Source organism: Aegilops tauschii, chromosome 7 (assembly GCF_002575655.3).
Source record: "Aegilops tauschii subsp. strangulata cultivar AL8/78 chromosome 7, Aet v6.0, whole genome shotgun sequence".
Classification (NCBI taxonomy): Eukaryota; Viridiplantae; Streptophyta; class Magnoliopsida; order Poales; family Poaceae; genus Aegilops; species Aegilops tauschii.
Window position 1 is genome coordinate 565,676,081 of NC_053041.3, and position 144,179 is coordinate 565,820,259.

Sequence of the window (144,179 nt, forward strand, 5' to 3'; positions counted from 1 at the left end):
GCTTGAACATAAATCAATATCTACTTCATATCATGGCCAAAGATACAATATCGATTCAACGCTATAAAGATTGGACACTCACATATCACAGTTTTTTCTATCTAAATAAACCTTTTCAATTGTGCATGCCAAAGTTACAGTGATGTTTCTTCAAACAACCAATATAGCTATCATGTACATGCACCATTGTTAGTCTTGCATTCAAATTCATTAGTCTTGGATGATTTAAGGTTCTATTATGAAGTAACTTATATAATATTCATATATGAATTCAACGGGTACGCAATTTATGAAAAGGAGGCTATGTAATCATATGAGGTAACACTTTTAAGTAGCGGACTACAATATCCATTTCTTTTGTGTGACTACAATATCCATTTCTTTTTGTGCGCCTCTACACTAACACATTAATGCATTATGTTTAAAGTAAATAAACAATGGCACTAAATTATCTATTTACACGAGAAATACATAGACTGAGTGTTTGATCCCTTTTTTGTGAACGCGTCTCTACACCCGTACGATTGGCCGCGCCCGTGTGAATGTCCAAGTTATCGTCACATCATCCCGAGTTATTGTCTTTTTTTCTGGGGTGGACTTCACACCAGTTATTAACTGCTGACGCGTGCCCCGTGTACACAGTCTCGCACGACCTTCCCGCTAGCATGGTACAAAATTAGTTAAAACTAGATACGAAGGTGTCACAGCCCTAGCTTTAGCCTTGTTTGTGGACTAGTCTTGGTTGTTGCATCATGTTTAATTTTTGCCTAAACTTGAAATGGGGATTGATAAACCCTAGCACAAATGCAATTCAAATAGGTTCAAATAAAATCTTTTTCAATGAACCCAAAATGCCCTTCATAAATGTTCATCATTTTTGAATTGGTTTAGAAACTCTGCCAAAAATTGTGCACACTTCTTTAGGACACTCTGGATTTTTGAATTAAATCATAACTATTTGAATTTGGACATTTAAATTTTATAAAGTATTTTAAATGTCCAATTAATCTGGAAAGCATTTGAGGGCTGTTGGAAATAATTCTACAAGTGCCCATAAATATTTCCAGGATTTTATGAAATGGTTTAGTTTTTAAACTAAATCAAAACAAAGGGAAATACTTAGAAAACAGAAAATAAAAGAGAGGTGGAGAAAGAACTGGGCACTTACCTGGCGGCCCGGCAAAGGCCTAGCCCACCGGCCTTTGACAGTCGCCATCACTTACCTCCAGCCAGGAGGACATCACGTGTGGCCGCCGCGCGGGAGCACGCGCCTCGCCACCTCCTGTTTGCCGCCAAGCCCCTAGACGCATGGATGAACGCCCTGGTGTCGTCCCGATCCGCCGGACCTCTCTCACTCTCCCCCTGCTCTCTCCCTCGCCGTTCGCCACCTCACCGAAAGCGCCCGCCGCCGCCGAAGAGCACCACCGCGGCCATCGCCTCTCCCTCGTCCCCTTGAGCAGTCCCGAAGCTCCGCCTCGACCCCCGCGTCCTCTGCACCAAGCCAGGCACTGCCAGGAGCTCCGTGACTACATGCCGACCCCTTCTTCCTCCTCGGGTCGCTATAGATCCCCTTCGCCGCCCGCTCGCTCCGACGCCTCCCCGAGCCAAACGAGCCGCCCATCCAACTCCCTGTGAGCCCCGCCGTCATCTCCCCCTCTCCCCATCGTCGATTTCTTGCTGCAACACCGATGACCAAGACTCCCGTATGCCGCCGCCGAACGAGCTCGCCGCCGACGAGGCTCTGGTGACCAAATGGTCCCGTGCGTGACTCCGTTGGGTTCGTGAGCTCTCGTATGTCTTGTAGGTGCAAACCGTTGGTCCTCCCGCGTGCCGTGTCATCGATTCCGCCAACACCCGAGCTCCGGCCGCCGGCCAACTCGCCGCTGCTGCCGCTATAGACCGCCCCGCGACCTGCTACCACCTCCGTTGGATGCGCAGGAGCACGGGCTCCCTCCTGGTGCCCTTAGCGCACCCACCCGCTCCCCCTAGCGCCACCCGGGCGAGCCACTGCCGCTGTGGTTCGTCGCCATCGTCTAACCGCCGGCGTAGCTGACGTGGCACCACCATTAGCTGCTAATGACCTAACTAATCACCCCTGGGTCACTGACCAGTGGGCCCCAGGCCATTATTAGTTTTGGTTAAGATTAGTTTTAACCTTAATTAACCCCTTAGTCACTGACTGATGGGTCCCACATGTCAGGTTTGACCCTGGCCACCCAGTTGACTCGTTGACGTCACAGTGACGTAATGCTGACGCAGTAAGTGATTTCTGGAGTTTTAAATAAATCAAAAATGATTTATTTATTTCAGAAATGCCCAAAACTTCTAAAATTCATATAAATTCAACCGTAACTCCAAATGAAATAATTTATATGTGAAAAATTATCAGAAAAATCCAATCTATCCATCTGTACCATTTCCATGCATGTTAGAGCAACTTATGGTTTCTGTATAGGAAAAATCATATAAATGGCATTTGCATATCCACATATGGAGTTTGAATTTGAATCTTGGATTCAAACCAACTTCATTTAAATTGTTGCTAGTTGCATTAGCTCAAACCACAACATATTGCCATGTCATGATTATGCATCATATTGTTGCATTGCATTGATTGTGTTCCTACGCTGTTGCCGGTATTTGTCCCCTCTCAGTGGACGTAGTTTCGACGATGAGTTCGATGACATCGATGAAGAACTATACTATCATCAGAAGTGCCAGGCAAGCAAAACCCCCGTGTTCATTCCGATACAATCCCACTCTCTCGCTTCTGCTCTCTTTATTGCATTAGGACAATAACGCTTCAACTGTTACATGCTGCGGTAGTTGAACCCCTTTCCTCTGCATGACCTGTCATTGCCATAGTAAATAGATGAAACCCACTAGCATGAGTAGGAGTTGTTTGAGCTCTGATGTGCCTACTCATTCATGCTTGTTGTCATGCCTGCTACCTCTTAGAGTTGAGTCTGGTCTGATTCATCGGGGATGAATTGGAATGTGGTGAACATGTCCTACTGTTGAGAGCTAAGTGTGTGAACACGATTTGGTAAAGGTAGCGGTGAGAGGCCATGTAGGAGTACATGATGGGTTGTCTCATTGAAACCGTCCTCAGGGACTGAGTTCTGTGTTTGTGATCCATGAACAGCTACTACCACGCATTGGAATGCTTAAGTGCCCCTCTCGACTTATTAACCGCCCCTGTCCTCTGTCCGGGAGTTGCAAGTAGTTTCTGGTGTTCATAGTATGCTGGAGGCCGTGCGCAGCGCTGACCCGAGGGGTGGGCTGTGATGCGGTAGGCACGTGGTGTCGGGGAAACGACACATATGGGATCACTGGAATCCCTTCTATGGTTGGCGGGCGCGGGGTTGCGAGAAGAGCAGGTTTAGGAGCTAGCACAAAGATCGTTTACCTAGGTTCGGGCCGCGAGGATGCGTAATACCCTAGTCCTGCTTTGGTGTGTATTTCAGAGTGTTCTTGAGCTCTTGAACTAGCTACGGTGGCTGCGTAGTTCCAAAGAGCCGAATCCCTCTCCTGGTCGCCTCGGGCCTCCTTTCATAGTCGAAAGGGGCTGCCACAGTGGCACACAGGAGGTGGAAAGGTCTATAGTGCGCGAGCTTATCGCCCTTATTACAGGACAAGACGCATTTAATGCACCACTTAGGTGTCCCCTTGCTTTATCGGGGACGGGAACGGGGCATGTCCCATCCGTCGCCGCCCCGCCTTGCTTCGACACGCGCCTGGGCCAGCGATGCCTGCGGTGCCATGTAGGCAGGCAAGCAGCTAAGGTGGCGCGGTGGTAGAGTCTTGACGAAGACCTGCATGCCACAATGCAGGTGCTTGCTGGGTCGGTGTAAAGGCTGCTCGTTGCCACATAGGTGCCTGCCCAGCTGATTGAGCTGGCTGCTGCATGGGGACGGCGGCGGTGTCTTGGCAGGCGCGGGCCTGGTTCTGGCCTTGCTGATGCCCTCGGCAAGGGTCTTGCCGGGGCGTCGTGCTCGTCCCCGGCAAGGATCTTGCCGGGGTCCTTGTGGATTCCCTCGGCTGGGATCCCGCCGAGGGTCGTTGTCTTCTGGTCCTCAACTGATCTCGTGTGTTTATGGTCTTGACAAAGATCTGCAGGCCACCACGGAGGTGCCTCCCGAGCCTTGGTCCCAACGTAGTCGTTGGCGGCGTTGGAACCCGTGGGCTCAGGGATGGCTCACTCTGTTGGCGTTGGGCAAGTTGCCCCGGGAAGGCTCTTGCCGGGGCCGCGGAGGCCGCCCCGGGAAGGGTCTTGCTGGGAGGAGTCCACCTCGCCTCTCTACTCTTTAGTGCTTTTGGTCTTGGCGTTGCCTTGACCGTCTTGTGCTCTGGCTTCTCTCTGGCATCCCTCCTCTGCCCTGCTAAGTGTGGCCGCGGCGCGCGGCTCTGACTGCCCGTGCACAAGTAAAGGGGTCAAAATGAGAGCCCCTACTTTTGTACACCGACAGGAGCCCCCGGGTCTGGGCCACACATAAGCGCGGGGCGTTGTTGGGCCAGGCCCAGAACGGTGCGCGAGCAGGTGGGGCGGATTTTTACCGTGGTAACTTTTCGTCCGTTGCGCTTCCCCACGACCCACGTTGAACGTGCGACATGGAGGGTCGTGCGTGACGTGGGGGTCATGCGTGAGGTGATTCCCGCATGTATGCGTCACATCATGGTAAAGAGGTGGCTTGCGCCTTCCCCAAAAAAAGAGGGAGGCGCAGAGGCACGGCTCATTTACTCAGGCGGACTCGGGTCGTGGCCTTCAAGGCGTTCGTGCCCCACAATCACGGGGTGGGGAACGGTCGCCTCACCCGTCCTCTCAATTCTGCTTGCTCGCCACGTGTCCCCCATGCAGGTGGCAGGCGGTGGAGGCGGGAAACCGGGCCGTCGCTTTTGATTCCCTACTTCCCCGATGGCCGGATTGGCCGAGCGGGGCAGCCGAGTCCCGACCCCTCCCCTTTATAAGAAGGGGGAGGGAGACGGCATCCCACATCCTTTCATCACCCATCCCCATTCACTTCGGCTTCTTTCTTTCGTCTACCATGGCGAGAGGAGGCGTCGGCCCTTCAACGGTGGCGGCGAGGGTCGCAGCTCGACAGCACGCCCCCCTCCCCAAGAGCTTGCGGTGGCGGAGTCGGCCACGAGAGGAAGGGGCAGGGGCGAGGCCAAGGTCGCCGCCGTGCTCGGGGAAGAGGGGGACGGGGCGGCGCTCCGGCCTCGCCCCCGCCAGCAATGCCTCCCCCGATGGAGGGCCATGTCGGGGACCAGCCCCGCGAGTTCTTCATCAGGCTACGCCGGTCACCGGTTCACCGCCTCCGTCTCCCTACCCCATTTGCTCGGGAGATGGAGCTCAATCCACCCCAGACCCTCAGGTTGCACATGAGGGGCTGCGGGAAGGGCGGCACGCGGGTCGACGTCGACTTCCCTACTCCTCACGTCATGTACCTCTGTCGTGGATGGAAGACGTTTGCTCGCATCCACAGCCTGACGGCGGGGCTCGTTATCTACCTCAAGTTAATGGAGAATGGCCTGCTCTCCGTCAAGGTCTTTGGAGATCTTGGAACTCTCCTAAAGTGCTGTGTGGAGAGCTCCTCCGACGATGAAGATTCCTCCTCAAGCGGGAGTGACGAGGAGGACAGCGACAATGATGATGAGGGCGTCGAGCGGCGGGATGCCGACCTCAACTCCGACTGACTGCGTCGCCCTGCCTCGGCCACGCGCCCTGCCGAGGGCCTTCCTTGTCAAGCTCTCCATCAGCGCGTTCCCCGTTGGCTCCTTGGGCGGCTGGCATAGGAGGGCCGGGGAAGGCGAAGAAGGCGGGCGGCGGCCGTCAAGTCGGAGTACGCAGGCACCGACGCCTTCGTCGCATATTGCCGGCCCACTGTCTCATCTTCCAGCTTCCCTCCCGGCACCGGGATGTCCCCTTGGTGCCTTCTGCTCCTCGCACCTCGCCTAGGCGCTCTTTTCGCCCTCCTGCTATGTCCTGAGGAGAGGGACAAGAAAGGGATTACGGGCACCTTATCTTATTTTTAGTTTGTAAGCCTGCGGGCACTTGTTAGATTTAAACCTTGTAATCCCCTTGCTCATGTTTTTTATCCCGTATGAACTGTACCTGTACGGGACATTTTTAATGAAAAAGGGTGTTTCCCGAGGTCTTTGCGCGTGAGCGAGGCCCATGCCAAGGGATGAATCCTTGATATTCTTAAGATAAACATTGTCGCCCGGCAACAGGCCTTGTCGTCCCCCTACTTCAGTCGACCATTCTCACGCCCTTGGCGGAGGCAGGGATGAAGTAGAGTTAGGCTCCTTGTTCATTTTCTTGCCACCGCGACTACGACCAAGTTTCGACCCAGGGGATAGCTCTTGGGTACAGGAAAAGGGGAGCAGGGTGGTTTAAGAATATAAACGAGGTTTCACATGTCCCAGTTCCATACGGAAATGCATACTAGGGGATGAAAGACTTATCTGAATCCGCAGCCCCCGACAACCTTGGCTTGACGTGGTTGGATCCTTGTGTCTTCAGCCCCCGGTAGTCTTGGCTTTCCGGGGTTGGAGTGCCGGTTCGTTCTCTTTCTTCCAAGTGGCTCAGCAGAAGTGTCCACGTGCCCTGCGAACCAAAGAGGACAGAAAGACACACACTCGACCTCTAGGCTAGGGGTTAGTCGCCGCTAAGCACTATAAACCCTAACCGAGGGAGAGGCTTAACCTAGCATGCATGCTATAACTTAGGGCGCCAGCGCTTCATTTATTTATGCTTAGGGTCTGCGCCTGGCTTTGTACAAAGGGTTACATGCCTTTCCGGCAAGGCTTGTACAAAAGGGTGGCTTGCTGGGAGGCCCGGCAACCACGCCTTATGGGTAAAACTTGCAAAGATGTTCGATGTTCCAGGAGTTGCTCACTGGAATACCATCTTCGGTTTCCAGGCGGACTGCGCCAGGCCTGGTGACTCGTATTACCCGATAAGGGCCTTCCCACTTCGGCGTCAACTTGTTGGAATTCTTGGCCGACTGAACACGCCGAAGAATAAGGTCGCCTTCCTCAAAGCTTCGGGCATGAACCTTGCGGCTATGATAGCAGCGCAAGGCTTGCTGGTAGCACGCTGCTCGCACAGCCGCCCGAAGACGATCTTCCTCGAGGAGCGTTGCGTCATCTTGCCGCAATTGCTCTTGCTCAAGCTCATCATAAGCGAGCACACGTGGTGACCCGTATGTGAGTTCCGTGGGGAGAACTGCTTCTGCCCCGTAAACGAGGGTGAAGGGTGTCTGGCCGGTGGCTCGATTTGGTGTCGTCCTGATTGACCAAAGAACCGCCGGCAATTCATCAATCCAGCGCCTTCCGCACTTGTGCAGCCTGTCAAAAGTCTTTGTCCTCAGGCCCCGCAATAGTTCAGCATTTGCCTCTCCGCCTAGCCGTTGCTCCGCGGGTGTGCCACGGAAGCGAAACAGACCTTGCTGCCGAGGTCTTGGATGTATTGCATGAAGGTGTGGCTTGTGAACTGCGTGCCGTTGTCGGTGATGACTCTGTTTGGCACACCAAAACGGCAGACTAGCCCCTTCAAGAACTTGAAGGCTGAATGTGCGGTCACCTTCCTCACTGCTTCCACCTCCGGCCACTTTGTGAACTTGCCGATTGCAACGTACAAGTACTCAAAGCCCCCGACAGCGCAGGGGAAAGGGCCCAGTATGTCGAGCCCCCAGACCAAAAATGGCCAGGAGAGAGGAATTGTTTGAAGGGCTTGAGCTGGTTGATGAAGCTTCTTCGAATGGAACTGACATGCTTCACACTTGGTACTAGTGCCGTTGCATCCTGGAGGCGGTGGGCCAGAAGAAACCCTGCCGGAACGCCTTGCCGGCAAGGGCCCTCGACCCTATGTGGGAGCCACATATGCCTCCGTGTATCTCCGCCAACAGCTCCAGTCCTTCCTCCCAGGGAATGCACTTCAATTTCACACCGTTCGGTCTCTTCCTGTACAGGACGTCATCGACGAACTGATACATAGCAGACCGACGGGCTACTTTCTCCGCTTCTTTCTGCTCCTTAGGAAGGTCCCATGTTTGGAGGAATCGGACGGTATGCTATGCCCATGCCGGAGCCTGGGGCTCGACGGCAAGGACCAAAGGCGTTTCTTCTGCCATGGGAGCAGCCATCTCTATGGCCAGGGCTTGACGACCTACCAGAGTTAGTCGCTCCTCGGCAGGCTCAGAATCCACGGCAACACCCTTGCCGGCGGCCCCCAGGGGCTCCGCGGGAAAGTACTTGCCGGGGCCTGATTTCCTCCATTTGTTCTGCTCCGTTGATGGTTCGACGGATGGTTGAGTTAACCGAAGCAAAAAAGTACCTGGTTCCACAGGTAGCTTGAATGCAGCTCGCTTTGACAGGTGATCGGCGATGTCGTTCTCCGCTTGTATACCATCAAAGCGCTCCTCTAGCTTCCTCGCCTCATCTACGTAGGCCTCCATCAATGAGCTCTGATAATCTTTGTTGATTTGTCCGACGACAAGCTGCGAATCACCCCTGACGATGAGCTTACCCTGAGGTCTGTCGTGATCCTGAGACCGGCAAGCAACCCCTCATACTCGGCGGTGTTGTTGGTGGACATCTCCCTGGGAAAGTGCATCTGGATTACATACTTGAGGTGCTCTCCAGTGGGTGCGACGAGCAGCACACCATCACCGGCGCCTTGCAGCGAGAAAGCCCCGTCAAAGTACATGATCCAGTTGTGACTTTCTTCCTTGCCGGGGAGAGTGGTCTCCTGGATTTCCTTGTCAGGCGTTGAGGTCCATTCTGCAATGAACTCCGCCAAGACTCTGCTCTGGATTGTCGAAGTACTTTCAAACTTCAGGCCAAGGCTTGATAACTCCAAGGCCCACTCCACAATCCTTCCGGTTGCGTCTGGGTTGTGCAGTATCCGTTGCAACGGGAGGTGGGTGACGACAGTGATCTCGTGGGCGTGGAAGTAATGACGCAGCTTCCTCGAGGCCATAAGGAGGCGGAAGAGCAATTTCTGCACACCGGAGTACCTTGACCTAGCCCCCTGCAAGAGGGAGCTGACAAAGTAAACCGGGTGCTGCATCATCTTCTTCTTCTGCACCACTTCATTTTGCTGCGCGGGCCCTGTCCCGATGGCGTCAGACTCCGCCGGGGGCCTTGCCTTGCCGGCACCAGGCCCTGCCGGGGGAATCTCTGACTTGCCACCCATAGGTCCTGCCGTTGCCACTGCCTCTTCGTCGACCTCCCTCTGCGCCACCAGTGCGGCACTGACCACTCGATTCGTCGCCGCCAGATATAGCAGCAACGACTCTTGCGGTTTAGGCGCCACCAGTACTGGTGTAGAAGAGAGGTATTTCTTCAGATCCTGCAGTGCTGCCTCGGCCTCCGGGGTCCACTCCATTGGGCCCACTTTTTCCAAATCTTAGAAAAGGGAAGGGCGCGCTCAGCAGACTTGGAGATGAATCGGCTCATGGCGGCAACGCAGCCAGTGAGCCGAAGGACATACTTGATCCGCTTGGGCGCCTCAATCTGCTCGATAGCCTTGATCTTGTCTGGGTTTGCCTCGATCCCACGATGTGACACAAAGAATCCGAGAAGTTTGCCGGACGGAACGCCGAAGACACACTTCTCAGGGTTCAGCTTGAGGTTGATCTTGCGTAGGTTGGCAAACGTCTCTTCTAAGTCTTGTACGAGAGTTGCCTTGTCCTCGGTTTTGACCACTATGTCATCCATGTAAGCTTCCATATTTCTATGTAGCTGGGGCTAAAAACCAATTTGGACCGCCCTCACGAACGTCGAGCCAGCACTCTTCAACCCGAAAGGCATCTGTAAAAAGCAATACGTACCACATGGGGTGATGAATGTTGTCTTCTCTTCATCTTCTCTTGTCATGAAGATCTGGTGGTAGCCCGAGTAGGCATCGAGGAATGATAACAGATCACACCCGGCCATGGAGCCAACAATCTGGTTGATGCGCGGCAACGGGAAGGGGTCCTTAGGACAAGCCTTATTGATATGTGTGTAGTCAATACACAGCCTCCACTTCCCGTTTGCCTTGCGCACCACCACCGGATTTGCCAACCACATCGGATGGAGCACTCCCCTAACCAAGCCTGTTGCTTCCAACTTCCTGATCTCCTCTGTGATGAACTCCTACCGTTCCAAAGCTTGCTTCCTGACCTTCTGCTTGACGGGTCACACATGGGGGCAGACAACAAGATGGTGCTCAATCACTTCCCTGGGAACGTCGGGGATGTCAGATGCTTGCCATGCAAACACATCGACATTCGCCCGCCGGAAAGTGACGAGCGCGCTTTCCTATTTGCTGTCGAGTGTGGAGCTTATGGTGAAAGCCCCTCCCATGCCATCCTCCTTGACGGACACCTTCTTGGTCTCTGGTGGCACAGCTCTGGATTTCTTGCTCTTGCCGGTGGAGCTCTCTGGCACGTCCTCGATGGTAGCACAACACTCCGAAGAGGTGCGCTTGCCGGAGTGGGTGTGAGAGGACTTGTCGGTCTTCTTCTTCCCTCCCGGGGCTCCAGCGGCATGAGCAAGTGCCTTGGCGGCAGCTGCTGCAACTGCTTCGCGGTAGAGTAGGTCGGCGCAGATCAACGGATCCTTCTTGTCGCAGGCAACGGTGATGATGGTCATCGGCCCAGGCATCTTCAACGTGTTGTAGGCTTAATGCGACGCCGCCATAAACTTGGCTAGTGCCGGGCGGCCGAGGATCCCATTGTAGGGCAAGCGGATCTCGGCTACATCAAAGACAATCCTCTCCGTCCTGTAGTTCAACTCGCCTCCAAATGTCACAGGCAACTGACCTTCCCCTTCGGCTGGCTCCTTCCCGGGTTGAACCCTTGAAACGTGCCCGTCTCCTCGAGGTCTCCATCAGGAATTTGCAGCCTTTTGTTCACAACGGGTGAGATCAAGTTCAGACCGGCCCCGCCGTCAACCAGCATCTTGTTTGCCTTGAGGTTGCGTATTGTCGGTGAAACCAACAACGGCAAACACCCGACCGCAGTTGTGGGATCAGGGTGATCCTCGGCGTCGAAGATGATGGGCGTGCTGGACCACTTCAGCGGCTTCTGAGCGTCGAATGATGGCTCCCCTGCTGTGATCTCACGCGCCCACTGCTTGAGCTTGCGGTGAGAAGTGTGCAGTGAGGCGCCACCAGCGACGCACATGGCCTCCATAGCCTTCTGAAACTCTTGCTCGCCGGACTCGCCGTCCTCGTCATGATCGTCGTCTTCCTGCTTCTTGTCGCGGCCCGAGCGGGCCTCTCTTGTTGGTTATCCTTGCCGCGGCGGCCTCCTTGGCCACCACGCTTCTTGCCAGATCCCTCCGCACCATCCTGACCCTTCTCCTTGTCCCGCCTCTCATACTCGGCCTTTTGCTTATCAGCAAGCAACTCGACTTGTCGACAGTTCGGGAGGTCATGGCCCTTGGTGCGGTGGATCTTGCAGTATTGCTTGTCGGAGCCTCCTGGCTTGTCGGCAGCCGCCAAGGCCTGGCAAGCGGCGCACCCGGCAATCTCCTTGCCGGGGTCATCTGCCTTGGCCTTCTTGGCAGCGCCGGTGTCGTCGAATCCCTCGACGGCAAGCACGACCTTGCCCTTGCGTTTCCTCTTGCGACGCCGACCCTTCTTCTCGGGGCGGTGGTGTCTTCGTCGGTAGAGTCGGTTTCCACGCCGGCGTCCTCGCCGGGGTACTTCCTCCCCTCTTCAGCCCGAGCACATCTATCAGCCAAAACATAGAGTTCGGCCACATCCTTGACTTTGTTCATCGCCAGCTCTTCACGCATCTTGCGGTTGCACACATTCTGATGGAACGCGCTGATCACGGCGGCAGGATGAACATCTGGGATGTTGTATTGCACCCGGTTGAACCTCTGTATGTACTTGCACAGGTTTTCACCTTCCTTCTGGGGAATGATATGCAAATCACTCGCCTGGCCATGAGCTTGGTGGCCCCTGGTGAAGGCACCAATGAACTCATGACACAGGTCCGACCAAGAAGAAATGGAATCCGCCGGCAAGTGCATCAACCAAGACATGACATTGGGTTTCAGGGCCAACGGGAAGTAATTGGCAAGCACCTTGTCGTCAAGAGCTCCAGCGGCTTGCATCATGATGGTGTAGATGGTGAGGAACTCCGACGGGTGGGTCTTGCCGTTGTACATCTCGCCAATGTCGGGCTTGAACGTACGGTGGGACGGCCACTGGAACTGCTACAGCTCACGGGTAAAGGCCGGGCAACCCACCTCGTAAGGTAGGCCGCCGTAGCCTCCCGGTGCTGGGTGGTCCATAGTGGGCCCCGCCCGCCTACGTGACTGGTGGTGTGTATCACGTCGGCGCTCAATAGTGGTTTGGGCGTCTTCATGGGCTCGCTCCCGAAGGACTTGGCGCTAGTCGCGGTGGGTCCGTGGGTCGGATGACGCTATGGAAATGTTATCACAAGCGTCATCACGATGGATCGACACCCGCGGTGGCTGGTGTGGAGGAGGAGAGTGCATCGTGGCCACAGCACCTCCGGCCCCTCCACCGCTGGCACGCGGTGGTTCGATGGAGCGCCGGCCTGAGGGCCCCGCTGGCCGTGGCTCGTCTTGATTGGTGACGCCGACAAGGCTCCGGATGGTGCCCCTCCACTCATCGAGCTTTTCCGCAGCAGGAGGGAAGTTGAGGAGTAGCTGCGCGTGCGCCAAAGCTTCTGCTGGCGTGGGTGGCGGCGAGAGCTGCGTGGACCGATGCGCGCTTCGACTTCTAATCACGTTAGAAGGAGCTCTATCACGGCCCAGCGGCTGCGTGCCATTTTCGCCAGCACTTCGGCGGGCATGCTGGCCTCCTTCGTCCCGCAGATGATGCGCAGGACTCTTCCCACGGTGGCGTGCGGGGTCTCCAGCGTGGTGGCGCTGCTCGTCACGTGCACCTTGGGAAGAGCGCACTGTGGGCGCCGGTGTAGGCGTGTTGGAGGTTGCTGCGCCGCCCGTAGGGGGCACAGCGACACCCCTGGAGGGCCCCGCGCCGCCTGCGGGGGGCCCAGCCTCGTCTTTGGATTTGGTGGTGTGCGGCCCGTGGTCTGGCCGAGGGCTCGGGTTCTGTCCGCGACCGGCCTGCTGCTCGGCCGCACTGGCACGGGCCGTTCGGCTCCCGACAAGCCGATCGTCGTTGTCGTCTTCTTCTTGGGAGCCATGGCGATGGAGAACTGCTAGGCTAACCACTAGATCAGATTCTCACAACTTCGTCCCCCTACCTGGCGCGCCAAAGATGTCGGGGAAACGACACCTATGGGATCACTGGAATCCCTTCTATGGTTGGCGGGCGCGGGGTTGCGAGAAGAGCAGGTTTAGGAGCTAGCACAAAGATCGTTTACCCAGGTTCGGGCCGCGAGGATGCATAATACCCTAGTCCTGCTTTGGTGTGTATTTCAGAGTGTTCTTGAGCTGTCAAACCAGCTACGGTGGCTGCATAGTTCAAAAAGCCGAATCCCTCTCCTGGTCGCCTCGGGCCTCCTTTTATAGTCGAAAGGGGCTGCCACTGTGGCACACAGGAGGTGAAAAGGTCTACAGTGCGCGAGCTTATCGCTCGTATTACAGGACAAGACACATTTAATGCATCGCTTAGGTGTCCCCTTGCTTTATCGGGGACGGGAACGGGGCCCGTCCCGTCCTTCGCCGCCCCGCCTTGCTTCGACACGCGCCCGGGCCAGTGATACGTGCGGTGCCATGTAGGCAGGCAGGCAATTGAGGTGGTGCGGTGGTAGGGTCTTCAGGAAGACCTGCATGCCACCACGCAGGTGCTTGCTAGGTCGGTGTAGAGGCTGCTCATTTCCACGCCGGTGCCTGCCTAGCTGATTGAGCTGGCAGCTGCATGGGGACGGCAGTGGTGTCTTGGCAGGCGCAGGCCTGGATGTGGCCTTGCTGATGCCCTCGGCAAGGGTCTTGCGTGGCATCGTGGTCGTCCCCGGCAAGGATCTTGCCGGGGGTCTTGTGGATTCCCTCGGCTGGGATCCTGCCGAGGGTCGTCGTCTTCTGGTCCTCATCTGATCTCGTGTGTTTATGGTCTTGACAAAGATCTGCATGCCACCACGGAGGTGCCTCCCGAGGCTTGGTCCCAACGTAGTCCTTGGCGGTGTTGGAACCCGTGGGCTCAAGTGTGGCTCACTCTGCCGGCGTTGGGCAAGTTGCCCCGGCAAGGCTCTTGCCGGGGCCGCGGAGGCCGCCCCGGCAAGGGTCTTGCCAGGAGGAGTCCACCTAGCCTCTCTACTCTTTAGTGATTCTGGTTTTGGCGTTGCCTTGACCGTCTTGTGCTCCGGCTTCTCTCCGGCCTCCCTCCTCTACCCTGCTAAGTGTGGCCGTGGCGTGCGGCTCTGACTGCCCGTGCACAAGTAAAGGGGTCAAAAGGAGAGCCCCTACTTTTGTACACCGACACGTGGCATGGTGTACCGGGATGCCCGTTTGGTGCGTCCGGAACCCTGCACACATCGTTCGGGGCTGTATGTGGAAACCTCAGCCGGACTCCCTGCGGATGGAACCTGAATAGGCGATAAACCAGGACTAGGGACTTGTGTGGTTACTTAGGTCGTGGCTGACACTATAGGTGCGCCACTATTATCACGCCACTACTAATAAATAGTAATGGTGCACGCCTGGTGCGCCACTGTTTATCTACATAAAAGTGGCGCACCACCTGGTGCGCCATTACTATCCCAGACACTAATGGCGCAGCTAAAGTGCGCCATTACTAGGCCCAGAAGTGCGCCACTGCTGTTACTCCATGGGGCCATGTGTACCTTGTGCTCTGGGTTACTAATGGCGCACTTTTAGATAATGCGCCACTGGTGTGTTTATTTCTGTGCGCCACTAAAGTGCAATATGGTGCGCCACTACTATGAATATTAGGGATTTTTTTGCTTTTCTGATATTTGCACAGGTTACAAAATACATTACAGCACAGAATATAAACATCACAACATATAAACAACAGATTTATCGAATACAGTAGAGGATTTGTCTCCAAATACAATTCATCATATTAGTCTCCGAATTCAAAATACCGAACAAAGTTAGAACATTACAAGTCTCGAGACCGCGAGTAGCGAGTTTGTCTTCACATTACAAGTCGATATCTAAACTACCATCACATATAAGAGGGTTGTGGTCACGATGAGCATCATCGCGATGAAACTGATCTTCATCCGGTTCCTCCTCCGCTCCCTCCTCTCTCCCGCTAGATAGCACGGGTATCTAGCTTCCGCCTCCGCCCTAGTGGTGTACCCTTTGTAACTGTTACCGCTAAAATGATGAACCTGTCTCCGACACTCCTCCCAGTCATCGTAGACTCTGGGAACCTCACCCTTGTACACGACATACGACGACATCTCTATACACTAGACAAACAAAACGTTAGTAGCAATTCACAGATAATATATAAGCAATATATAAGTATGCAACAAAAGGATCGGAAGAGAAAAGCAACACATTAATAGCACGATTCATGGTCCTACTAATAAATAGCATCGATTACATATAAGTTGAACGACTGTCCAAACTAAAGAGACATAAAAGTTCATTAAAGTTTAATTACAACATGAGCTAATCGATATTCAGAACTACATAGCATCAATTCTTTCGACTCGACTTAGGGACCGGAGCATGGATGAAGCCGCCATCTTTCGTGATGGTCATGAATGTGCGGTCGTTGTCAGCCTGCATTCCTAGCGTTGTTTCCATTTCACTGTTGGATGGTTGATATTTGAGGTAGAACTGCCCCGAGGTACGAAGGACATCTTGATAGATGATTTCCGCAAACTCCGACTGGATGTGAAAGAATTCTTGTCTGATTTCCTCATCTTGGATTGCCGACAAGCATGCGGCCCATTATTTGAGATTATTTGGTAGCATAAGGTGATTATGGTCCCGTACGATCGCCCGCATGTGATGGAGGGCGTAGTAGGCATCCTTCTGCCTGCTAGGCGGCTGCTTGACGCAGGGGAACGTCGTTACGTGGGTGAACATGTGCTTGCCGTACCTACAAATTGGCCTCCTGAAGGTGCCTCAAGATTTGGCGTAGCCGGGGAGAGCATCATCAAGAACTTTCTTGATATTTGTGTAGTCTTTCTTCGACTGACGGGCCGAGTCGAAATACGTGGCCATGGAATATTTCGGGCTTAAGAGGATGAGTGTGCAATGTGTGTCACTGCACAAAACACGGAATGTTAGAAAAAAAAAGAACGATCAAAATCTAAGAAATCATATGTTACGGGGCGGTGAGGGGATGACTTACTCGGAAAAGTAAGGCACGAGGAAGTTATCCTTAGTTGGGTTCGCCAGAATGACGCCTTCGAGGTATGAACTCGCGACTTGCCGGTCCCCAGTGCTGCCCAAGATCTTGGCACACATGTAGAAGGGGTCGACTATCACGATGTCCGGGGTCTTGTCTCTAATGATCCGCATCTCTATACTGAGCGAAAATAGCCGAATGAAGGTGTAGTGCAGCGGATAAAGGTTAAACATAGCGAAGATGTCATCAAACTGCAGGACGATCATACGCCCGATGGTGCTATCGACAAAGCCCTTTCCCTCTCACACCTTGGCCACGAAAACCGGGTATGCCACAGTATTCTCGGAGAGACGCCGCTTCTCCATAGAAAGAACACAGTCATGCAGACTCCGCATAGCACCAGTTGCAGCATTGAGCAGATTAGTCGGTAGCATCGGCCTACCCGCCACATGCACCCTCCTCGAGATATCCTTAGGTATTGGTGGCCTGTCCTGAGCATGGATCGTACTTGGTGCCGGCTTGCTTGCACCCTTGTTATTTTTTCTTTTCCGTCCCTTCTGCTTCTTCTGCTGTAATGGGATCGAGTTCTGCTCAGAGACCACCTTCTTGAGTGTGTTGGGGCTGATAATATTTCACACCCCGGCTAATTGAGTCTCAGTGAAGGCGGCAGCTGGAGGCGTCTCCAGAGAACTGAATGCTAGACGACGCCTGTTGCAATTGGGTTTCTCCGTGGTACCAGCTATATCGCGATCGTCTTTTGTAGGGTTGGGTTCTTGAGAAGGAGGCCCTAAGAATTCGTCAGCGTACCCATGTTCATTGATGTACTTATCGACGTTGGAAAATGTACCGTCGTCGTCCGGATCCTGTTCCATATGCATGTCTGGATCAGCTGACGGCGGTAGCGTTGCGGCGGTCTTGCCATGGCTTTGCGCCTGCAGGACTGACGGTGTTGTCTGTGGGGTGGTGTCCCCTGCCCCCAAACTAATCTGGCTCTTCGGCCAAAGCATGGACCAGCTTAAGCAGGCGCTGAGGGTCATCACATCATCTTCGTCGGCCCCAGGGGATCGATACGGAGGTAACAAGTCATCGCAACCCCGCAGCACCCGAACCAGTTGAACCCTATACACGGTGGGTGGCATCGGATTACCGTGGAACACGCGGTTGCCCGGTTCAACGATTTTGGCCTTGGCGACATCGATCAACTCGCCATCCATGAAGTGCAGTAGAGTGCATGGAACGTTGGCGGCGCCCTGCGAAAACATGTAGGGCGTCAGGGATGCCCAGTCAAAGGCAAGGAGATGAAGTCATCGGCCGAGGCTTAGTTACCGTGATGGCGTCAAGCTCGGCCAATGTCGAGGCACCGCCAACGGCGGGCGCGCATGTGACGGAGGGGCTGCTTGTTGCTGAGGTGCCAGCCGACGTATTCTTCCCACACCCGGGTGCATTAAGCTCCAATGCCGGTGCCGACGCCGGAGACACCAATGCCGCCTCCGCCGGAGACACCAATGCCGGCGCGTTGTGCGAGTTGCTTCGTGAAGCTGGGAATCGGGGGCAGCCCCTGTTGGCCGCCCGCAATCCACCCCCGCAGCCCCTCAAGCAAGGAAGGCATAATGGCGGTGATCGTCGCTCCCACTTGGTCTCGCACTTGCTCTTGGACTATCTCCGGAATCCGCGCCACTTGTGCCTTGAGTTCTTTAACCTATTGCTCCTGGCTTTCCGAGATGGTCTTTCTCTCCTTTCGCCCAGCCTTATAGTATTCCGACCATTTCGTGGACAAGCCTTTGCCGGCCACACGACCATCTGACGACGGCTTACTGAACTTATCCTTGTGTTTCATTACATTCAACGCCCTATTTAAAGTGGTGTCCCAAGGGGCAGACGGGGAGCTCTGAGACCCCACGCTACTGCTTTCAGTTTCCTGCGGAAGGAACGTGAACCATTTAGAAATTTGGCTTCATTAATTAGAATGCAACCATATGGAGCTAATTACGCGGGTGTGTATTCCTTACCAGAACAAGCTCAAGCGCCTTCACCTTCGGATCAGTGGTAAGCTCCTTTGTTACCGGGTCCACCTTGTACCGGGCCCTGACATAGTTCCTGGTCTACTTTTCATGGTATTTATCGAAGAGGGGCGGTAGGCCTTGCTCGACACGCTCCGCGTCCTCCTTGTCCCATTTAGGTTCCGCCACTCTGTAACCACCCGGACCGAGTTTATGGACCCCTAAGTTCAAGTCCCGCATATCTTTCCCCCACTGACTTGATTCCGCGGATGCGTTGCTCTCACACTTGATCTTGAACTCTAGGTAGTCAGCTTCGCTGATTGAAGGATTTGTCTCCTTGATCTTCTCATAACTATCACCACTTAGAATCCTTCTCTTCACCCTGGCTCTCCAAGTAGCCAGGGCCGTGCTCATCTTCGTGAGGGCGGCACTGTTCAGTTTATTCCCTGAGAGGTGTGTGTTTGCGAAGTCACCGAGCAACTTGTATCGTTCGTGTAGCTTCGTGAAGAGGAGGTTGCGCAAATTCCCTCGGTCACGATGCCTTAGGTTCTCGGTGTTGATCGAGACGGTGCTCCGGAGAATGCACCCGAGTTGTCCCGCGTACCCACTGACTAATTCTTTGGGCGCCGTTGGATGCCCACTAGAGGACACTTCACTAAATTCCTCCTTGACGGTGCCGAGCACGTTCGGGCGCCGATCCTTCCGTTGCCTCTTCGGTTGGCTGCCATCTGTGCGTTCGCTGCCATCATCAGTGGTGGCATCCCCGGTGGCACCGTTAGTGGCCTCATCCCCGACGCCACAAGGGGTTGTGTAGTCGGGATCGGTGTCTTCCGCTACGTCCTCATAGCGGTGAGGTTCTTCCTCCATGGTCCTAGGACAGCTCCCAGAATGGCTTGCCCGAACCGCTGGCCTCATCGTTGGCAGCCATGTTCGCTCTAAATAGGAAAAAAGGCTACTAGAGTTATTGGATGAGATCAGGGTAGTATTTATTCTTCTATCCGATATATTTTCACATTACAGGTTATAAACACCCCATTACCCAAAAGATTGTTCCAAGTGCACTATTGCTATCCTACTAAGTGCACTATTGCAGGTTATATATTTTCTATCCTACTAAGTGCACTATTGCTCTTGCTGCAGGAAGAAAAAATAGTTTGCATTTCAACTTTAGGGAAAACTATAAAAGCCACTTAGAAACATTTGCTTTGTAGAAATAACATTGTCTATAAATGTTGATTAATTTTGTTTCGGTTGAGAATCAGGCACCTTCTAGGTCAAGAAAATTGGGCATGACCTTTGCTAATTTTCTTGACCTAGGAGTGCCCCATTCTCAACCGAAACGGAAATTAATCAACATTTTAGGAGAAAGGGGTAACTATTTGTCCCTGCACAAAATATTGAACTGAAGGAGCCTCAGTTTAGTTGTGGCGCCCCTGGAATTTTGGGGAACTTGCAGCAGATAGACATTTTGCTTTGCATCAATCATACAGATAGCATACCTAATACAACGAACATTATGCAAACCACAGCATTATGGCATCAATGCCCTATGGCATCTCCGAAGTCTGACATGCGTTGTAGATTTCAGGATTCATCACAGCATTATGCAAACCACAGAAGCAACATTGAGAAACCAGATACAGCCGAGATTCTCGCAAACACAGACACCATCATTCACTAATAATTCCCTTAAGTAAAGAATATTTATATGTTGACCATGAAGCAAAGCAAAGCAAATCATGGTCATATGTTGATCATGATGCAAAGAAAATCAAAATTAGGAGTACTTACATCCAGTTACTCCAGAGCTTGTTGTAGATGTACTTGTTGTAGCTTGTTATAGGAGTAGCCTGGTGTAGGACGAGGAGTTGCAAATTGACTTGTTGTACATTCAAATATCCAATAAAAAATTCAGTTAACAGCACAAGGACAAGGAGTAACTTACAGTACTCATGACTACTCCATTTTGTTACAAGATGTACTCCATTTAACAGAGTACGAGTAATATTCAGTTACTTTACAAGATGTACTCCATTTAACAAAAAACTCAGTAAAATTTACAAATCCTACAGCTGATAATGGTTTGTTAAATTGAATTTCTGTCAATGTTACTAATTTTTCTGTATTTCTGAATATCAAGCATGCAAGCACATAACAAGCAAAATTTACTGAAATTACACCTACTGAAACTCCAGTGAGAAGAGTACTCATAGCATTAACTGAAATTAACCTTCTCATTGTACTCCTGGAGTAATTTAACTAAAATACTCCAGTGAGAAGAGTACTACAACTCCACATACTCCTAGCAGTTCAGAACTGCAACTACTCCTACCGCAAACAAAATTCAGTAAATTTCAGTGCATCTACTGCAAACAAAATTCAGTGAATTAAGCATGCAGAGATACCTGTCACAGCTTGATTCACATTGATGGATTCAGTTGCTTGATTCACTCCCTGTTTCTTGGCCTACCGAAGAAAGAAAGCAAGCAACCATATTCAGAGTTTACCATGGCTCGCAAGCAAGCAAGCAGGCCAAGGAGAGCAAAGGAGGGGCATCATCACGAACGTTGTTCATGACGGTAACAGACCAGAGATCTAGAGGGGCGAGGGGGAGGGGGAGCTTACACTTGCGGCCGTAGCAGATAAGGCGGGGAGGAAGCGCGTGAGGCTGGCGTGGTGGTAGCGCGCGACGTGGGCGAGCGCGGCGGAGGCGGCCGCGGGCGTGAGGAGCGGGAGCGGTCGGAGCTGGAAGAACGCGGCGGGGCGGGAGCGGAGGGAGCAGCGCCAGAAGGTGTCGGAGGAGCTCCGCTTGGCGAGGAAGTTGTTGGTGGAGGCGGCGAGCTCCTGGCAGGAGTAGAGGACGTGCTGGTCCGGGAGGGAGGCGCGCGCCACGGCGAGACTGGAGCGGCTGGACCTCGAGCATGTGGAGGAGGCCGAGGCGGTGTTTGTCGTTGTTGTTGTTGAAGGGGTGGTGTGGCGGGCTACCGAGGAGGTGGAGCCCGTGGACGCGGAGGAGGAGGAGGCCGAGGTGGATGCCGTGCCGTTGCTGGTGGCGGTGGTGGTGGAAGGGGATCGGCGGCGGTGGTGAGAGGCGAGGGGCGAGATGCAGATTGGGGAGAAGGACGACCGGCTGGGTCATCTTGGATATTTTAGTGGGGGGGGGGGGGGTTAGCACTGGCGCACCTTTTAGGGGTGCGCCATAAAAATTGGTATATCATGTTGGAAATATGCCCTAGAGGCAATAATAAAATGGTTATTATTGTATTTCCTTGTTCATGATAATTGTCTATTGTTCATGCTATAATTGTATTAACTGGAAACCGTAATACATGTGTGAATACATAGACCACAACATGTCCCTAGTAAGCCTCTAGTTGACTAGCTCGTTGATCAATAGATGGTTATGGTTTCCTGACCATGGACATTGGATGTCATTGATAACGGGATCACATCATTAGGAGAATGATGTGATGGACCAGACCCAATCCTAAGCATAGCACAAGATCGTGTAGTTCGTTTGCTAAGAGCATTTCTAATGTCAAATATTGTTTCCTTGGACCATGAGATTGTGCAACTCCCGGATACCATAGGAATGCTTTGGGTGTACCAAACGTCACAACATAACTGGGTGGCTATAAAGGTGCACTACAGGTATCTCCAAAAGTGTCTGTTGGGTTGGCACGAATCGAGACTGGGATTTGTCACTCCGTATGACGGAGTGGTATCTCTGGGCCCACTCGGTAATGCATCATCATAATGAGCTCAATGTGACTAAGGAGTTAGCCACGGGATCATGCGTTACAGAACGAGTAAAGTGACTTGCCGGTAACGAGATTGAACGAGGTATTGGGATACCGACGATCGAATCTCGGGCAAGTAACATACCGATAGACAAAGGGAATTGTATACGGGATTGATTGAATCCCCGACATCGTGGTTCATCCGATGAGATCATCGTGGAACATGTGGGAGCCAATATGGGTATCCAGATCCCGCTATTGGTTATTGGCCGGAGAGGTGTCTCGGTCATGTCTGCATGGTTCCCGAACCCATAGGGTCTACACACTTAAGGTTCGGTGACGCTGGAGTTGTTATGGGAAATAGTATGTGGTTACCGAAGGTTGTTCGGAGTCCCGGATGAGATCCCGGACATCACGAGGAGTTCCGAAATGGTCCGGCGGTGAAGCTCGATATATTGGACGAAGGGTATTGGAGTCCGGAAGTGTTCCGAGGGTACCAGGCTATGGCCAGCATGACCGAAAGGTGTTTCGGGAGCCCCGGCAAGTGTTGGAGGGCCTCATGGGCCAAAGGGGAAGGGGCAAACCAGCCCACTAAGGGGTGGTGCGCGCCCCACACCCTTTCCCACGTTACTTGGGGAGGTGGGGCGCCTCCACCTGGCTTGGGAGGCAAGCCTCCACCTGCTTGGCTTGGGGGGCAAGTCTCCTAAGGATTTTCCCTAGGGAGATCCAATCTGCTTGGCCGCCGCCCCCTAGGGGAAACCCTAGGGCGCCTCCCCTCTCCCCTTGCCCCTATATATAGTGGAGGGGTGGGAGGGCAGTTGCACCTCTTCCCTGGCGCAGCCCTCCCTCCTCATACACCTCCTCCTTCTCCTCCGTAGTGCTTAGCGAAGCTCTGCCGGAGTACCACGAGCTCCATTGCCACCATGCCGTCGTGCTGCTGGAGTTCTCCCTCAACTTCTCCTCTCCCCTTGCTGGATCAAGAAGGAGGAGACGTCCCCGGGCTGTACGTGTGTTGAACGCGAAGGCGCCGTCCGTTCGGCGCTAGATCGGATCTTCCGTGATTTGAATCGCCGCGAGTACGACTCCATCAACCGCGTTCTTGTAACGCTTCCGCTTAGCGATCTTCAAGGGTATGAAGATGCACTCCCTCTCTCTCGTTGCTAGCATCTCCTAGATTGATCTTGGTGACACGTAGGAAAATTTTGAATTATTGCTACGTTCCCCAACAGTGGCATCATGAGCTAGGTCTATGCGTAGATTCTATGCACGAGTAGAACACAAAGTAGTTGTGGGCGATGATTTGTTCAATTTGCTTACCGTTACTAGTCTTATCTGGATTCGGCGGCATTGTGGGATGAAGCGGCCCGGACCGACCTTACACGTACTCTTACGTGAGAAAGGTTCCACCGACTGACATGCACTTGATGCATAAGGTGGCTAGCGGGTGTCTGTCTCTCCCACTTTAGTCGGATCGGATTCGATGAAGAGGGTCCTTATGAAGGGTAAATAGAAATTGGCATATCACCGTTGTGGCCCTTTGCGTAGGTAAGAAACGTTCTTGCTAGAAACCCATAGCAGCCACGTAAAACATGCAACAACAATTAGAGGACGTCTAACTTGTTTTTGCAGGGTATGCTATGTGATGTGATATGGCCAATAGGATGTGATGAATTATATATATGTGATGTATGAGATTGATCATGTTCTTGTAATAGGAATCACGACTTGCATGTCGATGAGTATGACAACTGGCAGGAGCCATAGGAGTTGTCTTAATTTATTGTATGACCTACGTGTCAATGAAAAACGCCATGTAATTACTTTACTTTATTGCTAACCGTTAGCCATAGTAGTAGAAGTAATAGTTGGCGAGACAACTTCATGAAGACACGATGATGGAGATCATGATGATGGAGATCATGGTGTCATGCCGGTGACGAAGGTGATCATGCCGCGCCTCGAAGATGGAGATCAAAAGGCGCAAGATGATATTGGCCATATCATGTCACTTTATGATTTGCATGTGATGTTTGTCATGTTTACATCTTATTTGCTTAGAACGACGGTAGCATAAATAAGATGATCCCTCACTAAAGTTTCAAGAGATGTGTTCCCCCTAACTATGCACCGTTGCAAAGGTTCGTTGTTTCGAAGCACCACGTGATGATCGGGTGTGATAGATGCTAACGTTCGCATACAACGGGTGTAAGCCAGATTTACACATGCGAAACACTTAGGTTGACTTGACGAGCCTATCATGTACAGACATGGCCTCGGAACACAAGAGACCGAAAGGTCGAACCTGAGTCGTATAGTAGATACGATCAACATGGAGATGTTCACCGATGATGACTAGTCCGTCTCACGTGATGATCGGACACGGCCTAGTTGACTCGGATCATGTATCACTTAGATGACTAGAGGGATGTCTATCTGAGTGGGAGTTCATTAAATAATTTGATTAGATGAACTTAATTATCATGAACATAGTCAAAAGGTCTTTGCAAATTATGTCGTAGCTTACGCTTTAGTTCTACTGTTTAAGATATGGTCCTAGAGAAAATTTAGTTGTAAGTTGATAGTAGCAATTATGCGGACTGGGTCCGTAAACTGAGGATTGTCCTCATTGCTGCACAGAAGGCTTATGTCCTTAATGCACCGCTCGGTGTGCTGAACCTCAAGCGTCGTTTGTGGATGTTGCGAACATCTGACATACATGTGTTGAGGACTACGTGATAGTTCTGTGTGTGATGCTAACGGTTTAAAATTGTGGCACCAAAGACGGTTTTGAAACGTCGCAGAACATATGAGATGTTCCAAAGACTGAAATTGGGATTTCAGTCTAGTGCCCACGTCAAGAGGTATGAGACCTCTGACAAGTTTCTTAAGCCTGCAAACTAAGGGAGAAAAGCTCAATCGTTGAGCATGTGCTCAGATTGTCTGAGTACTACAATCGCTTGAATCGAGTGGGAGTTAATCTTCCAGATGAGATAGTGATGGTTCTCCATAGTCAATGACACCAAGCTATTAGAGCTTCGTGATGAACTATAACATATCAGGGATAGACATGATGATCCTTGAGCAACTCGCGATGTTTGACACCGCGAAAGTAGAAATCAAGTAGGAGCATCAATTGTTGATGGTTAGTAAAACCACTAGTTTCAAGAAGGGCCAGGGCAAGAAGGGATACTTCATGAAATGGCAAATCAGTTGCTGCTCCAGCGAAGAAACCCGAGGTTGAACCCAAACCCGAGACTAAGTGCTTCTGTAATGAGGGGAATGGTCACTTAAGCAGAACTACCCTAGATACTTGGTAGATGAGAAGGCAGGCAAGGTCGACAGAAGTATATTGGATATACATTATATTAATGTGTACTTTACTAGTACTCCTAGTAGCACCAGGGAATTAGATACCGGTTTGGTTGCTAAGTGTTGGTAACTCGAAATAAAAACGGAATAAACGGAGACTAGCTAAAGGTGAGATGATGATATGTGTTGGAAGTGTTTCCAAGGTTGATGTGATCAAGCATCGCATGCTCCCTCTACCATCGAGATTGGTGTTAAACCTAAATAATTGTTATTTGGTTTTTGCGTTGCGCATAGACATGATTGGATTATGTTTATCGCAATACGGTTATTCATTTAAGGAGAATAATGGTTACTCTGTCTATTTGAATAATACCTTCAATGGTCTTGCACCTAAAATGAATGGTTTATTGAATCTCGATTGTAGTGATACACATGTTCATGCCAAAAGATATAAGATAGTAATGATAGTACCACATACTTGTGGCACTGCCACTTGAGTCATATTGGTATAAAACACATGAAGAAGCTCCATGTTGATGGATCTTTGGACTCGCTCGTTTTTGAAAAGATTGAGACATGCGAACCATGTCTATTAGTATATATGCATGAAGAAAGTCCATACAGATGGATCGTTTAGACTCACTTGATTTTGAATCACTTGAGACATGCAAATCATACCACATGGGCAAGATGACTGAAAGGCCTCGTTTTCAGTAAGATGGAACAAGAAAGCAACTTGTTGGAAGTAATACATTTTGATGTGTGCAAGTCCAATGAGTGCTGAGGCATGCAGTGGATATCGTTATGTTCTTGCTTCACAGATGATTTGAGTAGATGCTGAGTATATTTACTTGATGAAACACAAGTCTGAATTATTGAAAGGTTCAAGTAATTTCAGAGTGAAGTTGATGATCGTCATGACAAGAGGATAAAATGTCTGTGATATGATCATAGAGATGAATATCTGAGTTACGTGTTTGGCACACAATTAAGAAATTGTGGAAGTTGTTTGACGACTAATACTGCCTGGAACACCATAGTGTGATGGTGTGTCCGAACATCATAACTGCACCCTATTGGATATGGTGCATACCATGATGTCTCTTATCGAATTACACTATCGTTTATGGGTTAGGCATTAGAGACAACCGCATTCACTTTAAATAGGGCACCACGCAATTCCGTTGAGACGACACCGTATGAACTATGATTTAGAGAAACCTAAGCTGTCGTTTCTTAAAAGTTTGGGGCTACGACGCTTATGTGAAAAAGTTTCAGGCTGATAAGCTCGAACCCAAAGCGGATAAATGCATCTTCATAGAATACCCAAAACAGTTGGATATACCTCCTATTTCAGATCCGGAAGCAAAAGTGATTGTTTCTATAAACGGGTCCTTTCTCGAGAAAAAGTTTCTCTCGAAAGAATTGAGTGGGAGGATGGTGGAGACTTGATGAGGTTATTGGACCGTCACTTCAACTAGTGTGTAGCAGGGCACAGGAAGTTGTTCCTATGGCACCTACTCCAATTGAAGTAGAAGCAGATGATAGTGATCATGAAACTTCAGATCAAGTCACTACCAAACCTCGTAGGTCGACAAGGATGCGTACTACTTCATAGTGGTACGGTAATCCTGTCTTGGAAGTCATGTTGTTGGACAACGATGAACCTATGAGCTATGCAGAAGCAATGGTGGGCCCGGATTCCGACAAATGGCTCCAGGCCATAAAATCCGAGAGGATCCATGTATAAAAACAAAGTATAGACTTTGGAAGAACTACTTGATGGTCGTAAGGCTATTGGGTACAGATGGATTTTAAAAGGAAGACGGACAATGATGGTAAGTGTCACCATTAAGAAAGCTCGACTTGTCGTTAAGATGTTTTCCGACAAGTTCAAGGAGTTGACTACGATGAGATTTTCTCACTCGTAGCGATGCTAAGAGTCTGTTAGAATTATATTAGTAGTTACTGCATTATTTATGAAATCTTGCAGATAGGATGTCAAAAACCATTGTTTCCTCGACGATTTTCTTGAGGAAAGGTTGTATGTGATACAACCAGAAGGTTTTGTCAATCCTGAAAGATGCTAACAAGTATGCAAAGCTCCAGCAATCCTTCTAAGGACTGGAGTAAGCATCTCGGAGTTGGAATGTACACTTTGATGAGATGATCAAAGATTTTGGGTTTTTACAAAGTTTATGAGAAACTTGTATTTCCAAAGAAGTGAGTGGGAGCACTATAGAGTTTTTTGATGAGTATATGTTGTTAACATATTGTTGATCAGAAATGATGTAGAATTTCTGGAAAGCATACAGGGTTATTTGAAAAGTGTTTTTCAATGGAAAACCTAGATTAAGCTACTATAACATTGAGCATCAAGATCTATAAGGATAGATCAAAAACGCTTAATAGTACTTTCAAATGAATACATACTGTGACAAGATTTTGAAGGAGTTCAAAATAGATCAGCAAAGAAGGAGTTCTTGGCTGTGTTACAAGGTGTGAGTATTGAGTAAGACTCAAGACCTGACCACGGCAGAAGAGAGAGCAAGGACGAAGGTCGTCCCCTATGCTTTGACGTAGGCTCTACAGTATGCTATGCTGTGTACCGCACCTGAAGTGTGCCTTGCCATGAGTTAGTCAAGGGGTACAATAGTGATCCAGGAATGGATCACATGACAGCGATCGAACTTATCCTTAGTGACTAGTGGACTAAGGAATTTTCTCGATTATGGAGGTGGTAAAAGAGTTCGTCGTAAAGGGTTACGTCGATGCAAACTTTGACACTAATCCGGATGACTCTGAGTAGTAAACCGCATTCGTATAGTAGAGAAGTTATTTGGAATAGCTCCAAGTAGCGCGTGGTAGCAGCATCTACAAGATGACATAGAGATTTGTAAAGCACACACGGATCTGAAAGGTTCAGACCCGTTGACTAGTAACCTCTCTCACAAGCGAGATATGAACAAACCCCATGGGTGTTGGATTCATTACAATCACATAATGATGTGAACTAGATTATTGACTCTAGTGCAAGTGGGAGACTGTTGGAAATATGCCCTAGAGGCAATAATAAAATGGTTATTATTGTATTTCCTTGTTCATGATAATTGTCTATTGTTCATGCTATAATTGTATTAACTGGAAACCGTAATACATGTGTGAATACATAGACCACAACATGTCCCTAGTAAGCCTCTAGTTGACTAGCTCATTGATCAATAGATGGTTATGGTTTCCTGACCATGGACATTGGATGTCATTGATAATGGGATCACATCATTAGGAGAATGATGTGATGGACAAGACCCAATCCTAAGCATAGCACAAGATCGTGTAGTTCGTTTGCTAAGAGCTTTTCTAATGTCAAGTATCATTTCCTTAGACCATGAGATTGTGCAACTCCCGGATACCGTAGGAATGCTTTGGGTGTACCAAACATCACAGCGTAACTAGGTGGCTATAAAGGTGCACTACAAGTATCTCCGAAAGTGTCTGTTGGGTTGGCACGAATCGAGACTGGGATTTGTCACTCCGTATGACGGAGTGGTATCTCTGGGCCCACTCGGTAATGCATCATCATAATGAGCTCAATGTGACTAAGGAGTTATGTCAGGACCCCGATTCCAAGTCACATCGATCTAGCCGGTAACACCTCATATCACTTTGTGGCCTCACGCACGGTATTCCCACGGGTGTCGCCTTACCATGGCCCGGGACCGTTTGCGCCTTTTGGCTCACGTATATGATAGTGTCGCTAGCATCCATATGATAGAGAACCCGGGCCGACATGACTAGTCGTGAACCCAAAGTGGCACTAACTTACGGGGACAGGCATACATGAATCAACATCGAGCATGTCGGTCAGCAGCGTGCGAATCCGGGCTGTAGCACTAGGCTAACAGGACTCCGGTGAACCGGGCTGTAGCGGGCTAGGCAGGACTCCGGATGTCACCGCGTGACATTTCCCCGAAGGGATAGACACAGGAACAAAGTGAATCACATGCCGGCCAGTCAAGTGTTCTAGAGCAGTAGTGCTGGGCTAGCAGGACTCCGGTGAACCGGGCTATAGCGGACTACTATGGCTCATGGAAGCACAAGACTAAAATTCCCCATAAGAGAGGCTACCAAGGATAAACAACTAGGTTGTCGGATCCCACACATACCAAGCATTTCAATCATACACACAATATGCTCCATATGTGCAAATACAACATGGCATCACAACAAGACTCTACGACTCAGAGAATTTATTCATTAGGCTCCAAAGAGCGAGATATTACAAACATGGGTCTCATGACCCAACATTCAGAGCATACAAGTCAAAGCACATGCGAAAGCTTAACAAGTCTGAGTACAGACATCTATAAATGAAAAAGGATGAGAAGCCTGACTATCTACCAGATCCTGCCGAGGGCACAAGATCGTAGCTGAGGTATCAAGCTAAACGTTGAAGTCCACACGGAACTACTAGCGAGACTGACGTCTCTCTGCAAAACATAAAATAGGCAAACGTGAGTACAAATGTACCCAGCAAGACTTACATCAGAACTAGCTACATATGCATCGGTATCAACAAAGGGGGGTGGTGGAGTTTGACTACAGCAAGCCAGCTTTGACTCGGTGGCTATCCTGAACTACGACTGCAAGTAACTCTTTTGAGGTGGCGCACACGAGTCCACATATTCACCATATCAATACTCCACTATGGATCCGCTCCCGTCTCCCTACGAGAACGCTATCCATAGCACTCACGCTTATCTTGCGCATTTTAGAGTATCCACTTTCACTTGTCTATGAACTATACAGGCAACCCAAAAGTCCTTTACCGCGGACACGGCTATTTGAATAGATCATATTAACCCTGCAGGGGTGTACTTCGTCACACACGCTCTCGCCACTTACCACCATGTACACGTCGTGTACCTCGACAACCTTCAAGCGGAAGCCTGGCGAGGGAGTCGGCCACGACCTGACTAACCACACAAGTCTCTCGTCCAGGCTTATCACCTATTCGGGTTCCATCTGCAAGGAGATCCGGCCGGGGTGTCGCTCACGGCCCCAAAAGGTGTGTGCAGGGTTCCCAAGCCCACCGTCCGGGTGCCACTCGGTACACCAGGCCACGTGTGCCAAGTCTGTCCCAAGCCCACCTGTACCGGGTGCCACTTGGTAGACTACTAACACTACCTACAAACGCCAGAAACTAGTTGCAACTCCTGGACAGAGATCAAGTTGATTAATAAGTCGAGAGGGGTCGAGTTACCGAAACCCAATGTGTGGTAGTAACTGTTCATGGATCACAAACACAGAACTCAGTTCCTGAGGACGGTTTCAATGAGACAACCCACCATGTACTCCTACATGGCCTCTCACCGCTACCTTTACCAAATCGTGTTCACACCCTTAGCTCTCACATAGTAGGACATGTTCACCACTTTCCAATTCATTCCCGATGAATCAGACCTGACACAACTCTAAGCAATAGCAGGCATGACAAACAAGCATGAATGAGTACGCACATCAGGGCTCAGACAACTCCTACTCATGCTAGTGGGTTTCATCTATTTATTGTGGCAATGACAGGTCATGCAGAGGAAAGGGGTTCAACTACCGCAGCATGTAACAGATGAATCGTTGTTGTCCTAATGCAATAAAAGAGAGCAGGAGCGAGAGAGTGGGATTGTATCGGAATGAACAAGGGGGTTTTGCTTGCCAGGCACTTCTGAAGATAGCAAAACTCTTCATCAGTGTCATCGATCAAATCGTCGGAACGTCGTCTACTGAGAGGGGACAAACACTGGCAACAGAGAGGAAAACCAATCAATGCAATGCAACAATATGATGCATGAATGTGACATGGCAATATGCTGTGAATTGAGCTAATGCAGCTAGCAACAAGTGCAAGGGAGTCCATTTGAACCAAAGGTTCAAATGCAAACTCTAGTTTGAGCATTTAAAATGCCATTTGAATGTTTTCACTTATACAGCAGGTATAAGTTGGTTTTTCATGCATGAAAGTAGCATAAATGGATAGATTGGATTTTTCTGATAATTTTTCATATATAAATTATTTGATTTGGAGATACGGTTGAATTTCTATGAATTTTAGAAGTTTGCACTATTTTTTGGAATTTCCTGAATAAACTTAAATTCAGAAAGTGTTTTACTGCGTCAGCATGACATAGGTGTGACGTCAGCAGGTCAACTGGGTCGGCCAGGTCAAACCTGACCTGTGGGACCCATACGTCAGTGTCTCAGGTTGGTTTGGGTGGATGACAGGTGGGACCGGTCAACGTTGACTTGACCAAAGTCAAAGCTGACATGTGGGGTCCATAGTATTAGCTTAATTTAAACAGGAAATAACCCTGTGGTTAATTAAGGGTGGGGCCCGTCTGTCAGTGAGCTAGGGGGTGGGGGTTAGTTAGTGGCGTCATTAGCCGCTAATGATGTCGCCACGTCAGCCTCGCTGGAATATGGCCGGCGGCAAGCATTCCGCACGGCGGAGGCGTCGGGTTTTGCCATCCGGCGACCATTGGGCTCGGGGTTTGGCCCTACGGGCTGCTGGACGTGCACCGCATCCAACAGAGCAGGCGGCTGGGCGAGGGGAGGTCGGGAACTTCGGTGGCGACCACTTGGGCGGCGGCCAGAGCTCGGGCAACGGCGGAGATGGCGCTACAGGGCACGGCAGGGCGAACCCGTGGGTGCTTCAGGTTCACAGGAGTGCGGCGGGCATGCTGGTGATGCTCGGGCGAGCGGCCGAGCTCAGGAGCACGGAGCTCGCTGGCAATGGCAGCGGCGAGCTTCGGCGGAGATGGGGAACGAAGCTAGAGCAAGAACGCGAGTAGGAGAGGAAGGGGAGTAGGTCCGTGAGCTCACAGTGGTTGCAGCAGAGGCTACAGCGAGCTCGGAGGAGGTCCGAAGCGAGTGGGGCGGCGGAGGCGATCTCGGCGATCCGAGGAAGAAGAAGGCGTCGGCGGCGGCGCTTCGAGGTGTCCAGCGTTGTGTAGCTCAGCGAGGGGGTCGAGGACGAAGTGGCGGAGCTTCTGGGCGCGTCGGTGAGGCGAGGGGAGGCGGTGGCCACGGTGGTGGCGAGCGGCGGTGGCGAACGCGCTCGGTGGTGCTGCGGGAGAGAGCAGAGGAGGGGGAGGGGTCCAGGGAGAGAGCGAGGGGGTCGAGAGGGAGTGCGTGGCGTCTCCAGGGTGTCCCGGGGAAGAGGCAAGCAGGAGCTGGCGGAGAGCGGGCGTGCGCGGGGCGACCACGCGCCCAGTCCTTTTGGCAGAGGAGGAAGATGACAAGGGGGGCACTGGTGGGCTGGGCTGGCCACTTGGGCGGCAGGTAAGCGCCAGGTAATTCCTCTGTCTCTCTTTTCTTTAATTGTTTCTGTTTTCTATTTTCTGTAATTGTGTTTGGCTTTATTAAAAATGCCAGGGCATTTCCAAAAATCATGAAACTGCTCATGATCACTGTTGGGAATATATCCTACAGTAAACATTTTAGTTTATGATTATTTGAGCATTTAAAATATTTAATAGCATTTAAATGCCCAAATGCAAATAGAGTATGATTTAATCCAGAGCCCAAGTATGTCATGGAAAAATGTGCATCACCTCTGGTTACTGTTTCCAGCATTTTCCAAGAATGATGAACAATTTTGAAAGCCATTTGGATTTACTGCAAATATTTTGGTTGAACCTAGTGAATTCCTTTAATGCTAGGGTTTAGGCAATCCCCATTTCAAGTTTCTTTCAAAGTTCAAACATGATGCACACATGAAGTTATCCTAGTGCAATGTCAGAAGCTAGGGATGTGACAACTCGCCCCCACTAAACAAGAATCTCGTCCCGAGATTCAAGCGTAGGGTAAGAGGAAAAGGGGACACAAAAGCTAACACAATCTTCTGGATCCAATACCCTCATCGAAGATGTTGACTCATTGCTTCAAATTGATCTTGTCGTCTTTGCTTTCGGGATCTTCATCCAACATGATGACGACAGAAGAAACTCTATAGGAATCGATCTTCTTAAACATCGAGCAACTCACGATTAACTCACGGAATGAGATGTTGAACATCTCTTGAGCTGAGACACATAACACACATCAGGGGTGATGGAAAAGTAGATGACGAAGGTTCAAGTTGGTAGGCAACAACTCCACGCTTGGGTAGGATGGTGCATGGTTTCAAAGTAGCGAGGAGATAGTTGCCACGATTCCATAACGGGGCACCTTAGGGAAGGTGGCTCGTAGAAATATTCCCTTAAGTGGCAAAAAGAATTACTTTTGATTCAGAGATCATTGAAACTCTTCATACCAGCCTAAGGCAATTTACAAATGATCGTTTGAAAGAATTCAAAAGAATGGCACACTCAATTTGGAAAGGAAACTATGGTTATAGAACAACTCGGCAAATGGAAGGCACATTCCAGTTGATACCAAGGATATAACCTAGTGACTGAGTGTGCTTTCAAGAACTTGAGCATTTCCATATTCATCAGGGTTTTACCAACATCCGTGCCGAGGATCCTGGCAACACATCATACTACCATGATGAACGGTGATGGAGGATGCAGATGCAAAGGAAGACAGCGCTTTCTCAGATTTCACCCTAGCGAGGCCAAGGAAACAAAATCTGGATGATCGACCGAGAGACATTTAGCACTCCGCTTCTAATGTTCTCGTTGATGTGCTAGCGTAATCCATTCATAGATATGGTTTGATATCTAGAACATCAAGTAAAGGTCGGACTTCGGAAGCACAAAAATCCATAAGGAACTCTTGGGAAATGTTCCAACCATCATGTCTGCCTGAGATTCAGATCTGGTTGGTGTCAGAATGTTCCAGACTCATCCAGTCCAGAGAGAAAAATGAAAGTTTGCAACACAAATCGACGAGATGACGTTGCGAGATTCTCGGGAGATGAACTACGATAGTAAGCTCCAAAACATGAGTTGATTCTGCTACAAACATGTGAACACGTTGTCCCAGACAAGCATGCTCACATGGTAGTCTTACAATGAAACACTACCGAGTTCTGGTAGGGAGCCATCAACGAGGATATCGAAGTCCTTACATAAGGCATGCTTCTTAAGAAGGAACTTCTTCTCCTCGAACAAATCAATCAGTGGCTTGGTGTGCTACGGAATTCATATGGAACGAAGATGATCAGTCTAACAGACCACAGAATGCTTCGCACGTGCATGGCTGACTTGGGATGATTCCAAAGGAAGCAAACAATCTTTCTCGGATCCACGACGGCAACTTACACCAAGTGCACGTGAATTAGAGAGAGTCACTTCTTTCATCCGAACACATGCTTCATGGACGGGACATGAAGATAATGCTTATAAAAGTTTCCAACACTAGCTTAATGCTCAACAAAATCATGGACAAGATGAAAATGTTGTCAATGGGCTCAGCAACAATCCATCCAGGCTTCCATATAGATGGAATTCCAAAATTAAGTAAACACGGGAATACCAGTGGTCAGACCCAAAAGATATAATGGTGTATGCTCGAGGAATCAACCACGAGTAAGACAACATTATGAACATCGTTGGTTCTGATTTGATTTGACGATAGCCCATGTTCAAATCAAAGTTTTGACAAGATGATAGACCCAACAACTGATCACAAGGACCAATCGATGAAGATATCACCTTTCTTCAACACACTCACAAAAAGATATCCCTTAAAATTAACTAAGCCAGGCAAGCTTTTATCTTCCAACTCTCCAAGTTGTTGTTTGGCTTAACCAACTAGCTCAGGGGTATCCAACACAGATTCTTGGAGAAAGGGTGGTTTACAAGAATGCCAAGATGATCACGAACTCAACATAACAGTCGGGGGATAACCTAGTAACACTTCCGAGAAGATATTCGGAAAATCACGAACCACCGATATGTTACTAAGCTCGAGAACAAACTTGCTTTTCAGGGCAAGACGATGTGATCAAAAAGAGCAAGGAATTGATACAATCCTAACTCGTTGACCGAAGAGTGCACCAGGAAAAATGGACTAGGTAACATGATCAATCTCAGGATGATGATTGAATAACCAACACGCTAAGAATGAGAGTATTGCCATTAACTACCAAGCAACGAGTTGCTCAGAGTATTGATTTCACGCATCACGATTCACTTGTCGGTATTCCGGTTGTGACAACACGGGACCGAGGAATGAATAATGATGGCGAGAAGTATCACTGCGTCAAGAATTCATAAGAGGTGGTGCAATTCTCATGACACTCTTGACATAAAGATGGTAACGCTCCAAGGTAGAGCAGAGCAAAAGCTGGATTTGCATTTTGGTCTGCGGAATACAATTGGTTTGACCCAATCCTAGATATGGATGAGGTACCGGAGTTTGTTTCTCCTAGTCATTCCGGAATAGAATGGCTTGACGGACCACAAGAATAATAGGCATCGATAACACAAATGCACAATTACTCCTGACTATCAATTGATAGACGAGGGCCAGAAAATAACTAAAGAGGGACAACCCAAAGGAACATATGTTTTTCTCAGTTGTGGATGCATGAATTAGTATGTTGAACAAATTCAACATATTTCTTCCGGATAACCCATGCAGAGGAGTAAGGACTGGCAGAGTCACAACATAGAATCGAGAACTCATCGAGAGCACTCTTGTTGTGATCTTTTGGTTCAACGAGGAGCTTCTGCCAAGGATGGTTCATGGTATTTGGAAGAATGGTATACCACGGACCTCGAGGACTATCGCAAAGGTTACTAATATCCTAAAGGTACGAGCAACACTATCAACACGAGGTAAGTGGAGTGAATCTCGAGTTCAGAAACCCGCGAGTAGAATGCCTACTAACTAAGTGGCATCACGGGATGCTTTCGAGAATGGTGACCAGAATCATCACACTGGGAACACAAAACATGGCTAGATTACCTGGTGATCCTCTAATAAACCTATGGTCATAATACTAGCTCCAACATATATGTCGAGGCAATGGAGTACCTCAACACACTGATTAGTGTGGTTGAACTGGCCCAAAGGGACATCAGGAACATGGAAAGGATTTGCAAATGCATCAGACTGTTTAGAAACCTGGGATGACTCGGACAGCATAACGGATGTAAATGCTCAAAAATATTTGAGACATCCTGCAAAATGGTGGCATAACCACTCAACAACATCATAATATCAAGGTTCTGGTTCAACTGACAACATACTAAAAGTAGTAGAAACTGAACTGAGGCCCGGAACCAACAATCTTACGAGTCTACAGATTAGTAACACGTGATCCTGATAGAAAGATGAGAAGCCTAGTTCTTAATCCCCGTAGAAGAGAAGAGGATGACTCAGATCAGAAGGCTATAAGGTAAAGAAGTAAAAAGAGCCTTACGTTCCCTTCCACAATCAATTCCCTTATATAACTAAAGCATTTCTAGACTCAACTTCGACCAGTTTGGCTTGGTAATCCTACAGGCAGTCAGGCTCTGATACCAAAGCTGCCAGGACACCGATTCCAAGTCCCATCGATCTAGCCGGTAACACCTCATATCACTTTGTGGCCTCACGCACGGTATTCCCACGGGTGTCGCCTTACCATGGCCCGGGACCGTTTGCGCCTTTTGGCTCACGTATATGATAGTGTCGCTAGCATCCATATGACAGAGAACCCGGGCCGACATGACTAGTCGTGAACCCAAAGTGGCACTAACTTACGGGGACAGGCATACATGAATCAACATCGAGCATGTCGGTCAGCAGCGTGCGAATCCGGGCTGTAGCACTAGGCTAACAGGACTCCGGTGAACCGGGCTGTAGCGGGCTAGGCAGGACTCCGGATGTCACCGCGTGACATTTCCCCGAAGGGACAGACACAGGAACAAAGTGAATCACATGCCGGCCAGTCAAGTGTTCCGGAGCAGTAGTGCTGGGCTAGCAGGACTCCGGTGAACCGGGCTGTAGCGGACTACTATGGCTCATGGAAGCACAAGACTACATTTCCCCATAAGAGAGGCTACCAAGGATAAACAACTAGGTTGTCGGATCCCACACATACCAAGCATTTCAATCATACACACAATATGCTCCATATGTGCAAATACAACATGGCATCACAACAAGACTCTACGACTCAGAGAATTTATTCATTAGGCTCCGAAGAGCGAGATATTACAAACATGGGTCTCATGACCCAACATTCAGAGCATACAAGTCAAAGCACATGCGGAAGCTTAACATGTCTGAGTACAGACATCTATAAATGAAAAAGGCTGAGAAGCCTGACTATCTACCAGATCCTACCGAGGGCACAAGATCGTAGCTAAGGTATCAAGCTAAACGTCGAAGTCCACACGGAACTACTAGCGAGACTGACGTCTCTCTGCAAAACATAAAATAGGCAAACGTGAGTACAAATGTACCCAGCAAGACTTACATCAGAACTAGCTACATATGCATCGGTATCAACAAAGGGGGGTGGTGGAGTTTGACTGCAGCAAGCCAGCTTTGACTCGGTGGCTATCCTGAACTACGACTGCAAGTAACTCTTTTGAGGTGGCGCACACGAGTCCACATATTCACCATATCAATACTCCACTATGGATCCACTCCCGTCTCCCTACGAGAACGCTATCCACAGCACTCACGCTTATCTTGCGCATTTTAGAGTATCCACTTTCACTTGTCTATGAACTGTACAGGCAACCCAGAAGTCCTTTACCGCGGACAAGGCTATTCGAATAGATCATATTAACCCTGCAGGGGTGTACTTCGTCACACACGCTCTCGCCACTTACCACCATGTACACGTCGTGTACCTCGGCAACCTTCAAGCGGAAGCCTGGCGAGGGAGTCGGCCACGACCTGACTAACCACACAAGTCTCTCGCCAGGTTTATCGCCTATTCGGTTTCCATCCGCAAGGAGATCCGGCCGGGGTGTCGCTCACGGCCCCAAACGATGTGTGCAGGGTTCCCAAGACCACCATCCGGGTGCCACTCGGTACACCAGGCCACGTGTGCCTAGTCTGTCCCAAGCCCACCTGTACCGGGTGCCACTTGGTAGACTACTTAACACTACCTACTAACACCAGAAACTAGTTGCAACTCCTGGACAGAGATCAAGTTGATTAATAAGTCGAGAGGGGTCGAGTTACCGGAACCCAATGTGTGGTAGTAACTGTTCATGGATCACAAACACAGAACTCAGTTCCTGAGGACGGTTTCAATGAGACAACCCACCATGTACTCCTACATGGCCTCTCACCGCTACCTTTACCAAATCGCGTTCACACCCTGTGACACCCAAAATTTTATTTTTGGTTTTATCAAAATCTTTATTTGATTTGAAGGAGGGTATTTAAATTTTTCTTCTAAAGGACTCTCCTTCTCAAAAAAATTCTTTTATGACAAGTATTTTGTTTGGTTTCACCCAAGACTTGATCTTTGGTCTTGGAAGGTTTTCATCTTATGATTGGCTCAACACCAATGTTTTTCATTGGAAAAGTTTTTGAAAATCTTTTCTTTTTAAAATAGCCCTATGGCTTATGGAGTGATCCTTTCCCCTTCCAAAATCTCCTCTTGCCATGACCTAAGTGGAAATCCCCTCCCAAAAGCCATCTCCCCTCTTTGTGTCAAGATATACTTCAAAACCAGCAAGTTGAACTCCCCCATGATTATCTTTCCTTTTATTTCTTATCAAAAAAAATTTCTGTCCTCTATTTTGACCCTTGGAGATTTACAAAGGAACTACCTCCTTTGAGTTTTGCCTCCACACAAATTATCCTGGCTAGTCCTTAGAACCCTCAACCAAGATCCATGAAGATCCACTGGTCTCCAGTTCAAAAATTTCAAATTGTGCTTGCTGCAAGTTTGGACCATATTTGTCAAATTTGATGAAATTCATTTGTTTTCTCCTCCTAAAAATCTGAGAAAATTCAGGCAGCCTCTGGATGCATCGAGAGGTCACCTCACCAAGCCCCGGCTCCAGAAATTTTTTCCCTCATGCCAAATCATTTCGTCGAACACCTGAAGGGCACTGTTACTGTCGAAGTTCAGAAAGTTCAGAGATACAGTTTCAGTAGCTGATGTCGTTTTCTTCAGAAACCTACCTCGATCTCGCCAGTAGCCGCGGTGGCGCCTTGCTCCCTGTGCCTTCCTTCTTATTCCTGCGCCGCACGATCGTCTGGACACTTGCGGGCGTCGGCGACGAGCTGGCAGAGGTGCGCCTCCCCGTGAGTGGCAGCAGCAGCGCCCATTGCGGCTGCCAGAAAGGCGCAGCGTTGGACGGCGCCGTCCAGCGCCGCCCAAGCCACCAGAGGCCATCGCGTGGCCGTCCACTCACATGTGCGCGCCGCAGAACCGTCGTCGTGAACTGGTAGGCGTGGAGCGCGCTCCCTGCCGCCGCCGTGCCCGTACGGCCGTTCCGTCGAGGACCGGCGCATTACACCAAGCCCGACCGAGGTTTAGGGGAGGAACGGTGCCAGTGGACCACCACGAAGATGCCAAGTCGCCTAAACCTCCTGCCCGACCTCTGCCTCGCCGTAATTGCTCACCGGAGTTATCCCGTTCATAGCCACCTCCTCGGATCGCCTATAAAAGGAGGCCCCGAGCTCGAACTCGAACCCGCACCATCTCTACACACCACTAGTACCACGCCAAGCCACTGGGCAGCCCCCGAGGGAGTCTTCTTCCCCAACTCCGGCCACCTCGACCCGCTTCGGGATCCAGCACGATTCACTCCCGTGCGTGCACCCCTACCTCTCAGCTCATGCCAGTAGTCTCCTAGTGCATCCACCTCTCTGACCCGCGCATCAATTTGGAGTTTGCAGCACCCACCGGAGTATTCCACCATCGCCCGAACCACCGTCCGCCGGAGATAGGGTCGCCGTCGACGTGGTGCTCTCCGACGGTCAAGCCCACCACCCACCGACGCGGAAGAACACCCTGAACCCGTAGGTACCCTCCGATCACCCTACCTCGCCATGGATCGACGCCGGCGACCACCGCAGCCTTTGGGCGCCGGCGAGCTCTGTTGGAAGTTTTGAACCTGACGGGCGGAACCCCCCGTCAGCCTCTCTTCTTTTCCCCTTCGAACCATTTTCTGAAAGTGCCTTCGGGTTGAATGTGTTTTCTCTCTGGGCTAACGTATTTCTTACCGAAGCGTTTTCTGCTTTTTTCAAACAAGCCCCTGGATCTTTTCTGTTTCGTCACAGATCAGTCCTTGGACTAAAACACTTATATATTTTAAATAAAAGATGCTTTTAGATTGATTCTTTTTCTGTCAGTCTTAAATTTTTGTCTAGTTTTTTATAGTATTTATTTGGAAAAAATTTGGAAAAAACTTTATACGCGCAACGGCATTCACGTTAGTATACGGTCTCGTTATACCGTAGGTTCCGGAGGAGGTGACGGAGCCGCGAACTTCGCCGAGCTAGACTCCGACTTCTCCGAACCAGGCAAGCATGTTTGAACCTTTGATATGATGAGTGTTTTGCATGTTTGCTTGAATGGTTTGTGCATGGCATATGAGCATCGGTGAGTGTTACGTTGCATGCAAGGCAACCAACCGTGTGCTTCGAAGTTTTACTGTGATCTCTTGATGAGAGATGACCTGATCATGTGGTGACATGAGAGGTAGTAAGATGGTATTGTTGTAGCAAGCCAGTCTTATGTCATTCGATAAACTCCGACGTTAATGTGGACCGAGCCCCGTTACCGTTCGTCCCCCTCCCGTGCTGCCACATGTTTTCTGCAAAGAATACGGTTTAGTAAGTTGCAAACCTCTTTCCTTGTACACACCAAATAGAGGGGCCGAGATGAGGGTTCCATGGCCCTGGATTAAAGCCAGTCATCCGGTCAGGGGGCATGGGTGTTTCCGGTTGGGACCGAGAGGGGGGCACCCCTTAGAGCGCGCGGTATAAATTTGATCCCATGCTACGTGAGGTTGTAGCCTCCCCGTCTCAAAGTTTTTCTTGAACGTTGCCTAGGGTGATTCCTGGCATCGGAATGTGGAAATGGGTGTGTACTGGATAGATGAGTTTCTCCCGAAATACCGTAAACGGAACAAGTCCCTTGTGAGTAGTGAAATCCGTTGGCTGTGGTTAAGAGTACAAACTCTGCAGAGTCAAACCTTCCGAGTCATCGTGCCCATGGTCAAAGACCGTGGCCAGCATATCCATATCCATGTCAGTCCCTGTGTCAGTCTCCGTGGTAATCCCCGGTGAACAAGCTTGAGTGGTAAACCCGGTTGAACGTTATTCCTGTGGATGGACTAACCTTTTATTATTTCGTACCTGAGTATTTCCTTGAAATGATTTAACTTCATGAGCTACTGAAATATTGAGTTATGGAATATAAGCCCTTTATGTGATGTCGCTCAGACGTCCGACTGTGGCACCCTTGTTATTTACTTTCAATATAAGCCCTTTATGTGATGTCGCTCAGACGTCCGACTGTGGCACTCTTGTCATTTACTTTTGATATAAGCCCTTTATGTGATGTCGCTCAGACGTCCGACTGTGGCACTCTCGTTGTTTACCTTTGATATAAGCCCTTTACGTGATGTCGCTCAGACGTCCGACTGTGGCACGCACTGTCATTTATATTCCATTATAAGCCCTTTATGTGGTGTCGCCTTGACGCCCGACTTCGGCATTGTTAATTTATTTGTATCCTTTCGAGGAGTCATTCAGACACTCGATTGGCCTTCGGTACTACATTGGGATTTTGGGAGGACTACCGCCCGACTTCCTTTTTTTCCCATGCATAGCTATTTTATTATCTGAGTGCGCATTATTAATCTGTCATATGCATCATGTTTGCATTTGTTATATCTTATGTCCAAACTGTCTTGCGAGTACTTTCATAGTACTCACCTGGCTTGTTGATTTGGCCAGATGTTGACGAAGGCGATCTCATGGATGAAGAGTTTGATAGTGAATCCGACGCCTACAGGAGTCCCAGTCAGTCCCGTGCGATCCTAGATATTGGTCACTTGTATTATATACGCTTCCGCCACCCACAATAAGAGTCCTCGAGCCCTCACTTCGACGCTCGATGAGCTGTAAGATCTAGGAGTCATGTCACCCACTTCACTGTGACATGTCCATCACCGCTTTTATTACGAGTCAGTAGTTATGCCACCATACCCCATTGTGTCATATCCGCCCTTATGTATATTATCGGCGTGCTTGTAATAAATTGTTGAGCAGCCTCCGCTCAACCTTGTATTATATTTAGTACTCCTGGATATTTCTGTAATCAAGAAATTGTCTACCAGTGAGAAGGATTCTTCTCTACTGGTCCGTAAAAGGGATCGGTTTCTCAATAAATGTTTTATTGGAAAACCGGTCGTGACACACCCTTAGCTCTCACACAGTAGGACATGTTCACCACTTTCCAATTCATTCCCGATGAATCAGACCTGACACAACTCTAAGCAATAGCAGGCATGACAAACAAGGATGAATGAGTAGGCACATCAGGGCTCAGACAACTCCTACTCATGCTAGTGGGTTTCATCTATTTACTGTGGCAATGACAGGTCATGCAGAGGAAAGGGGTTCAACTACCGCAACATGTAACAGATGAATCGTTGTTGTCCTAATGCAATAAAAGAGAGCAGGAGCAAGAGAGTGGGATTGTATCAGAATGAACAAGGGGGTTTTGCCTGCCTGGCACTTCTGAAGATAGCAAAACTCTTCATCAGTGTCATCGATCAAATCGTCGGAACGTCGTCTACTGAGAGGGGACAAACACCGGCAACAGAGAGGAAAACCAATCAATGCAATGCAACAATATGATGCATGAATGTGACATGGCAATATGCTGTGAATTGAGCTAATGTAGCTAGCAACAAGTGCAAGGGAGTCCATTTGATCCAAAGGTTCAAATGCAAACTCTAGTTTGAGCATTTAAAATGCCATTTGAATGTTTTCACTAATACAGCACTTATCAGTTGGGTTTTCATGCATTAAAGTAGCATAAATGGATAGATTGGATTTTTCTGATAATTTTTCATATATAAATTATTTGATTGGAGCTACGGTTGAATTTCTATGAATTTTAGAAGTTTGCACTATTTTCTGGAATTTCCTGAATAAACTTAAATTCAGAAAGTGTTTTACTGCGCCAGCATGACATAGGTGTGACGCCAGCAGGTCAACTGGGTCAGCCAGGTCAAACCTGACCTGTGGGACCCATACGTCAGTGTCTCAGGCTGGTTTGGGTGGATGGCAGGTGGGACCGGTCAACGTTGACTTGACCAAAGTCAAAGCTGACATGTGGGGTCCACGGCGTTAGCTTAATTTAAACAGGAAATAACCCTGTGGTTAATTAAGGGCGGGGCCCGTCTGTCAGTGAGCTGGGGGGGGGGGGGGTTAGTTAGTGGCGTCATTAGCCGCTAATGATGTCGCCACGTCAGCCTCACCGGAATATGGCCGGCGGCAAGCATTCCGCACGGCGGAGGCATCGGGTTTTGCCATCCGGCGACCATTGGGCTCGGGGTTTGGCCCTACGGGCTGCTGGCCGTGCACCGCATCCAACGGAGCAGGCGGCTGCGCGAGTGGAGGTCGGGAACTACGGTGGCGACCACTTGGGCGGCGGCCGGAGCTCGGGCAACGGCGGAGATGGCGCTACAGGGCACGGCAGGGCGAACCCGTGGGTGCTTCAGGTTCACAGGAGCGCGGCGAGCACGCTGGTGATGCTCGGGCGAGCGGCCAAGCTCAGGAGCACGGAGCTCGTTGGCAATGGCGGCGGCGAGCTTCGGCGGAGATGGGGAACGAAGCTAGAGCATGAACGCGAGTAGGAGAGGAAGGGGAGTAGGTCCGTGAGCTCACAGTGGTTGCAGCAGAGCCCACGGCGAGCTCGGAGGAGGTCTGAAGCGAGCGGGGCGGCGGAGGCGATCTCGGCGACCCGAGGAATAAGAAGGCGTCGGCGGTGGCGCTTCGAGGCATCCAGCGTTGTGTAGGTCAGCGAGGGGGTCGAGGACGAAGTGGCGGAGCTTCTGGGCGCGTCGGTGAGGCGAGGGGGAAGCGGTGGCCGCGGTGGTGGCGAGCGGCGGTGGCGAACGCGCTCGGTGGTGCTGCGGGAGAGAGCAGAGGAGGGGGAGGGAGTCCAGGGAGAGAGCGAGGGGGTCCAGAGGGAGTGCGTGGCGTCTCCAGGGTGTCCTGGGGAAGCGGCAAGCAGGAGCTGGCGGAGAGCGGGCGCGCGCGGGGCGACCACGCGCCCAGTCCTTCTGGCAGAGGAGGAAGATGACAAGGGGGGGCACTGGTGGGCTGGGCTGGCCACTTGGCGGCAGGTAAGCGCCAGGTAATTCCTCTGTCTCTCTTTTCTTTAATTGTTTCTGTTTTCTATTTTCTGTAATTGTGTTTGGCTTTATTAAAAATGCCAGGGCATGTCCAAAAATCATGAAACTGCTCATGATCACTGTTGGGAATATATCCTATAGTAAACATTTTAGTTTATGATTATTTGAGCATTTAAAATATTTAATAGCATTTAAATGCCCAAATGCAAATAGAGTATGATTTAATCCAGAGCCCAAATATGTCATGGAAAAATGTGCATCACCTCTGGTTACTATTTCCAGCATTTTCCAAGAATGATGAACATTTTTGAAAGCCATTTGGATTTACTGCAAATATTTTGGTTGAACCTAGTGAATTCCTTTAATGCTAGGGTATAGGCAATCCCCATTTCAAGTTTCTTTCAAAGTTTGAACATGATGCACACATGAAGTAAGCCTAGTGCAATGTCAGAAGCTAGGGATGTGACAAGTTAGCCACGGGATCATGCGTTACAGAACGACTAAAGTGACTTGCCGGTAACGAGATTGAACGAGGTATTGGGATACCGACGATCGAATCTCGGGCAAGTAACATACCGATAGACAAAGGGAATTGTATACGGGATTGATTGAATCCCCGACATCGTGGTTCATCCGATGAGATCATCGTGGAACATGTGGGAGCCAATATGGGTATCCAGATCCCGCTATTGGTTATTGGCCGGAGAGGTGTCTCGGTCATGTCTGCATGGTTCCCGAACCCGTAGGGTCTACACACTTAAGGTTCGGTGACGCTAGAGTTGTTATGGGAAATAGTATTTGGTTACCGAAGGTTGTTCCGAGTCCCGGATGAGATCCCGAACATCACGAGGAGTTCCGGAATGGTCCGGCGGTCAAGATCGATATATTGGACAAAGGGTATTGGAGTCCGGAAGTGTTTCGGGGGTACCAGGCTATGGCCAGCATGACCGAAAGGTGTTTCGGGAGCCCCGGCAAGTGTTGGAGGGCCTCATGGGCCAAAGGGGAAGGGGCAAACCAGCCCACTAAGGGATGGTGCGCCCCCCACACCCTTTCCCACGTTACTTGGGGAGGTGGGGCGCCTCCACCTGGCTTGGGAGGCAAGCCTCCACCTGCTTGGCTTGGGGGGCAAGTCTCCCTAGGATTTTCCCTAGGGAGATTCAATCTGCTTGGCCGCCGCCCCCTAGGGGAAACCCTAGGGCGCCTCCCCTCTCCCCTTGCCCCTATATATAGTGGAGGGATGGGAGGGCAGTAGCACCTCTTCCCTGGCGCAGCCCTCCCTCCTCATACACCTCCTCCTTCTCCTCCGTAGTGCTTAGCGAAGCTCTGCCGGAGAACCACGAGCTCCATTGCCACCATGCCGTCGTGCTGCTGGAGTTCTCCCTCAACTTCTCCTCTCCCCTTGCTGGATCAAGAAGGAGGAGACGTCCCCGGGCTGTACGTGTGTTGAACACGGAGGCTCCGTCCGTTCGGCGCTAGATCGGATCTTCCGCTATTTGAATCGCCGCGAGTACGACTCCATCAACCGCGTTCTTGTAACGCTTCCGCTTAGCGATCTTAAAGGGTATGAAGATGCACTCCCTCTCTCTCGTTGCTAGCATCTCCTAGATTGATCTTGGTGACATGTAGGAAAATTTTGAATTATTGCTACGTTCCCCAACATATCAATGGCTCACCATTTAGGGGTGCGCCGTAAACACCGTGATAGCAATGGCGCACCTTCTCCTGGTGCGCCATTACTTATTTTTTTAATTTTTTTGGATTTTTAGTTGCATGTAATAATTTAAGATTTGAGATAAAAGAAAAGGAAAATGCAAATGGAGTGATAAAACCATCGTGCAAAGATTTAGAATTAGATGACATGGTTGAAATCAAGTGATACATGTAATAATTTAGTTGCATGTAATAAATTGAGCTTGCCACTGACACACACACACGGCCGACACGTCGTGATTCGATCTTAGCTATCTTTTCACAATCTTCTTGCCCTTCTTTCTCGCGGTTGAATAATTTAGCCCCGGAACCCCTTGAGTTCTTCTCTTTAACGGACGTCCTTTAGGTAGGGTGGTCCTGCTTCTTCTAGTGGTGTATGGTACTTCATCGTCGTCGTCATCTTCCATCTTCGGGTCGTCGTACTTGTTGAAGTCTTGCTCATTGGAGACTCCATCCATTCCGATGATGTTCCTTTTGCCCCTCCTCACGACAACACGACTGGGCTTTGACGGGTCGGTAATGAAGAAGCATTGGTCCACTTGGGAAGCCAGTACCCATGGCTCATTTTTCGCGGTGACGTTTGCGCCCGCGGTCTTGGATTTGGCTTCGGGTATAACCATGGTGGTGAAATACTGGTGTTCTCTTAGGACGCTCTTGTCCCAGCTGACACGGAACATCGGGACCTTCTCTCCAGCGTAGCTCAGCTCCCAGATCTCCTCGATCCTTCCGTAGTATCTGTCCTTGTCGTTACCGGTGTAGGATTCCATCCTTACCCCGGAGTTCTGATAATCGCTCTTTATGTCCTTTTCCTTGGTGTAGAATGTGTAGCCGTTGATATCATACGCCTCATAGGTCATCAGGTTGTGCTCGGCGCCCTGTGATAAGGCGAATATGAGTTTTTCTTTCGCGGAAGAATCCTCATGTAAAGGGAACGAGAGAACCTTCTCCTTTAACCAACGCGTGAAACATGAGTTGTGCTCTTTGATTATATCTCCGTCCGTCCTCTGTTCGCCTCGGTCATTGTACGTCTTCTCGATAAAGGTTTTGTGCTCTACCACCCGAGGATCGACCACGTCTATGTGTTGTAGCGCAACTAGGTTTGCTCTTTCAAAGTCGGCGTGTCGACCCTTGAAGTCGACATGCATTTCGCGGTGACCCTCACGGTGACCCCGTCCAGCGAGCCTGCCGAGGTGCCTGTTGAAGGCAGACCAACATGGTTCTCAATGCCTAGATAATTCGTGTAGAAGGAGATGGACTCTTCGGTCAGAAAGCCCTTGGCTATGCTTCCATCTGGACGTGCCCTGTTGCGAACGTATCCTTTGATGGCACCATTCATCCTTTCGAACGGCATCATGCTGTGCAGGAACGTCGGCCCGAGTTGGATGATATCCTCCACGATATGGACCAGCAGATGCACCATAACGTCGAAGAATGCGGGCGGGAAGTACATCTCAAGCTCGCATAGTATCACCACGATCTCTTTCTGTAGCCTTCTGAGTTGCCTCACGCCAACCAACTTCCGAGAGATGACGTCGAAAAAGTTCCATAGGCCAAATAGCGTTTCCCGGACGTGCGCGTCCATGATCCCACAGGTTGCAACTGGAAGTATCTGCGTCATCAGCATGTGACAGTCGTGAGACTTCATCCCACTGAACTTCTGCTTCGCTGAGTCTAGGTATCTGCTTATCTTCCCCGCGTAACCGTAAGGAAGTTTTACTCCTATGAGGCAGGTGAAAACTGCTTGATCTCCTTCTGACTTAGAGTGAAGCACGCGGGAGGGCAGTCATATTCGATCTTCTTGGCCTTTTTGCCTTTGCGACGAATTTCCGTGTACTTCGCCTCATCATCATCATCATTAGGGCGTTTTGCGTGAAGCTCCTCCCTGATGCCCATTGATTGCAAGTCTGCCCTTGCTTTCGGCCCATCTTTGGTCCTCTCTGGCATGTTGAGCAAGGTACCAAGCAGACTCTCGCACACGTTCTTCATGATATGCAGGACATCAAGGCTGTGAGGCACACGGAGGATCTTCCTGTACGGCACGTCCCAGAAAACAGACCTCGTTTGCCATACCTTCAGCAGCGGCTCTGGCGCCTTTCGCTTCTTTCCCGGCGGTGGGCACTCTTTCCAATTTTTCAATAGCTCGTCTATTTCCTAGCCGCTCCTCGTGCGTGGGGGTCTTCAGGGTTTGGTTTCACCATCGAACAGATCCTTGCGTTTTCTCCATGCATCATCGTCGTGAAGCCACCTTCGATGTCCCATGAACATGGTTTTCGAAGACCCAGGATTTCTATCTAGCTAGCGATACATTGTGTCATCCATGCACCTGACGCATGCATAAAATCTGTGGACCACCTGCCCCGCGACATATCCGTAACCGAGATAGTCGTGCACCGTCGTGAGCAGTGTGGCTCTCATAGGGAAATATTGTTTCGCTGCGGCGTCCCACGTATTGGCTGGCATTTACCATAGCGTGTCTAACTCCTCTTTCAGCAGCCCCAGATATAGATTGATGTTGTTCCCTGGTTGTTTCGGCCCTTCAATTAGCATACTCATGTGAATGTACTTACTCTTCATGCACATCTAGCGGGGAAGGTTGTACATCCACACAAACACAGGCCAGGTGCTATGTGTGCTTCTCTGGCTGCCAAACGGATTGACTCCATCAGTGCTCACGTCCAGCATGATGTTCCTTGGATCGTCCCCAAATTCTGGGTGTTCTAAGTTCAACGCTTGCCACTGGCTCGCATCCTTAGGGTGACTCGGCATCTTGTCTTTTTTATTTATCTCCAGATCATTTCCGTCATCTTCTCGCTTCTTCTCCTCCCTATCCGCGTGCTAACGCAGGAGATTTGCTAGCTTAGGGTCCGTGAAATACCGCTGCAGACGAGGAGTGATCGGAAATTACCATAGCACTTTTCGAGGAGCTTTCTTCCTCTTCTTGTATCGAGTGACGCCGCACACCGGACATATGGTAGACTCCGCGTGCTCGTCCCGATAAATGATGCAATCGTTCATGCACACATGGTATTTCACGTGTGGTAAATCCAGAGACACACGATTTTCTTCGCCTCCTTGAAACTGGTCGGGCACTTGTTCCCCTTGGGAAGACGTTCGTGCCAGAATGACATGTTCTTGTCGAAGCATGCGTCAGTCATTTTGTGTTTTACCTTCATCTCCAGAGCCATGAGCATTACTTACAGGCGGGTATCCTCGGGCCTCCATCCTTCATACAATGGAGTAACCGCATCTATCTCTAGTTGATCCAGCTTGGCTTTCTCTCGGGCGGCAGCTCCTGTGTTACCCGTCTGCTTGAGAAGCAGCTCTTGAATATGAGGGTCCTGCACCCAGCCCATCGATGGTCCATCGTCGTCTGCTACGGCATCTTCACCTTCATGATCATGCCCTTCGTCTTGATCTTCCTCATCATCATGTCCGGCATCTTCTACATGATGACTTTGTCCTGCATCTACTTCGTGATCATGTCCTGGAGATTCTTCGTCTTCTCGCCCACCCACGCCGCTATTGTCTTGCTGCCCTTCCTTATTTCTTGCCCGGCCCCCATGGACGACTTCATAATCATCTTCATCGCCTTGCCACCAATAGCCATCCATGAAACCACGCACGAGCAGGTGGTCCCGCACCTGCCTGGAATCCGGGTCCATAAGGCTCTTCAGCTTGCATCTTCGACATGGACATCTTATCTCTGTCCCGTTCTTTTGAAGCATCTCGGCCTTTGCGGAGCTCAAAAACCTATTCACGATGCCTTCGGTCATCGTGCGGACCATGGTCGCCTGCAGGGTAGAGCAAAACAATATTTTAGATCCAAAAAAATTTTGGCATGACTTTGCCTAAAAATAGGACCAAAAAGAATGCATAGTGCCAAATTCTCACCGAAACGGAAATGAATCAACATTCTGGCAAAATATTGGCAACTATCGCATTTCAAATACCGGTACCTGCAAACACAAACATATGCAACACCACAAACATACGTAGATCTAGGCCATAAAAAGTGTGTACGTTGGAGGGAGAGAAAAGTAGATCTAGAACATATAAAGAAAGCTTTCCCCTTACTTGTTGGGGAACGTAGTAATTTCAACAATTTTCCTACGCACACACAAGATCATGGTGATGCATAGCAACGAGAGGGGAGAGTGTTGTCCACGTACCCTCGTACACCGAAAGCGGAAGCGTTAGCACAACGCGGTTGATGTAGTTGTACGTCTTCACGGTCCCACTGATCAAGTACCGAATGCACGGCACCTCCGAGTTCAGCACACTTTCAGCCCGATGACGTCCCTCGAACTCTGATCCAGCCGAGTGTTGAGGGAGAGTTTCGTCAGCACGACGGCGTGGTGACGATGATGATGTTCTACCGACGCAGGGCTTCGCCTAAGCACCGCTACAGTATTATCGAGGTGGACTATGGTGGAGGGGGGCACCGCACACGGCTAAAAGATCAAATCAATTGTTGTCTCTTTGGGGTGCCCCCTGCCCCCGTATATAAAGGAGCATGGGGGGAGGTGCGGCCGGCCAGGAGGAGGCGCGCCAGGAGGAGTCCTACTCCCAGCGGGAGTAGGACTCCCTCCCTTCCTTGTTGGATTAGGAGAAGGGGGGAAAGAGGAGGGAGATAGGAAGGACAGGGGGGCGCCGCCCCCCTCTCCTTGTCCTATTCAGACTAGAGGGGGAGGGGCGCGCGGCCCTGCCCTAGCCGCCTCTCGTCTACTCCACTAAGGCCCACTATGGCCCATTAAGCCCCCGGGGGGTTCCGGTAACCCCTCGGTACTCCGGTAAAATCCCGATTTCACCCGGAACACTTCCGATATCCAAATATAGGCTTCCAATATATCAATCTTCATGTCTCAACCATTTCGAGACTCCTCATCATGTCCGTGATCACATCCGGGACTCCGAAAAACCTTCGGTACATCAAAACTCATAAACTCATAATATAACCGTCACGAAACATTAAGCGTTTGGACCCTACGGGTTTGAGAACTATGTAGACATGACCGAGACACGTCTCTGGTCAATAACCAATAGCGGAACCTGGATGCTCATATTGACTCCCACATATTCTATGAAGATCTTTATTGGTCAGACCGCATAACAACATACATTGTTCCCTTTGTCATCGGTATGTTACTTGCCCGAGATTCGATCGTCGGTATCTCAATACCTAGTTCAATCTCGTTACCGGCAAGTCTTTTTACTCGTTCCGTAATACATCATCCCGCAACTAACTCATTAGTTGCAATGCTTGCAAGGCTTAAGTGATGTGCATTACCGAGTGGGCCCAGAGATACCTCTCCGACAATCGGAGTGACAAATCCTAATCTCGAAATACGCCAACCCAACAAGTACCTTCGGAGACACCTGTAGAGCACCTTTATAATCACCCAGTTACGTTGTGATGTTTGGTAGTACACAAAGTGTTCCTCCGGTGAACGGGAGTTGCATAATCTCATAGTCATAGGAACATGTATAAGTCATGAAGAAAGAAATAACAACATATAAACGATTGAGTGCTATGCTAACGGAATGGGTCAAGTCAATCACATCATTCTCCTAATGATGTGATCTCGTTAATCAAATGACAACCCATGTCTATGGCTAGGAAACATAACCATCTTTGATCAACGAGCTAGTCAAGTAGAGGCATTCTAGTGACACTTTGTTTGTCAATGTATTCACACAAGTATTATGTTGCCGGTTAATACAATTCTAGCATGAAGAATAAACATTTATCATGATATAAGGAAATAAATAATAACTTTATTATTGCCTCTAGGGCATATTTCCTTCAGTCTCCCACTTGCACTAGAGTCAATAATCTAGATTACACAGTAATGATTCTAACATCCTTGGAGTCTTGGTGTCATGTTTTGCTCGTGGAAGAGGCTTAGTTAACTGGTCTGCAACATTCAGATCCGTATGTATCTTGCAAATTTCTATGTCTCCCACCTGGACTAGATCCCGGATGGAATTGAAGCGTCTCTTGATGTGCTTGTTTCTCTTGTGACATCTGGATTCCTTCGCCAAGGCAATTGCACCAGTATTGTCACAAAAGATTTTCATTGGACGCGATGCACTAGGTATGACACCTAGATCGGATATGAACTCCTTCATCCAGACTCCTTCATTTGCTGCTTCCGAAGCAGCTATGTACTGCTTCACACGTAGATCCCGCCACGACGCTTTGTTTAGAACTGCACCAACTGACAGCTCCACCGTTCAATGTAAACACATATCCGGTTTGCGATTTAGAATCGTCCGGATCAGTGTCAAAGCTTGCATCAACGTAACCATTTACAATGAGCTCTTTGTCACCTCCATAAACGAGAAACATATCCTTAGTCCTTTTCAGGTATTTCAGGATGTTCTTGACCGCTGTCCAGTGATCCACTCCTGGATTACTTTGGTACCTCCCTGCTAGACTTATAGCAAGGCACACATCTGGTCTGGTACACAGCATTGCATACATGATAGAGCCTATGGCTGAAGCATAGGGAACATCTTTCATCTTCTCTCTATCTTCTGCAGTGGTCGGGCATTGAGTCTTACTCAACTTCACACATTGTAACACAGGCAAGAACCCTTTCTTTGCTTGATCCATTTTGAACTTCTTCAAAACTTTTTCAAGGTATGTGCTTTGTGAAAGTCCAATTAAGCGTCTTGATCTATCTCTATAGATCTTGATGCCCAATATATAAGCAGCTTCACCGAGGTCTTTCATTGAAAATCTCTTATTCAAGTATCCCTTTGTGCTATCCAGAAATTCTATATCATTTCCAATCAGCAATATGGCATCCACATATAATATCAGAAATGCTACAGAGCTCCCACTCACTTTCTTGTAAATACAGGCTTGTCCAAAAGTCTGTACAAAACCAAATGCTTTGATCACACTATCAAAGCGTTTATTCCAACTCCGAGAGGCTTGCACCAGTCCATAACTGGATCGCTGGAGCTTGCACACTTTGTTAGCTCCCTTTGGATCGACAAAACCTTCCGGTTGCATCATATACAACTCTTCTTCCAGAAAACAATTCAGGAATGCAGTTTTTACATCCATTTGCCAAATTTCATAATCATAAAATGCGGTAATTGCTAACATGATTCGGACAAACTTAAGCATCGCTACGGGTGAGAAGGTCCCATCATAGTCAATCCCTTGAACTTGTCGAAAACCTTTCGCAACAAGTCGAGATTTATAGACAGTAACATTACCGTCAGCGTCCGCCTTCTTCTTGAAGATCCATTTATTCTCAATGGCTTGCCGATCATCGGGCAAGTCAACCAAAGTCCACACTTTGTTCTCATACATGGATCCCATCTCAGATTTCATGGCCTCAAGCCATTTGGCGGAATCTGGGCTCATCATCGCTTCTTCATAGTTCGTAGGTTCGTCATGGTCTAGTAACATAACCTCCAGAACAGGATTACCGTACCACTCTGGTGCGGCTCTTACTCTGGTTGACCTACGAGGTTCAGTAACAACTTGATCTGAAGTTCCATGATCATCATCATTAACTTCCTCGCTAATTGGTATAGACGTCACAGGAACCTGTTCCTCTGATGAACTATTTTCCAATTAGGGAGCAGGTATGGTTACCTCATGAAGTTCTACTTTCCTCCCACTCACTTCTTTCGAGAGAAACTCCTTCTCTAGATAGGATCCATTCTTAGCAACGAATGTCTTGCCTTTAGATCTGTGATAGAAGGTGTACCCAACAGTCTCCTTTGGGTATCCTATGAAGACACATTTCTCCGATTTGGGTTCGAGCTTATCAGGTTGAAGCTTTTTCACATAAGCATCGCAGCCCCAAACTATAAGAAACGACAACTTTGGTTTCTTGCTAAACATAGTTCATAAGGTGTCGTCTCAATGGATTTTGATGGTGTCCTATTTAACGTGAATGCGGCCGTCTCTAAAGCATAACCCCAAAACGATAGCGGTAAATCAGTAAGAGACATCATAGATCGTACCATATCTAGTAAAGTACGATTAAGACGTTCGGACACACCATTACGCTGTGGTGTTCCGGGTGGCGTGAGTTACGAAACTATTCCGCATTGTTTCAAATGTAGACCAAACTCGTAACTCAAATATTCTCCTCCACGATCAGATCGTAGAAACTTTATTTTCTTATTACGATGATTTTCAACTTCACTCTGAAATTCTTTGAACTTTTCGAATGTTTCATAATTATGTTTCATTAAGTAGATATACCCATATCTGCTTAAATCATCTGTGAAGGTGAGAAAATAATGATACCCGCCGCGAGCCTCAATATTCATTGGTCCACATACATCAGTATGTATGATCTCCAATAAGTCAGTTGCTCGCTCCATAGTTCCGGAGAACGGCGTGTTAGTCATCTTGCCCATGAGGCATGGTTCGCAAGTACCAAGTGATTCATAATCAAGGGATTCCAAAAGTCCATCAGTATGGAGTTTCTTCATGCGCTTTACACAAATATGACCCAAACGGCAGTGCCACAAATAAGTTGCACTATCATTATCAACTTTGCATCTTTTGGCTTCAACATTATGAATATGTGTATCACTACTATCGAGATTCATCAAAAATAGACCACTCTTCAAGGGTGCATGACCATAAAAGATATTACTCATATAAATAGAACAACCATTATTCTCTGATTTAAATGAATAACCGTCTCGCATCAAACATGGTCCAGATATAATGTTCATGCTCAACGCTGGCACCAAATAACAATTATTTAGGTCTAATACTAATCCCGAAGGTAGAGGTAGAGGTAGCGTGCCGACGGCGATCACATTGACTTTGGAACCATTTCCCACGCGCATCGTCACCTCGTCCTTGGCCAGTGTTCGCTTAATCCGTAGTCCCTGTTTTGAGTTGCAAATATTACCAACAGAACCAGTATCAAATACCCAGGTGCTACTGCGAGCTCTGGTAAGGTACACATCAATAACATGTATATCACATATACCTTTGTTCACCTTGCCATCCTTCTTATCCGCCAAATACTTGGGGCAGTTCCGCTTCCAGTGACCAGTCTGCTTGCAGTAGAAGCACTCAGTCTCAGGCTTAGGTCCAGACTTGGGTTTCTTCTCTTGAGCAGCAACTTGCTTGTTGTTGTTCTTGAAGTTCCCCTTCTTCTTCCCTTTGCCCTTTTTCTTGAAACTGGTGTCTTATTAACCATCAACACTTGATGCTCCTTCTTGATTTCTACCTCCGCAGCTTTTAGCATTGCGAAGAGCTCGGGAATCGTCTTATCCATCCCTTGCATTTTATAGTTCGTCATGAAGCTCTTGTAGCTTGGTGGAAGTGATTGAAGAATTCTGTCAATGACGCTATCATCCGGAAGATTAACTCCCAGTTGAATCAAGTGATTGTTATACCCAGACATTCTGAGTATATGCTCACTGACAGAACTATTCTCCTCCATCTTGCAGCTGTAGAACTTATTGGAGACTTCATATCTCTCAATCCGGGCATTTGCTTGAAATATTAACATCAACTCCTGGAACATCTCATATGCTCCATGACGTTCAAAACGTCGTTGATGTCCCGGTTCTAAGCCGTAAAGCATGGCACACTGAACTATCGAGTAGTCATCAGCTTTGCTCTGCCAGACGTTCATAACATCTGGTGTTGCTCCTGCAGCAGGTTTGGCACCTAGCGGTGCTTCCAGGACGTAATTCTTCTGTGCAGCAATGAGGATAATCCTCAAGTTACAGACCCAGTCCGTGTAATTGCTGCCATCATCTTTCAACTTTGCTTTCTCAAGGAACGCATTAAAATTCAACGGAACAATAGCACGGGCCATCTATCTACAATCAACATAGACAAGCAAGATACTATCAGGTACTAAGTTCATGATAAATTTAAGTTCAATTAATCATATTACTTAAGAACTCCCACTTAGATAGACATCCCTCTAAACCTCTAAGTGATCACGTGATCCATATCAACTAAACCATAACCGATCATCACGTGAAATGGAGTAGCTTTGAATGGTGAACATCATTATGTTGATCATATCTACTATATGATTCACGATCGACCTTTCGGTCTCAGTGTTCCGAGGCCATATCTCCACTAGGCTCGTCAAGTTTAACCTGAGTATTCTGCGTGTGCAAAACTGGCTTGCACCCGTTGTAGATGGACGTAGAGCTTATCACACCCGATCATCACGTGGTGTCTGGGCACGACGAACTTTGGCAACGGTGCATACTCAGGGAGAACACTTTTATCTTGAAATTTAGTGAGAGATCATCTTATAATGCTACCATCAATCAAAGCAAGATAAGATGCATAAAAGATAAACATCACAAGCAATCAATATAAGTGATATGATATGGCCATCATCATCTTGTGCTTGTGACCTCCATCTCCGAAGCACCGTCATGATCACCATCGTCACCGGTGCGACACCTTTATCTCCATCGTAGCATCGTTGTCGTCTCGCCAATCTTATGATTCTACGACTATCGCTACCGCTTAGTGATAAAGTAAAGCATCACAGGGCGATTGCATTGCATACAATAAAGCGACAACCATATGGCTCCTGCCAGTTGCCGATAACTCGGTTACAAAACATGATCATCTCATACAATAAAATTTAGCATCATGCTTTGACCATATCACATCACAACATGCCCTGCAAAAACAAGTTAGACGTCCTCTACTTTGTTGTTGCAAGTTTTACGTGGCTGCTACGGGCTGAGCAAGAACCGTTCTTACCTACGCATCAAAACCACAATGATAGTTTGTCAAGTTGGTGTTGTTTTAACCTTTGCAAGGACCGGGCGTAGCCACACTCGGTTCAACTAAAGTTGGAGAAACTGACACCTGCCAGCCACCTGTGTCCAAAGCACGTCGGTAGAACCAGTCTCGAGTAAGCGTACGCGTAATGTCGGTCCGGGCCGCTTCATCCAACAATACCGCCGAACCAAAGTATGACATGCTGGTAAGCAGTATGACTTATATCGCCCACAACTCACTTGTGTTCTACTCGTGCATATGACATCTACGCATAAAACCAGGCTCGGATGCCACTGTTGGGGAACGTAGTAATTTCAACAATTTTCCTACGCACACGCAAGATCATGGTGATGCATAGCAACAAGAGGGGAGAGTGTTGTCCACGTACCCTCGTAGACCGAAAGCGGAAGCGTTAGCACAACGCGGTTGATGTAGTCGTACGTCTTCACGATCCGACCGATCAAGTACCGAACGCACGGCACCTCCGAGTTTAGCACACGTTCAGCCCGATGACGTCCCTCGAACTCCGATCCAGCCGAGTGTTGAGGGAGAGTTTCGTCAGCACGACGGCGTGGTGACGATGATGATGTTATACCGACGCAGGGCTTCGCCTAAGCACCGCTACAGTATTATCAAGGTGGACTATGGTGGAGGGGGGCACCGCACACGGCTAAAAGATCAAATCAATTGTTGTCTCTTTGGGGTGCCCCCTGCCCCCGTATATAAAGGAGCAAGGGGGGAGGTGCGGCTGGCCAGGAGGAGGTGCGGCTGGCCAGGAGGAGGTGCGCCAGGAGGAGTCCTACTCCCACCGGGAGTAGGACTCCCTCCCTTCCTTGTTGGATTAGGAGAAGGGGGAAAGAGGAGGGAGAGAGGAAGCAAAGGGGGTGCCGCCCCCTCTCCTTGTCCTATTCGGACTAGAGGGGGAGGGGCGCGCGGCCCTGCCCTAGCCGCCTCTCCTCTTCTCCACTAAGTCCCACTATGGCCCATTAAGCCCCCGGGGGGGTTCCGGTAACCCCTCGGTACTCCGGTAAAATCCCGATTTCACCCGGAACACTTCCAATATCCAAATATAGGCTTCCAATAAATCAATCTTCATGTCTCGACCATTTCGAGACTCCTCGTCAAGTCCGTGATCACATCCGGGACTCCGAACAACCTTCGGTACATCAAAACTCATAAACTCATAATATAACCGTCATCGAAACTTTAAGCGTGCGGACCCTACGGGTTCGAGAACTATGTAGACATGACCGAGACACGTCTCTGGCAATAACCAATAGCGGAACCTGGATGCTCATATTGGCTCCCACATATTCTACGAAGATCTTTATCGGTCAGACCGCATAACAACATACGTAGTTCCCTTTGTCATCGGTATGTTACTTGCCCGAGATTCGATCGTCGGTATCTCAATACCTAGTTCAATCTCGTTACCGGGAAGTATCTTTACTCGTTCCGTAATACATCATCCCGCAACTAACCCATTAGTTGCAATGCTTGCAAGGCTTAAGTGATGTGCATTACTGAGTAGGCCCAGAGATACGTCTTCGACAATCAGAGTGACAAATCCTAATCTCAAAATACGCCAACCCAACAAGTACCTTCGGAGACACCTGTAGAGCACCTTTATAATCACCCAGTTATGTTGTGACATTTGGTAGCACACAAAGTGTTCCTCCGGTAAACGGGAGTTGCATAATCTCATAGTCATAGGAACATGTATAAGTCATGAAGAAAGCAATAGCAACATACTAAACGATTGAGTATTATGCTAACGGAATGGGTCAAGTCAAACACATGATTCTCCTAATGATGTGATCCCGTTAATCAAATGACAACCCATGTCTATGGCTAGGAAACATAACTAACTTTGATCAACGAGCTAGTCAAGTAGAGGCATACTAGTGACACTCTGTTTGCCTATGTATTCACACAAGTATTATGTTTCTGGTTAATACAATTCTAGCATGAATAATAAACATTTAGCATGATATAAGGAAATAAATAATAACTTTATTATTGCCTCTAGGGCATATTTCCTTCATTACTTACCTATCAAAAAAAGGAAATTTAACCACTTAATTTGGGTGAATCTATGGTGCAAATGAGGTGAGGAGGAGGAGGCAGCCGAGACCAAGCTTGGTAGAGGTGGAGAGAATGAAGTGGGGAAAGTGAGTGTGGTAGGTGGCTGTCAAAAATATCTAGTTGCCCTCAGGTTACCAATGGCGCACCTCCTAGGAATGCGCCATTGGTAACTAGGGTTACTAATGGCGCACCTGGTGTGTGGTGCGCCATTACTAGTATTGAAAAAAAATTGTTGGTAGTGGCGCACCGTGGGTGTGGTGCGCCATTACTAGTTAAAACTAGTAATGGCGCACTTTCCCCTGGTGCGCCACTGCTAAGTCTGGGAAGTGTGTGGGGCCAGGACAAAACTAGTAATGGCGCACCACACACTAGGTGCGCCATTAGTAATATGGCCGTTAATGGCGCACCTATATCTGGTGTGCCACTGCTATATAGCAGTGGCGCGCCACATACATGGTGCGCCATTAATGCCCATATTAGCAATAGCCATTTTTCTAGTAGTGCTTGAAGGTTGCCGAGATACATGACGTGTACATGGCGGTAAGTGGAGAGAGCATGTGTGAAGAAGTACACCCCTGCAGGGTTAACATGATCTATTCGAATAATCGCGTCCACAGCAAAGGACTTCTGGGTTGCCTATACAGTTCATAGACAAGTGAAAGTGGATACTCTGAAATGCGCAAGATAATCGTGAGTGCTATGGATGGCCTTCTCGTAGGGGGGACGGGAGCGAATCCATAGTGGCGTATTGATTGGTGAATATGTGGACTCATGTGCGCCACCTCAAAAGAGTTACTTGCAGACGTAGTTCAGGATAGCCACTGAGTCAAAGCTGGCTTGCTGCAGTTAAACCCCACCATCCCTTTGTTGATACTGATGCATATGTAGCTAGTTCTGATGTAAGTCTTGCTGGGTACATTTGTACTCACGTTTGCTTAATTTATGTTTTTGTAGAGAGACTTCAGTCTCACTAGTAGTTCCGCGTGGACTTGGAAGTTTAGCTTGTTACGTCAGCTACGATCTGGTGCCCTCGGCAGGGTCTTGTAGATAGTCAGGCTTCTTAGCCTTTTTCATTTGTAGTTGTCTGTACTCAGACAAGTTAAGCTTCCGCATCTGCTTATTGCTTGTATGACTTGAATGCTGGGTCATCAGACCCATGTTTGTAATATCTGGCTCCTCGGAGCCTAATGAATAAATACTTTGAGTCATAGAGTTTTGTTGTGATGCCATGTTGTATTTGCACATATCGAGCATATTGTGTGTGTGATTTTGAAATGCTTGGTATGTGTGGGATCCGACAACCTAGTTGTTTATTCTTGGTAGCCTCTCTTATGGGGAAATGTCTCCTAGTGCTTCCACTGAGCAGTAGCTTGCTACTGCTCCAAAACACTTAGGTTGGCCGGCATGTGTCCTTCTTCGTTCTTGTGTCTGTCCCTTCGGGGAAATGTCACACATTGTTCCTTTAAGTCCTTGTAGCTTGCTACGACTTGGGTTCATACGTTGATGACCGACACGTTCGTTGCTGGGTCATGTATGCCTGTCCCTGTAAGTTAGTGCCACTTTGGGTTTACAACTAGTCATGTCGGCCCGGGTTCTCTGTCATATGGATGCTAGCGACACTATCATATACGTGAGCCAAAAGGCGCAAACGGTCCCGGGCCAGGTAAGGTGGCACCCATGGGAATACCGTGCGTGAGGCCGCAAAGTGATATGATGTGTTACATGCTAGGTCGGTGTGACTTAGGATCGGGGTGCTGACAGCTTTGGTATAAGAGGCTGACTGCATGTAGGATTACCAAGCAAAACTGGTCGAAGTTGAGTCTAGAAATGCTTTAGTTATATAAGGGAATTGATTGTGGATGGGAACGTAAGGCTCCTTTTACTCCTTTACCTTATGCCTCGATCCGAGTCAACCTCTTCTTTTCTACGGGGGTTAAGGAACTAGGCTTTCTCTTCTTTCTATCAGGATCACGTGTTACTAATCCATAGACTTATAGGATTGATGGATTCAAGCCCCAGTCCAGTTCCTACTATTTACATGTGTTGACAGTTGATCTCAGAACCTTGATATTGTGATGTTGAGTGGTCATGCCACTATCTTGCAGGATGTCTCAAATCTTTTTGAGCATTTACAGCCGTTATGCTCTCCGAGTCATCCCAGGTTTCTAAATAGTCTGATGCACTTGCAAATCATTCCTCCATGTTCCCGATGTTCCTTTGGGCCAGTGTAAACCCACTAACTAGTGCGTTGAGGTACTCTATTGCCTCGAAATATATGTCGGAGCTATTGTTATGACCCTAGGTGTCTTGGAGGATAACCTAGTAATCTAGCCATGTTTTGTGTTTCTAGTGTGATGATTCCGGCCATCATTCTCAAAAGCATCCCGTGATGCCATCTAGTTAGTAGACATTATATTTCTGGGTTCTTGAACCCGAGATTCACTCTACTTACTTCATGTTGATAGTGTTGCTCGTACCTTTAGGGTATTAGTAACCTTTGCGATAGTCCTCGAGGTCTGTGGTATTTTCCTCTTCCAAATACCATGAACTACTTACGGCAGAAGTTCCTCGTTGAATCGAAAGGTCACAACCAGAGTGCTCTTGACGAGTTCTCGATTCTATCATGTGACTCTGCCAGTTCTACCATTCTGCATGGGTTATCCGGAAGAAATATGTTGAACTCGTTCGACATGCTAATCTATGCACCCATAACTCAGAAAATCATATGTTCCTTTGAGTTGTCCCTCTTTAGTTGTTTTCTGACCTTCGTCTATCAATTTATAGTCAAGAGTATGCGTGCATTCGTTCATCGATGCCTATTATTCTTGTGGTCCGTCAAGCCATTCTATTTCAGAATGACTAGGAGAAACAAACTCCAGTACCTAATCCATTTCTAGGATTGGGTCAAAGCAGTTGTAATCCGCAGATCAAAATACCAATCCAGTTTTTGGTCTGCTCTACCCTGGAGTATTACCCCCTTTATGTCAGGATTTTCATGAGAATTGCACCATCTATTATGGATTCTTGACGCAGTGATACTTCCTACCATCATTGTTCATTCCTCGGTCCGCGTGTTGTTGCAACCGGAATGCCGACAGGTGAACTATGATGTGTGAAATCAATACTCCTAGCAATTCCGTTGCTTGGTAGTTAATGGACAATAGTTTCATTCTTAGCGTGTTGGTTATTGAGTTATCATTCTAAGATTGATCGTGTTACCTAGTCCATTTTCCCTGGTGCACTCTTCGATCAAGAGTCAGGATGGTGTCAATCCTTGCTCATGTTGGTCACATCATTCTGCCCTGAGAAGCAAGATTGTTCTCGAGCTTAATAACATATTGGTGGTTCGTGATTTTCTGAATATCCTCTCCGAAGTATCACCAGGTTGTCCCCTGACTGTTATGTTGAGCTCGTGATCAAGTTGGTTTTCCTCTAAACCACCCCTTCTCCAAGGATCTGTGTTGGATGCCCCTGAGCTAGTTGGTTGAGCTAAACAACAACTTGGAGAGTTGGAAGATGAAAGCTTTATCTGACTTAGTTCATTCCAAAGGGATATCCTTGTGTGTGTGTGTGTGTGTTGAAGAAAGATGATATCTTCATTGATTGATCCCCGTGATCAGTTGTCGGCTATCCTCAAATCAAATCAGAACCAACGATGTTCGTAATGTTGTCTTACTCGTGGTTGATCCCTCAAGCATACACCATTACATCTTTTGGTCTGACCAATGCTAACACCGTGTTCACTTAGTTGTGGAATTCCATCTATATGGAAGCCTTGATGACTTGTTGTTGAGCCCATCAGCAGCATTTTATCTTCTCCATGATTCACGTTGAACATTAAGCTAGTGTTGGAAACTTTTGAAAGCATATCTTCATGCTAGCTCATGAAGTATATATTATGGTGAAAGAAGTGACTTCCTCCGATTCATGTGCTTTTGGTGCAAGTTGCCGTTGTGGACGCGAGAAAGTTTGTTTTGCTTCCTCTGGAATCATCCCAAGTCATTCACGCACGTGCGAAGTATAGTATGGTTTGGTAGATTTGCAACCTCCATTCCACATGTATTTCCAAGCACCTAAAGCCACCGATTGATTTGTTAAAGGAAAAGAAGTTCTTAAGTGCTAATCTTAAGGACCCAAAGGTACATGCGCAAGACTTCACTCACCGCAATGATGGTTCCCATTCAGAACTCAGTAGTGTTTCGTTGTAAGACTACTTGTGGTCATGCTTGTCGTGGACAACGTGTTCACATGTATGTAGCAGAACCAGCTCATGTTTTGGAGCTTGCTATCGTAGTTCATTTCCCGAGAATCTCGCAATGTCAACTCATCGGTTTGTGTTGCAAACTCTCTTTTCCAGACATACTGTCTGTAATATCCCGTTCCCAACCAGATCTAAATCTTAGGCAGATATGATGGTTGGAACATTCCCAGCATTTGCATTTTGTTCCCAGCTTGCACTGCCATTGTGCCAATTTCCCATGGGCTGCCCTCTCAGTAATTGCTGTTCAGGATCATCTTCAAAAGTGGTCCTTGCTACCTCTTGAGCACTGCATTGGTTTTCCCTTGAAGAAGAAAGGGTGATGCATTAAAGTAGCGTAAGTATTTCCCTCAGTTTTTGAGAACCAAGGTATCAATCCAGTAGGAGGCCACGCATGAGTCCCTCGCGCCTATACAAACAAATAAATCCTCGCAACCAACGCGATAAGGGGTTGTCAATCCCTACACGGTCAATTACGAGAGTGAGATCTGATAGATATGATAAGATAATATTTTTGGTATTTTTATTATAAAGATGCAAAGTAAAGAAAGCAACATAAAAACGGCTAAGTGTTGGAAGATTAATATGATGGAAAATAGACCCGGGGGCCATAGGTTTCACTAGTGGCTTCTCTCAAGAGCATAAGTATTTACGGTGGGTGAACAAATTACTGTTGAGCAATTGACAGAATTGAGCATAGTCATGAGAATATCGAGGTATGATCATGTATATAGGCATCACGTCCGAGACAAGTAGACCGACTCCTGCCTGCATCTAGTACTATTACTCCACACATCGACCGCTATCCAGCATGCATTTAGAGTATTAAGTTCATAAGAACAGAGTAACCCTTTAAGCAAGATGACATGATGTAGAGGTATAAACTCATGCAATATGATATAAACCCCATCTTGTTATCCTCGATGGAAACAATACAATACGTGCCTTGCTGCCCCTACTGTCACTGGGAAAGGACACCGCAAGATTGAACCCAAAGCTAAGCACTTCTCCCATTGCAAGAAAGATCAATCTAGTAGGCCAAACCAAACTGATAATTCGAAGAGACATGCAAAGATAACCAATCATACATAAAAGAACTCAGAGAAGATTCAAATATTGTTCATAGATAAACTTGATCATAAACCCACAATTCATCGGTCTCAACAAACACACCGCAAAAGAAGATTACATCGAATAGATCTCCACAAGAGAGGGGGAGAACATTGTATTGAGATCCAAAAAGAGAGAAGAAGCCATCTAGCTAATAACTATGGACCCGAAGGTCTGAGGTAAACTACTCACACATCATCGGAGAGGCTATGGTGTTGATGTAGAAGCCCTCCGTGATCGATGCCCCCTCCGGCGGAGCTCCGGAACAGGCCCCAAGATGGGATCTCATGGGTACGGAAGGTTGCGGCGGTGGAATTAGGTTTTTGGCTCCGTATCTGGTAGTTTGGGGGTACGTAGGTATATATAGGAGGAAGAAGTACGTCGGTGGAGCAACGTGGGACCCACGAGGGTGGAGGGCGCGCCCAGGAGGTAGGCACGCCCCCTACCTCGTGCTTTCCTGGTTGCTTTCTTGACGTAGGGTCCAAGTCCTTTGGATCATGTTCATTCCGAAAATCACGTTCCCGAAGGTTTCATTCCGTTTGGACTCCGTTTGATATTCTTTTTCTGCGAAACTCTGAAATAGGCAAAAAACAACAATTCTGGGCTGGGACTCCGGTTAATAGGTTAGTCCCAAAAATAATATAAAAGTGTATAATAAAACCCAATAATGTCCAAAACAGAATATAATATAGCATGGAACAATCAAAAATTATAGATACGTTGGAGACGTATCAAGCATCCCCAAGCTTAATTCCTGCTCGTCCTCGAGTAGGTAATGATAAAAACAGAATTTTTGATGTGGAATGCTACTTGGCATAATTTCAATGTAATTCTTCTTAATTGTGGTATGAATATTCAGATCCGAAAGATTCAAGATAAAAGTTCAATATTGACATAAAAATAATAATACTTCAAGCATACTAACTAAGCAATTATGTTTTCTCAAAATAACATGGCCAAAGAAAGTTCATCCCTACAAAATTATATAGTTTAGTCATGCTCCATTTTCGTCACACAAGAATGCTCTCATCATGCACAACCCCGATGACAAGCCAAGCAATTGTTTCATACTTTAGTAATCTCAAACTTTTTCAACTTTCACACAATATATGAGCGTGAGCCATGGATATAGCACTATGGGTGGAATAGAATATAATGATGGGGGTTATGTGGAGAAGACAAAAAGGGAGAAAGTCTCACATCAACGAGGCTAATCAATGAGCTATGGAGATGTCCATCGATTGATGTTAATGCAATGAGTAGGGATTGCCATGCAACGGATGCACTAGAGCTATAAATATATGAAAGCTCAACAAAAGAAACTAAGTGGGTGTGCATCCAACTTGCTTGCTCACGAAGACCTAGGGCATTTGAGGAAGCCCATTGTTGGAATATACAAGCCAAGTTCTATAATGAAAAATTCCCACTAGTATATGAAAGTGACAAAACAAAAGACTCTCTATCATGAAGATCATGGTGCTACTTTGAAGCACAAGTGTGGTAAAAGGATAGTAACATTGTCCCTTCTCTCTTTTTCTCTCATTTTTTTGGGCCTCCCATTTTTTATGGCCTTTCTCTCTTTTTTTATTCCTCACTTGGGACAATGCTCTAGAAAATGATGATCATCACACTTTTATTTATTTACAACTCAATGATTACAACTCGATACTAGAACAAAGTATGACTCTATATGAATGCCTCCGGCGGTGTACCGGGATGGGCAATGAACCAAGAGTGACATGTATGAAATAATTATGAATGGTGGCTTTGCCACAAATACTATGTCAACTACATGATCATGCAAGGCAATATGACAATGATGAACGTGTCATGATAAACGGAACGGTGGAAAGTTGCATGGCAATATATCTCGGAATGGCTATGGAAATGCCATAATAGGTAGGTATGGTGGCTGTTTTGAGGAAGATATAAGGAGGTTTATGTGTGAAAGAGCGTATCATATCACGGGGTTTGGATGCACCGGCGAAGTTTGCACCAACTCTCAATGTGAGAAAGGGCAATGCACGGTACCGAAGAGGCTAGCAATGATGGAGAGGTGAGAGTGCGCATAATCCATGGACTCAACATTAGTCATAAAGAACTCACATACTTATTGCAAAAATCTACAAGTCATCAAAAACCAAGCACTATGCGCATGCTCCTAGGGGGATAGATTGGTAGGAAAAGACCATCGCTCGTCCCCGACCGCCCCTCATAAGGAGGACACTCAAAGAACACCTCATGTTTCAAATTTGTTACATAACGTTTACCATACGTGCATGCTACGGGACTTGCAAACTTCAACACAATTATTTATCAAATTCAAAACTACTCAACTAGCAGAACTTTGATATCACTACCTCCATGTCTCAAACACAATCATCAATCATCAAACTTCTCTTAGTATTCAATTCACTCATAAGAAAGTTTTTTTACTAGTCTTGAATACATAGCATATTAGGATTATTTAAGCAAATTACCATGTTGTTTAAGACTCTCAAAATAATCTAAGTGAAGCATGAGATAATTATAGTTTCTATAAAACAAAACCACCACCGTGATCTAAAAGATATAAGTGAAGTACTAGAGCAAAAACTATATAACTCAAAAGATATAAGTGAAGCACATAGAGTATTCTAATAATTTCCGAATCATGTGTATCTCTCTCAAAAGGTGTGTACAGCAAAGATGATTGTGGTAAACTAAAAAATAAAGACTCAAATCATACAAGACGCTCCAAGCAAAACACATATCATGTGGTGAATAAAAATATAGCTCCAAGTAAAGTTACCGATGGAAGTAGACGAAAGAGGGGATGCCTTCCGGGGCATCCCCAAGCTTTGGCTTTTAGGTCTCCTTAGATTATCATGGGGGTGCCATGGGCATCCCCAAGATTACGCTCTTGCCACTCCTTGTTCCATAATCCATCAAGTCTTTTACCCAAAACTTGAAAACTTCACAACACAAAACTTAACAGAAAATCTCGTGAGCTCCGTTAGCGAAAGAAAAAAAAGACCACTTCAAGGTACTGTAATGAACTCATTATTTATTTATATTGGTGTTAAACCTACTGTATTCCAACTTCTCTACGGTTTATAAACTAATTTATTAGCCATAGATTCCTTAAAATAAGCAAACAACACACGAAAAACAGAATCTGTCAAAAACAGAACAGTCTGTAGTAATCTGTAACTAACGCAAACTTATGGAACTCCAAAACTTCAGCCAAAATAGTAAGACCTATACAATTTTTTTATTGATCAGCAGCAATTGGAATCAATATTTTATGACGTTCTGGTGATTTTTAACAATTGTTTTCATGAACAGAAAGTTTCTGGAATTTACAGCAAGATCAAATAACTATCATCCAAGAAGATCATATAGGTTTAACTTGGCACAAACACTAATTAAAACATAAAAACACATCTAACCAGAGGATAGATCAAAGATTTATTCCTAAACAGAAGCAAAAAGAAAAAAACTAAAAATAAAATTGGGTTGCCTCCCAACAAGCGCTATCGTTTAACGTCCCTAGCTAGGCATAATAGCAAGGATAGATCTAGGTATTGCCATCTTTGGTAGGCAATCCATAAGTGGCTCTCATAATAGATTCATAAGGTAATTTTATTTTATTTCTAGGGAAGTGCTCCATGCCTTTACTTAAAGGAAATTGGAATCTAATATTCCCTTCCTTCATATCAATAATTGCACCAATCGTTCTAAGGAAAGGTCTACCAAGAATAATAGGACATGAAGGATTGCAATCTATATCAAGAACAATAAAATCTACGGGAACATAGTTCCTATTTGCAACAATAAGAACATCATTAATTCTTCCCATAGGTTTCTTAATAGTGGAATCCGCAAGGTGCAAGTTTAGAGAGCAATCATCAAAATCACGGAAACCTAGCAAATCACATAAAGTTTTTGGAATCGTGGAAACACTAGCACCCAAATCACACAAAGCATAGCATTCATGATCTTTAATTTTAATTTTAATAGTAGGTTCCCACTCATCATAAAGTTTTCTAGGGATAGAAACTTCCAACTCAAGTTTTTCTTCATAAGATTGCATCAAAGCATCAACGATAAGTTTGGTAAACGCTTTATTTTGACTATAAGCATGAGGAGAATTTAGCTCGGATTGCAACAAGGAAATACAATCTATCAAAGAGCAATTATCATAATTAAATTCCTTGAAATCCGAAATAGTTGGTTCATTAATATCTAGAGTTTTGATCTCTTCAATCCCACTTTTACCAAATTTTGCATCAAGATCTAAAAACTCCGAATTTTTGGAACGCCTTCTATGTAAGGGTGGGATCATATTCAGTCCCATCATTATCAAGATTCATATTGCAAAACAAATATTTAATAGGGGACACATCAATAACTTTTAGATCTTCATCTTTATTTTCATAGGAACTAGAAGAACACGCTTTTACAAAGCAATCTTTCTTAGCACGCATCCTAGCGGTTCTTTCTTTGCACTCATCAATGGAAATTCTCATAGCTTTGAGAGACTGATTGATATCATGCTTAGGTGGAATAGATCTAAGTTTCAAAGAATCAACATCAAGAGAAATTCTATCAACGTTCCTAGCCAATTCGTCAACCTTGAGCAATTTTTCTTCAAGCAAAGCATTGAAATTCTTTTGTGAATTCATAAACTCCTTAACACTAGTCTCAAATTTAGAAGGCATCTTATTAAAATTTCCATAAGAATTGTTGTAGGAATTACATAATTATTAGAGGAATTACTAGGATCAGGCCTAGGATTAAAGTTTCCTCTATACGCGTTGTTACCAAAATTATTCCTACCAACAAAATTCACATCCATAGGTTCATTATTATTCTCAATATAGTAGACAAAGGCATATCATTAGGATCATAAGAAACTCTCTTATTACCAAATAATTTCATAAGTTCATCCATCTTTCCACTCAAAACATTAATTTCTTCTATCGCATGCACTTTTTTACTAGTAGATCTTTCAGTGTGCCATTGAGAATAATTAACCATAATATTATCTAGGAGTTTAGTAGCTTCTCCTAAAGTGATTTCCATAAAAGTGCCTCCCGCGGCCGAATCTAAAAGATTTCTAGAAGCAAAATTCAATCCGGCATAAAAATTTTGTATAATCATCCACAAATTCAAACCATGCGTAGGGCAATTACGTATCATTAATTTCATCCTCTCCCAAGCTTGTGCAACATGTTCATGATCAAGTTGCTTAAAATTCATAATATCGTTTCTAAGAGAGATGATCTTAGCGGGAGGAAAATACTTAGAGACAAAAGCATCTTTGCACTTATTCCATGAATCAATATTATTTTTAGGCAAAGACGAAAACCAAGCTTTAGCACGATCTCTAAGTGAAAAAGGAAATAGCTTCAATTTAACAATATCATTGTCCACATCTTTCTTCTTTTGCATATCACACAAATCAACGAAGCTATTTAGATGGGTAGTGGCATCGTCACTAGGAAGGCCGGCGAATTGATCTTTCATGACAAGATTCAACAAAGCAGCATTAATTTCACAAGAATCAGTATCGGTAAGAGGAGCAATCGGAGTGCTAAGAAAATCATTGTTGTTGGTATTGGTGAAGTCACACAATTTAGTATTATCTTGAGCCATCTTGACAAAAAAGCAATCCAACACACGAGCAAACAAGAGATGGACAAAAAGAGGCAAACGGAAAAGAGAGGGCGAATAAAACGGCAAGGGTGAAGTGGGGGAGAGGAAAACGAGAGGCAAATGGCAAATACTGTTATGCGGGAGATAAGGGTTTGTGATGGGTACTTGGTATGTTGGCTTTTGCGTAGACTCCCCGGCAACGGCGCCAGAAATCCTTCTTGCTACCTCTTGAGCATTGCGTTGGTTTTCCCTTGATGAGGGAAGGGTGATGCAGTAAAGTAGCGTAAGTATTTCCCTCAGTTTTTGAGAACCAAGGTATCAATCCAGTAGGAGGCCACGCACGAGTCCCTCGCACCTACACAAACAAATAAATCCTCGCAACCAACGCGATAAGGGGTTGTCAATCCCTACACGGTCACTTACGAGAGTGAGATCTGATAGATATGATAAGATAATATTTTTGGTATTTTTATTATAAAGATGCAAAGTAAAGAAAGCAAAATAAAAACGGCTAAGTGTTGGAAGATTAATATGATGGAAAATAGACCCGGGGGCCATAGGTTTCACTAGTGGCTTCTCTCAAGAGCATAAGTATTTACGGTGGGTGAACAAATTACTGTTGAGCAATTGACAGAATTGAGCATAGTTATGAGAATATCTAGGTATGATCATGTATATAGGCATCACGTCCGAGACAAATAGACCGACTCCTGCCTGCATCTACTACTATTACTCCCCACATCGACCGCTATCCAGCATGCATCTAGAGTGTTAAGTTCATAAGAACAGAGTAACGCTTTAAGCAAGATGACATGATGTAGAGGGATAAAGTCATGTAATATGATATAAACCCCATCTTGTTATCCTCGATGGCAAGAATACAATACGTGCCTTGCTGCCCCTACTGTCACTGGGAAAGGACACCGCAAGATTGAACCCAAAGCTAAGCACTTCTCCCATTGCAAGAAAGATCAATCTAGTAGGCCAAACCAAACTGATAATTCGAAGAGACTTGCAAAGATACCCAATCATACATAAAAGAATTCAGAGAAGATTCAAATATTGTTCATAGATAAACTTGATCATAAACCCACAATTCATCGGTCTCAACAAACACACCGCAAAAGAAGATTACATCGAATAGATCTCCACAAGAGAAGGGGAGAACATTGTATTGAGATCCAAAAAGAGAGATGAAGCCATCTAGCTAATAACTATGGACCCGAAGGTCTGAGGTAAACTACTCACACATCATCGGAGAGGCTATGGTGTTGATGTAGAAGCCCTCCGTGATCGATGCCCCCTTCGGCGGAGCTCCGGAACAGGCCCCAAGATGGGATCTCACGGGTACAGAATGTTGCGGCGGTGGAATTAGGTTTTTGGCTCCGTATCTGGTAGTTTGGGGTACGTAGGTATATATAGGAGGAAGAAGTACGTCGGTGGAGCAACGTGGGACCCACGAGGGTGGAGGGCACGCCCAGGGGGGTAGGCGTGCCCCCTACCTTGTGCCTTCCTGGTTGCTTTCTTGACGTAGGGTCCAAGTCCTCTGGATCACGTTCGTTCCGAAAATCACATTCCGGAAGGTTTCATTCCGTTTGGACTCTGTTTGATATTCTTTTTCTGCGAAACTCTGAAATAGGCAAAAAAATAGCAATTCTGGGTTGGGCCTCCGGTTAATAGGTTAGTCCCAAAAATAATATAAAAGTGTATAATAAAGCCCAATAATGTCCAAAACAGAATATAATATAGCATGGAACAATCAAAAATTATAGATACGTTGGAGACGTATCAGTCCTACCATGGGTCCCATCCATCTCCAATGATAAGCAAAAAAATCACTCATTGCGTTGTCTTCAATAAGGTAGTCCACATCATCCATTCTATTCCGAGTATGTCATTCTTTTGAACACCTTCAAATGATCGATTGTGATTGCCTTAGGCTGGTATAAAGAGTTTCAATGATCTCTGTATCAAAAGTAATTCTTTTTGCCACTTAAGAGAATAGTTCTATGAGTCACCTTCCCTAAGGTGCCCTGCTATGGAATCATGGCGATTATTTCCTCGTTATCTTGAAACCATACACCATCTTACTTAAGTGTGGAATTGTTGCCTACCAAATCGAACTTTCGTCATCTGTTACTATCCATCCCTTTTGATGTATGTTTTGTGTCCCAGCTCAAGAGATGTTCCCACGTCACATTCCGTGAGTTGATCGTCACACTACTGGAATTTGCTTATTTGCCATCTGCCTATTCTTTGCCGTCTGCTGGCGGACGGCAAAGAAGGTCTTTGCCGTCAGCTTGCAAAAAACGGACGACAAAGAACTGGCTGATGGCAAAGAATGTCTTTGCCATCAGCCAATTCTTTGCCGTCTGCTGGCGGACGGCAAAGAATCTTTGCCGTCAGCTGGCGGACGGCAAAGAGAGAGGTGGGCCCCACTAACGGGCTGCTTAGAAAAAAACCTAACGGCCCCCCTCTTTGCCGTCTGCTAGCAGACGGCAAAGAGCAAAAAAGCGGACGGCAAAGGGGGGCGGACGACAAAGAGACAACCTAACTAACGGCCGTCCCCCCACCCCGCTCCCTCCCTCTCTCTCTCTCTCTTTCTGTCCTCCCCACCCCGACAACCATCGCCACCCGCCGCCGCCCCCGCCACCAGCCACCCGCCACCAACCCCACCACCCGCCCACCCACCGCCTCTCGCCCCGTCGCCCCGACCACCCGCCGCCCCCTTGCCCCGTTGCCCCACCGCCCGCCGCCGCCCCCTCGCCCGGTCGCCCCGCACCCCTCCCCTGTGGCGCCCCTTCCACGCCGGCCAGCCGCCCCCTCCCCTCCCCTGTGTGGTCGTCCCCGCCCCGTCCCGCCGCGGCCTACCCCTCCACCCGGCCGCCGCCGCCCCCACCCACCGCGGCCTCCCCCTCCACCCGGCCGCCGCCTCCCCCTCCACCGGCGATCCCCTGCGCAGGTGAGTGATCTTCCCCCCTTTTTTAGTTTATTTTGTTTTAATTTAGTTACTTTTAGTTAATTTAGTTTATGTTTTAGTTATAGTTTTACTTTAGTTTTAGTTTCAGTTTGGTTTTATTTTTAGTTTAGTTTATTTTAGATTAGTTTTAGTTTTAGTTTAGAAGAATAAGAAGAGTAGAAGGAGGAGGAGGAGGGAGGAAGAGGTGGAGGGAGAAGAAGAAAGAAAAGAAGAAGAAGAAGAAAGAAGAAGATGATGATGAAGAAGAAGAAGAAGAAGAAGAAGAAGAAGAAGAGGAAGAAAGAAGAGGGAGAGGAAGAGGAGGAGGGAGGAAGAGGAGGAGAAGAAGAAGAAGAAGAAAAGAAGAAGAAGAAGAAGAAGAAGAAGAAGAAGAAGAAGAAGAAGAAGAAGACGAAGAAGAAGAGGAGGAAGAAGAGGAGGAAGAAGAAGAAGAGGAAGAAGAAGAAGAAGAAGAAGAAGAAGAAGAAGAAGAAGAAGAAGAAGAAGAAGAAGAAGAAGAAGAAGAAGAAGAAGAAGAAGAAGAAGAAGAAGAAGAAAAAGAAAAAACAGGAAAAAAGAAGAAGAAGAAAAAGATACCCTGACACCCCGACACCCCGCCCCCGACACCCCGACACCCTGACACCCCGACCCCGACACCCCGACAGCCTGACACCACACCCCGACCCACACCCCGACCCCGACCCCGACACCCTGACACCCCGACCCCGACACGCCACCCCGACACCCCGGCACGACACCCCGACCCCCGACCCCCGACACCCTGACACCACACCCCGACCACCCCGACACCCCGACCCCGAAACAACACCCCGACCCCAACACGACACCCACGACACCAGAGGCCGACGAGGTCATATATTTGTGAATTATGAGTTAGGTCATATATTTGATGCCACTGAACCCTATGAGCCCGTCATTGATTATAGTGATGATGATGATTATGCATTTATTGATGATAGTGATCGAGATTATTAGTAGTGTCAGGTATTCAATTTTTTTATGTTGTACTTGATGATGATACATAAGTGATATACATATTATTATTCATGTCGGTATTTTTTTATGTTGTACTAATTTCGTTTACTCTTTGTCATGGCAGGTGTTGAAAGATGGTGGGCGCTGGTCGGGAGCACTCTGAGGCCCCTTCTTCGTCGGCGCGTGGTGGGAGGTCTTCCATTCCACACGCACCTCTCCGCCGAGCGTTGCTGGACAGTATGGCGACACCGCCGGGTCCTTCTTCGTCGATAGCGGTGCCCAGCAGGGGACGAGGTAAGGGAGGGAAAAAGAGAGGAGTTGGAGCACGTGGTCATGGGAGAGGAGGTAGGGTGACTGCTAGGGCTCCTTCCTCGCCGCCACCCCCAGCTGTTTCACCCAAGCACGTGACTGCTAGGGTGGACTCATCCGAGGAGGAGGCTACACGGACTCCGGTCCACGAGCCTCGGGTCGACGGGCCTTCAGCCCACGAGCCTTGGGTTGACGCGCCTTCGGCCCACGAGACCCCGGAGGAGCACACGTCTGGATGGGGTACCTGGCCGGATGAGCCTGAGGGGCCGAGTGGCCATGCTGATGATGGCGGAGGAGAGGGCACGGAATGACAACGATGTTGGAGGAGGAGAGGGCACGGAATGACATGAAGGCAAGGGCCATGTACGAGCTCCTTGTCGTAAGTTTCTTCTGCAGATTAGCCAAAACATTCATGTAGTGTTTGTCTCATTACTAACTAGTATGACTGAGTCGTCAAAACCAAATGTGCAGTCTGTGTGCTAGAAGACCGGTCAGACCGCTCCGCCGATGTCACTGATTGCTCCTGGGACCACAGTGAGTTTAATTTGAATGGACATTACTTGCTAGTCTTAACATTTGAGTGTCATCATGCTAACGAGACATTGGAAATGATCTTTGGTGCAGCGTAACTCCAGACAAGAATCGCACGAAACTTCTCCAGCTACCGGCACGAGCCTGCCCGCTCCTACACCTCCATGATCATGGTAAGTTTCTCTAGTGTTTTGCTTAACAAATGCATAAAGACCTAGACTTATCCTTATTTCCTCCAAAATGCTTACCACAATGACCTAGACTTAGCTTTATTTCCTCCAAAATGACTTAATAAGCTTACTGACCTCCAAAACCATCCATTTTACCTAAATTAGCTCTAAAACGATCTATACTTAGCTTTGTTTCCTCCAAAATGACCAAAGTTAGCTCTAATATGCTGAGTTAACTAGGTTTGCTCAATAATGACATGTACTTAGCTTACTTATGTCAAAAATGGCATACTTAGCTTAGTTAGCTCATAAACGATCCATTTTACCTTAGTTAGTTCTGAAATGATCCATTTTACCTTAGTTAGCTCATAAACGATCCATTTTACCCAAGTTAGCTCTAAAATGACCCATTTTACCTTACTTAGCTCATAAATGATCCATTTTACCCAAGTTAGCTCTAAAATGACCCATTTTATCTAGGTTAGCTCCAAAATGATCCATCTTACCTAGGTTAGCTCTAAAATGATGCATTTTACCTAAGTTAGCTCATAAGCGATCCATTTCACCTAGGTTAGCTCATAAACGATCCATTTCACCTAAGTTAGCTCACAAACGATCAATTTCACCTAAATTAGCTCATAAATGTCATATATTCTTCTTCTTCTTCATTTTCTTCTTCTTCTTCTTCTAACCTTCTTCTTCTAACTTTCTTATTTCCCATTTTGCAGAATTCATTCGCTTCACGGAAGCTAGCATAGATGGAGTGCTTGTTTGGATGAACTATGTTTCTTTTGTATCGATGAACTATGCATGTATGGTAGGATGACACTATTGTAATATGTATGGTTGGATGCATGTATGTGGAACTTGCTATGTATGGTTGATGGAACTATGCATGTATGATGAAATTATATGTGTTGGATATCTCATATGTTTGCTGTGAACTTGCCATGTGAAAAATATATATGTATCATCTATTTGCTGTGAAAATGGTTGGGTATAAGAAAAAACAGAAAAAAGAGGCAATGCAGGCTCTTTGCCGTCTGCCACCGACAGCAACGGGCTCTTTGCCGTCCGCGGCGGACGGCAAAGAAGCCACGTGGCAACCACCTGTGCTTCCTGGCAGCTGACCCATTTGGTCAGTTTGCCTACAGTGGCAGACGGCAAAGGCTTGATGCTCTTTGCCGTCAGCCACGGACGGCAAAGACTGCCGTTAGCCACCTAACGGACTAATAGCGAATTTATTGCCGTCGGCTTTCTTTGCCGTCCGCTTCAAAAAGCAGACGGCAAAGAAGCTCTTTACCGATGCCTACTTTGCCGGAGCCTTTTGTCGTCCACGGCAGACGGCAAAGGCCTTTGCCGTCCGCCATCCTTGCCTTTGCCGTCTGCCAAGGCAGATGGCAAAATAGCTGATTCCTGTAGTGTAAGTTGCTCGATCTTCGAGAAGATCAATTCTTCTAGAGTTTCCCTTTCTTTTCGTTGTCATGTTGGATGAAGTTCTCAGAGCAAGACGTCGAGACGAAGATGATGATCAAATCAACGTTCTTATGAAGTGCAATTGGATCATGAAGATTGTGTTAGTTTTGTGTCCCCTCTATCCTCTTACCCGATGTCTTGAATCTCGGGACGAGATTCTTGCTTAGTGGGGGTGAGTTGTCACAGCCCTAGCTTCAGCCTTGTTTGTGGACAAGTATTGGTTGTTGCATCATGTTTAATTTTTTCCTAAACTTGAAATGGGGATTGATAAACCCTAGCACAAATGCAATTCAAATAGGTTCAAATAAAATCTTTTTCAATGAACCCAAAATGCCCTTCATAAATGCTCATCATTTTCGAACTGGTTTAGACACTCTGCCAAAAATGGTGCACACTTCTTTAGGACACTCTGGATTTTTGAATTAAATCATAAGTATTTGAATTTGGACATTTAAATTCTATAAAGTATTTTAAATGTCCAATTAATCTTGAAAGCATTTGAGGGCTGTTGGAAGTAATTCTACAAGTGCCCACAAATATTTCCAGGATTTTATGAAATGGTTTAGTTTTTAAACTAAATCAAAACAGAGGTAAATAATTAGAAAACAGAAAATAAAAGAGAGGGAGAGAAAGAACTGGGCACTTACCTGGCGGCCCAGCAGCGGCCCAGCCCACCGGCCTTTGCCAGTCATCACTTACCTCCCGCCAGGAGGACAGCGCGTGTGGCCCCCGCGCGCGAGCACGCGCCTCGCCACCTTCTGCTTGCCGCCGAGCCCCTGGACGCATGGATGAACGCCCCGGTGTCGTCCCGATCCGCCCGACCTCTCTCACTCTCCCCTGCTCTCTCCCTCGCCATTCCCCACCTCACCGAACGCGCCCGCCGCCTCCGACGAGCACCACCGCGGCCATCGCCTCTCCCTCGTCCCCTCGAGCAGTCCAGAAGCTCCGCCTCGACCCCCGCGTCCTCTGCACCAAGCCAGGCGCTGCCAGGAGCTCTGTGATGACGTCCCCGACCCCTTCTTCCATCTCGGGTCACCGGAGATCCCCTTTGCCGCCCGCTCGCTCCGACGCCTCCCCGAGCCAAACGAGCCACCCATCCAACTCCCTGTGAGCCCCGCCATCATCTCCCCCTCTCCCCATCGTCGATTTCTCGCTGCAATGCCGATGAACACGAGTCCCGTATGTTGCCACTGCACGAGCTCGCCGCCAACGAGGCTCCGGTGACCAAATGGTCCCGTGCGTGCCTCCGTTGGGTTCGTGAGCTCTCGTAGGTCCTGTAGGAGCAAACCGCTGGTCCTCCCGCGTGCCGTGTCGTTGATTCGCCGACACCCAAGCTCCGGCCGCCGCCTAACTCGCTGCTGCCGCCGCTACAGACCGCCACGCGACCTGTTACCTCCTCCGCTGGATGCGCGGGAGCACGGGTTCCCTCCTGGTGCCCTCAGCGCACCCACCCGCTCCCCCTAGCGCCACCCGGGTGAGCCACCGCCGCTCTGGTTCGTCGCCGTCATCTAACCGCCGGCGCAGCTGATGTGGCGCCACCATTAGCTGCTAATGACCCAACTAATCACCCCTGGGTCACTGACCAGTGGGCCCCAGGCCATTATTAGTTTTGGTTAAGTTTAGTTTTAACCTTAATTAACCCCTAAGTCACTGACTGATGGGTCTCACGTGTCAGGTTTGACCCTGGCCGCCCAGTTAATCCGCTGACGTCACAGTGACGTAATGCTGATGCAGTAAGTGTTTTCTGGAGTTTTAAATAAATCAAAAATGATTTATTTATTTCAGAAAATGCCCAAAACTTCTAAAATTCATATAAATTCAATCGTAACTGCAAATGAAATAATTTAAATATGAAAAATTATCAGAAAAATCCAATCTATCCATCTGTACCATTTCCATGTATGTTAGAACAACTTATGGTTTCTGTTTAGGACAAATCATATAAATGGCATTTGCATATCCACATATGGAGTTCGAATTTGAATCTTGGATTCAAACCAACTTCATTTAAATTTTTGCTAGTTGCATTAGCTCAAACCACAACATATTGACATGTCATGATCATGCATCATATTATTGCATTGCATTGATTGTGTTCCTTCGTTGTTGCCGGTATTTGTCCCCTCTCAGTGGACGTAGTTTCGACGATGAGTTCGATGACACCGATGAAGAACTATACTATCTTCAGAAGTGCTAGGCAAGCAAAAAACCCTTGTTCATTCTGATACAATCCCACTCTCTCGCTTCTGCTCTCTTTATTGCATTAGGACAATAACGCTTCAACTATTACATGCTGTGGTAGTTCAACCCCTTTTTTCTGCATGACTTGTCATTGCCACAGTAAATAGATGAAACCCACTAGCATGAGTAGGAGTTGTTTGAGCCCTGATGTGCCTACTCATTCATGCTTGTTGTCATGCCTGCTACTGCTTAGAGTTGAGTCAGGTCTGATTCATCGGGGATGAATTGGAATGTGGTGAACATGTCCTACTGTTGAGAGCTAAGTGTGTGAACACGATTTGGTAAAGGTAGTGGTGAAACGCCATGTAGGAGTACATGGTGGGTTGTCTCATAGAAACCGTCCTCAGGAACTGAGTTCTGTGTTTGTGATCCATGAACAGCTACTACCACGCATTGGAATGCTTAAGTGCCCCTCTCGACTTATTAACCGCCCCTGTCCTGTGTCCGGGAGTTGCAAGTAGTTTCTGGTGTTTGTAGTATGCTGGAGGCCGTGCGCAATGCTGGCCCGAGGGGTGGGCTGTGTTCGTTAGGCACGTGGCACGGTGTATCGGGACGCTCGTTTGGTGCCTCGGGAACCCTGCACACATCGTTCGGGGTCGTATGTGGAAACCTCGGCCGGACTCCCTGCGGATGGAACCTGAATAGGCGATAAACCTATACTAGGGACTTGTGTGGTTAGTCAGTTCGTGGCCGACACCCTCGCCAGGCTTCCGCTTGAAGGTTGCCGAGATACATGACGTGTACATGGTGGTAAGTGGCGAGAGTGTGTGTGAAGAAGTACACCCCTGCAGGGTTAACATGATCTATTCGAATAGCCGCGTCCACGGTAAAGGACTTCTGGGTTGCCGATACAGTTCATAGACAAGTGAAAGTGGATACTCTAAAATGCGCAAGATAAGCGTGAGTGCTATGGATGGCCTTCTCATAGGGAGACGGGAGCGGATCCATAGTGGTGTATTGATTGGTGAATATGTGGACTCGTGTGCACCACCTCAAAAGAGTTACTTGCAGACGTAGTTCAGGATAGCCACTGAGTTAAAGCTGGCTTGCTGCAGTTAAACCCCACCATCCCTTTGTTAATACTGATGCATATGTAGCTAGTTCTGTTGTAAGTCTTGCTGGGTACATTTGTACTCACGTTTGCTTAATTTATAATTTTGTAGAGAGACTTCAGTCTCACTAGTAGTTCCACGTGGACTTCGACGTTTAGTTTGTTACCTCAGCTACGATCTTGTGCCCTTGTCATGGTCTTGTAGATAGTCAGGCTTCTCAGCCTTTTTCATTTGTAGTTGTCTGTACTCAGACAAGTTAAGCTTCCGCATGTGCTTATTGCTTGTATGACTTGAATGCTGGGTCATCAAACCCGTGTTTGTAATATCTGGCTCCTCGGAGCCTAATGAATAAATACTTTGAGTCGTAGAGTTTTGTTGTGATGCCATGTTGTATTTGCACATATCGAGCATATTGTGTGTATGATTTTGAAATGCTTGGTATGTGTGGGATCCGACAACCTAGTTGTTTATTCTTGGTAGCCTCTCTTATGGGAAAATGTCTCCTAGTGCTTCCACTTAGCCATGGTACTTTGCTACTGCTTTGAAACACTTAGGCTGGCCGGCATGTGTCCTTCTTCGTTCCTGTGTCTGTCCCTTCGTGGAAATGTCACGCGTTGTTCCTTTAATTCCTTGTAGCCATCTACGACTTGGGTTCATACGTTGATGACCGACACGTTCGTTGCTGGGTCATGTATGCCTGTCCCTGTAAGTTAGTGCCACTTTGGGTATACGACTAGTCATGTCGGCCCGGGTTCTCTGTCATATGGATGCTAGCGACACTATCATATACGTGAGCCAAAAAGCGCAAACGGTCCCGGGCCAGGTAAGGTGGCACCCGTGGGGATACTGTGCGTGAGGCCGCAAAGTGATATGATGTGTTACATGCTAGGTCGGTGTGACTTAGGATCGGGGTCCTAACAGAGCGATCCCGCGGGCGGCAAAATCTTCCGCCTCCTTCTAAAATTTCCGCCACCTAGTCTTTAGCATCCGAAATTCCCCTTTTGTCCTTGGTGCACGGAGAACAACAATTACAATACTACCGCCCTCATCTACATAATAGGTCGGGGCCGCTTTGGTAACTTCCAGTTCCCCCCACCACACAGCATCCTCATTTCCTCTCCCCCTCCCGCAAAAACGACTAACTCCACAGCACCAGAGCATCTTACATCACGTTGTCCGTAGTTCATCGGCCTTTCTACCCCTCCCCTCTCGAAACCCTAGACTGCTCATCCACCGGCGTACCAGAGCCCATTCACTGCCAGCGGCGTCCACCTCGCCGGATCTGCTTCTGCGGCCGCATCTACCCCTCCCCCCTCCCCTAGAAACACGTGGACTACTCATCCACCATTGTACCACAGCCCATTCAGTGCCGGCCCTGTCCACGGCGCCGGATCTGCTTCATCGGTACTCTCGTCAACCGCAGCGCATCTGCAACTGCTCATTCATACTCCCAACTGGAGACACTTTGTCCACAACCCCCCTGGAGCCGCCCCACCGCCGCCCCCGTCAAGGGCCTCTGATCCTCTTCGCCGACACCTTCCTCAACCCTACAGGAGCCGCTTCGCCGACACCATCATCAACCCTACGGGAGTAGCTTCGCCTATACCATTCTCAACCCTACCGGGGCCGCTTTGCCAACTCACAAGTCCACGGCCTCAGATCCGCTTCGTTGCACCCTCATCCAACCTACCGGAGCAGCTTCTGACGCCCCGTCCACGGCCGCAGATCCGCATTGTCGACACCATCCTTAACCCAACCACCGGAGCAGCTTCACCGATGTCGGCCTCGTCCACGGCCACAGATCCGCTTCGCCCACACTGTAGTCCACCCTACCGGAGCCGCTCCACAAACACCCTACTCGACGACTCTAGATCTCCTTACCGGACCCCGACAGCCAGCGCAGCGTCATCACCCTTGACGTTTCTATAACCTGATTCCCACTGTCTGGCAAGATGCCAAGCACCCGCCACGTCCTAGGTACTTGTCACCTTTAAACTCGTCCAGCATCACCTACCCGATGTACTTCAAATATACTAACAGGTCGCTGTTACCTGTTATGCAGCTGGCAAAAACTACAAGGACGATGTTTCTTCTAGATCTAACATCTTGGCCAACCAAGATCCTCGACTGAGGCATTGCTATGATCTTGTAAGTGTGTGTGTGTGTCTCTCTCTCTCTCTCTGTTGTATTGTTGTGTGCCTGATAGCTTGCTTTGCTATGATTTTTGACCAGTAAGCCCTTTGTGCAGACAATGCTTTCTACTACTGGATGCTAAATTAGATATGTAGATGTCATACACGATACTACCTCGTAACTCCGTTCCTAAATATAAGTCTTTCTAGAGATTCCACTATAGGCTACATATGGAGCAAAATGAGTGAATCTACACTCGAAATGCATCTATATACATCTGTATGTGGTCCATACTGGAATCTCTACAAAGACATATATTTAGGAACAGAGGTAGTACATTACACAAAATCATAGGTGGCATGTAGGAATTCCAGTGCACTACATTAGGCTCCCTTAGAGTACCTCCTAGTCCAGCACACAGAGTCATGACTAGTTTATGCTACGCACACAATCGCTAATTGGTGGTTTAAATATGCGCAAGGGATATGCAATGTATTATCATGTAGAGATGTCTGAAATTAGCCGTGTCAACTTGCAGATAGGGTTAAACAATGAAAAAGTACAAGATGTATGTGGCAATTTCATGGAACAACGCAAAAAAAAGGAGAGGCAGCGGTGAGCCTATACAGTGTGCTATGGTAGGTCACTCCTCCATTGCAATCATCGTGACATGTTATTTGTATGTCAGTTCTATTGGCCAAGTTTCTTAGGGACAGTTATTACGAGTTATCCTAAGAAAATAAGCACCTGTGAATATAAGCTCCAGGTAATAAGCCAACCAGCTCTTTTCATTGTCTTCCTTTTCAGCTTGTCTTTGGTATGATGAGTGAAAAGGCTAGATTGCACTATATTTTGTCATTTTGCTGCCCATATGAAAATTAATTTGACTTGCAAACATCACAAATTTAACCCAGTGCAGTAATTAATATGATAAGAAAATAGACCATCACTATTTGTTCAAAATGCAAATACAAAGATACCGTCTACTTGGCACAATCTACTTTGGTCAATGTCTTCCATAGAGATCCCATTGCCTAATTTAAACAAAGAACGCATGACCCACATTTAAATGAAGAACAATTATTTATTGAAATTCGATGGTCCAAGTGGTTGATTATTATCATATAGCAGCACCACCTGAAAGCATCATATAGCAGTAGCAGCTCATAGCAACTCATCATATAGCAGCAACAACAGTGTGCAATTCATCATATACCAGTAGCAGTTCATAGCAATTCATCATATAGCAGCAGCAGGAGCAGTTCATAGCAATTCATCATATAGCAGCAGCAGGAGCAGCTCATAGCAATTCATCATATAGCAGCAGCAGGAGCACCTTATAGCAACTCATCAGATAGCAGCAGCAGTAGCTCATAGCAATTCATCATATAGCAGCAGCAGCTCATAGCAATTCATCATATAACAGCAGCAGGAGTAGCTCATAGCAATTCATCATATAACAGCAGCAGGAGCAGCTCATAGCAATGCATCATATAGCAGCAGCAGAAGCAGCTCATAGCAATTCATCGTATAGTGGATCAGAATGAAAATTTGGCATAAAGCCAGAGGAGCTCATCCTTCGACAGCACCTCAAGGCCATGGCCTGGGAGGAGGGGCGAGGGAATAAGGTGCCTTATACCGTAGTGTGGCATCAGCCGTAGTTGTGCGGCTCCCGCCGGAGTAGTGCGTTGGACGGACAACAGTGGAGCAGCTGTTGGAGACCATTCGAATGAGGGACGGCGCCAGAGGGAGGAGCAGCCGGGGAGATTTGGCCCTGCCCGTCGGCCATGTAGCCTAGCTGGACAGAGCATCATCGAGGACCAGGCAAGATGGGACCAGTGGTGACGGCTCGCTGGAGGAACCCTGGCGATGCAGGCAGGGGATCGGGGTAGAGGGAAAGGGGAGAGGAGATGCAAGCGGGGAGGGCAATGAACGCTTGTGTGTTTGTTTTTACTTGAGGGTCAGGTGTGACGCGGGTGTGAGCAGTTGCATTTTGAGTGTAATATGGACAGACAACGGAGTCATTTCACTATTCCCCTTCCCTTCAATTTTTAGTGAGCTTCTACCCAAAACACCCACCTCCAAAGCGAAATAAGTTAAGCCCAAGTCCATAACTCAAAAATGACTTATTTACATCTTTTATGGCTTATTTTGACAATAAGCTCTGAAAAGGCGGAATAGAACTGACCCTTAACCTGCAATTCAATTGTGCGTGCAATGATGAATCACTCCTGCCTGCTATAGTGTACATTTAGGCATCATCATACATGGCATAACCTAATACATGTGCATTCCATTGTAGAATCTGGAATATGCAATGTTTATATTAGTTCATACGTTGCACATGATGTTTAGATGCCCCTTAAATCTGGTTAGTCAAGTGATGGTCTTTAATCCTCCTCCTTTACTTCTTTTCTTGATATGTAAGATTTGCTCAAACATCTGTTCAATTGCTTGTTTGCATCAGCCAGCCATACCAGGACTGTTTGCTTTGATTACTTGTTGTTCTTGAGCTAACACTCTAACAGAACTTGTCAATGATTTAAACACTAAGGGCTGCTGTAGTGGGGGCTTGTCTAACTCATAGCTGACATAAAGGTTTGGATGTACACTAAAGTAGGCTCTCCAAGAGTACCTGGAGATCTAGTTCGAAGGTATGCCTGGTTTTTACATAGTGCACACATAGTAAATTCTCATTTCATTGTGTGCAAGTGCATGAGATGTGGCATGTTTCAATATGTGGTGTTGTTTTGTTATAATCTCATCCTTTTGTGTTGTTCACAGACTGGAAAGTATGCATATTTATCTTCCAAGGAGACGAGTAACTAGTTTGTGTCACCTTGCAGATGGGGTGCAATGAAGATAAGATTGAGGATTTCCAAGTACAAGATGATAGGAAGGAGCCTTGCAAGAGAAGTAGGAGCAGCGCTGAGCCTGTTCAACCAGTTAAGTTAAGTCACTGTATCCAACTCAACAGTTCATTTCCTTGTTTGTTTCAGGCATGGTTAATTTGCTCTTTTCAATTGCTTTATTTGTCCTCAGTTAATGAGATGCCCAAACAATGATGCCTGATGTTGGGTACTTGTATAACTATTAGTTGACGTAATTAAAGGCCTTACCATTTAATTACTCTGGCGAAGTGTGCCTGAAGCTTTGAAGTCCATTAACCAACTATTACTGCATGAGGCTCACAATCTAGTTTATACTAGGCTAATGATTGCATAGTTTTGCTTGCTGTAGTAGGTTTGTATGAATCCCTCTGCTGTTCATTATGCTCCCTAAGACTTTAGTTGAGCTACAGAATGGCCAACTGCTTGTTTACTTATACACAATGTGCTGTCCAAATTTGTAACTTGTCTGTGTTTTGGCTTTGGCCCCAACATCATGCTCCTCTGGTGAGCTAAGAGAGATTTCTGTATGCAGGCTGCATAGACTACCATTTTTATAATTTTTAAAATATCACCTGCTTATGCTTCATGACATGTAACATTATTGTTAGTCTTGTTTTGCCATATACAAAATAGTCTGTCTTGCTCACTTCACTGTTGTAACTATATTTTTGCCCTAGTCATGTGTACTTACAGAAACATTTCAGGATGAAGTGACATCAACACAAAGATCTGCAAGCAGTGCGGCATGGCCGTTACCGAATGATTATGGATTGGAATTGGAATGTGCTGATGTTCTCGAGCATCAACTAGAGGTGGCAAGACAACGTGTACATGATTCTCAACGTACAATCAACAAGTTGAGATTGGACATGCAGGTATTAGATGGAGAAGTCAAAAAAATGAAACAAGACACTGAGGTAACCACGAAGGAATTGGAGATTTTGCAAACTTAAATTTGTGCTATCTGAATCCAGCCAATCCTACTTTCCGAAGAGATTATAGTTCAAATGGTAAGTTCTGTTGATGCGTGTCCATGATGTATGAGCTTTATTTGTCCAATGTATGTAATTTTCTGTTTGTGTACGCTTTATTATCACTGGTGCCGAACTATAATGCCCAGTGGGTATATTCGACTGTAATTTCTTTATTGTATAGTGTAGGATTATTCTACGTTTCTATGCCTTAGTCTTTTTATTGTATAGTGTATGTTTTTCAGAGGCGATATATAGAGTAGGATAATTTGATATGCTATATCGTTGAAACAGGGGCCAACACATGCCATACAAAAGAACAAACATGTGTAGTCAAAGCGGGCCTTAATTGGGCTGGTCAAAATAATATTAAGTGGATCCCAAATGATGTGGCCCACCGTAATAACGGCTCTTAGCAGGTCGTTAATAGGCCAAAAGCTCTATAGGGTCGTATAAATGGAAATGGCCCGCGGGCCTCTAGAAGGCCGAAATTCATGTCAATTTTGTCTCGGCCCTTTTACTTTATGAGCCAGTAAGAGGACGAAAGTGTTATGGGCCCAATTCGCAAACTAGGCTTTTAACAGGCCGAATGTCGCGTTGGGCTGAAATGATGCCCTGCGGAACGTGGGCCCCTTATGGACCTAAAGTCAAAGGCCCAACTGTTGTGCCGGCCGTTAACAGGCTGAGAGACAAAATGGGCTAGGAGTTGGCCCATTTACTGAATGGGCCGAGGACAGGACTAAAGTCACAGCGGCCTAAAATTGGCCCAACTGCGGAATGGGCCGAGAAAAGGCCGAAAGACGTTCCGAGCCGCTAACGGGCTGGAACTGACGATGGGCTGCTAACAGGCTGAAAGAAGCTCGAGCCGCAATTGGGCCCAAAGACGTACTGGGCCATTAACGGGCTAAAACTGACGATGGGCTGGAAATTGTCAAATCTAGAATGGGCCTTTGATGGGCCGATTCTGTGTAACTTGTATGGGCCGATTCTGTGTAACTTGTATGGGTCGTGCTTGTAAATGGTCCTGACTCAAGTAGGCCGCTAATGGGCCGGCCTGCTTATTGTGATAGGCCCGGCCTTTTAACCTGAATGGGCCACTGTTGGGCGGAGACACGTGTCGACGTATCATAGGCGCATTTCGTCCATTCGCTGGATGACAACTGTCCGAACGGTGGGCCAACACGTGGATCTACCGGCCAATGAGAATTTTTCACGTGGTAAATCCCCATTGGTCCGCGCTGTTAACGGGTTATCGGATCCAAACCGGAACCCAATAGCTTAATGACGACCCGTTACGGTAGATGCCACGTGTTGGTCACCCTTGAGGAAAGCACTTCTATGACACGTGATTTATCATCATGGAAGTGGACACTTCTGTGATGATAATTTTGGTAATGTGATGGAACACTTGTACGACAGCACAGGTATGACTATCTTGATTCTATCATAAAATCGTCATGGATGTACATGCACGACAGAAAACGTGACCTACTGTGACAAACACGTATCATCACGGAAGTGTATTTTTTTAGTGCTTCTTTAATTTGAACAAAGTTAAATATCTCCTGCAAGGCAGCTTGTTTCTTATGAGCAGGGAAATATTTTTCAGAGAAGTAATAAATCATATCCTGGGGACTACGCACACAACCAGGAGCACGAGAATTGTACCAAGCTTTAGCATCACCCTTTAATGAGAATGGAAATAATTTGAGAATATAGTAATAGCGAGCTTTCTCATCATGAGTGAAAAGGGTGGCTATGTCATTCAACTTAGTAAGATGTGCCACACCAGTTTGAGTTTCATAACCATGGAATGGAGCAGATTCAACCAAAGTAATTAACTACTCTGGGTCGACAGAGAATTCATAATCCTTATCATCAATAAAGATATGTGAGGTAGCAAACTTAGGATCATATTGTATTCTAGCATTCAGAGATTTTTCTTTATACTTACATTATAATTTCTATAGGTCATCTCTATCCTTACAAGCAAGAATACCTCTAGTTGTCTCCTCATTCATAACATAACCTTCCGGTACCTTAGGCAATTCATATCTAAGAAAGCTAGTTCTAGCAGGTGTTTCAGGAGTTTCAGTTTCAAGCTCATCATCAGACTCAACAACACCATGTTGTATTACTCTAGCAACTTGTTCATCAAGAAAATCACCAAGTGGCACATCATCATCATCAAGCAAGGTACTAGCATCATGATAAGTATCATTCATAGTAGAAGCATCATCATCAATAACTTGCGACATATCAGGATTAATAGCATGTTGATACGTCCATTTTGCATCATGCTTTTATATTGATATTTAATGCATTATGAGCTGTTATTAAGCATTATATTACAATACTTATGCCTATTCTCTCTTATTTTACAAGGTTTACATGAAGAGGGAGAAAGCCGGCAGGTGAAATTCTGAACTAGAAAAGGAGCAAATACTAGAGACCTATTCTGCACAACTCCAAAAGTCCTGAAACTTCGTGGAGCTTATTTTTGGAATATATAAAAAAATTTGGGTGAAGAAAGAACCAGAGGGGGCCACCAGCCAACCATAAGGGTGGAGGGCACGCCCTACCCCCTGGGCGCACCCCCCCCCCCGACCTTGTGGTCCCCTTGGAAGGCCTCTAGTGCCCATCTTCTGCTATATGGTGTCTTTTACCCTGGAAAAAATCATAGAGAAGCTTTCGGGATGAAGCGCCGCCGTCTCAAGGTGGAACCTGGGCAGAACCAACTAGGGCTCCGGCGGAGCTGTTCTGCCGGGGAAACATCCCTCCGGGAGGGGGACATCATCGCCATCATCATCACCATCGATCCTCTCATCGAGGGAGGGTCAATCTCCATCAACATCTTCGCCAGCACCATCTCCTCTCAAACCCTAGTTCATCTCTTGTATTCGATATTGGTCCCAAAACCTCAGATTGGTACCTGTGGGTTGCTAGTAGTGTTGATTACTCCTTGTAGTTGATGCTAGTTGGTTTATTCGGTGGAAGATCATATGTTCAGATCCTTGATGATAATTAATATTGCGCTGATTATGATTATGAATATGCTTTGTGAGTAGTTATGTTTGTTCCTGAGGACATGGGAGAAGTCTTGTTATAAGTAATCATGTGAATTTGGTATTTGTTCGATATTTTGATGAGATGTATGTTGTCTCTCCTCTAATGGTGTTATGTGAACGTCAACTGCATGACACTTCACCATTATTTGGGCCTAGGGGAAGGCATTGGGAAGTAATAAGTAGATGATGGGTTTCTAGAATGGCAGAAGCTTAAACCCTAGTTTATGTGTTGCTTCGTAAGGGGCAGATTTGGATCCATATGTTTCATGCTATGGTTAGGTTTACCTTAATACTTCTTTTGTAGTTGCGGATGCTTATGAGAGGGGTTAATCATAAGTTGGAGGCTTGTCGAAGGAAGGGCAGCACCCAAGCACCGGTCCACCCACATATCAAATTATCAAAGTAACAAACGCGAACCATATGGGCATGATGAAAACTAACTTGACAACAATTCTCATGTGTCCTCGGGAGCGCTTTGCATTATATAAGAGCTCGTCTAGGCTTGTCCTTTGCCATAAAAAGGATTGGGCCACCTTGCCGCTCCTTAGTTACTTTATTTACTTGTTACCCGTTACGATTTATCTTATCACAAAACTATTTGTTACCGATAATTTCAGTGCTTGCAGAGAACACCTTACTGAAAACCACTTGTCATTTCCTTCTGCTCCTCGTTGGGTTCAACACTCTTACTTATCAATAGGACTACGATAGATCCCCTATACTTGTGGGTCATCACATGTGGTGGTGTTGCAAGTTTACTTATAACAGAAGGTGAATCTAAAGCAGAACTGGATGGAAGTTCCTTACCTCCCCTCGTCTTTGAGGGATAAATCTTAGTCTTAGCATCCTTCAGATTCTTCATAGTGGTAAATTGATAGTAATCCCAAGTGACTCAACAAATATAGCTATGCTCCCCGGCAACGGCGCCAGAAAAAGGTCTTGATAACCCACAAGTATAGGGGATCGCAACAGTTTTCGAGGGTAGAGTATTCAACCCAAATTTATAGATTTGACACAAGGGGACCCAAAGAATATTTGAAGGTATTAGCAGCTGAGTTGTCAATTCGACAATGCATGGAGATTAATTATCTGCAGCAAGCGATCAGTAGCAAAGTAATATGATAGTTTTGATAATAGTAGTAGCAACAATGGTAACGGTAACAGTGATAGCAGTAGTAACTTAGCAAGAACAATATAAGATAAATTTGTAGGCATTGGATCGGTAATTTGTTGGATGATATTCATCATGTGACAGTCATAACCTAGGGTGATACGGCACTAGCTCTAGTTCATAAATATAATGTAGGCATGTATTCCGTAAATTGTCATACGTGCTTATGGATAGAACTTGCCATGACATCTTTTGTCCTACCATCCCGTGGCAGCGGGGGCCAATTGGAAATAAGAGATATTAAGCCCTCCTTTTCATAGAGAACTGGAACAAAGCATTAACACATGGTGAATACATGAGCTCCTCAAACTATGTTCATCACCGGGAGTGGTCCCGACTATTGTCACTCCGGGGTTGCCGGATGATAACATGTAGTAGGTGACTATAACTTGCAAGATCGGCTCTAGAACATGGATATAATTGTGATAACATAAACGGTTCAGATCTGAAATCATGGCACCCGGGCCCAAAGTGACAAGCATTAAGCATGGCAAAGTCATAGCAACATCAATCTCAGAACATAGTGGATACTAGGGATCAGGCCCTAACAAAACTAACTAGATTACATGATGAATATCATCCAACTCCTCACCAACCAGCGAGCCTACGAAGGAATTACTCACTCCCGGTGGGGAGCATCCTGGAATTGGCGATGGAAAAGGGTTGGTGATGACAAAGAACGAAGATCCCCCTCTCCGGAGCCCCAAACGAACTCCAGATCTGGCCTCCCGATGAAGAACAGGAGGTGATGACGGCTCCGTCTCATGGATCGCGATAATTCTTCCTCCCTGATTTTTTTTGGAAAAATATGATTTTATAGCGTCAGTTTCAGGGTCTGCGGGGCCACGAGGTGGGGACAACCCACCTGGGCGCGCTTGGGAGGGCTGGCGCCCTGGTGGTTTGTGCCCACCCAGGTGCCCCCCTCCGGCGGCTCTTGGCTCCAGAAATTTTCTTTATTGATATAAAAAATCCTCGCAAAGTTTCGTTCCATTCCGAGAACTTTTATTTCTACACAAAAATAACACCATTGTTGTTCTGCTGAAAACAGCGTCGGTCCGGGGTTAGTTTAATTCAAATCATGCAAATTAGAGGGTCAAACAAGAGGAAAAGCATTAGGAAAAGTAGAATGTTGGAGACGCATATCACGTCTCCACATATCTCTGCAGAGACATCACGGGCCTTCCCATCTCCCCGATTTCGTTTGGCGGGTGATAGGCGCCGGTCTACCGGTCAAACTTTCGGCCGGTCCAACGACAGTCCTCGATTCGACAAACGAGTAACCGTCAGTTCCTCTTTTCTCTCCCTCCCACACGTCTTCTTCCTCCCCTGCCTCACGACTCTCCCTCGAGGAAAAATTCTCCATTCCTCCACTTAGATCTCTCTTCCCCTTGATCCCGTCCTCCTCCCCGACGTGCAGCAGCAACTCCCCCCTCGTCGTCTTCGTCAGCGGCTTCGGGCGCGCGACCCCTCCCGGCAGCAGCTCGTCGTTGTCGTGCTGCACGCGGACGATGCCATTGCAGTTGTCGACCGCACCGTGGTTGCAGCACGGGGGCATGCCGTCTCAGCTCCGCCACCCCACGTCGTTGCAGTTCCACGACTGCCGTCGTTGAAGCACCAACATCCCGCCGCACTGGTGGCAAAAAAAACATCATCACCGTTGAAGCTTTTCCCGCTCGCCGTTGAAGCATTCCTACCTCCCGGATGTAGCGTCTCGCTGGTTCACCGCCGCTCATTCAAGCAGGTTGTACCTCGCCGTCGCTACTTGCAGCTCTTGCCATTGACGATGGTAGCATTTTTCGATGAGGTTGTAGCATCGCCACTGGTTCACCACTACTCATCGAAGCAGGTTGTAGCTCGCCGTCACTGCTTGCCGCTCTTGTCGTTGATGGTGGTAGCATTTGTCGATGAGGTTGTAGCATCGCTGGCGGTCGCTTCCAGCAAAAAGAACACTAGGTGTTGCAGCACGCCCCGCTCGCAGCTGACCGCCGGTTCCAGTGTTCAGACATCGCAGTTGCAGCTCATGGCCAAGCCGGTTCCAGCATCTCCCACGACCACCATTGTAGCACTAGCCAAGCTGGTTCAGAATCTAGCACTGGTCGCCGCGTTCTCAGACGCCGATTGTGAGCGTCCCCCTGCCTTCCTCGATGGTTAATCCGCCTGGTTGCCGCGTTCTTGGCACTATGGCAAGAGAGGAGAGCGGCCACCGGCTGGTAGCGTCCCCCTGCCTTCCTCGATTCTTCCATAGTGTATTAGCTTCAACTCAAAACCATTGGTCATGGTGGATTGACTGCTATGCTGAGAGATAGTAGATAGTAGCATCCGTGGCGTGAGAGCAGAAAAAAAGAGGTAGAAGATAAGGCTGGACATGAGTGGATGAGATAGATAAAAATGCTCTTAAAAGCGGCACCAGGGTTGCATGTGCGCTGGATGGGCCCGTGATAGAGCGCATCGTACGCGAGCTTACTAAAAAAGATCAGATATATATTTAATCTTACCAAAAGTAGAATACACAGACAATGCCAGTGCAGAAGTGTAGCCCATTGCTCTTGTCAGTACATTTTGTCCTGTAACGCGTGTACTTCCAGGGATTGGTAGTTGATTATGTAGCATCAATCTGCATCTTATCTTCATTATCCTCTATCCCTTCCAGTATTATCATATCTATAATTACTCTCTACAAAATGTAGAGTACAGGCAATGCTTATGAAGAAGGTTCTATGCTGAAATTCTTGAGTTATCCTTCCCTTGACATGGAGAAGGGCATTATAAAGCCGGTGTTAACTGTTAATGTATGTCAGTCCTTCTAAAGCCTTTATCCTCAACTGCTGTTTAATTTGCTCATACTCCCTATCGTTTACTGCTGTTTAGTTTGCTGTTTCTACCAAAATGCATGTTCGCAAGAACCGTAAGTTCTAAGTTTTACTTGTAAAAAAATTCCTTATTCATACCATGCGCATTACTCAATACTCCCTATATGTATGCTTGTTTTTGTGGATCTATAATCCAGTGTGTAGTGAAGCAGCCCACGTTTGCACCTTGCCATCTCCTGTTTTATCTTACTGATGTGGCTGATGATATGAACAACATGCCATGCACATTAACCAAAATAGATACAATGATTTTCTTTGCCCTTCATCTATGCTTGTTATGTTGACATGGTAATCCAGTAGTGTGGTGAAGCTCCCCGCATTATGAACAATGCCAAATTATGCTATTGATATTTTGAACTTACTCTTTATTTTCTAATTTGAAATTGGATGGAATTGACAGCACAGTTATCATCTTTGTTTATACACGTGCAAAACCTGTCATCTCTCTGCTTTGTTTCAGGGTGATATGCCTGATGGCATGCACAAGTCTGCTGAAGGTTGTGAGACTAACCAAACATATATTGCCGCAAAGAAGGCAAAACATCTTGAAGATAGCGAGACAACCCCAAAGTCTTGTCTTGATGCAGTGTTCAAGTTACTTGAGACTAGCAGTCAGACAAGCTCACAGATTTCATTGTCTGAATCAGTTCGACTTCTTCAGTCCCAAGTTCTAGCAGAAAGGCATTCTGCAACTCAACTTCGACTTGAAGTCCTATCTCTAAGAAAGATTGCAGAGAACACCAATGAGAACCTCATCGCTAAACAGCTACACCTGGAAGCTATGACCGACATGCTAGGCCGGTCTCACAGCCTTGCTCAGCAGCTTGCGCAGCAGTTCCCGCACAAGGCTAACCTTTCTTGAACTGTCTTGGAAGTGGTCTCGGTTCAGTATTATTTTGTTACACTGCAATGGTGCCCAGTTTTTCTAATCTACTTCTTCGTTGCACTTTATGATCACTGGTGGCGAACTTCGATGCCCAGTGGATGTAATATACCATAAATCCTTTATTGTATAGTGTAGGTTTATTCTTAATTACTATGCCGTAATTTCTTTATTGTATAGAGTAGGTTTGTTCTTAATTCCTACTAGTTACTGCCATCATTTGCTATCTGAAAAAAAATCAGATGTAGTCGACCGGGCCGAAACATTCGCCTCTAACGGGCCTAGTTTTTAGCAGGCCACAATTGGGCCGGCCTGCATCTTTCTTGGGCCCGAATGATTGGGGCCTTCACACTTTGCGCGAGGGCCACAACTTACACCGGCCTATATTTTAGTTGGGCCTTTTGTGGACCCAGCACTTAGTTTGGCCCAGGCAGCGTTGGGCCATTAACAGGCTGAATATTGTACTGGCCTGTTACAGCCCAGATGAAACCATGGGCCTTTAGCAGGCCGAAATGAATGTTGGGCCTCAATTTTCACTAGTCGTCGACGGGCCTTCAGCAGGCTGAAATGTAGACCGGGCCTTTTTGGGCCCAGTTATATCACGGGCAGTTACCAGGCCGAAACATATCTCGGGACTTAGTTGGCCCACTGATATCATGGGCCTTTAAGAGGCCGAAAGCTTAGTACACACATCAACGGGCCGAATTATGTGACAGGCCTTTAACAGGCCCAAAGTCACGTTGGGCTTAACTGTTGCCACCTTTATCATGGGCCGTTAGTGGGCCCGATGTCCCGTCGGACCATATATGGCCCATGGGCAGCACGGGCCATTCCCAGGTCGAAAGTCACACCGGGCTGAAATGGGCCCATGTCTAAATCGGGCCTCTAACAGGCCGAAAGTCACTTGGCTGTAATTGGGCCCAAATATTCGGTGAACAATTAACGGGACAGATCTGGCTTCGGGTCGTAAATGGGCCCAAATATTTGGCGAATAATTAACGGGCCAGATCTGGCTTGGGGCCATAAATGGGCCTTTATTAAGCAGGCCGTTATTGGGCTGGCCCACTAGTACCTGAGTAAGTACTACATGCCTTTGACTGGGCCGGCCTTTTTAACCTATATGGGCCTCTGTTGGGCCCAGCCACGTGTCGACGTACCGTAGGCATGTCTCCTCCAATGGACGAGCGACATCTGGCCCACTGACGAGCTGGCAGGTGTTCCCTCCGGCCAATCAGAATTTTACACGTGGAAATTTCCCATTGGTCCCAGCTATTAACAGGTTATCGGATCCAAAACCGGACCCGATAGCTTGTCGGCGTTCCGTTACAGTAGATGCCACGTGTCGGTCACCCTTGACGAAAGCACTTCTGTGACGCGTGATTTATCGTCATGGAAGTGGACACTTCTGTGATGATAATTTTGGTAATGTCATGGAACACTTCTACGATAGCACAGGTATGACTATCTTGATTCTGTCATAAAATCGTCATGGATGTACATGCATGACAAAAAACGCGACCTACTGTGACAAACACGTATCCTCATGGAAGTGTATTTTTTTTGTAGTGTAGGTATGATGGTACCGACGATCGAATCTCGGGCAAGTAACATACCGATGACAAAGGGAATAACATATGTTGTTATTGCGGTTTGACCGATAAAGATCTTCATAGAATATGTAGGAACCAATATGAGCATCCAGGTTCCGCTATTGGTTACTGACCGGAGATGTGTCTCGGTCATGTCAGCATAGTTCTCGAACCCGTAGGGTCCGCACGCTTAACGTTCGATGACGATTTGTATTATGAGTTATGTGTTTTGGTGACCGAAGTTCGTTCGGAGTCCCGAATGAGATCACGGACATGACGAGGAGTCTCGAAATGGTGGAGAGGTAAAGATTGATATATTGGAAGATAGTATTCGGACACCGGAAGAGTTCCGGAGTGTATCGGGTACATACCGGAGTACCGGAGGGGTTACCGAAACCCCCCGGGGAAAGATATGGGCCATATGGGCCATAGGAGGGAGGCTAACCAGCCCACAAGGGGCTGGTGCGACCCCCACAAGGGAGGAGCCGAATTGGTTTAGGGAAGGGGGCGCCACCCCCCTTTCCTTCTCCTACTCCCTCTCCTTCCCCCTTTCCACCTCCATGAGCACGAAAAGAGGGGGGGCGAATCCTACTAGGACTAGGAGTCCTAGTAGGACTCCCCCTTTATGGTGCGTCCCCTAGGGCTGGCCTCCTCCCTCTCCCTCTTTTATATACGTGGGCAGAGGGCACCCCAAAGCACTCCAAAAAAAATACATTTCCGTGATGATACGTGTTTGTCACAGTAGGTCACGTTTTCTGTCATGCATGTACATCCATGACAAATTTAAGACAGAATCAAGATAGTCATACCTGTGCTGTCGTAGAAGTGTTCCATGACATTACCAAAATTATCATCATGGAAGTGTCCACTTCCATGACGATAAATCGCGCGTCACAGAAGTGCTTTCGTCAAGGGTGACCGACACGTGGCATCCACCGTAACGGAACGCCGTTAAGCTATCGGGTCGGGTTTTGGATCCGATTACCCGTTAACAGCCCCGACCAATGGGGATTTTCCACGTGTAAAATCATCATTGGCTGGAGGAAACACGTGTCGGCTCACCGTTGGGACAGATGTCATCCGCTCATTGGACCGAAGGCGCCTATGATACAGCGACACGTGGCACGGCCCAACAGAGGCCCATTCCTATGAAAAGGCCGGCCCGTTTGACTTGGTCAAAAGGTGGCGGGCCGGTCCACGGAAAGCCTGTTAATGGCCCATTCGCATATAGCCCATTTACAGCCCGCTAACCCAGGGCCCGTTACGCCCTATCCGAATTAGGCCCAGTAGCGTCATCTGGGCCGTCCAATATGATTCAGCCCGTTTTAACTTCCGTCCCATGTGTGGCCCATGACTTCTTTCAGCCCATATGAGGACCTTTGTAACTCTTGGCCATTAACGGCCCGTGGTGAAACTGGCCCGTAATGAACAGTGTATCACTTTATACCCATTAACGGCCCGTTATTCCATTGGTTCTTGGGCTCATTTGCAGCATTCGGTTACATACGGCCCGTTACTGTCATTTTCTGCTTGTGGGCCAAATTCAGCCCGTCGTTACAGTCGGCCCATTTGCGGACCGTTAATACGTTGGGCCGTTTTCATGTCAAAAAAACCGTTGGGCTGTTTTCATAGAGTTATCAAATACGGCCTATTAACGGCCCGTTATGGTCCACGAATAGTACGGCCCATGACTGGCGAAATGATGATACGCCCCGTAGAAGGCCCATGGATCCTACGGCCCGCATGAGGCCCATGGATAGTACGGCCCGTAGAAGGCCCATGGATCGTACGGCCCATAGAAGTCCCATGGACCCTACGGCCCGTAGAAGGCCCATGGACCCTAAGGCCCGTATAGAAGGCCGATGGATCCTACGGCCGGATGAAGGCCCATGGATCATACGGCCTGCAGGAGGCCCATGGATCATACGGCCTGCAGGAGGCCCATGGTTACAACAGTCCGTGTGTTGCCACGATTATTTTGGCCTAGTTACCAAAAATAGGCTATTGTGGCCACTAGAAAAAAATAGAAAAAGAACTGCAGTGACTACAAGCAAACAACTAAACAAGACAATAAGGAAATAAATAAGCAAGCAATTAACGGTAGCCTATTATCGCTATTACACATATTACATCCACTGGGCATCAAAGTTCGCCACCAGTGCAAATATAGGGAACAAAGCAGCACATTACATACACTGGTCGTCAAAATTGGCCACCAGTGCAAATAAACGCGGCAGCAAAACAAGAGCGTAACTGAAACAACTTCAGAAGAGCTCAAGAAATGTTATCCTGGGTAGCCACCATGCTGGCAATAAGCTTAGCAAGCTGATTAGCTTTGTCCTGTTTGGCGCTAAAATCCTCCAACGCTTGTTGTTGCACCAGAAAGTATGCATCTGAATGCTCCATGGACTTCCGCAGTCCTTCCGCTTCTTGTCGCAGCACAGCTGATCGATGTCTTTCAGCTAGTTGAGACTCAAGAAACCGAACTGATTCAGACAGTGAGTTTGAATAGCTTGTGCAAGCGTTAGTGCCCAGTAACTCGAACACTAAACCAAGACAGGACTTTGGGGTTGTCTCGCTGTCTTCAAGATAGTCTTCCTTAGCTGTTTTATCAGCTTTGTTGGAGACCGACAAGGATGTGTCACTATCCTGAACCTTATCTGCATTACTTCCTTTACCATTTCTTAATAAGGCACTCTTCCCCAATATTCTGTCAGCATTCTAAAAGAAGAAACAAGCAGACACATAACAAGTTTAGCATGTACTAGTATATGAAACTCATTTCGGTGAACCGGTTCATTAGTAAGGTGGACAGGATTAAACTACCAAGTCTTCTATTGCCAAGTACTAGTACATAATAAAAGCATCAAACAAACATATATCTATGTCCTATGGTCACTGCATTGTCTTGCCAAATCAAAATAGAGACACGGTTCAAATCATATCAGTTCAAGACAAAGCAGCAGTGAAAAAATACAAAGCGTGGGAAACTACACGGCACAACAAGATTTCAGATGGGTACCACGGGTCCACATGTACAACAACACTATTGGCTCTGTTGTGATGCTAGTAATGTGCATGATATGAAAGTCAACTGTATACACAATTGAAATTGAAATCAACAGAGCTATTGATAAGAGCAAACCTGTTAAAGAAACATGCGTGAACATACCTGTTGTGCCATTGGAGTTTCGATTGGATCCTTCAAATTAGAAATAAGTTTGTATGATTAAATACAGTGATACAAGAGCAAAGCAATCATAGTTAAAAAAGGCGCGCCTAAGCGAGCGCTTAAGCGCGCCTAGGCTCTAGGCATTGGCAAAACGCATTGCGCATAACTACGCATAATCTGTGCATAACTGCGCATAAGCATGCGCTTTGGTCAGTAAAGCGCAAGGCGGTGGCAAAACGCACAATTAACGCCTAGCGCTTTTTTGAACTATGATAGCAATGGAATCTTAAATTAGAATAGTTGTTCTTCAGGTTTAGGCACTTGTTCTACATGAACAGAGTACAGTTAGACGCAAGAATATAATACTAAAAAATAGAAAATGAGCTCATAGACCTTACCACATTCTTGGTTCGGGACCAGTACAGAACAAGGCATTCCCAGTCATCGTCCAGTAAATGTGTCTCAGGAGAACGTAAGGGAATTTGATGAGTTTCTTTGCCGGTGAAGTACGTTTTCTTCAGGTAATTCCGATACTGCCACCAAGCATTCTTGAAGATAGCAGAGGTATTAGCACAGGTTACCTCATCCTCGGTCCTTCTCTATAGAGAAAAATGGGAAAATGTGTTGTATTATAACCATCATGGAGGTAGGATGTATGGGACGAAGCAAAGTAATTGCCATGAATAACATTACTTACACATAACTCCTGGACAAACACCTGCAACTGGCATTTTCCTTCATCTTCAGTATAATATTTCCAAGATGGGAAGATACGCACATACGATTTAACAACATCAAATGCGATAGATGCTAAACTACGACTAGCTGGTTGTGCTTCCTCCACAGGAATAGGCATACTAACTGGTGGAGTTGGGGTTCGCCGTGATAGTACTGGCCCTTTGGGCAGTGGAGCTGCCTTACTAACTGCTCTTGTTTGGGAGCTCTATGGTGGAGATGGTGCTGTGTCAACAGGAACTGGGTTACTATTGGCTGGGGTTGGGGTTAGATTGGGTGAAGCTGGTTCTCTGTCCATCGCAGTAGGGGTACAATCTGCAAGAGTTTGGGTTATGTGTGGTAGGGCTGGTTCTTGTGCGTGTACAACCAGGGTGCTATCTCCACCGAGAGGTAGCACTATTTTATTTGAAGACCGTGTTTTTAGTCCGGTAGATACTGGCATCACCCGCTCCAATTCAAATGGCTGATAAATAGGAAACATAGTTGAATGTACAGACATTGTATGAGAGACAGATGCAATAGATAGTGTGGAAAAAAGAGGGCATGAAATAGTTGACATGTATATTGTTTAACTAAAACGGATAGCATGACATAATTTCACATATATGATGTCTATCTAAACTAGATAGCATAGCATAACATAATTCAAACATATGATCAATAACTAAACAGGATCGCATGACATAATTCACCTACATGTTATCTAAGAAATCAGGATCGCATCATTTAATTCACATATGTGATTTATATGCTAAACAGAGGGCATTCGATATGATGTCTGAACTAAGAACATGGTGTTGAATATTGTGTATATGATGTCTAAACTATGCAATGCAAGACACCGTATGCATGATATGAGCAGTATAACTGTGCCAAGTTAGAGCATACACCTCAGTGGGGGAATAGGATTGGTCATCTATCTCTGAATCCATCTCTGAGGAGCTATCGGGACCCAACAAGAGATCTGCTTCGACAGGTAGCACTGTCTGCTCTGAAGGCCTTGTTTTCACTCCAGACTTTTCCATCTCCCACCCAAATGGCTGATTCACAGGAAGAGTAGTTTAATGTACAAACATTGTCGACAAATGGAAATGTAATGAAGAAAAGGATGGGCAAGATATCATTCAAATATATGATGCCTGGTTAAACAGGATGGCATTGCACATTTCACATATATTATGGCTGGCTAAAAGACATGAGACTGCATAATTCCCATATATGATATAGAAACTAAACAGGTGGCATTGCAGAACATGTCTAAACTAAGCAGATGACATATATGATGTCAAAAGTAGGCACTGCAAGGCAACATATGCATGATATGACTAACATCATCATGCCAAGGTAGAGCAAACACCTTGGGGGTAAATAGGAGTGGTCAGCAGCGTCTGAATCCGCCTCAGAACAGATATCTTCCTCTGGATTACAATCTGGAGAGGGGTGGGGAGGGTTTGCCATTGAACCCACCATGGAGCGATGTCTGCATGACATTGTATTGCCGCGCAAAACTCTTCTCTTTTTCTCTACATGTTCTACATGACTGTGTACAATATCTGACATGCATACGAAAAAAATATGGTGAGATTATGTAAGGAGAGCATGCAGAAATTTAGAGTGATGGTAACAACCAGTGGATCGACGTTTTTCCGTTGAACCAAAATAGCCCTAATGGATCGACATGAATGTATAGTAATAAGTGATGCAACAAGTGTACAACCTCTTTGCCATAGCCGTGTCGACCTCGGCATCATTGGGTTGGTCGCTGAAGCAGTTGAGGCAGAGGTGGCTGTCGGAGGTGTGGAGGGAGATCTGAGGAATCTGTAGACGGCGTCCAGGGCACTGCTCTATTGTGATGGATCGTTCTGTCGTTGGAGCAGCTCCGGTGAGCCGTAAGACGTCAATGCTGAAGCAGCACAAGACAGACATCGTCAATCTCAAGTGGGATTCTAATAGCATCTCCAATAGATGATGTAAAATGGATGTCAAATTAACATCACCAAAAACCACCTGACTACAACAGATGAGGTAAAAACTGTTGACTCTGAACTTAACTGTCGAAACTGAAATTTACTGTGGAATCTGAATGCTACTATCGAAACTGAACGCAATGCTAGCAGAGAGGCACTTGACATGTAGTTTAGGGAGGGCCTGCAGTTCATCTTCAACCTGCACCCCCCTGAGCCGCCAGCCACCACCGGCCGAACCGCCGCCCCAGCGCCGCCTCGCCGCCCCGAAACAACTCGCCACCGCCGCCCCGGCTAGCCCTCTAGGCCCTCCGCCCCGACCCTGAACCCTAAGATAGATAGTGGGGTGCCTCTCCCGCGAGCCCCCGTCCCCGCTGCGGGTGGTTCTTCCTTAACTCCGCCGAGCCCCCCCAACCCCTGAAAATTGAGTGACCCAAAAGTCGATTCAGTCGACTGAAGTGTGGCTTAATCGGAGCAGAGCAGCAACACGAGCGAGGGGGAGAGCAGCAGCAGTAGCTGGGCGAGCAAGCGATCGAGCGAGAGCCGGAGCAGCAGCCGCAGTAGCGCGAGCGAGTGAGAGCCGAAGCAGCAGCAGCAGATCCGGCTGGTATGGACGCCGCCGCCGAAGGGGCCTCGCACTGGGGGAGAGCCGCCGTGGAGATGTCGCCCGCGGCGCCGGCTTCAAGGTAGCCACTCCATGGGGGTGCGGGATGGAGCACCGTCGGCGCCGGGAGGTCGAGTTAAGGAGAAGGTGCGATGCGATGAGTGTACAACCTCTTTGGTGGCGCCGAGTAGGCCTCAGCTTCGTCCGAGGAGTCGGTGAGGATGCTGCGGTTCGGGTGGAGCAGGTTAAGGCGGCGCTGTGGGGATGGAGCAGCTGCGATAGACGAGGCGATCGTCGGAGCAGCTCCTTGGAGATGGAGGACGGGGTGGCTGAACCGGCGGGACGGCGAGATGGAAGACGGATCCTCATCCGGGGAGGTGGACGAGGGACATCGAGCTGTTGCGGTGGACGACGTCGTCGGGGAAGAGGCTCCGGCTGGGCAGCGGTGACGTGGCGGACGGAGGAGGGTGGGGTTTCGCGGCTGGAGCGGAGAGGTTATGGCGGCCTGGGATTTCGAATGGCGAAAAAGGGGGCGATGGGAGGGGGTGAAGCATGACTTAGGGACGCGCTTGTCCAAAATGTAGGGTGTGTTACAAAAGTACCCCCCACCAATTTGAACTAGCGGCCCTTTCGGCTCAGGGTTAGAAGGGGGATTTCGCGTGTCGGGATTTAGCAGCTGGAGGGAGTTTTCGCGCGTTTTGTAATTTCGGGATAGCAAGGCGCGGGTTGTGAAGGCGCCAGTTTTGGGAGCACGATATCTGAATTTTCAGGATATAACAAGACGCGGGTTGAATTTTAGGGACAAGCCTAACGTGTAGTAATATTGTACTTGTACGTACCAAATCAATTCGCACTTCCCTCAACCAAAAAGAAAACGAAAAAATAAAACTATTCACACGACACAAAGAGAGAGTCTTGCACCGTTTTACTATACAAATGCTATTCAAAGCTACTCCCTCCTTCCATCTATATAGGGCCTAATGCGTTTTTCGATGCTAACTTTGACCAAATATTAGAGCAATGATATATGACATGCAACTTGCACAAAGCACACCGTTAAATTCATCTGTGAAAGGTTCTTTCAATGATATAATTTTCACATTGTGCATGTCATGTACTATTAATCTTGTCAATAGTGAAAGGCGGTCTTAAAAATCTCATTACGCCCTATATAGATGGAAGGAGGGAGTATGAATCCATGTTATGTCCGATTAAATTTTTTCGCTTGCTGTATACTGCATGTAACCTACTCATACCAACATTGTAGTGCATTCCAAATGTCTATACTACCGCTGCAATTCAAACTAAATTTGAATTCGTTTCTCTATGTCAATAAGAATCTACAATCATGATTGTTGCCAACTTCAACCATCATAGTTTCCTTGCTATCCGCTAGATATAAATCGGACGGCCTATAATGCAGGATGGCAGGCACACCATCATCAACAACTCCATTTTTTATAAGAGTAGAGATAAAATATATTGAATGTAGTATAACATGTTCATAACCACACCATGTGTATCACCGTTATATATATTCACACATGCGTCGGTTTGAAACACTATGATAAATTCTTCAAATATCCGAATTCGCTTTTTATAATGAAGTATATATGATCTCTATTCGTATTTTACACCCACACAACCCTCTTATCTTTGTAGCTAGCGCTAAATTTCTCTTGTGAATGCACACACCCGCATCCCTCTCACCCTCCCTCAGCATTCTCTAGCTCCATCGCGCAAATTCGTCTTTTCACTTTAGGTCGTTCACCCACGGTGTGTGTAGGCCCCCCCAGCTCCTTCTTTACGGCACACATCGATCGATATGCCTCTCTAGCTAGGTGTGCCTAGCAGAAACACAAGCTTCCCCTCTTCTCTTGTCACCGTCCATGCCTCACTCGCACCACTCTTTTCATCGTTCTCGTACTCGCACACTCCTCCCCCTTGATATAGTATGCCTCTCGTACCACCTCCTACATGCATCCCTCTCTCTCTCTATCCTTCTCCTCGTGCCTCATTTGCTTCTAACACACACATGCATGTATACCGATCGATCTCCCAACATATACCTAGATCGACTTTAACTACCCCCCCCCATCGATCGACGTACCTCACAAGTTATGTCTCTCCTTTCTCTAACAAAGGGCGATTGATCTTCCTATGTAGTTACGTCTGCTTACCATAGCCACATCGTCCCCCCTCATCATTCGTGCATGCCTCCTGACCCATCTCTCACACGCACATGCACAGACAACAAGCAGCCATCTCCTCTCTTATTGATATTGCGGGCGTGCCCTCCGTTTGTCTAGCAAGCCTATCCCACCATTTGTTAGAAGCAACTCCACTACCACCCCCTCCAACACTCTAGCTCTGTCTCTCTCCCAACCTTATTCCTCTCCTGCACATATGCATGGATGCCGATCGATCTCCCTTAATACATGAGGCAGATCGATCTCCTTAATACATGAGGTAGGCATCTCTCCTCCTCCACACATATACCAGCCATTGTACCTCTATAGTTAATTGGGCCTCCCTCTTCCCCCACCACACACCGATAGTCGAGCGCTGCAGGTAGGTATCCATGCCACAGAGACAAACTGCACATGTCCCATCTCACATTCCAGTAGGCCAGCCACTCTATATCTTTGACGTGGGCACACACAAATTCGATGGCACTCTTTATCGATCGCACGCGCACACACACACATCATCCCTCTCTTCGATTCTATGGACACCTCAAGCCGATGATACCTCCACTCTCTTCTCGTGGATCGCCCCCTCTATATATATGTTATATCCAGGACTCTATTTCACACACATTGCATATGTTACATTTTTTGATTGACCCCCCCCCCCCAAAAACTCTCAAGAACCCACACACTATATCTCTCTAGGTTTGTACCTCTCTCACACAACCCCACGTAGGTGGTGTACGTATACAAGAAGAGAATAGGTGCACCGTGCACGTACTCACGCTTCGTGCCCAGCCACACCCGCGTGAGTACACGGTGGAGCTCATTTCTTTACGAAATGGCAGCCACGTGCTAATTTGAACGCCTGTAGCGGTTGTTTACCTAGGGAGGTCGTGTACCACACGTGCACGAAACAAAGTTCGACTTGACGCGTTGCCGCGTTATTTTTAAATAAAGTTATAGCGCTCAATGGCACATACACAGAATATAAAATGATTTTTATGGAGAAAAAGGTAGTCCGCTCACTATATACAATGGAGCATGCCTGCCTGGTTTGTCGCTCTTCAGAGTATCTCACACAAGGCTGCGGTGGCCTCTCTCTCTCACCGTTGGTCACTGATCCGGCTGCATCCCGTCCGCCGGGGGAAAGGGAGTGCGGTGGCCTCTCTCTCTCTCTCATCGTTGGTCACTGATCCGGCCGCATCCCATCCGCCGGGGGAAAGGGAGTGCGATGGCCTCTCTCTCTCACGTTGGTCACTGATCCGGCCGCATCCCGTCCGCCGGGGGAAAGGGAGGAAGTGCATCGTTTCTTCGTTTGATGGCGCTGAGGCAGCACGTCCCGATCTGCGGTACACGCCGTTCTCTCTGACCAAGCTCCGGCGCGGCAGGGCCTATGCCACCTGCTCGCAGATTCCGCCCGCCGCCGCTCACCTAGTTACATCTCGATGACCTCCAGGTATCCCCTCCGGCCTTGCTCCACTGCCCGTCTTCCCACGTCGCTGCATGTGGATCTTCCATAGTTCTTTGCCCAAAACGTAGCTCGTCCAGCGTAATTTCCATATTGCATTCTCGTCCTCACACCGTTTTAGACAAACACAACCGTGTTGTTATCTTCCCTTAGGACAAGGAATATGCTTCTTTTTTGTCGTCGCATGTGTCATCAACTGTTATTGGCCAGTAATTGTTTCCTTTCTACTCTTTGCTATTGCGACCTTTTGGTGAACTGCACAAATCACTTCTTTCTTAACAGTGTTTTGTGCAGTTGTACTAAAATGTCACACGGGCAACGTCTCTACATTTCAGTGCGACTGCACAAAGGGAGATTGGTTTTGCTCTATCCTCCTCATCCAACTCCGAGCCTAATCTTCTCCAACTAGTTAGTCTTAAGAGAGACTGCAAAGGTGACCGGCTTCTATTTGTGTGTTTATTGTTTCATCAACAATCCTCTATTATCGTAATCGCACTTAATATCTTTGGAATAGGGATGCTCAGCTCTATTTTAGTGGAACTGCACAAAATGATCGGAATGTTGCATGCTCCAGACAGATACTTTTTTTCCCAACATGCCTTGTTGATTTAGACAGAGCTGGGGGGATGTTGCTGCCAATGAAAGCATGAATCAATTTGAATTTAACACCTTCTCACAACTCTGTCTTCAGTTGTGATGTAATTATTAGCTCTGATCTGCTAATAATTGACATGCATTAGCAAGGAAGTTAGTTTTTTATTGTTTCCGAAAGAGCATCGATGGCAAGACACGCGAAACAAAAGCTGAAAGCTCACACCATTGTACAATTTCATGTCGCTGGAAAATTATTTGTATAGTCCGTCAATTATGTAAACAAATGATGGAAGTTTGATAGCATTGCCAGAAGCCTCTTCATCATCCGGGTCCATGTGCCATGCACAAAATTATACTCCTTCGTTCCTAAATATTTGTCTTTTTACAAATTTCAAACGGGCATATTTTAGAGTGTAGATTCACTCATTTTGCTTCGTATGTGTTCTCCCTCCGTTCCTAAATATTCTATTCGTCTTTCTAGAGATTTCAACAAGTGACTACATACGGAGCAAAATGAGTGAATCTACACTCTAAAATATGTCTCTATACATCCGTATGTGCCAGTCCAGTTGAAATCTCTAGAAAGACAAATACTCCGGAGTATTTTTAAGAACCGAGGGGGTAGTGCACAACCGCATGGGAGACTCAGCCCGGTCGTTGCGCCACATTAATAGTGAGTAATGAGCAGTCAAATCATAAGCCCCACCTTTCCCACTGTAAGTTGCTTTGAAGAAGCAACCATCAATACACTCTTCTTTGAATCCGCTCATACTACTCCATCCGTCATTGTTTAGACAGCGCGCTTCAGAAAAAAGAAAAAAATCTGTGGGACCAAGGCGACTAGCGATCGGCCTGAAAAATAGCATTCGTAGTTATAGCACGGCGTCTATTACTAGAGGGAATAATGCGTACACACATGCATGCAGTGCTTCCACCCCGGGTACACACATGCATGCACTTACTCCACTCCGTAGTAGTACAGTACATGGAGAGAAAATTGTGGACTTGATTGCGGTTACCATGCCCTAATTAATTGAGCATTAAACCAAACGCGTCTAAAGTCTCTCTGGTGGTGGAAATGCATTGAGAGAAATGCATCATAATGAAGCGCGCCCTATAAACTGTGACGGAGGGAGGAGTAGTATGAAGGTGCAAAACCAAGTACGCGTATGGCCAGTCGGTCAACGCACCTCCTCTTGGCATATCACTGACATGTGGGACAGGAGTGTGAGCAAACCGATCTCAATTGACGGCAAAGAGCCAACCCGCCGTTTCTTGAGAGAGACGAGGAGCGAGAACACACAGACGGGCTCGCACGGAGGCCAAGATATATTCGAGCATGGTTGGTTGATCAATATCATTCATTACATGTTGGGCTGCCGTTTTCCGCCCTTCTCTGGAATAAACGTGTACTTTATCAGAGATAAAAAAAGAGTACAGACGCTCCACCATGCGGTTCTAGTAGTAGTACTACTCGTACTACTGCGCTTGGCTCTTCGCCTCTTCGTGAAGTCGAACAATGATGGTACTCCGCATGTTGGGTACTACAGTGTATGCCTCTGACAATCTGACACCGAATGGACTGATGCATGTCCACCGAGGGTAGGTTGCATTAGTCAAAAAGGCGTAAGCGAGCTTCACCTTGTCCTGCAAGCTTCTCCTCGTTCTGCGATTTGACGGGACACACCAAAAAGTAGTGCTAGTCCATACTCCCTCCTTTCCGGTTAATATGGCTTAATCTTTTTTGCAGGTAAATGAGAGAGCTTTATTCATATATAAGCATTCTTAGGACGATCAGCCAAGACACTGGTCACTAGGAAGCGAGGTACCCCGCAAAGAAAGAAGTAGGAAGCGAGGTGTTTCATCAAGCCAGCTCTCGGCCACATTCAAAGTGCAGCAAGCACGGTTCGCACGAAGATGCGCCGCACGGTTCGCATGAAGATGCGCCGCAAGGTTTGCTGACCTGTTTAATTTGCGCTTGGCTGTTCGCCTATTCGGGAAGTCGAACAATAATAGCACTAGTAGTATAGTGTATGCTTCTGGCAATCTGACACCGAATTAACTGTTGCACGTCCACCGCCTGAGCGAGGGAGAGCTTGCATTAGTCAAAAGTTTCTCCTTGTCCTGCGAGCCACCGCGCGCAAGCTTCTCCCGTCCTGCAACCTTCTCCTCATTCGGCAAGTTGACGGGACACAGCAAAGTAATGCTAGTCCATACTGCCTCCTCTCCGGTTAATATTTTCTTAATTTCAAACGAGATAAATACACTGTCTGTCGCTGTATATTTGTAAAAATACGGTCAGTGGACTTCATAATACGCTCATTGCGCTCAATATATATATTTTTCGGTGTTTATACGGTCACTAGCTCACCCTGACTGAGTATGTGTGTGCATGCACGTGTAGGTTGAGCACTTGAACGTGACCGTGTGTGTTCAGTCGTGTGCTCGGACATGCATGCATTAGGGCGTCGCGCGCGTTTTTGCGTCCATGTGTACGTGTGACTATTGCATACACGTAGGGGGAGTACGTGTAGGGGCCACTAAGGAGCAGTCAAATCACACAGTAAGTTAGTCGGAAGAAGCAACCATCATTTCACTCTTGAATGACACGTACGCAATATAAAATGGTTGATATGGAGAGAAAAAGAAAACCACTATATATACACTAGTAGGAGCCTAAGCTACAAGCCTGCTTGCCTAGGTTGCTCTCTTCACAAGCATAGAACGACGGGCCTGATCCCGCAGCTCGGGGAAGGGAACAATGTTCTGCGTAGACGGTCGACATCGGCGAGGGAGAAAACCCACAGTCGGTGCGTCCCAATCGGGGGTCACCACGGTATGGCCTGATGCCGCGTCCCAACTGCCCTCCTAGCTACAGCCCGACGTCCCAGGTAGTCCATCTTCCTTTTGGAGTCGGCTTGCTCCACTGCCGTAGCTCCATCTCCATGTCGATCTTTCTCTACTTCTACCGGCTTCTACTTGTGATGAGTTTATGTCTCATGAACTAGTGCCAGTACTATTATTCTAATCACACTTCTTCAATATCTTTGCCATCAGGGATGCTCAGGTCGATTTTAGTGGAACTGCACAAAAGCATCATATGATCCGAGGGTGCCAGCCGTCTTTCCTTCGACAGGTTCTACCTGGCCAGGAAATTAAATCATGTTTAGGGTTTAGGGTTTAAGTCGTAGTGACCCCATCAGTAGTTTTTCTTTCGTACACGCTCTCACAACTTTTTTCTTTAGTTGTGAAGTAAACATTGGCTATGATCTGTGAATCATTGAGATGCATCAGCATGTGTGTTAGTTTTCCTTTGTATTTGATGGAATGTTGTAACGGGGCAACCTTGGAATAGGAATGAAAATGGAGTGGAAAGTTTCCGTTTTTCGGAGAAAAAATGGAAACGGAGAGAAACCAACGTTTCGTTTCGTTGGATCGCGCCATCGAGCAAAAGCAACGTTTAAATCACGTCTCTCGTGTTCGTGTCTCACCCTCCTCCACGGCTCGACCCCACACGGTCGCTCGGCAAGCCACTCACCGCAAACCGAGTATACGATAACTTTCCCGCCTGCTTGTCGATGGATCGCGCCATGGAGTACTAGCACTACTGGAAGATATTGACGAGTTGGGGGAGGACAGCTAGCTGTAGCACGGACTCCCAAGAACTTTTTACATGCATGTTGTAGCCGGCTATTGCGACCTTTGAACGCGGAGCAGCCGCGTGCACCCGGAAGCGGCGCGGGCGACGCTCTCTCGGCCGGCGCGCCGCTTCAATGCCGGTGCCAGTGAGAGGTCGCGTCCGCTCTGGCCGGGCATGAATGTGGCACTGACCGTTTCGGGCGGGAAGCACGCGCGGGTGATGAAGAGGGTTCGGGTTGGTCAGGACCGGCCGTGGCAGCGGTCCAGACGTGCGCAAACAAGAGATGATGTACGTTAATATTGCTGCGTATATAATTAACAACGTAAATAATGTGCCAGTTGGACAAATATGATTGGAGATGGAGATGGAAATGGAATTTTACGTAAACACGGATATGCATGTCTATGTCTATGTGTGCGTGCGCGACGACTCTCGCGACCTGGAAGCGGGGGCGTGTCTTTGATCGAGTTTTCTTTCTTGGTACGTTAGAAAAAAAATTCGCCAGTTTTCGTTTCTTTTTTCCGGGAACGCGCGTATTCTATTTAAAACCACTACTATGGAGAGATTTTTTTACTCCATTATAACCTCTTGTTTGATAGAGTTTCTCGTGTCTCGCTCTCTCACCCTCTCCATATCAAAACAAGATGACAGTGTCCACTCTATCTCTCTCCTCATCGGTGGTCACAGATCCGGCCGAATCCCGTCCGCTGCAGGAGGTGAGGAGGTGCAACGTTGACGTTGTCGCCGTCGGCGACGGAGGAAGCCGATGCACACCGTCCTCTCGGAGCCGGCGCTGGCGCGGACGAAGATCCTCCGCGCCCTTGTTCGCTGCCGTCGTGTGGGCAGATCCCGCCCGCCCGCCTAAACGACATCTCGCCCACCTGAGGTATAACTTCTTGTACTGGTCCAGCTCCCCAAGTCGTTGCGTGCGGGTTTTCTTCTATGCGACTACTCCCCAGCTCCCCATGCATAGTAGCTAGGGTTCGTCGGCTGGTCCAACATCACCTACTAGTACTATTATAGAAGAAATGCCACTCGAAAAGTTGTCCTGGTTTATGCCTCGGTGGAGGTATACATGTTGTTTCGACAAAAAGTACATGGTGATTGTGCGGTCATTGTCCATATGGTGGTAGTACTATCACTGGTTAAATGAAGAAATGCTTTTTTCTCGAGTATCCTTGTTTAGTTCCCATCAAGATAATTACTCCCTCCATTCCCTTATACAAGGCCACAAACTCATATTACAGGTACCAAGATAAAACTTAATGACTCTTTTGCAAGTCAACTTTTCTTTTCATTATCCGGGATCATTAATACACCACAAGCATGCAACGAATGAATGGGAAGGAAGTGTCTGAGTGTCATTATTACTACATGCATGTAAGTATTAAAAAGTTGCTAGTACGAGAAAACATCATTAATTTTTGCCTCGATTATTGTTGGTGGCCTTGTATTGATGCAAAATGTATTTTTGATAGTGGCCTTGTATAAGGGAATGGAGGGAGTATGATGCTTCTGTTTGTTGGTGTACTTTTCATTAATTCTTATTGACAATTGAGATGTCGTTGCTAACCCTTTTTTATATGCGTGTCTCCATACCCGGGCATGTCTTCCTCAATTTTAGTGGAACTGCACAAAATTGGATGGCCATTGTTGTTCCGCCTCACTGTCCTCTGCCACGTGGTTCTTCCTTCCTCGAGCTTGATTACTGAGAAGAAATAGACCACAATGAGGATTTGTCAAACTTCATAGGTGCCTCACCCAAACTTGATGCCAAATGGATGATGCATCACCACGATGACCTATCGATGCTCATGGTTGCGCCTCATGGTTGCGTCGGCTGGTGAAGTTGATCAATTTTCAATGAAAAACAACCTGTCTTCCATCAGTGCTCTTTGCTTGTTATGCACAAAGATGATATCCTTCGTCAGTTCACCTTGGTTGCGTTGGAGACGCGGTCGTCTTTCACGTTGGTGCAATTTTATCACACAATTGTCTATGAACCAAATGTTTCCTCGAAGAAGGATCGATGTTGGTACTTAGAGCATAAGTTTTGTATTGATTTCTAAGCCTTCTCACAACTTTGTCTCCAGCTCCCCTGTAATTTTATTTGTCCAGCTATTAACTTTGATTTAAAAATGGTGTGGACTAAAAACCCGGATGGACGTAGTAGCCCTCCATTTTTATTTACTCCGCATATTAGATTTGACTGAAGTCAAACTTTGTAATACTCTCAAACCTTTCCGATAATTGAAATTAAAATTCTTTATTTGTACACACTCTCACACGTTTGCGATAATTTGGCGCATGTGTGGTTGTTCACTTAAGGGAGGGTAGTGTACCACACGTGAAGGACAGGAAGTGCGACCAGGACGCGTGGGCGTGGATCGTTAGTTCATCGGAAGTAGTACTAGTTTTCTTCACTGTACATTAAATAAAGAGTTTTGTTTCGTACTTACACAATTTAAAACGATTGTTATGGAGAGAATAAGAAAACCACTCCACTATATATTAGTCGTATACACGAGAGTACTATATGGACACAGCTTCATTGACTTAGTGCACCTGCCTTTGGATTTATGACAGGTGGGCCCAAAATGTGGCTGGCTCACCTGTCATACAGCCAAAAGCAGGTGCAGTGAAGGCACCGGAGCTCAGTCCATACTACAGTAGTATATATATAAGCGGGAGCCTCAGCGCTTGTTCACTAGGGTTTGCACTCTCCACACGCTCGCCGCACTACATATATGTTACACGCTGGAGGCTCAGCATTCATTTGCTAGGGTTTGCTATATTCACAGTCTCTCACCCTCTCTTCACCAGATCTAAACAAGACTGCGTTGTCCTCTTGTCTCTCTCCCCCCTCACAGCTTGTGAAGGAGGCGTCAGTATCCCGTCGCACCGGGAAGGGGAGGAGGTGCAGCGTTCACTCTATCGCCTTCGGCGAGGGAGGCAATCCACTGCCGGCTGCGCTGTTCTCTTTCACCCAGCGCCTGTGCGGAAGGGCCACCGACCCCTTCTTCCTCGCTGTCGTATGTAGTGTGGGTAGATCCGGCCTCCCGCCGCACGCCTTGCCACATCCCGATGACCCTAAGGTATAAGTTTCTTTGAAACCGTCGTTGCTCTAGCTGCATGTGGATCTTTTTCGATCTGTAGTCGAATCTAGGTCTTGGTTCTAAGAGGAAAGAAGGGTGCGGTGGGCTGGAGCAAGAATCTAGGACGTGGTTCAGTGAGGAAAGGAGGGGCGGAAAGTAGTATAGACTGGCTATCCAGCCGCTTTGTAGGTCGAAAAGGGAAAAAGGGGTAACCCAGTACACACATCTGTAAGGAACCGATCTCTTTGTTGAAAAGGGAAAGAAACTGGGGGGTCGGGTAGTTTGTCCAGGACTAGATTTGCTGCCCTCACATAGGAAGAAGGTTCAAAGAGAACAAATATGGGACCAACGCATATATGCTGCTTGGCTACATACTCTGCATCACCCATTTATACGTGTGGACGCACATGGTGCTGGCATGTCCCATACAACTATTTTGCTGTTGTTAATCTAAGAATGCCACCGGAAAATTGAAGCAATGCCACTGTTAAAAGTAAATTACATTTTTTAACGAATGTTGTTTCAAGAGAATGTCTCTGTTAATATGAATCAATGCAACCGTTTTAGAAATGCTACTATCCAACTTTGTTTTCCATCCAAGATAAGTTAGATGCTTCTTTCTGTCACCGTTTGTTTCGTCCTCCTTTATCGGCAAGTAATTGTTTCCTTTTTTGCCTCTGTTAAAACAGGGCTATCGATTCAACTTGTTGCTATTGCGACATTTTGCTTCGCTACTCGAAACACTTATGTTTTAAGAGTGTTTTGTGCAGTTCAACTTGAATGTCACACCGGTGACTTTGCTTAATTTTGGTGGAACTGCACAAAAGGAGATCGAGATTCGTATTTTACCTTTGTCGGTCTCATGAAAGGTTAGTACAGGCCTTCATCCACATGATTGTGCAGTGTGCTTTGAGATGTGCTACTTGTATTGGTACTATTTTAAATAAATGTTGAATTGAAGCTATTGTATTGCTGTCTTTTCCCATTAAGTAGTGAACAAAAATGGGACCAACCCAGACATGATGCTTGTTGCTTTGTTACAACAAACTCTGCATCACCCCCTTTATAAGTAGATGGAAGCACATACTGTTGTTGCGCCCACTCTCCCCTGGAACTGTTTATGCTTTTCGTTAATCTAATACCGCTCGTAAAATTAAGCAATGCCACTCTCAGAATTAATTAACTACTGAATCTTTTCAAAACTGCAACACTTGTTAGGAATGATACTATCCTGCTTTGTTGTTCTTTCTACATGTTTAACCAAGGTATTGTTAAGATAATGTCTCTGTTAAAATGAATCAGTTGCATTGTTTTAGGAATGGTACTTTTCTGCTTTGTCGTTCTTTATACATGTTGAAACAAGGCATTGTTAAGATAATGTCTCAGTCAATATGAATGAATCACACTGATGGAGAATTGCTACTCTCCTGCTTTGTTTCCCATTAAGATAAAGTAGATCAGTAGATGCTTTTCTTCTGGGAGTACAAGTCATCAACCGTTATTTCTCAGTAATTGTTTCCCTTATACCTATTGTTGCTTACAGGGATATCAAAATTAAAGCTCGGTTTTACTCCGACTTCAATTTTAGTTGAACTGCACAAAAGGAGCCAATGTGTCCAAGGCAAACTGCTGCATTACTGGGTCCAGTTGGTCGTTCCACTTTGCAGAAAGAAGCAGTCACTATTTGCGCTACATTACAGAAGGAATGATCGAGAATCTTTACATAGTATAATTAGACACCGGTGACATGACTAGTCTGCAGAGACCATTGGCAATTTAACAACACATGGAGTGCCCTGGGCAAAAAGTGCCCAAACAAGTACAAGAAGCTACGACAGGACTCCACGATCATAGGCATTACATATTTTGAATGGGAAAAGCTTGTCAAAGTTTAATCATTGATGTTAGCAAGAAGACGTTAGTTTAATATATTGGAATTGGAAAACCTTGTCAAAATTTGCTCATTGATGTTAGCCAGAAGACATGCATTTGATATTTTTGAGTGGGACGCCCTTGCTGTGAGCAGCGTCGAGTGTTTTTTCCTATTCCTGTGTTCAGTTTAGAAGTAAATAGTTACTCTGCTGAGATATTCTTGTGTTAAGAGTTTGTTCTGAATATTGTCTATGTAATGCCAGGCCTTGTGTTTGATTGCAAAGTTGAGCTTGGAATGTTGTGGCATGCGGCATCACGAGCTGTTCACCGTGCCTCCTGAGAATAATGCTTCATATTGTTTTGCATGTCGATCTAATGCCAGTGATTTGCTTGTTAAGAAGATCATCCTCTTCTGTTATTTCCGTGCTTAAGAAGTTCATCGTCTGATGTTTCATTCATAGCCTATACGACAAGTCGGGTAGGTTAGACGTGAAACCATATGATCTTCCGACCAACTCATGATATTAGGCCGTGATTGGATCGTCGTTTTCCAACCAAAACCGCTTGTAAAACTGACGCTTGTAAATTAAAGAAGATGGTCTCGGGCGAAGGCGCTTGGTTGGTCGATTTTGACTAGTAAAATATCGGAAGTACTTCACACACGATAAAAATGCTGAACGACACTCGGACGATTGCTAATCCAGCCGTTAGCTGCTGTGTCAGCCTTGCCGATGGATGGCATGATACGCACGTCGTGCATGTATCGTCTGGTAATGTCGTCCATATAGCAGTGCTCATAAAATATACACTGGTCTCTCAAATTACACGCGTAACCCGCCGGTTTTACTAACAGATCTCGGGCCCTCGGTTTCATTACGCCTGTATTTTACACGTTGTTTCCGATGACGAGTAAATTACAATTGTATGTTAATACAGGTTTGAAATAAACCAGAGCCCCCAAGCGCGGCCTTACCGTTTCATGCCGTCTCAGTTTCTCGAAGGTGCTCATAGGTGTCCGATGATCCTGGCTTCCTGAATGAGCAGCGGGCGCTGTATCAGACCATCCGTAGGGCTCGCGAAGCCCTCTCCGTTGTCCTTCGAGTTGTTGCGCTCGCCGTGGCGCCGAGCATTGTTAACATCATCAACGAACATGAGGATTCAGGAGATGACTTTATTTTGACTGGATGACACTAGGGACCCACTAGGGCCATAGCCGTACGTACGCAAGTGCCTCCTTATTATGTACAACTATATTTTTTTTGCTTTCTCCTGGTTTCCTGACATCACGGTCCCACACCATTGTCAACCTATGTAGTCAATATAAACAAGAGAATTGCACAAGGTGCGGCCGACGGCTGGGACCAAGCAGCTCGAGCAGTATTTGTGTTTTTGAGGCGTGAGCACTGCAGAGTTTTTCTTGGCGATGATTTCGTTGTTGTTCAGAGGAAAGCGGGTATTAACTAGGCGGGCTGTGGCCCGTCTAGCCCAGGCCAGATATCCAGCCCAGATACTAATTTTTTCAAGATGAAAATGGCTAGTCCAGCTATACGTCTTTTTGAGGAATACCCAGGCAAGGTCAACTTGTTATTCTCCGCCCTGCTGGGTTGCAAATCTTTCCTTGGAGGGATGCATTAGGCTTAACAGGAAAATGGGCTTTAAAAAATAATAAATGGGATGTAATTATAAAAACTGGGCAGTAACTATAAAAAATGCACCAAACATGAAATTAGTTTATAAAATATTATTTATGGATTTTGAAAATCTTAAATTTTCATTGTTGCGCGCGCAATGTTTCGTTGGATTTTTACGTAATACAAATTTATATTTAATCTGACTAGAAATTTCGGGATAAAAATATTTCGGATCCCATCAAAATGTGGGAAATTTTATTGAATTCTGTCTTCAACGGTTGGTTTAAATTATTAATCGTTGTCCTAGCTAGAAAATGGGTTGTACTTTTAACAAACTGTAAATGGACTGTTGTAAATTCCATTAGAATTCAAAAATGGGTTGTACATTCTTACAAAACGCAAATGGGCTATAAGTTCTCTGCCACACACTTGTGGGCCTACTAAGTGACGCGTCCCCTAAAAAAATAAGTTGACGCGTATGCAAGGCTTTGTCAACTTATTATAGTCAACACACGGTTCTAGCAGCAGTGGCCGTTGGATGTCTATCCAACGGATGTCGTGCTTCTTCTTCAATCTCGGATATTCTTAGCTTCGGCCGCCCAAAAAATGATTCCTCCCCCTGACATCTGGGGCGCACCGTTTCGGAGCTGACCTGTGGGCCTACTAAGTTGGATCGTACCAAGGGCTTTGTCAACTTAGTCAATATAAACGATTCTAGTTTCAGTGACCATACGATGTCCATCCAACGGCCGTAGTGCTTCTTCAACCTCTGGTCTTCTTGGTCCAGCCGCCCAAAGCAGCGCCGGTCGTGCCGCCTGCTCCTGCCTCCCGTGGGCGGCTATGCTGCCGCGGAGGCCTCACCGCCCCCATACTACTCCCACCGCTGGCCAGGCCATCCCTCCACTCACCCACACCCCGTGTTATTCTGCGGCGACGGCAGCCGAACCAGTGAACCCTCGTACTCCTCTCCGCGCGGGCTTCCACTGCTGCGAATTCCCCGGCTCCGCATCGTCCCCTTCCTAGGCCTCGCCGTCGTCCACCGCCCTGGTGCTCTCGGCGCGGCATGGTCAACATGGTCAATGACCAACTTCCATCGGAAGAGTACTGTACGTGGAGAGGCTGACAGCTGGGTCCACGGCGGCCGCAAGGAAGTGCCTCCTTATTACGCGCAAAATAATTATTCGTCCACCTGATAGCGGGGACCCACCGGACGGGCCACCAGTATTTTGCGAAAAAATCGTTTCCCCCTGACTGCTGGGACCCATCGGACAGGCCACCGTATTTCGCGAAAAAAACGTTCCCCCCGCTGTCAGCTCGGACCCACCGGAAGTGCCTCCTTATTACGCACAAAAAATTGAAGACTCCCTCGGCTAGCTGGGACCCACCTTGGTGGGAGGCTGACTTGTGGGCCTACTAAGTTGACGGTGACGAAGGGCTTTGTCAACTTAGTCAATATGAACAATTCTAGCTCCAGTGACCATACGATGTCCATCCAACGGCCGTAGTGCTTCTTCAACCTCTGGTCTTCTTGCTCCAGCCGCCCAAAGCAGCGCCGTCGTGCCGCATGCTCCTGCCTCCCGTGGCCGGCTGTGCTGCCGCAGAGGCCTCACCGCCCCCTACTATTCCCACCGCTGGCCAGGCCCTGCGGCGACGGCAGCCTCACACCGCAGCCGAACCAGCGAACCCTCGTACTCTTCTCCGCGCGGGCTTCCACTGCCGCGTCTTCCCCGGCTCCGCGTTGTCCCCTTCCTAGGCCTCGCCGTCGTCCACCACCGTGGTGCTCTCTGCGTGGCGTGGTCAACGTGGTCAAGGAACGAGTTCCATCGGAAGAGTACTGTACGTGGAGAGGCTGACAGCTGGGTCCACGGCCATAGCCCAGTCTTTTGTGATTTGCCAAGTAAGTCGCTTTGTCAGGCCTGTTGGGCTGCAAATCTTTCAAGACGAGGAGAGCTTTCATTCGGCTGGCCGAGAAAATGGCCCATCAGTAATGAGAAATGGGCTGTACATTTTTAAAACACATCAATCCAGCAATTAGTTTCAAATATCTTTTTTTCGTTTCAAGATTTTAAATTACATTAATTTTTATGCGTGGAGAATTTGTTGGATTTTATATTGATATACATTTATTTTTAAAATCAGTTTGAATGTGAGTCGAAATTTCGGGATTAAAAACAGTTCGGACCGCACCGAAATATGCAAAATTTCGTATAATTTTTTAACCGTGGCCACAATATGGGCTGTAATGCTAACAAAAAGAATATGGGCTCCAAAAAAAACCTTAAGCATTAGCAAATGGGCTGTAAATTATTAGAAATAATGGCAGATGGGTTGTATGATGTTTTCCACAGATTTGAGGCTTTCCTAAAAAAAGGTTGACGCACAAGCACTGACTGTTGGATGTCCATCCAACGGCCGTCGTGCTTCTTCAATCTCTGCTCTTCCTGCTCCAGCCGCTCAAACAAGTGCCGGCGGGACTGCCTGCTCCCTCCTCCCCGCGGCCGGCTCTGCTGCCGCGCAGGCCTCACCACCCCACCGTACTCCCATCGCTGGCCTAGCCATCCCTCTACTCACCCGCACCTGCTGTTATTCTCCGGCGACGGCAGACGAACCAGTAAACCCTCGTACAGTCGTACTCCCCTCCGCGTGGGAAACAACTGCCGAGTCTTCCCTGCCTCCGTGTCGTCCCCTTCCTAGGCCTCGCCGTCGTCCACCGCCGTGGTGCTCTCGGCGCGGCGTGGTCAATGTGGTCAACGACCGACTTCCATCGGAAGAGTACTGTGCGTGGAGACGCTGACAGCTGGGTCCACGGCCGCAGCAAGGAAGTGCCTCCTTATTACGCGCAAAATAATTATTCCTCCACCTGACAGCGGGGACCCACCGGACGGGCCACCGTATTTCGTGAAAAAAACATTTCCCCCCTGACTGCTGGGACCCACCAGCTACACCTTCGCACGCAAGGAAGTGCGTCCGGGAAAAAAACAAAATGATTCGCCCCCTGACTGCTGGGACCCACCAGCTACATCTTCGCACGCAAGGAAGTGCCTAACAGTCGGGACCCACCTGGTCGAAGCGTACGTAGCGTTGTCATTCTAGTCGCGAACGTGTATGTACATATATACCGGTGGATGTAGAGGCGCGCACGTGTCATAGTAGAGGCGCGCACGTAGCATGTACACATACGTACAGCGGCCAGGGTGCAAGAAAGAAAATACGGCCACGTATGTGTACACACGGGCGGGGTCTCGAACGCCTACTCGCGCATATGTACGGCGAGGGCTCGTTGACATGGCTGGGTCGGAACGGAGAAACAGCGTCGTCGTCGTGTTCATGGGGAGGTAACGGAATGCGTCGTGTTCATGGGGAGGCAACGGAATGCGTCGTGTTCATCGGGAGGCAACAGAACGCGTGGGAGCCAACCGGCTGGGTTGGAATGGAATGCATGGTCGCGTTCATCGGGAGGGCTTGGATGGAACAGGCGATGGAAACGAAGCCTGGCGTACCGCACAACAGAGGAAACGAACCTCCTATGTTCGGAACGGGGTCCTGTTGATCGGGAGGGGTGTGGCGTACCGCAAAACGGAGGAAACGGGCCTCCTACGGTGGAAACGGGGGTCCTGTTGATCGGGAGGGGTGTGGCATACTGCAAACCGACGAAACAGACCTCCTACGGTCGAAACGGGGGTCCTGTTGATCGGGAGGGGTGTGGCGTACCGCAAAACGGACGAAACGGACCTCCTACAGTCGAAACGGGGGTACTGTTCATCGGGAGGGGTGTGGCGTCGACCTCCTCCAGCCTCCACGGGCTCCTGTTCATCCTGCCTCCACCGCGCGCTACTCCACCGGCTACTGTTCAACCACCCCTCCACCGTCTACTGTTCATCCAGCCCTCCACACCACGGGGTCCTGGTCAACCACCCCTCCACCGTCTACTGTTCATCCAGCCCTCCACACCACGGGGTGTTGTTCAACCACCCCTCCACGGGCACCCCTCCACCATCTACAGTTCATCCAGCCCTCCACCACACCACGGGGTCCTGTTCATCCAGAGGCAACACCACCGCTCACTGTTCATCCAAACCCACCCCCCCCCCCCCCGCAACGCTCACTGTTCATCCCAGAGGCAGCATCGATCGGCTTCAGTTAGCAGCAGTAGCGAAGGAATCGCTCGATCGGGTTCAGTTAACAGCCATCGATCGATCGCTCGGGTTCAGTAACGCGTAGCCTGCAGCGCAATCGCTCGGGTTCAGTTAGAGCCCAACGCCTCGCTCGGGTTCAGTTAGAGCCAACGCCTCGCACACACGCGCGTATGTGTACGAGAGAAACGCGCATCGCTCGGCCCCCGACCTCCCACCGTAACTGGGAACTCCCCGAAATTTTCCTCGCCCTCGCTTCTACCACGGTTTTTTCCGTCATGGACGGCCCAAAGAATGTCATGCAGCTGCGTCTCCGGCCCGCCTAGGATGAAAAGCCCATTTTCTGTCATGATTTTTTGTCATAGAAGTAGGAGCCCACCACATCTATGATGATACCGGGTTTTGTCACAATTATCGTCATAGAAGTGTCATATGTATGACAGAAAAAAAATTCGTTCGGCCCAAAATGTCACGGATGTGTCTTTTTTTTGTAGTGAAGGCACATCAATTGTTCTCTTAGCCGTGTGCGGTGCCCCCTCCACAGTTTATGCCTCCGGTCATATCGTCGTAGTGCTTAGGCGAAGCCCTGCGCGGATCACATCACCATCACCGTCACCACGCCGTCGTGTTGACGGAACTCTCCCTCGACCCTCTACTGGATCAAGAGTTCGAGGGACGTCATCGAGCTGAACGTGTGCTAAAGACGGAGGTGCTGTACATTTGGTACTAAGATCGGTTGGATCGTGAAGACGTTCGACTACATCAACCGTGTTATACTAACGCTTTCGCTTTCGGTCTACGAGGGTACGTGCACACACCCTCGCCCTCTCGTTGCTATGCATCTCCTAGATAGATCTTGCGCGATCATAGGAAATTTTTTGAAATTGCATGCTACATTCCCCAACAGTGGCATCCGAGCCAGGTCTATGTGTAGATGATATGCATGAGTAGAACAGAAAGAGTTGTGGGCAATTATTGTCATACTTCTTACCACCAACGTCTTACTTTGAATCAGCGGTATTGTTGGATGAAGCGGCCCGGACCGACATTACATGACCGCGTTCATGAGACTGGTTCTACCGACGTGCTTTGCACACAGGTGGTTGGCGGGTGTCTGTTTCTCCAACTTTAGTTGAATCGACTTTGACTACGGCCGGTCCTTGTTGAAGGTTAAAACAGCACACTTGACGAAAAATCGTTGTAGTTTTGATGTGTAGGTAAGACCGGTTCTTCCTAGAAGCCCGTAGCAGCCACGTAAAACTTGCAACAACAAAGTAGAGGACGTCTAACTTGTTTTTGTAGGGCATGTTGTGATGTGATATGGTCAAGACATGATGTGATATAAGTTATTGTATGAGATGATCATGTTTTGTAAAAGTTATCGGCAACTGGCAGGAGCCTTATGGCTGTCGCTTTATTGTATGAAATGCAATCGCCATGTAATTGCTTTACTTTATCACTAAGCGGTAGCGATAGTCGTAAACACAGTAGTTGGCGAGACGACAACAATACTACGATGGAGATCAAGGTGTCAAGCCGGTGACGATGGAGATCATGACGATGCTTTCGAGATGGAGATCAAAGGCACAAGATGATGATGGCCATATCATGTCACATATTTTGATCCCATGTGATGTTTATCTTTTATGCATCTTATTTTGCTTAGTATGGCGGTAGCATTATAAGATGATCCCTTACTAAATTTCAATGTATAAGTGTCCTCCCTAAGTATACACCGTTGCGACAGTTTGTCATGCCGAGACACCACGTGATGATCGGGTGTGATAAGCTCTACGTTCACATACAACGGGTGCAAGACAGTTTTGCACGTGTGGAATGCTCGGATAAACTTGACGAGCCTAGCATGTACAGACATGGCCTCGGAACACTGGAGACCGAAAGGTCGAGCATGAATCATATAGTAGATATGATCAACATAAGAGATGTTCACCATTGAAGACTACTCCATCTCACATGATGATCGGACATGGTTTAGTTGATTTGGATCACGTGATCATTTAGATGACTCGAGGGATGTCTATCTAAGTGGGAGTTCTTAAGTAATATGATTGACTAAACTTTAATTTATCATGAACTTAGTCCTGATAGTATTTGCATATTATGTTGTAGATCAATAGCTCGCGATGTAGCTCCCCGTTAATTTTTGATATGTTCCTAGAGAAAAATAAGTTGACAGATGTTAGTAGCAATGAAGCGGACTGGATCCGTGATCTGAGGATTATCCTCATTGCAGCACAGAACAATTATGTCCTTAATGCATCGCTAGGTGACTAGCCTATTGCGGGAGTAGATGCAGACGTTATGAACGTTTGGCAAGCTCGGTATGATGACTACTTGATAGTTTAGTGCGCCATGCTTTACGGCTTAGAATTGGGAATTCAAAAACGTTTTGAACACCACAGAACATATAAGATGGTCCAAGAGCTGAATTTAGTATTTCAGACTCATGCCTGAGTCAAGAGGTATGAGACCTCTGACAAGTACTTTGCCTACAAGATGGAGGAGAATAGCTCAACCAGTGAGCATGTGCTCAGAATGTCTGAGTACTACAATCGCTTGAATCAAGTGGGAGTTGATCTTCCAGATAAGATAGTGATTGATAGAGTTCTCTAGTCACTATCACCAAGTTGCTGGAACTTCGTGATGAACTATAATATGCAAGGGATGACGAAAACGATTCCCGAGCTCTTCACGATGCAAAAATCGGCGAAGGTAGAAATCAAGAAAGAGCATGAAGTGTCGATGGTTGAATAAAACCACTAGTTTCAAGAAAAGGGGCAAAGGAAAAGAAAGGGAACTTCAAGAAAGAATGGCAAGCAAGTTGCCACTCCCGTGCAGAAACCCAAAGCTAGACCTAAGCCTGAAACTGAGTGCTTCTACTGCAAAGGGAATGGTCACTGGAAGCAGAACTACCCCAAATACTTGGCGGATAAGAAGGATGGCAAAGTGAACAAAGGTATATTTGATATACATGTTATTGATGTGTACTTTACTAGTGTTCATAGTAACCCCAAGGTATTTGATACCGGTTCAGTTGCTAAGATTAGTAACTCAAAACAGGAATTAGAAAATTAACACAGACTAGTGTGTGTTGGAAGTGATTCCAAGGTTGATAAGATCACCATCGCACACTCCCTCTACCTTCGAGATTAGTGTTGGACCAAAATAAATGTTATTTGGTGTTTGCATTGAGCATGAATATGATTGGATCATGTTTATTGCGATACGGTTATTCATTTAAGTCAGAGAATAATTTTTTATCTGTTTACATGAATAAAACCTTCTATGGTGATACACCCAATGTAAATGGTTTATTGAATCTCGATCGTAGTGATACACATATTCATAATATTGATGCCAAAAGATGCAAAGTTGATAATGATAGTGCAACATATTTGTGGCACTGTCGTTTAGGTCATATTGGTGTAAAGCGCATGAACAAACTCCATGCAGATGGACTTTTGGAATCACTTGATTATGAATCACTTGATTATGAATCATTTGATGCTTGCGAACCATGCCTCATGGGCAAGATGACTAAAACTCCATTCTCCGGAACAATGGAGCGAGCTATTGACTTATTGGAAATACTACATACCGATGTATGCGGTCCAATGAGTGTTGAGGCTCGCGGCAGATATTGTTATTTTCTGACCTTCACAGATGATTTGAGCAGATATTGGTATATCTACTTAATGAAACACAAGTCTGAAACATTTGAAAAGTTCAAAGAATTTTAAAGTGAAGTGGAGAATCATCGTAACAAGAAAATAAAAAGTTTATATGATCTGATCGCGGAGGCGAATATTTGAGTTACGAGTTTTGCCTCCATTTAAAACAGTGTGGAATAGTTTCACAACTCACGCCACCTGGAACACCACAGCGTAATGGTGTGTGCGAACGTCGTAACCGTACTTTATTAGATATGGTGCGATCTATGATGTCTCTTACCGATTTACCACTATCATTTTAAGGTTATGCATTAGAGACAGTTGCATTCACGTTAAATAGGGCACCATCTAAATCCGTTGTGACGACACTGTATGAACTGTCGTTTGGCAGGAAACCTAAGCTGTCGTTTCTTAATGTTTGGGGTTGCGATGCTTATGTGAGAAAGCTTCAGCCTGATAAGTTCGAACCCAAATCGGAGAAGTGTGTCTTCATAGGATACCCAAAGAGACTGTTGGGTACACCTTCTATCACAGATCCAAAGGCAAGATCTTTGTTGCTAAGAATGGATCCTTTCTAGAGAAGGAGTTTCTCTCAAAAGAAGTGAGTGGGAGGAAAGTAGAACTTGATGAGGTAATTGTATCTCCACTTGAATTGGAAATTAGTTCATCACATAAATCAGTTCCAGTGATGCCTACACCAATTAGAGAGGAAGCTAATGATGATGATCATGAAACTTCAGATCAAGTTACTACCAAACTTCGTAGGTCAACCAGAGCACATTCCGCACCGGAGTGGTATGGTAATCCCGTTCTGTAAGTCATGTTACTAGACCATGATGAACCTACGAACTATGGGGGAGCGATGATGAGCCCAGATTCCGCAAAATGGCTTAAGGCCATGAAATCTGAGATAGGATCCATATATAAGAACAAAGTGTGGAGTTTGGTAGACTTGCCTGATGATCGGTAAACCATTGAGAATAAATGGATCTTCAAGAGGAAGATGGACGCTGATGGTAGTGTTACTATCTACAAAGCTCGAATTATGTCGAAAGGTTTTGACAAGTTCAAGGTGTTGACTACGATGAGATTTTGTCACTCGTAGCGATGCTTAAGTCTGTCCGAATCATGTTAGAAATTGCCACATTTTATGAAATCTGACAAAAGGATAACAAAACTGCATTCCTTAATGAATTTATTAAAAAGAGTTGTATATGATGCAACCAGAAGGTTTTGTCAATCCTAAATGTGCTAACAAAATGTGCAAGCTCCAGCGATCCATCTATGGACTGGCGCAAGCATCTCGGAGTTGGAATATATGCTTTTATGAGTTGATCAAAGCATATAGTTTTATACAGACTTGCGGCAAAGCCTGTATTTACAAGAAAGTGAGTGGGAGCACTACAGCCTTTCTGATAAGTATATGTGAATGACATATTGTTGATCGGAAATGATGTAGAATTTTCTGGAATGCATAAAGGAGTTTTTGAAAGGAGTTTTTTCAAAGAAAGACCTCAGTGAAGCTGCTTACATATTGGGCATCAAGATCTATAGAGATAGATCAAGATGCTTGATAAGATTTTTCAATGAGTACATACCTTGACAAGATTTTGATGTAGTTCAAAAATGGAACAGTTAAAGAAGGAGTTCTTGCCTGTATTGCAAGGTGTAAAGTTGAGTAAGACTCAAAACCCGACCATGGTAGAAAATAGAAAAGAGAATGAAAGTCATTCCCTATGCCTCAGCCATAGGTTCTATAAAGTATGCTATGTTGTGTACCAGACCTATTGTGTACCTTGCCATGAGTTTGGAAAGGGGGTGCGATAGTGATCCAGGAGTGGATCACTGGACAGTGGTCAAATTTATCCTTAGTTACCTAAGAGGACTAAGGAAATACTTCTCCGTTATGGAGGTGATAAAGAGTTTGTCGTAAAGAGTTATGTCAATGCAAGCTTTACATCGATCCAGATGACTCTGAGTCACAATCTGGATACATATTGAAAGTGGGAGCAATTAGCTAGAGTAGCTCCATGCAGAGCATTGTAGACATAGAAAATTTGCAAAATACATACGGCTCTGAATGTGACAGGCCCGTTGACTATACTTCTCTCACAAGAAAAACACGATCACACCTTAGTACTCTTTGGGTGTTAATCACATAGCGATGTGAACTAGATTATTGACTCTAGTAAACCCTTTTGGTGTTAGTCACACGGCGATGTGTCGGTGTGGAACGACACCTATGGGATCACAGGAATCCCTACTACGGTTGCCGGGACGCAGGGTTGCGAGAGGAGCAGGATTAGTAACCAGCACGAGGATCGTTTACCCAGGTTCGGGCCGCGAGGATGCGTAAAACCCTAGTCCTGCTTTGGTGGGTGTACTTCAGAGACTTCTTGAGCTCTCGAACTAGCTGTGGTGAGTGTGCGGTTCGAAAGAGCCGAATCCTTCTCCAGTATGCCATGGGCCTCCTTTTATAGGTGAAAGGGGCTGCCACAGTGGCATACAGGAGGTGGAAAGGCGTACAGTATTGCAAGCTTATCGCTCGTATTATAGGACAAGGCGCATTTAATGCGCCGCTGAGGTGTCCCCTAGCTTTATCGGGGACGGGGGCGAGGCCCGTCCCATCCGTCGCCGCTCCTCCTCGCTTCGACACGCGCCCTGGCCAGCGATGCGTGCGGCGCCATGTAGGCAGGCAGGCAGCTGAGGTGGCGCGGTGGTAGGGTCCTCACGAAGATCTGCATGCCGCCACGCAGGCGCCTGCCGAGTTGGCCTGGAAGCTGCATGTTGCCATGCAGGTGCCTGCCCAGCTGGTTTGGGCTGGCAGCTGCATGCGAACGGTGGTGGAGACTTGGCTGGTGCAGCCCTGGCGGTGGCCCTGCTGGCGTCTTCGGCGAGAGGCTTGCCGGGGGCCCGGCAAGGGTCTTGCCGTGGCGCGCTGTCGTCCCCGGCAAGGATCTTTCCGTGGGTCTCGTGGCTCTCCTCGGCAAGGATCTTGCCGAGGATCATTGTCTTCGAATCCTCATCTGATCTTGAATATGTCTTCACAAAGATCTGCATGCCACCACAGAGGTGCCTCCCGAGCCCTGGTCCCACGTGGCTGATGGTGTTGGGGACGTGGGCTCAAGGGTGGCTCGCTCTGTTGGTGTGGGGCGAGCTGCCCCGGCAAGGGTCTTGCCGGGGGAACCTGCTTCGTCCCTCTGCTCTTTGTGGTCTTGGCCTTGGCGTTGCTCTGGTTATCGTGGGCTTCGGTTTCGCCTTGGTTCACCTCCCCTGCTCTGCTTGGTGTGGCCGTGGGCGCGGCTTCGACTGCCCGTGCACAGGTAAAGTGGTACAAAGGTGCGCCCCTTCATTTGTACACCGACAGGAGCCCCCGGGCCTGGGCCACACATAAGCGCGACGTGTTGTTGGGCTAGGCCCAAAAACGGTGCGCGGGCATGCGGGGCGGTTTTTACCGCGGTAAAACTTTTCGTGCGCTGCGCTTCCCACGACCCGCTCGCGGCGTGGCGCGGCGTGGTGGGGTGCGCGTGACGTGGGCGGCATGCGTGGGGCGGTTCCCGCATGCATGCGTCACATTGCAGTAAATGGGCAGCTCGCGCCTTCCCCATGAAAGGAGGGAGGCGTGGAGGCACGGCTTATTTACTGCGCGGGGCTGGGTTGCGGTCTTCAAGGCGTCCACACCCCACGATCACGGGGTGGGGAGACGTCACATCACCCGTCCCCTCGACTCTGCACATTTGCCATGCGTCCTCCATGCGCTTGGGGTGGCAAGCGGTGGAGGCGGGAAACCGGGCCATCGCTGGTTGGGGCAGCGGGTCGGTCTCGATTCCCAGCGCCTCTGGTGGCTGGATTGGCCGAGCGGGGCGGCCGAGCCCCGACCCCGCCCCTTTATAAGGAGGGGGAAGGGGGGATGGCATCCTGCACTCTTCCGTCATCTACCTCCTCCTGCTTCTGCTCCTTCCTTTCACTCGCCATGGAGAAAGGGAATCCCGGTCCCTCGACGATGGCGGCGAGGGTCGCCGCTCGATAGCGCGTCACTCCTCCTCCTGAGCCCACGGTGGCGGAACCGGCCGCGAGGGGAAGGGGGAGGGGGCGAGGCCGTGGGCGAGGCCGGGGCAGAGGTCGTGGTGCTCATGGAAGAGGAGGACGGGCCGGTGCGCCGGCTTCGCCCCCGCCAACGATGCCTTTTCCGATGGAAGGCCATGTCGGAAACCAGCCCCGCGAGTTCTTCATCAGCCTGCGCCGGCCTCCGCATCGCCATCTTCGTCTTCCCGCCCCGTTTGCTCGGGAGATGGAGCGTAACCCGCCCCAATCCCTCAGATTGCACATGAGGGGCTGCGGGAATGGGGGCACGCGGGTCGACGTCGACTTCCCGGCTCCTCGGGTCATGTACCTCCGTCGTGGATGGAAGACTTCCCGGCTCCTCGCATCCACATCTTGACGGCGGGGCTCGTCCTCTACTTCAAATTAATGGAGGACGGCCTGCTCTCCGTCATGGTCTTCGGAGACTTGGGACTCGCCTGAAGTGCTGCGTGGAGAGCTCCTCTGATGGAGATTCCGACGATGGAAGCACCTGGCCGCTCCTCCGGCAGAATTTGGCCGGGGGTGGGGCCAGCTCCTTGAACTTCTCGGGGCCGTCTCCTTGGGCGGCTGGCGTTGGGAGGCTGTGGAAGAGGAAGAGGGCGGGCGTCAAGGCCGTCAACTCGGAGTACGCGGGCACCGACGCCTTCATCGCGTATTGCCGGTCCTGCCGCCTCGTCTTCCAGCTCCTTTCCCGGCACCGTCATCACCGGCCCGCCCTTGGGCAGCCACCGAGGTGTTCTCTTGGTGCTTTCTGCTGCTCGTAGCTCGCCTAGGCGCCCCTTTTGCCCTTTCGCCTCCTTGACCTGCCTCCTGAGGAGAGGGACAAGAAAGGGATCACGGGCATCTCACCTCTTTTTAGTTTGTAAGCTTTCGTTAAATTTAGAACTTGTAATCCCCCTTGTTCATGTTTTTCATTCCGTACGGATTGTACCTGTGTGGGATGTTTTTAATGAAAAAGGGATGTTTGCCGGGGTTTTCGTTCGTGGGTAGACCCCGCGACAAGGAGCGAATCCTTGTTACAATTTAAGATAAACGTTTTTCGCCTGGCAACAGGCCTTGCCGTCCCCCCACTTCACTCGACCATTCTCGCACCCTTGGCGGAGGCAGGGATGAAGCGGGCTTAGGCTCCTCGCTCTACTTCCTTGCCACTGCGACTACAACCAAATCCAGGCCCAGGAGATAATCCTTGGGTATAGAAAAGGGGAGCACGGTGGCCTAGAAACAAAACGAGGTTTCACATATCCCAGTTCCGTTCCGAAATGCATGATAGAGGATGAAAGACTTATCTGGATCTGCAGCCCCCGGCAACCTAGTCTTGCCGCGGTTGGATCCTTGTGCTTGCAGCCCCCGGCAACTCTGGTTTGCCGGGGTCGGGACGCCGGTCCGTTTCCTTTCTTCCAAGTAGCTCGGCAGAAGTGCTCACGTGCCCTGCGAACCAAAGGGGGGCAGAAAAGAAACAGATAGACGCGCACTCGACCTCTAGGCTAGGGGTTAGTCGCTGCTAAGCACTATCAACCCTAACCAAGGAAGAGACTCGACCTAGCATGCATGCTATAACTTAGGGCGCCAGCGCTTCATTTATTTATGCTTAGGGTCTGCGCCTGGCTTTGTACAAAGGGTCACATGCCTTGCCGGCAAAGCTTGTACAAAAGGTGGCTTGCCGGGAGGCCCGGCAAACCGCGCCTTATGGATAAAACTTGCGAAGATGCTCGATGTTCCAGGAGCTCACTGGGACAGCATCTTCGGTCTCCAGGCGGACTGCGCCGGGCCTGGTGACTCGTATTACCCGATAAGGGCCTTCCCACTTTGGCGTCAACTTGTTGGAATTCTTGGCCCACTGAACACGCCGAAGAACAAGGTCACCTTCCTCAAAGCTTCGGGCATGAACCTTGCGGCTATGGTAGCGGCGCAAGGCTTGTTGGTAGCGTGCTGCTCTCACAGCTGCCCGAAGACGATCTTCCTCAAGGAGCATTGCGTCATCTTGCCACAATTGCTCTTGCTCAAGATCATCATAAGCGAGCACTCGAGGTGACCCGTATATGAGTTCCGTGGGGAGAACTGCCTCCGCCCCATATACTAGGGCAAAGGGTGTCTGACCGGTGGCTCGATTTGGCGTCGTCCTGACTGACCAAAGAACCGCCGGCAATTCATCAATCCAGCGCATTCCACTCTTGTGCAGCTTGTCAAAAGTCCTTGTCCTCAGGCCTCGCAACACTTCAGCATTTGCCCTCTCCGCTTGGCCGTTCCTCCGTGGATGTGCCACGGAAGCAAAATAGACCTTGTTGCCGAGGTCTTGAATGTATTGCATGAAGGTGTGGCTTGTGAACTGCGTGCCGTTGTCGGTGATGACTCTGTTTGGCACACCAAAATGGCAGACCAGTCCCTTGAAGAACTTGACGGCTGACTGAGCAGTCACCTTTCTCACTGCCTCCACTTCCGGCCACTTTGTGAACTTGTCGATTGCAACATACAAGTACTCAAAGCCCCCGACAGCGCGGGGGAAAGGGCCCAGTATGTCGAGCCCCCAGACCAAAAATGGCCAGGAGAGAGGGATTGTTTGAAGGGCTTGGGCTGGTTGATGGAGCTTCTTTGAATGGAACTGACACGCTTCACACTTGGTTACTAGTGTCGTCGCATCCTGGAGGGCGGCGGGCCAGAAGAAACCTTGCCGGAACGCCTTGCCGGCAAGGGCCCTCGACCCTATGTGGGAGCCACACAAGCCTCCATGTATCTCTACCAAATACTCCAGCCCTTCCTCCCGGGGGATGCACTTCAATTACACTCTATTCGGCCTTTTCCTGTACAGGACGTCATCGACAAACTGATACAGGGCAGACCGACGGGCTACTTTTTCCGCTTCTTCCTGCTCCTCAGGAAGTTCCCCTGTTTGGAGGAATCGGACGGTATATTGTGCCCATGCCGGAGACTGGGGCTCGATGGCAAGGACCAAAGGCATTTCCTCCGCCATGGGAGCGGTCGTCTCTACGGCCAGGGCTTGTCGCCCTGCCGGAGCCAGCTGCTCCTTGGCAGGCTCAGTGTCCACGGCAGCATCCTTGCCGGCGGCCCTAGGGGGCTCGGTATGAAAGTACTTGCCGGGACCTGACTTCCTCCGCTTGTTCTGCCCTGCTGATGGTTCAACGGATGGCTGAGTTAACCGGAGCAAAAAGGTACCTGGTTCCACAGGTAGCTTGAATGCGACGCGCTTCGACAGGTAGACGGCGATGTCGTTCTCCGCTCGGGGAACGTGCTCCGCCTGGATACCGTCAAAGCGTTCCTCCAGCTTCCTCACCTCATCTACGTAGGCCTCCATCAATGGGCTCTGGTAATCCTTGTTGACCTGTCTGACAACAAGCTGCGAGTCACCCCTGATGATGAGCTTCTTAACCCCGAGGTCTGCCGCGATCCTGAGACCGGCAAGCAGCCCCTCGTACTCGGCAGTGTTGTTCGTGGACATCTCCCTGGGGAAGTGCATCTGGATCACGTACTTGAGGTGCTCTCCGGTGGGTGCGACAAGCAGCACACCGGCACCGGCGCCTTGCAGCGAGAAAGCCCCATCAAAGTACATGATCCAGTCGCGGTCTACTTCCTTGCCGGGGAGGGTGGTCTCTTGGATTTCTTCGTCAGGTGTTGAGGTCCATTCCGCAATGAACTCTGCCAAGATTCTGCTCTAGATTGTTGAGGTACTTTCAAACTTCAACCCAAAGCTCGACAATTCCAAGGCCCATTCCACAATCCTTCCGGTTGCATCTGGGTTGTGCAGTATCCGTTGTAACGGGAGGCGGGTGACGACAATGATCTCGTGGGCTTGGAAGTAATGACGCAGCTTCCTCGAGGCCATAAGGAGGCCGAAGAGCAATTTCTACACACCGGAGTACCTCGACCTAGCCCCCTGCAAGAGGGAGCTGACAAAGTAAACCGGGTGCTGCACCATCTTTTTCTTCTGCGCCACTTCGCCTGACTGTACGGGCGTTGCCCTGATGGCGTCAGACTCTGCCGGGGGCCTTGCCTTGCCGGCACCAGGCCCTACCAGGGGAATCTTTGGCTCGCTGTCCGCTGGTTCTGCCGTCGCCACTGCCTCCTCGTCGACCTCCCTCTGTGCCACCAGTGCAGCGCTGACCACTTGATTTGTTGCCGCTAGATACAGCAGCAACGGTTCTTGTGGTTTAGGTGCAACCAGTATTGGCGTGGAGGAAAGGTATTTCTTTAGATCCTCCAATGCCGCCTCAGCTTCTGGGGTCCACTCCATCGGGCCTGCCTTCTTCAAAATTTTGAAAAAGGGAAGGGTGCGCTCGGCGGACTTGGAGATGAACCAGCTCATGGCGGCGACGTAGCCGGTGAGCCGACGCACATCCTTGATCCGCTTGGGCGCCTCAATCTGTTCAATAGCCTTGATCTTGTCTGGGTTTGCCTCAATCCCATGCTGCGACACAAAGAACCTGAGAAGTTTGCCAGACGGAACGCCGAAGACACACTTCTCAGGGTTCAGCTTGAGGTTGATCTTGCGCAGGTTGGCAAACGTCTCTTCTAAGTCTTGCACAAGAGTTGCCCTGTCCTTGGTTTTGACCACTATGTCATCCATATATGCTTCCATATTTCTATGTAGCTGTGGTTCAAAACCAATTTGGACTGCTCTTGCAAATGTTGAACCAGCACTCTTCAACCCGAAGAGCATCCATAAAAAGCAGTACGTACCACATGGGGTGATGAATGCCGTCTTCTCTTTGTCTTCTTTCGTCATGAAGATCTGGTGGTAGCCCGAGTAGGCATCGAGGAATGATAGCAGATCACAGCCGGCTGTGGAGTCAACAATCTGGTCGATGCGCGGCAACGGGAAGGGGTCCTTAGGACAAGCCTTATTGATATCTGTGTAGTCAATACACAGTCTTCACTTCCCATTTGCCTTGTGCACAACTACCGGATTGGCCAACCACGTCGGATGGAGCACTCCTCTCACCAAGCCTGTTGCTTCTAGTTTCCTGATCTCCTCTATGATGAACTCTTGTCATTCCAAAGCCTGCTTCCTGACCTGCTGCTTGACGGGCCGTTCATGAGGACAGACAGCAAGATGGTGCTCAATCACGTCCCTGGGAACGCCGGGGATGTCGGACGCTTGCCATGCAAACACGTCGACATTCGCCCGCAGGAAGGCGACGAGCACGCTTTCCTATTTGCCGTCAAGGGTGGAGTTTATGGTGAAAGCCCCTCCCATGCCATCCTCTTTGACGGACACCCTCTTGGTCTCTGGTGGTGTGGCTCTGGATTTCTTGCTCTTGCTGGTGGAGCTCTCTGGCACGTCCTCGACGGCAGCACAACATTCCGAAGATGTGCGCTTGCCGGAGTGGGTGCAAGAGGTCTTGCAAGTCTTCTTCTTCTTCCCTCCCGGGGCTCCAGTGGCAGGAGCAAGTGCCTTGCGGCAGCTGCTGCAACTGCCTCCTGGTAAAGTAGGTCGGCGCAGATCAGCGCGTCCTTCTTGTCGGAGGGGGCGGTGATGATGTTCATCGGCCCAGGCATCTTCAGCGTGTTGTAGGCGTAGTGTGACGCCGCTATGAACTTGGCCAGTGTCGGGCGGCCGAGGATCCCGTTGTAGGGCAAGGGGATTTCGGCTACGTCGAAGACAATCCTCTCCATCCTGTAGTTCAACTCGCCTCCAAACGTCACAGGCAATGTGACCTTCCCTTTTGGCTGGCTCCTTCCCGGGTTAACCCCTGAAACGTGCCCATTTCCTCGAGGTCTCCATCAGGAATTTGCAGTCTCTTGATCACAACGGGCGAGATCAAGTTCAGGCCGGCCCCACCGTCAACCAGCATCTTGTTCACCTTGAGGTTGCGTATTGTTGGTGAAACCAACAACGGCAAACACCCGACCACAGTCATGCGGTCAGGGTGATCCTCGGCGTCAAAGATGAGGGGCGTGCTGGACCACTTCAGTGTCTTCTGAGCGTCGAACGAGGGCTCCGCTGCTGTAATCTCACGCGCCCACTGTTTTAGTTGGCGGTGAGAAGTATGCAGCGAGGCACCACCGTCGACGCACATGGCCTCCGTAGCCTTCTGGAACTCTTGCTCGTCGGACTCGTCGTCCTCGTCATGTTCATCATCTTCTTGCTTTTTGTCGCGGCCCCGAGCAGGCCTCTCTTGATGGTTGTCCTTGCTGTGGCGGCCTCCTTGGCTGCCACGCTTCTTGCCGGATCCCTCGGCACCATCCTGGTCCTTCTCCTTGTCCCGCCTTTCGTACTCAGCTTTTTGCTTCTCAGCAAGCAGCTCGACTTGTCGATAGTTCTGGAGGTCGTGGCCTTTGGTGCGATGGATCTTGCAATATTGCTTGCCGGAGCTTCCTGGCTTTTCGGCAGCCGCCAAGGCCCGGCAGGCGGCACACCCGGCAATCTCCTTGCCGAGATCGTCTGCCTTGGTCTTCTTGGCGGTGCTGGTGCTGTCGGATCCCTTGACAGCAAGCACGGCCTTGGCCTTTCGTTTCCTGTTGCGACACCGGCCCTTCTTCGTTGGGGCGGCGGTGTCTTCATCAGTGGAGTCGGTCTGCACCGGCGTCTTCGCCGGGGTACTTCCTTCCCTCTTCAGCCCGGGCGCATCTGTCGGCTAGAACATAAAGTTCGGCCACATCCTTAACCTTATTCATTGCCAGCTCTTCGCGCATCTTGCGGTTGCGCACGTTCTGATGGAACGCGCTGATCACGGTGGTGGGATGAACGTCGGGGATGTTGTACTGCACCCGGCTAAACCTCTGAATGTACTTGAGCAGGGTTTCCCCTTCCTTTTGGGGAATGACATGCAAATCACTCGCCTGGCCATGAGCTTGGTGGCCCCCAGTGAAGGCACCAACGAACTCATGACACAGGTCCGACCAAGAAGAAATGGAATCTACCAGCAAGTGCATCAACCAAGACATGACGTTGGGCTTCAGTGCCAACAGGAAGTAATTGGCGAGCACCTTGTCGTCACGAGCTCCTGCAGCTTGCATCGCGATGGTGTAGATGCTGATGAACTCTGACGGGTGGGTCTTGCCGTTGTACTTCTCGCCAACGTCGGGCTTGAACATGCGGTGGGACGGCCACTGGAACTGCCGCAGCCCACGGGTAAAAGTTGGGCAACCCACCTCGTAAGTTAAGCCACCGGAGCTTCCCGGCGCTGGGTGGTCCATAGCGGGTCCCGCCCACTTGTCCGACTGGTGGCGCGTATCGCGTCGGCGCTCGATAGTGGTTCGAGCATCTTCGTGAGCTAGTTCTCGAAGAACTTGGCGCTGGTCGCGGTAAGTCCACGGGTCGGACGACACTATGGAGATGTTGTCGCAAGCGTCGTCACGACGGGCCGTCATTCGCGACGGCTGGCGTGGAGGAGGGGAGTGCACCGTGACCGCAGCACCCCCGGTCCTTCCACCGTCGAGATGCGGTGGCTCGACGGAGGGCCCCGCCGATCGCGGGTCATTGTTGGCAACGGCGACGAGGCTCCGGATGGTGGCTCTCCATTCGTCGAGCTTCTCCGCAGCAGGAGGGAAGTCGAGGAGTAGCTGCATGTGCGCCAAGGCTTTTGCTGGCGTAGGTGGTGGCGAAAGCTGCGTGGACCGCGGTGCGCTTCGACTTCTCACTATGTTAGAAGGAGCTCTACCACGGCCCAGCGGATGCGTGCCATCTTCATCAGCGCTTCGACGGGCATGCTGGACTCCTTCGTCCCGCGGACGATGCACAGGGCTCTTTCCCCTGCGATGTCCGGGGTCTTCAGCGTGGCGACGCTGCTCGTTGCGCGCACCCTGGGAGGAGCGCGCCGTGGGCGCCGGCGTGGGTGTCTTGGAGGTGACTGCGCCGCCCGGGGGCGGCACAACGATGCTCCTGGAGGGCCCCGCGCCGCCCGCAGGGGGCCCAGCTCCGTCTTTGGATCCGGCGACGTGTGGCCGGTCGTCCGGCGCGCGTACGACGCCGCTCGCCAGGCTCTGACTGCCAGGGCGGTGCTGGTGCTCGCGGACCGCGGCCCGGGTCCTGTCCGCGACTGGTCCGCTGCTCGCTCGCACTGGTAAAGGTCGTTCGGCCCCCAACGAGCCGATCGCCGTGGTCGTCTTCTTCTTGGCTGCCATGGCGATGAATAACCGCTGGGCTAACTACTAGACCAGATTCTCACAATTGCACCCCCTACCTAGCGCGCCAAAGATGTCGGTGTGGAACGACACCTATGGGATCACAGGAATCCCTACTACGGTTGCCGGGGCACGGGGTTGCGAGAAGAGCAGGATTAGTAACCAGCACGAGGATCGTTTACCCAGGTTCGGGCCGCGAGGATGCGTAAAACCCTAGTCCTGCTTTGGTGGGTGTATTTCAGAGAGTTCTTGAGCTCTCGAACTAGCTGTGGTGAGTGTACGGTTCGAAAGAGCCGAATCCTTCTCCAGTATGCCATGGGCCTCCTTTTATAGGCAAAAGGGGCTGTCACAGTGGCATACAGGAGGTGGAAAGGCGTACAGTATTGCTAGCTTGTCGCTCGTATTACGGGACAAGTTGCATTTAATGCGCCGTTGAGGTGTCCCCTAGCTTTATCGGGGACGGGGCGAGGCCCGTCTCGTCCGTCGCCGCTCCTCCTCGCTACGACACACGCCCTGGCCAGTGATGCATGCGGCGCCATGTAGGCAGGCAGGCAGCTGAGGTGGCGCGATGGTAGGGTCTTCACGAAGATCTGCATGCCGCCACGCAGGCGCCTGCCGAGTTGGCCTAGAAGCTGCATGTTGCCACGCAGGTGTCTGCCCAGCAGGTTTGGGCTGGCAGCTGCATGCGAACGGCGGTGGAGACTTGGCTGGTGCGGCCCTGACGGTGGCCCTGCTGGCATCTTCGGCGAGAGCCTTGCCGGGGGGCCCGGCAAGGGTCTTGCCGTGGCGCGCTGTCGTCCCTGGCAAGGATCTTGCCGGGGGTCTCGTGGCTCTCCTCGGCGAGGATCTTGCCGAGGATTGTTGTCTTCTAATCCTCATCTGATCTTGAATATGTCTTCACAAAGATCTGCATGCCACCACAGAGGTGCCTCCCGAGCCCTGGCCCCACGTGGCTGATGGCGCTGGGGACGTGGGCTCAAGGGTGGCTCGCTTTGTTGGTGTGGGGCGAGCTGCCTCGGCAAGGGTCTTGCCGGGGCTGCTGAGTCTGCCCCGGCAAGGGTCTTGCCGGGGGAACCTGCTTCGTCCCTCTGCTCTTTGTGGTCTTGGCCTTGGCGTTGCTCTGGTTATCTTGGGCTTTGGTTTCGCCTTGGTTCACCTCCCCTACTCTGCTTGGTGTGGCCGTGGGTGCGGCTCTGACTGGCCGTGCACAGGTAAAGGGGTACAAAGGTGCGCCCCTTCTTTGGTACACCGACACGATGGGAACTAATCACATAAAGATGTGAACTATTGGTGTTAAATCACATGACGATGTGAACTAGATTATTGACTCTAGTGCAAGTGGGAGACTGAATGTAATATGCCCTAGAGGCAATAATAAAGTTGTTATTTATATTTCCTTATGTCATGATAAATATCTATTATTCATGCTAGAATTGTATTAACCGGAAACTTGATACATGTGTGAATACATAGACAAAGACAAAGTGTCCCTAGTATGCCTCTACTAGACTAGCTCGTTAATCAAAGATGGTTAAGTTTCCTGACCATAGACATGTGTTGTCATTTGATGAACGGGATCACATCATTAGGAGAATGATGTGCTGGACAAGACCCATCCGTTAGCTTAGCATAATGATCGTTAAGTTTTATTGCCATTGCTTTCTTCATGACCTATACATATTCCTCTGACTATGAGATTATGCAACTTCCGAATACCGGAGGAACACCTTGTGTGCTATCAAACGTCACAACGTAACTGGGTGATTATAAAGATCCTCTACAGGTGTCTCCGAAGGTGTTTGTTGGGTTGGCATAGATCGAGATTAGGATTTGTCACTCCAAGTATCGGAGAGGTATCTCTGGGCCCTCTCGGTAATGCACATCACTATAAACCTTGCAAGCAATGTGACTAATGAGTTAGTTGCAGGATGATGCATTACGGAGTGAGTAAAGAGACTTGCCAGTAACGAGATTGAACTAGGTATGATGATACCGATGATCGAATCTCGGGCAAGTAACATACTGATGACAAAGGGAATAACATATGTTGTTATTGCGATTTGACCGATAAAGATCTTCGTAGAATATGTAGGAACCAATATGAGCATCTAGGTTCCGCTATTGGTTATTGACCGGAGATGTGTCTCGGTCATGTCTACATAGTTCTCGAACACGTAGGGTCTGCACGCTTAACGTTCGATGACGATTTGTATTATGAGTTATGTGTTTTGGTGACCGAAGTTTGTTCAGAGTCCCAGATGAGATCATGGACATGACGAGGAGTCTCGAAATGGTCGAGAGGTTAAGATTAATATATTGGAAGGTAGTATTCGGACACTAGAAGGGTTTCGAAGTGTATCGGGTACATACCAGAGTACCGGAGGTTACCGGAACCCCCCGGGGAAAGATATGGGCCATATGGGCCATAGGAGGGAGGCCAACCAGCCCACAAGGGGCTGGTGCGCCCCCCACAAGGGAGGAGTCCGAATTGGTTTAGGGAAGGGGGCGCCACCCCCCCCCTTCCTTCTCCTACTCCCTCTCCTTCCCCCTTTCCACCTCCATGAGAAGGAAAAGAGGGTGGGCGAATCCTACTAGGACTAGGAGTCCTAGTAGGACTCCCCCTTTATGGCGCGCCCCCTAGGGCCGGCCTCCTGCCTCTCCCTCCTTTATATACGTGGGAAGAGGGCACCCCAAAGGCACATCAATTGTTTTCTTAGCCGTGTGCGGTGCCCCCTCCACAGTTTATGCCTCCGGTCATAGCAACGTAGTGCTTAGGCGAAGCCCTGCGCGGATCACATCACCATCACCGTCACTACGCCGTCATGCTGACGGAACTCTCCCTCGACCCTCTGCTGGATCAAGAGTTCGAGGGACGGCATCGAGCTGAACGTGTGTTGAACACGGAGGTGGGGTACGTTCGGTACTAAGATCGGTTGGATCGTGAAGACGTTCGACTACATCAACCGCGTTATACTAAGGCTTCCACTTTCGGTCTACGAGGGTACGTGGACACACTCTCCCCCTCTCGTTGCTATGCATCTCCTAGATAGATCTTGTGTGATCGTAGGAAATTTTTTGAAATTGCATGCTACGTTCCCCAACATACTGTACTTTGGTTTTGATGTGATTATGAACTTGTATTAATTAGGTCATTTCTCTATTTATGATGTTCTGTAATGGTTGTTGGTATACTTAATTATATATTAGGGATCATAAGAGATGTTACATTGTATATATGCATGAACGTGCATTATATGTAGTAGCGTCGAATCGATATATGAAAATTTGTTGTTCGACCAAGCACGGAGAATGAGAGGTCACTTCTCTCTATATTCATGACGATTTGTGTAATGGTTCCTTCATTGCTATATGTAGTAGCTAGCGTCGAGTTGAATGGAAAACATAAAATAAAAACGAAAACCCTAAATGTAAAAGAATTGAATGCTGAACACAAAAAGAAAAGGGGGAAACACAAAATGAAACCCCGAAACCCTCCAAAACCCTAAACCCCTCCTTTCAAAAACCCTAAAGCCCAGCGCTCTGCAAGGGCTGATGCGTGGCGACCTTTTAGTCCCAGTTGGTGACCGAGACAAAAGGTCCTCCTGCCTGAACGCCCCGCAGCGGCCACGTGGAGCCCCTTAGACCCAGTTCATAACACGACTGGGACTGAAAAGGGAGGCCTTTAGTCCCGATTCCTTAGTCCCTGGTCCACAACTGGGACTAAAGGCCCTTACAAACCGGGACTAATGCCATGTTTTCTACTAGTGAACTCATACTAAGAATAGTCTAAATCTTGCCTACGCTCATTCTCGAGAGTGAATTGCAGAAAACCACCACATTAGCGCACAGGTTTGCAGAAAGCACTCTTTTACGAATTTGAGCTAGAAAACACTGATTTTTGGTCTAATCTTTTACAAAAAAACATTGATCGGACTATTTGGACATTTTAACCGCAATTATGACATGTGGGGCTTGCATTTGATGATGTGGCAAACTGACAGGGTAGCCTAATCCGGCTATGCGCCATACTTCGGCGCCGCCCACTTCAAGTATAGAACCACCTTGATGGTGAGGGACGAGGCAAAAGAACTTTCTCAATAGTTCGAAATGAGCCTCGCGGCCTAAGAACAGTTCGCAGAGAGCGACAAAACCAGAAATGTGCAGGATAGAACATGGTGTGAGGTTGTGCAGCTGGATCCCGTAGAATTCTAATAGTCCTCTGAGGAAGGGGTGGATCGGGAATCCTAAGCCCCTCAAAAGAAACGAGACGAAGCACACCCTCTCCTCCTTGTTGGGGTTGGGGAAATTCTCTGCTAGCACATCATTGCCAATCGAGGCCAATCCCGCCCGCGCGGAGACTAGATCTGCAGGAGGGAGATACCCCTGCGTCTGAAGTCGATTTAGTTAGAGGTGAGACACTAAGCAGCTTCGCCAATCACCCGCTTGAGGGCCATGAGGGCGCGAGGAAGAGCCAGGAGCGCTCGCCATGTTTTGATGTTTTTCGTGGTTTACTCTGATGCTCTTTGCGCGATATGGGATGTCATTGGGACATCTAACCTCCTTATATAGATTCCGCCCTTGCATGGTAAGGGGTTCATTTGTAAAAAAATATGGACCGTTCACATTCGCCCGACGCATAGAAATCGAGGCGACGAAAGGACGGAATAGTAAAGGCAGGACATGGAGGCCAAAACCGGATTGTTGTTAATCCGGAGTATGATGAATAACCCGCCTTGCAAAGCCGAAGACATAAGCCGGATACTACATCGTCATTGAAGGCAAGTTTGGAGGCTACTGAGGGAGTCCTGGATTAGGGGGTCCTCAGGTGACCGGACTATTCGATATGGGCCGGACTGATGGGCCGTGAAGATAAAGCAGAAGGATATTCCCCGTGTCCGGGTGGGACTCCTATGTGCCTGGAACGGCAGGTGTGGTGTCCGGGTGTAATGTTTCCTTCCTCTACAAGTCGACTCTGTACAACCCTAGGCCCCTCCGGTGTGTATATAAACTGGAGGGTTTAGTCCATGGAGGCGATCAGAATAATCATAGGCTAGACTACAAGGGTTTGGCCATTACGATCTCGAGGTAGATCAACTCTTGTAATCCCTATACTCATCGAATACAATCAAGCAGGACATAGGTTTTTACCTCCATTGAGAGGGCCCGAACGTGGGTAAACACCGTGTCCCCATTGCCCCTTGTTACCATCGATCCTTAGACTCACAGCTTGGGGCCCCCTACTCGAGATCTGCCGGTTTTGACACCGACACTATCCAAGCCAAGATATTTCAAGTTGGGGAATTTGCTTCCGATATCGTCCGAAATGCTACCATATAGCAAACCCTACAACAAATGCTACCAAGGATGAAAAGTTGTAGAGAGAAGGTGGGAGCATACCGGAGAGGTTGTTTCCGAAGAGATTGAAAAACCGCATGATGTGGATGCTGTCGAGCTTTGGTGGGATCGAGCCAGTGAGCTGGTTATTTGAGAGGTCAATGAACTATAGATGGGACATATTAGCCAGTGACGCTGGGATGGGCCCTGTGAAGCTGTTATTTCCCAGCGTGATCAGTGTCAGGTACGTGAGCTTCTCGCCGAGCTCAGCCGGGATGCGTCTGCCAAGGGGGTTGTTGTCTAGTCTTATATCAGTCATCCTGACACAAGAACTCAGGTTCGCTGGCAATGTGCCGGAGAAGGAGTTGCCATCCAAGTAGAGCCTCTCGAGGCGGTGGAGGCGGCCATGGCTTGCTGGAATGTCACCGTGGAGTGAGTTGAAGCTAAGTTTGAGCATCCGCAGGAACGTGAGATTCCCAATGGCCGGGGAGAGTGCTCCAGAGAGCCTGTTGCCATTCAATCTCAGCACCACCACCCGCGCTGGCCTCGAGTGGCCGCATGTCACACCTTTCTAGCTGCAGAAGCCGGCGCTGCTGTTCTAGGAGGCCAGCGAGTCACCATGGCTGAGCTGTGCCTTGAAAGCAAGCAGTGCGGCCTCATCGTTGGCGCTCACAATACTGACCAGCAGGAGGATAAAAAGTGTGCATAACAAGCTCATTGCAATGTGATGTCCCATATTGTTGTGCCTCTGTGGTGCTCTTGGCTTGGTTTGGAAGTAGCATTTACTTGTTCCATATACTAGATAACCCGTTACGCCCATGGTGCAAAGGCCGAGTGCAAGCCAAGTATTGGAAGAGTGTGCATTAAAATATGTAGACACAAAATGAAACATATGAAAATAAGTACAGATTGATGATATATAGATGGTTCGTGATGATATATTTACAATGTTATGAGCAAGGCATGTAGATAGGCAGAGATACGTTAGACACATCTATCGCTGGACGTTTAAAATTATCATTGCCAACGAGGTTTTCACATATTGATCTTTGCTAAGTTAATTTTGTTGCTACTGCTTGTAACGGCCCCAAAATTGGGTTATCAATTTTTCTGCTGTTATTCTCTCCTGGCACTCATTTTCAAAATCTTTCTCTTGTGTTTGTTGGATCACTCTAAGACTTCTTGTCATTTCCAACCTTTCAAAACCTTTCTCATGTCTTTGTCAGCGGGCAAGACCTCATATGCATCAGCTCAAACCCTCTCAAACCCTAATTCCAAATTTTTGGAATCTGAATATGGCCTTTGTGATTACAAAGGAGCTATCATTTTCCTTGAGCTGTTGATCATCCCATCTGTACCCAGAGACCCTCCTATCCTTGTAATCCTTGGATATGCAAAAATATTTCCAAGTCCCATGCAATATTTTTGAATTATGATTTATTCCTTTTCTTGCCTTTCGGAGGAATAAAATCCTAAGGCATAGCTAGCCATCTCCTAAATTCATGTGAATTGGTGGAGTTGATATTTATGCCTAATCCAAGCTCTGGAAAATATATTGACCATAATTAAATAAGGAAAATTGCCTTTTCCTATTTAATACCAATATTGCATTTCTGCCATTTTCTAAAGGAACTACTATTTTTATAGCAGAGAAAATTCCCACATAAATTGTGGAGCTTGTCCTTGCTATATAATCACTAGTTCCATTCTTGCCTCATGTTCCAAAGATCAAAAACTGGGCACATGATCCAATGCAAGTTTCTGCCTTCTCTGAAATTTTGCAAAGGAAGTGCCTTATTCCTAATTCCTATTGATCTGCAATTTGGCAGGGTGATTAACATTGATAAATCACCCATGGATACCAAATATGATCTCAATACATTCATCCTAGCTCCCGGTGCAAATTTTCAAAGTTTCTGACCAGAATGCAACTTTGTGAAGGAAGTACCTTCATAGAGTTTTCAAATGGGATGAAACTTTTCCATACTCTCAAGTATTCCAAATCATTAGCCTCCCCCCAAATTCACCTCATTTCATTGATCTATGTGAGAACAGGAGGAATTCTTGTTCTCTGTCCAAATGTTCAGTTTGTGAAGCAAGTATAATTTATCTTGCTCCATTATGGATGAAAATATTTCCAAGCCTTCTCCTATCCATATAACCCACCTACCCAAGATTTTGCTCATTTCATGTAACCAATATGTTCCTAGATTTTTCCCAAGTTTCTGGTCAGATGTGATGCTTGTGAAACAAGTACCATTTTGGCAAGTCCATTTGGTATGAGATTTATACAGCATCATTATATGTCTAGATCATCAGGCTTTGCCAAGTTTTAGCCCAATTCAACACTCCTAGTGAGTGTCTTCATCGTTTGGTTTCTGGGCCATATTTGACAGTTGCACTGCAGCTATGTTAAATACTTG